This window comes from Sciurus vulgaris, assembly GCF_902686455.1.
Source record: "Sciurus vulgaris genome assembly, chromosome: 16".
Classification (NCBI taxonomy): domain Eukaryota; kingdom Metazoa; phylum Chordata; class Mammalia; order Rodentia; family Sciuridae; genus Sciurus; species Sciurus vulgaris.
Genome location: NC_136477.1, coordinates 7,390,912 through 7,535,090, shown reverse-complemented (window position 1 = coordinate 7,535,090; position 144,179 = coordinate 7,390,912). Strand labels below are relative to the sequence as shown.

Below are 144,179 nucleotides of genomic sequence, written 5' to 3'. Positions count from 1 at the left end.
AGAAGAGGAGGTATTAAGAGACTCAGGACCAACGCAGAGTCTCCAGGTGATCATCTCCCATTGGGTGAGGCTATTCCAGACTGAGCAGTAGGCCCAGACTGCAGGCAGCTTCACAGAGCAGGGCCACCCAGCAAGAGACTTCCAAGCACAACTAGGCTCCCTCAGCCCGAGAGGCAGGCCTGGACCAAAGGCAGCCTCTTGGAGCGGTGCCTCCCAGTGGGAGACTCTCTCATAGGGCCAGGCTCCACAGCCCAGGTGTAGTTCCAGACTACAGGGAATGTTGAGATGGAGGGCTGTCAAGTGAGAGACTCACTTGTAGGGCAAGAATCCCTGGACCAGGTGGTAGTTCCGGACTGAAGGGTACTTCTCGGAGGAGAACTGCCCAGTGAGACTTCCTCACTGGGTTAGACACCCCACTGGGTGTGTTTTCCCTGCTGAGTGAGGGTTTCCCACCAGGGTGGTAGAACCGGAGACCCGGGCCCAGACCAGTCATGCCCCAGCCTGCAGTCTAGTCCTCCTTTGACTGACCAATGGTCAACAAGTGGAGGCGCCTCTGCCCACTAGCACAGAATATATCCCACCAGAAGCCATCACCCATGGAAGGGCAGCTTCCTTGTGTATCACTGCATTATCAAGTTCTTCCAAGTCTTCAGGCTACTGAAGGCTAGGAGGCGAGTTATTGGAAATATACAGGGACATTATAAGTCAATAGATTTTCTCCACTAGAGTGGTAGATACCTGGGAATATGAGAAAAAAAAGGGAAGAAAATGTCCAAAACAAACTTAGATGCTATATCAATAAAACCCAAAGATAGCATGGCAGAAGACATGTAAGAAAGGGAGTTCAAAATGTACATAATTAAAATGATCAGAGAAGCAAATGATGAGATGAAAGAGAAAATGCAGGCTTTGAATGATCGCAACACTCAACAGTTAAAAGAGCAAATAGGGGAAGCAAAAGATCATTTCAATAAAGAGTTAGAAATACTGAAAAAAAAAAAAAAAAAAACAGACAGAAATCCTTGAAGTGAAGGAAACAATAAAACAAATTAGAAACCCAATAGAAAGCATAACCAATAGGATAGAACACCTGGAAAACAGAACCTCAGACATTGAAGAAAAAATATTTAATCTTGAAAACAAAGTTGACAAACAGAGAAGATGGTAAGAAATCATGAACAGAATCTACAAGAATTATGGGATATCATGAAAAGGCCAAATTTAAGAATTATTGGGAGGCTCTTTCCACGGGGCAACCCAAGATGGCGGACTAGAGGGTGACTGCATCTCCAGTCGCTCCAGAACCCAGGATTCATGAAGGGGAGGCATTGAGAGACTCGGACTAAAATACAGCCATGGGGTGAGTCTCCCCCACTGGGTGAAGCTCGGCCTGGGCGGCAGGCTCGGACAGGGGCGGCATATCAGAGCAGGGCAAGGCAGCTAGAGTCTTCACCAGGTAGCCCTGTTCACTCCTGTGGGCTCCAACCACATGGCTAGCTTCTCCAGATTCTCGGAGCCCACCCCCCAGTGAGAGCCTTTCTGCAACAGAACCAGCTCCATGTCCTGGAGCCAGCGCAGTGAGCTCCCCCAACAGGCAGCTTCAGGGACAAGGATGGGGCAGCCAAGCACTTCCCTAAGCAGCCGGCTCCCTCTGGCGGGAGGCACCTTTCAAGGCTAGCTTCTCGGAGCAGATCTCCCAGTAAGAGCCTTTCTACACAGAGCCAGCCACAAGTCCCCAAGACAGCGGAAAGCTCCGACCTGCAGGCAGCCTCTTGGACCAGGACAGGGCAGACAGAGACTTCTCCAGGTGGCCCTGCCCCCTCCAGCCACAGGCTTTTTCCACGGGGCAATCAAAGATGGCAGACTAGAGGGTGACTGCATCTCCAGTCGATCCACAACCCAGGACTCAAGAAGGGGAGGCATTGAGAGACTCGGACTAAAATAGAGCAATGGGGTGAGTCTCCCCCACCAGATGAATGTCAGCCTGGGCAGCAGGCCCAGATAGGGGTGGCTTATCAGAGCAGGGCAGGGCAGATAGAGTCTTCCCAAGGTACCCCTGCTCACTCCTACGGTGGGCTCCTCCCACACAGCCAGGTTCTCAGACCAGCCACCCCAGTGTGATCCTTTCCGCACAGAGCCAGACTCAAGCCCTGGCACTAGTAGTGGGCTAGGGCAGCTTTCTTCGGAAGCACTACATTATCATGTTCCTCCAAGACTTCAGGCTACTGAAGGCAGGAAGGTGATACACTGGAAATCTACAGGGGCAATATAAGTCAATAGAGGAAATTTGCAATATCTCAGAGTCCCACTGACATCTGAGCAATATGCTAAAACAAGGGAAGAAAATGTCCCAAACAAACCTAGATACTATATAAATAAAACCCAATGATGGCACAGCAGAAGAAATGACACAAAGGGAGTTCAGAATGTACATAATTAAAACAATCAGGGAAGCAAATGAGGAGATGAAAGAGCAAAGGCAGGCATTGAAGGAGGAGATGAAAGAGCAAATGCGGTCATTAATGATCACACCAATCAACAGTTAAAAGAGCAAATAGGGGAAGCAAGAGATCATTTCAATAATAAAGAGTTAGAGATACTGAAATAAAAACAAACAGAAATCCTTAAAATGAAGGAAACAATGAACCAAGTTAAAAACTCCATAGAAAGCATAACCAATAGGACAGAACACCTGGAAGACAGAAGCTCAGACATTGAAGAAAAAATATTTAATCTTGAAAACAAAGTTGACCAAACAAGAAGATGGTAAGAAATCATGAACAGAATCTACAAGAATTATGGAATATCATGAAAAGGCCAAATTCAAGAATTATTGGGATTGAGGAAGGCTTACAGAAACAAACAAGAGGAATGAGCAATCTATTCAATGAAATAATATCAGAAAATTTCCCAAATCTGAAGAATGAAATGGAAAACCAAGTACAAGAGGCTTATAGGATTCCAAATATACAAAATTACAACAGACCCAAACAAAGGCACATTATTATGAAAATAGCAAACATACAAAATAAAGACAGAATTTTAAAGGCCGCGAGAGAAAAGAATCAAATTATATTCAGGGGGAAACCAATAAGAATATCAGCAGATTTTTCAATCCAGACCCTAAGGCTAAAAGGGCCTGGAACAACATTTACCAAGCCCTGAGAGAAAACGGATGCCAACCAAGAATCTTTTACCCAGCAAAATTTACTTTCGGATTTGATGACAAAATAAGATCTTTCCATGATAAACAACAGCTAAAGGAATTTACAAAAAGAAAGCCGGCATTACAGAACATTCTCAGCAAAATATTGCATGAGGAAGAGATGAAAAACAACTATGCAAATCAGCAATGGGAGGAACTACCCTAAAGAAATAGCCAAATAATGGAGAAACTAAATCATGTCAAAAAACAAAAATGAGTCAAATGACTGGGAATACAAATCATATCACAATAATAACCCTGAATGTTAATGGCCTGAGCTCATCAATCAAAAGACATAGACTGGCAGATTGGATTAAAAAGAAAAATCCAACAGTATGCTGCCTACAAGAGACACATCTCATAGAAAGAGATACCCACAGACTAAAGGTGAAAGGATGGGAAAAAACATACCATGCACATGGGCTCAGCAAAAAAGTCAGAGTATCCATCCTCATATCAGATAAGGTGGACTTCAAGCCAAAATTAGAAGGGATAAAGACGGACATTTCCTACTGCCTAAGGGAAGCATAAATCAGCAAGACATAACAATCATAAATATCTATGCCCCAAACATTGGCTCATCCATGTACGTCAAATAAATCCTTCTCATTTCCAGAAATCAAATAGACCACAACACAATAATACTAGGCGATTTTAACACACCTCTCTCACCACTGGATATATCTTTGAAACAAAAATTGAATAACGAAACAATAGATCTCAATTACACAATCAACAATTTAGATTTAATGGACATATATAGAATATACCATCCAACAAAGAATGAATACACTTTCTTCTCAGCAGCATATGGGTCCTTCTCTAAAATAGACCATATTTATGTCACAAAGTTACTGCGAGCATATACAACAAGATAGAGATACTACCTTGTACTCTATCAGATCATAATGGACTGAAATTAGAAATAAATGACAGAATAAAAAACAAAAACTTCTCCAACATGGAGATTAAATAATACATTATTATATGATGAATGGATAATGGGAGACATCAGGAGGGAAATAAAAAAATTCTTAGAAGTAAACGAGAAGAAAGACACATCATATCAAAATCTCTGGGATACTATGAAAGCAGTACTTAGACGAAGATTTATTTAGGGGGCGCATTCAAGAAAAGAAGTAGAAATCAACAAATAAATGACATAACACTACAATTCAAAGCCCTAGATAAAGAAGAGCAGACCAACACCAAAAGTAGTAGAAGACAGGAAATAGTTAAAATCAGAGCTGAAATCAATGAACTTGAAACAAAAGAAACAATCGGAAAATTAAAAAAATAAACAGTTGGTTCTTTGAAAAAATAAACAAAATTGATAAACCCTTAGCCACACTAACAAAGAGAAAGAGGGAGAAAACTCAAATTACTAAAATTCGGAATGAACAAGGAAATATCACAACAGACACGAGTGAAATACAAAACATAATTAGAAGCTATTTTGAAAATCTATACTCAAAAAAACAGAAAAACTCGAAGACATCAATAAGTTTCTAGAGACATATGAATTACCTAAACTGAACAAGGAAGACATACAAATCTTAAATAAATCAATTTCAAGCAATGAAATAGAAGAGGTCATCAAAAGCCTACCAACAAAGAAAAGTCCGGGTCCAGATGCGTTCTCAGCCGAGTTCTATAAAACCTTTAAATAAGACCTCATTCCAATACTCCTCAAAGTATTCCATGAAGTAGAAGAGGAGGGAACCCTCCCAAACTCATTCTATGAAGCCAATATCACCCTGATACCTAAACCAGAGAATCATCGAGGAAAGACAATTTCAGACCAATATCTTTAATGAACATCGATGCAAAAATTCTCAACAAAATTTTAGCAAATCACAACAAAAAATATATTAAAAAGATAGTGCACCATGATCAAGTTGGTTTCATCCCAGGGATGCAAGTTTGGTTCAACATCAGGAAATCAATAAATGTAATTAACCATATCGGCAGACTTATAGTTAAGAATCACATGAATATTTCAATAAATGCAGAAAAAGCATTCGATAAAATACAGCATCCCTCCATGCTCAAAACATGCTAAAAATTGGGGTTGTGGGAACATTTTTTATCATGGTAAAGGCCATCTATGCTAAGTCCATGGCCAATATCATTCTAAATGGTGAAAAACTGAAAGCATTCCCCTAAAAACTGGAACAAGTCAGGGATGCCTTCTTTCACCACTTCTATTCAACATCATCTTTGAGACTCTAGCCAGAGCAATTAGACAAACCAAAGAAATTAAAAGGATACGAATTGGAAAAGAAGAACTCAAAGTATCCCTGGTCACTGATGACATGATTATATATTTAGAAGAACATTTAAATTTCACCAGAATACTCTTAGAACTCATAAGTGAGTTCAGTAAATAGCAGGTTACAAGATCAATGCTCATGAATCTAATGCATTTTTATACATAAGTGATGAATCTTCAGAAAGAGAATTTAGGAAAACTACCCCATTCACAATAGCATCGAAAAAATGAAAAAATTGGGAATCAATCTCACAAAAGAGGTGAAAGACCTCTACAATGAGAACTACAGAACACTAAAGAAAGAAATTAAAGAAAACCTTAGAAGATGGAAAGATCTCCCATGATCTTAGATAGGCAGAATTAATATTGTCAAAATGGCTATACTACCTAAAGTGCTATACATAGTCAATGCAATTCCAATTAAACTCCCAATGATGTACCTTACAGAAATAGAGCAAACAATCATGAAATTCATCTGGAAGAATAAGAAACCCAGAATAGCTAAAGCAATCCTTAGCAGAAAGAGAGAAGAAGCAGGGGTTTTTTCAATACCCAGAACTTAAACTATACTACAAAGCAATATTAATAAAAACAGCGTAGTATTGGTACCAATATAGACAGGTAGATCAATGGTACAGAATAGAGGACATGGACACAAACCCAAATAAATACAATTTTCTCATACTAGACAAAGGTGCCAAAAATATGCAATGGAAAAAAGATAGCCTCTTCAAAAAATGGTGCTGGGAAAACTGGAAATCCATATGCAACAGAATGAAATTAAACCCCTATCTCTCACCCTGCACAAAACTCAACTCAAAAAGGATCAAGGACCTTGGAATTCGACTAGTCCCAGCATCTTATAGAAGAAAAAGTAGGTCCAAATCTTCAACATGTCAACTTAGGATCAGACTTCCTTAACAGGACTCCCATAGCACAAGAAATAAAACAAGAATCAATAGCTGGGATAGATTCAAACTAAAAAGCTTTCTCTCAGCAAAGGAAACTATCAGCAATGCGACAAAAGAGCCTACAGAGTGGGAGAAAATCTTTGCCACTCACACTTCACATAAAGCACTAAATTCCAGAATGTATAAGTAACTCAAAAAACTCTACCCGAAGAACAAAAATAATCCAATCAACCAATAGGGTAAGAAAATTAACAGATACTTCACAGATGATCTACAAGCGATCAACAGATATATGAAAAAAGATTCAACACCTCTAGTATTAAGAGAAATGCAAATCAAAACTACCCTAATATTCCATCTCACCCCAAATCGAATGGAAATTATCGAGAATACTAGCAACAATAGGTGTTGGCGAGCATGTGGGGAAAAAGGTACACTCATATATTGCTGGTGGGGTTGCAAATTAGTGCAGCCACTCTGGAAAGCAGTGTAGAGATTCCTTAGAAAACATGGAATCGAACCACCATTTGACTCAGTTATCCCACTTTTGGCCTATACCCAAAGAACTTAAAAGCAGCATATTACACCGATGCAGCCACATCAATGTTCATAGCTGCTCAATTCACAATAACCAGATTGTGGAACCAACCTAGATGCCCTTCAATTGATGAATGGATAAAGAAACCGTGGTATATATATACACAATGGAATATTACTCAATCAAAAAGAATAATAAAATTATGGCATTTGCAGGCAAATGGATGAATTTGGGGAATATCATTCTAAGTGAGATAAGTCAAACTAAAAATACCAAAAGATGAATGATCTCACTGTTAAGTGGAAGATGACACACAATGGGGTCTGGGATGGGAGCAAGAAAGGAGGATGGAGGAACTGTATAGAGGGAAAAGAGGGGTTTGAGGGGTGGGGGGAAGGAAAAAATAACAGAATGAATCAAAAACTATTACCTTACCAAAATGTATGATTACACTAATGGTATGCCTCTACTTCATATTCAAACAGAGAAACAAGATATGTCCCATTTGATTAAAATAAAAAGAAATGAAAAAAAAACAATAAAACAAAACTATAAAAAATGGTTGACAGACTGTAGATTAGAATCTGATGAGCTAAATACACAAAATGGAGATTAAGACTCAAGAAACATTCAGTGATTCATAGAGAAAGTTTGAGTCTTTGTTTTTTTTTATATTATCTTAGCTGCATTTACAAATGTGTTGTGTATACCCACATATAAAATCTGTGCTTCCATACATAAAACTAGAAGCAGGTTTCAGAAAGGCCATTGCTTCTATTAAGTAAAAGGATTATTTTTTCTTATACTCACATTGTCTGTTTTCTTTTGAGATTGGCTTCACCTGGAAGAAAATATAAAACCTTTTCCACTTGTGGATCACATCTCTTAGTTGTTTCCTTGTTCTATGGCACAGGTTTAGGGGTATACCTTAACTCAGTTTCTGAGTCCTCTAGGAAGACTGCAGTGACTTCAATGATGTACTCTGTAGTCCCTCCCATGCTGAATACCCTTTATCTTCAGCCTGAGGAACAAAAACATGAAGGGGGCCTTGGAAAAATATTTGGTAGAATACCTTTTTAAAGGTTGTTTTCATCCTAATTAAACCAGGTTTCTAGAATGTCCAAATGACAATTTAGCACTCTATTGTAAAACTCTAAAGTTTTTGCCTGTGTGATAAACTATTTTCATATGGAGAAAGTGTTACATTTTTTTCTGTGTGCACTGTTAGATGTAAAAATTAAAAAGAGTGCAAGAGAAAAGGGAAGCAGGCAAGATTAATAGGCACCACTCTCCAGAAATGAGAACATGTTGTCTGTAAGTAAGAATTCTCTCTCCATGTATAGAGCTTAAGGAATGGAATTCTCACAGGAGAAATTGGGAGCCTGTCACTGGGGCAGGTGTTTGTGTTTAGGCCTAAGGAAAAGTGTTCACCACCACTATAGGTGGACAGCTCCACATCTGGATTCCTTGGTGTCTTCCTTAGGGGAGCTTCTCTATCTATAAAACACTTGTGGCTGTGGGTCACGGGAGGATTACATTCATATGACATGGTCATTGGGATCCCCCCAAACTACTATGTTTGAATATTTGGAGTATACGCGAATTTAAAAAAAAATTATAAAGCAAGTATATGCTTTATAAATAAGTACTGTGTGAGATTCAGATATTGCTTCAGGTCTGAAAATACAGACATTATTGTTTCAAGAGCAGATGGCGATGTATTCCTAATATGCAACACAAAAGGTCTTGGTTCCAATTTACTTGTTCAAACATTATTTGTTTGGTGTATAAAACTTTTCTGAAATATAAAAATTGGGGTAATATAATGAAAACACACATATAAATCATTGATTTAGAGCAAACAGGATTTTTGGAGAGCTCTCCATTCATATAGTTGTCTACACTCTCCAATGTTATGTTTTTCACTGAATTCTGCTTTGTCCCTTAATAAATATTCTTTTGGAGAATGGTAGAATAGAAGATAAGAAGATGGGTTCAGGGTAAGTGAAGGAAGGAGAGAAAGAGGAGGTGCTGTGGGATGAAACTGACCAAATTTGTTATGTGCCTGTAAAATATATCTCAATGAATCCCAGTATTATATATAATTATAATGCACAAATAAATCTCAATAGAAAGATAATAAAATATTGTTCAGTTTTTTCTGAATCCTAAGAAATTGCCATGTTCATAATGCAGGTTCATTAATCTCCCTGAAGGACTATTGAGTTTGAATCTTTGTGGAGATTTTTAAAGAATTGATTGTGTAAGATCACATGTGTAGAAGTCATTCACTTTTTTTGAAAATATTTTTATTAATGGATTGAAGTTAAACACAATGATGGGGTTCATTGGGACATATTCATACATGCATATAATAATTTTTCTTATTTGTTTTTTGTGTGTTTGGAGTGCTTGGGGTTGAGTCCCAAGCCTCATACATGATAGGCTAGTTCTATACCACTGAGCTACATCCCATCACTCAAATGCTTGTTTTTTAAAATCATAATTCCATGTATCCTTGCAAAATTTATTAGATATGTGTACTAAAGAAATTGCTTCATTTTGAACTAAAGACTTGAATATTTGTGTATGAATTCTATTTATGATTATTTTTGAATCATTTTACTTTGAGATTCAAACCTGCTGTTGATGAGGCAAGAGTTAATTTCTTTTAATGCTGTATAGTTTTACATTGTACATTTTGAATTCAAAATACAGTTATCCTGGGCTGGGTTTGTTCGTCAGTGGTAGAATGCTTGCATACTTGTGTGAGGCACTGGGTTCAATCCTCAGCATCACATAATAACAAATAAATAAAAATGAGTTATTACATCCATCTACAACTTACAATGTTTTAAAAGTACAGTTATCATGCCTGATGTTGATGTAATGTTCAGTGGCAAGCTTTCTGTTCTTTGTGCATTATTTTAAATGAAGTGTTGGATCACACTCAGGTCCTTGTACATGGTATGCAAACACTACCACTGAGCTATATCCCGAGTACACATTTTGAACTATTATGAGTCAACATATTTGAGTAATCTTGCACATGTCCTCTGGTGGAAAAAAGCAATGTTTTGCCCTTAGAGTGAAGTTATTGTGTATTTGAGAGCAGCTCTTCTCCTTTGGGTAGTTTTAAAGTGTTTTCCTAAGTGGTTAAACAAATTTACACACCTAATAGCATTTCTTGTGATACAAATAGTTACCAGCTCATTTTCATCACTCTTAAAAATCTAGTGCATGTAAAATATTATTTCATTAAGTTTACATTTTTTAATTGTGAGTTTGAATGTCTTCTAAGATACATGGACAATGTACTTTCCCATTTTTTTGTAATACCTGTTTTTGTTATTTCTATTGAACTGCCCTTTTCCCTTTGTAGTTCATACGGATTTTTTAAGTCCTTTTTAGTGCATTGTAGTTATAATAATATTGAAATTCATTGCCCCAAACACAATGGTTGGTAGTCTTGATATTGAGCTACTTCCCCAGCCCAGTGGTGCAAAACTGCCCTTCAGTCCAATCACAACTTGGTCCCATTCAACTCTCTTTGAAAATTTCAATATCAAAGATATCAAGGGTAGAGGAGATAAAAACCTGTATCTCAAGACTCAATCCATGTAGTCCTGGCTAAGGAAGCCTGTGCCCCTGTTTCAGGTCATTACCCCAATAGAAATTGTTTGGAAAAATAGCACAACTGCAGTGCACATAACACCTACCAATGACCTAAGCATAGGTAGATTTGATGCCTATTAGGGTGGGTGACAATGCCAAATTATGGACTCAGGCCAGTTGTCTGTCTGGAGATTAATAGAGAAGAAAATATAGTACATACATGTAATGTTTTTTAAATCATAAAGAAGAATGAAATTATGGCATTTTCTGATAAATTAAGGGAACTGGGGAAAATCATGTTAACTTAAATAAGTGCGACCCAGAAAGTCAAAGGTCAAATCTTTTCTCTCATATGTGAAAGCTAGAGCAAATTAAAAAGAGGAGTGGTGTGCAGTTACATGAAAATAGAAGAGAGATCAGTGGAGTAGAGGAAGAGAATTCAAGGGAAAGGAGGAGGGTTGGGACAAGGGAGGAAGTGCACAATGAAATCAAACAAATTATGCTCTGTGCACATGTAAATATACCACAATGATTTCCATATTTATGTATATCTTCAAAGCACTAGTTTAAAAAACAATCAATAAATAGAAAGCAGACCAGAAGAGTGGAGGGGATGGAGGAAAGAAGAAGTGGAAATAATGGGAACTAAAATGCTGCAAATTAAGATCCTTATATGTATGATTGTGTAAAATCGAACTCTCATATTATGTGTAAGCATTGTGTACTAATAAAAACATTTTAAAAGATATTGCATGATTAAACAAGTACAAAAAGAAAGAATTTTTATGTTTAAAATTTATTTACTCATTTATTCATTATTTATTTTTACAGACTGCATTTTGATTCATTGTACACAAATGGGGTACAAGTTTTCCTTTCCATGGTTGTACACAACATAGAGTCACAACATTCATGTAATCATACATTACATAGTGTAATGATGTTGTCTCATAACATGAAGGGCCAAAAGAAATATTTTTTTGAAAGCTAAGTTTCTTTGGTGAATTCCACTTCATCAAATATTGCCATCATTGTCCTGTTATTATTCCCATTATGATTACTTTTACTATTAATATTATTGCTGCTATTTAATGTGTGAACTTAATGGAATAGTGATGGTTTAGTATAGTATGTATAATATATTATGTATTTTAATATGCATATATGTATATTAGTATGTATATAGTATGTGTATATGTAGTATGTATGCATATAGTATATATATAAAAGTATGTAGCATATTTAATAAATTTATGTAATAAATTTTGCATGCTTACTTATAAGGGTGATAAAATCACATAGTTGAATCTTGTGACAATGCTAGTGTGTTGGCACAAATGACCAATGACTGTCAATTTCAAAGGATTCTGAGAAATCAAATAATATTGCAAATAATAAATATAATTTTTAGTGGAGCTGCTTATAAGAAGAGGAGAAAGGAATATGTAACTGGAGGATTCTTTATACCTATTCTACCTTTATTTTTAACCTGGTGGTCTGTATGTATGTTTTATTATGTTACAACAAATTTAAGCCTACAAGTAAGTTTTGTACACTAAGTGTATGACACTTGATACTATGTTATTTGAGGCATATTACCTACTGCAAGTGCATTCTCTAGTGTTCTTGAAATATTAATACCTAAATCTTCCCAGACTTGAGAGCCTCAGAAACTTACAAAGGGCTTATTTATGAATCACATCTTTAGACATCTCGGCAAAGATTCAAACTCAATAGTCCTTGAGTGAGATCAATGAACCTGCATTATAACATGGTCCTCAGGCAACTCACCTCTGCAGGGACTCTGTGGGCACTAGTGGAGGAAGCTCTGCTCTGAAGACCATGGGGGAAATGAGAGGGAGCTGTCCACGAGAGAAGTGCTGAAGGCTTTTCCTTGTGCCACCCTCCCCGCCTCCTGCTCCAATGACAGACTGTCATGTTCTGCTGAGGTTTTATTTCCACACATGGAGAGATGATAGTGAGAAGTTTTTCTCTTCTTTGGAAAGTAGTGATCTTAAACCTTACCTGCTTGCTTCCTCTTTCACTGGTTTCTCAAAAAAAAAAAACCTAAAATCTCATCCAAAACTGGCCTCTTTCTCCACAGAAAAATTGTTTTCCTCTCAGATACATTGTTTTGCATGAGAGTGTTAAATGTTCACTGGATGTACTTTGGAAAACTGGCTTAAATATGATGACAATCACGTGAAGAATGTTATTCTACTTAATATTTTCCTCAGGGCTCCCCTCATATCCCTGTTCCTCAGGCTGCAGATAAAGGTGTTCAGCATTTGAGGAACCACAGTGTACATCACTGAAGCCACTGCAGTCTTCCTGGCTGACTCAGTAACTGCAGAGCTAAAATACACACCAAAACCTGTGCCATAGAACAAGAAATCGACTAAGAGATGAGACCCACAGGTGGAAAAGCCTTTATATTTTCTGCCAGGTGATGGCATTGTCAAAAGAGAAGAGACAATTTGAGTATATGACAAAATGATTCCAGACAGAGAACTACCAGCCAATTTGATAGAAAAAAAAAATAAACCAAAATATTATTGATGAGGGTATCAGAACAGGCAGGCTTGATGACCTGAGCAAGTCCAAAGAAGAAGTGGGGGATCTGCAGGTTAGTGCAGAAGGACAGGCTCAGCACCATACGATTGTGGAGGAGGGCATCCACAGAGCTGATGCCCAGAGATATCAGAACCAGTGTCACACAGATGGAAGGAATCATGATGGTGGTGTACTTCAGGGTGTGACAAATGGCCACATAGCAGTCATAGGCCATAGCTGATAGGAGACAGTTCTCTAAGACAAGAAAAGCCAGGACAAAGAAGACCTGGGAGAGGCAGCCTGTGTGGGAGATGCTCTGACTCTGTGATTGGATGTTGACCAGCATCTTGGGGACTGTGCTTGTGCTCAAGCAGATATCAGTAAAGGACAGGTTTGAGAGGAAGAAGTACATGTGTGTGGGGGTGTGGAGGTGGGGGTCAGAATTCACAGACAGGATGATGAGCAGGTGTCCCAGGATGGTGACCAGGTACATGGACATTAAGAGGATAAAGATAAGCAACTGCAGTGCTGACTCATCTGTCTGTTCCAGGAGCAGGAATTCTAAACCAGCTGTGTTGTTTCTTGGTTCCATGCTAAAGATGAATCTACACCCCAAAATGGGCGACATGACAAAGAAAGTTGTGATTCCTGGGCCCAAGCAGCAGCAGCATGACTTAGGGACGTGTGAGAAATGCTGATCTGTGGACTGGCAGCAGACCTACTGATAATGAGCTCCTGGATGAGGAACAACAGTGCACAATTTAACAAACTTCCTCACATGTTAACATTTTAATTTTTTTAAAATATTATTTGTTCTAAGTAGTTGTACATGAGAACTGCTCCTCAAGGTTCTTTCTTTTCAGTTAAAGCCCCAAAGAACATTGAAATCCTTCCCTCTGCTTCTCTCTCCTTCCTTTCTTTTATCTTCCTCACCTTCTTTCCTGTATTCATTTATTCACCCTCACTTTTATTGAGAATTATCTTTATCATACATGGTGGAAAATGCTGAGAATGCAATAAATAGATATGATTTTTGTTTCAGAACTATTTTATGCTGTGTAATAGAAATATATACATGAAATTCTGAAGTGCATTGCATATTTAGGGAACTTATCTCCCTGTGGTGATAGGTGGCATATGATTGAAAAAACAAAAATAAGTGAATGAGAGAAAAAATAAAATTTGCAGGCTTGTAAAAATATACAAAAAGCAACAATTTGTGCTCAGAAGACAAAGACATAAGAGACAGATAGCACTAGAATCCTGTAGATTCTGTAGAACATGAATCTCCTTCAGGAGACAGAGGTAGCCCTCAGAGCATAGATAATTTGAGGAAATTATTAGACTCATACATGTTGAATTATTTTCATCCACTAGCCATTGTTTTGTAAGAGAGGCAAATTCCTTAAATGAGGTTGGAGGAAATGCAGTCTATGTTTCAACAAGCCCTCTGGATGGTTTTGATATATGATGTTTTTTTTTTTTTTTTGTACCAGGGACTGAACCCAGGATGCTTAACCACTGAGCCCTTTTTTATTTTGTATTTAGAGAAAGGATTTCACATAAGTTGCTTGGAGTCTTGCTAAGTTGCTGAGACTGGCTTTGAACTTGTGATCCTCCTGCCTCAACGTGTCAAGTCACAGAGATTAGAGTCATGCACCATCCTGGAAATGTATGACGAATTTTAAGAACACTAAAAAACAATAAGAAATCATGGGTACCCTAACAAATAAAAATAAATCATGAGTACTGTGTCTTCAAGTGAACGTTAGCATATTTTCCTCTACTCCCTCTCCCTCTGTCCCTTTTTAATCATTCCTCTTTTCCCTCAACTCCCTTTATTGAAATAAATTTGATTGACTCCCAACCCTCTTTTACGTGGAAAGTCCTGAGAAGGAAACAAATGACAAGGCATTTCTTTCAATCAAAATTATTCAAAGATATCTTCAAAAGGCCAGAATGAAATTTCAAATTTTGTTTTCCATAGTGCTGGTTCCCTAACTTTGGCATGCTTCAGCTCATCTGAATGTCTTGCCAAATTGTACACGTGTGAGTTGTTAGTATCAATCTCCTTAATCCATGAGGACACTGAGGCATGAGGAGTTTACAACATGAATATGAGACCCACAGAGACCAAGACTGGGTTTGTGTTCAGATATTCTGACATATCTGATATACATCTGATAGCTCTGTTTATGCCTCTGAATAGTTCAGAACTTACATTCTTAAATGATGACTCAGACTTCATAGTTTTCCCATGCAACTTTAATATTTTCCTCCTGACCAAAACCCCTAGTTTTTCTCTTGCCTTAAAAATATATAATCTCTACTCATGAAATTAATGATAGCAGCTAGAAGACATCCATCCATGTGAATCTGAGGAAAGATTTGAAAATGGTGCCTCCATAGTTGAAGCTCATAAAACTACCCACTAGTATCATAAGCCATGTCCTTTAGCAGTTAATTCAAAGAAATTCAGGGAACTCATTATGCGATTCTCTGTTCTAAAGTGAATTATTCTCTTATTTTGATAAGTTCTTCTCTTAAGTGGTATATCATTTTTTCAAAAATCTGCTAACTGTAAAAGTACATGAAATAGATAGATATTTAATAAAACTGATGAAAATATGAATGATTTATTGCTATTCAAAAAAGAAAATATTATAAGTTGAACACACAAGTTAATCAGGGTTCAAGTATAGCATTCTTGCAGAGAAATGGTCCCTGTCCTCAAGAGGAAGATGCTATGACAGTATTACCATATGGTATAACACTGGTCTCACACACTCTGAATGTGTATATATATCTCCTACCATTACGTTGTATACCTTGAATATATGATTTTTTTTTAAATTTTGCTTAAATGAAATGGGAAGAACCTGTGGGGGATGTTTCTTAATGAGAAATATATAGAACAAAGTGCCCACAACAGGGCTTTACTTATCAGACTCTCACACTGAAATTTCCTATTGGGTACTTCATGGAATGTCATGAATAGGTGGCCCTATTGCTTCTTCAGAAATTGGTAATGTGTCAGGGCAGTTGAGGAAAGAGAAAAGAAAGGAATCATCCCTTCCATGATGAATGAAAATATCAGGGAAGTCTTTAATGTACTAAAACTATCCTTGGGAATGATGGTCAGGTAAAAAAAAATGAAGGGATCATGAATTATACCAATATATTAATTGGGTATGGACATATGATGAAATACATACAAATTAAAATGTATCAGAGATGAAATGAGTTATATACATGAATAACATTTTCAAAATATTAACTAAAGGCCTTTAGCTTCAGGAAGAATGTTGTTCAACATCTCACCTGGATATTGCAGTTGGAAGATGTATCCTCTGAATACACAGACAGATTAAATGCATCAGTGAAAGACTGGCCAGGATGGGTTTCCGGGAAGAGGCTCAACTGTTGCTCCTGGCTGGGGCAAGTTTGTTGAGTGAGGTGGTCCCAGGCTGACTTCTATAGTCTGTATCTCTGGGGCTCCATATCCAACGCTCCTCATCATAACAGATATTTTAGTTAGCACTCTGATCTCGAAGGTGCATGTCCTTAAAGACCAACTCTGCAGAAGTGAGGGATTCAGGAAGACTGATTCCTGACCCAAGAGGCCGTGGTCACACCACTCAGTTCTCTCCATTATTTCTGCTCAACTCATCTCACAGACTTTGTCGACATAACATGGGGTATTCCTCAAATGAATTCAAGGTCTGCTTTTAGGTCAAATTCAAACTCGCCTCTATTCAATTAATGCTTTAAAGAAGCTTGGTTCCATTTTAGTTGTGACCATGTCTTATATATGTGGGTATAAATAATGTATTTATTAATATTTGCTAAAGTATTTTTAGACACATTTCTGTTGCTATAACAGAAATACAAGATAATTCATTGAAATAAGGAAAGTTTCATTTTTGCTCATGGCTTTGGATATTTGTTTCATGGTTGTTTTGCCTGTTGTTCTGTGCCTATAATAGCCATGCATAACATAGAAGCAGTATGTGGTGGAGGAGGTGTTGGAATTGTGCCCCCTACCAATTCTTCTGAGGTGAAATCACTGTTCCTGGTTCAGCAAGGTTCAGAGGTGGCACTTTTAGAAATGGTTGGTTAATAAGGACTTTGAATTCATCAGTGGATACTACATTTGACAGATTAATTGATTAATAACTGGATTTACTACTGGGAAGTTGGATCTAGTTGGAAGAAATAAGTCACATTTGGCCTTTGCTGGAAGGGTTGATTCCCTGTTCGTCCTCCCTGCTATACCACCAACACAAACAGTACTTTTCCTCTTTCAGGCCCTTCCAGCATGGAATTTGTGCCTTGGAGCCAGCTGGCCATGTACTGCATCCCTTGACACTTTGAAGTAAAATAAATCTTCACTTCTGAAACTTGTTTGTCCACAACAATGAAAATCTGACAGATATTTGTACTGAGAATTGGAGTCATTGCTGTGAATCTACCTGACTAGGTTGTACACAGCTTTTGGTGCTGGTTGTTGAACAGAGTTTGCAAACATTTGAAGTTACAGGATAGAGAAGCTGTAGAATGTAGTTAGTAGAGCTTAATAGGCAATTCTGCTGGGGATCAAATGACCAGAATTTCATTAGAAACCTGAACAGTAAAGATTGTGCTCAGAATGTTTCAGATTAAAAGAGGAATCTGTGGAGAGTTGTACTGAAGTCCATTCATCTTACATTCTGTCAAAAAACTTTTTACATTTTTCCTGTCCTGAGACTTGGGGACATGTAAGGCTGAATTTAAAAGTGTTGTACTAATCAATCCGAAGGAGGGAATTTGAAGACAGTATTAGATTCCAGCAGTTGCATAAGTATTGCTGGATGTTTTAGTGAGGTTTAATGTTAGAAAACAAAGTAAAAGAGAAGAGAAAAACTTGAAAATATTGTGGTTTGACCCAAATGCATGTGTGAAATTGGAGCTCAGGAGTTTGATGTTACTGAAGAAGTTACTACCACTACAGAGAAGTTAAATTCCTTGCACCTGACAAAGTACCTGAAAGTTACTTTGCATCCTCACAATAGGAAAAATGCTTTATGAGAATCTCAGAATTGACCACACCCTGCTTATTTCAGGTTTGAGGGTAGAAAAATAAAACTCACTCGAAAAATTAGCTCTAAGAGAATATTGGCAGCAACCTGGTCACACAGGCCACCTAAGAAGTCTGACCCTCACGGTATATTTCACCAGGCATGACAGCTGCACATGTACTCAAGTCCACTGCATCTGTGGTCGAAAGCAGCTACTGTGCAGGCTGGTGACAAACCACATGGTGTCTTGGAGGAAACTTTGGACTTGGGCTTTTTAATAATTATGGAACTCTGAAGACTGTTGGCACTCTAGGAGATGGACTGAATGCATTTTATATTGTGATTTGGTCATGAACATCTGGGAACAAGAGGTAGAATATAAGGTTTGGATTTAGAATGTCTTGTCTACAACCCAGTTGTGCCAAATCAGTGGGTAGATTGAAGAAAGGCCAAAGACAGAGCATGAAAGTGGCATGTGAGACATATGATTTATTAAGGAAAGCTTGAAAGAGATCAGTGACTGCACAAAGAAGGGTTCAGTGTCAGTAGGCTGAACCAATAGCACCTTTATCCCTCACAGTGTTTGCCGAGCAGTACCTCCTCTCCCTCATGGTGAATTGTGGAGAAGCAGCTGCTGGAAAAGTGACACATACCATCTCCAGGGTTCCCTGAGTTCTAGCCGGGTCCCCATTTAGAGAGGGGTTTTATGTGTTAGTCTACAGAAGCAGCAATATCACTAGCATTTACTTGCTTGTGTGACCAACACGCCCAGGAGCAATGTCCTGGCATACATGCAAGGAAGCAGCTTCTCCAGATACCAGTCACTCACTCTTGTTCCCAGTGGGCATAGGAGACATCCAGAGTCCTTCAAGACAATATGTGAGTATCCATTAAAGGACGGTATTGCTCTCCTTGTTTATCTTGTTTAGGTTTTGGGGAAGAAAAAGGGAGCATACAGGAACATGGTGTTTTATAGATCCTCATTTCTTTACATATTATGCATGCAAAAAACTCAGGCATTGAATGCATAGTCCCCAAGACTGCCATGTATAGAGGTGGGACTTTTAAGCAATGATGGATCATGAGGTCTCTGACCTCATCTGTGCATTATTCCAAAGGGTGGATGAAGTATAGCTGAGGACTCCTGGGAGGTGAGACCCAGATGGAGGAAGCAGTCCACTGGAGGCTTGGCTGGGAAGCTTGACCCTCTCCACAGACCTTCCTCACTTTTGGTCTGCTCCTTGCCTGCCACATGCTGAGCAGCTTTCCTCTGTAAATTCTTCAGCCATGACATTTCTCCTTGTAGCTTCCCAACCATGGACTGAGTCCTCTGAAACCACCAGCCAGGATAAACTTTTTTAAGTTGTTCATGTCAGGTATTGTGTTCACAGAATTGAAAGACTGAATATCAGAGGACAGCAGAGAGAGAGAGAGAGAGAGAGAGAGAGAGAGAGAGAGATGATTGTGGAATGTGTTTCTATTGTCCCTTTTGAGTCAAACCCTCAGGGACCCACTCACCTTCCACTGTGGTCACCTTCAAAAGATCCTCCACCCCTAATACCACAGGAGGACTCTCATCCCACCATAAGTGCACAGAACATTGGGGGATAAAAACCCAGAGAGAATGACTGTAAAAGCACAGACACTCAGAGTTTTTCTCCTTACTCATTAAGAGAGGTTTTCTGACTCTTAAGCCTTTTTCTCTGTATATTTCAAAGCAAATACTAAAAAGTTCTCCTCTTAAAAGTCATTGAATCTTTGCTGAATATTTGTGAATTTCATTCTCTCTCTAGTTTTTCTTTTTATTTATATATTTACTGGTGGTATGTTGCTATGTCCCTGAATTCTACACACTTGGGCAGATTTCAGGCTTCAGTTAGTAGATGGAAATGTTGGTCCATGTTGATGTTCATTGTAAAATTTTAAATCTTATATGACTTTTATATTTAAGAACTTCAATATTTTACATGTTAATCACTGTATCTTATACAATATTAACTCATATTACATGAATTCATACTTTTCAAAGTAAATCATCTAGAATTTAAAGGCAGATGGCACTGTGATGACTTTCATGTCCATCTAACCCTCACTGAAACTTTAAGAAAGGAATAGTTGATGAAATGGGAGTCAGCAATGGGATTGCAAAACAAGGTTCAAATTTCCATGAACTGCAAAGGAAATAGTAACACAGGCAAACAACATGGTGAGTGGGCTGAAATCAAAGTGAGATAAGTGGGCTCTCGGGGGGGGGAGAGACCCCAGTAAATGGAGACCCAGATCTATGAGCATGACCAGCCATGGTCATGCTCATTACTCATGATTCCTTTAGTTAGGTGAACAAAACCTCCAGCATATGGTGTACCACACCTACTAGAACAAACCATAATCAATTTAAATGACTTCCAACAAAAGAAACCTCTGTGGCTAGACTGCTTAATCAGAAAGGAGCATTTTGAATCCCCAGTATCAAACAGTTGATGTAACATTATATTTTAAAGGAGCTTGCTTAGGAACCTGCACATCTTTTCCCAGGAACATCATATATAGGATCAGAGCTCATCCTGGGCACATCACCATCTTCTCTTCTCAGAGAAAAGGGGCATCTGACCCTGCCTTTGGGGTGTACATACATTTGCTGTCATCACATGAAACTCCTTGTGTCTTGCTTTTGATGCATCTTGAAATTCTTTGCAGTGGTTAAAGTTAAGAACCTGCTCAGGGAGAACTGAGGTACCATTGCCCCCTTGTGAGGGGAACTCCCAGGACCCCTGACTGCTGATTGAAGGACTCTCTAGATTTATTTCCATCAACAAGAAAATACTTGGTCTTTGCAGGTAAGGAGGTCATGTATTAGGAGGAAATTGTCAGGGACAGATGAAGAGCTTCATTTTATTTGCAATTTTTAAAAATTTATTTATTGTTTACTGACATAATAATTGTACACACATATCAGATAGAGTGGGATGTTTGTGTTGTCAGATACGCTGGTTTTAGAGCTACTTGGGTACTTAGCATTAGCACATATATCACCTTAAACTTTCATGGCTCATGGTGAGATCATCCAAATTTCTCCTTTCTAACTATTTTTAAGGTATATAATACATCATTGCAAATTATGTTAACCCTATTATGCCATAAAACACCAGAAGTGGTTCATAACATCAAACAGTAATTTAGCACCTGTTGATCTACCTCACCCTCTCCCCCTTCCCTGTGCTTTGTTGAGATACTATTCCTGCTGTGTCTACCTTCTCCAAACTGCCTTTCTTTAAGAGTGTGCTAACAATAGGATCTCTGCAGTAGGCTCTGACTCTGGACAAGCAAAGACTGTAAAACCACTAAGAGTTTTCCATAAGGACTCGGAATTTACAGGGCAGTTAAAAGGCACCTGGTTATTACATATCTCATCAACTTAGCAGAATGCAATGACAGAATGTGCAGACATTCTGGCTAACCAGGAACCCTGTCACTCTGCTTCCCTCTAGAAACACAAGTTCAAAGTAAATATCACAGAACAGAGGGTGTCTTCCCCATGAGCATCCTCACAGAGACCTTCATGTCCCTGTTCCTCAGGCTGTAAATAAAGGGGTTCAGCATCTGAGGGACCACAGAATACATCACGGAGGCCACTGCAGACTTCCTGGAGGAGTCAGTCACTGCAGAGCTAATGTACACCCCCAAACCTGTCCCATAGAACAAGGAGACGACAGACAGGTGAGACCCACAGGTGGAAAAAGCTTTATGCTTTCCTCCTGATGAGGGCATTCTCAAGACAGAGGACACAATGTGAACATAAGAGAAAATGATTCCAGAGAGAGGAACACCAGCAAATAGAACAGCCACCAAATACACCAGCAGGTTATTGATGAGGGTATCAGAACAGGCCAGCTTCAGGACCTGAGCAAGTTCACAGAAGAAGTGGTGGATCTCCAGGTCTGTGCAGAAGGACAGCCTCAGAACCATCAGAGTGTGGAGGAGGGCATGCACAACACTAATTACCAGGGAGAGTAGAACTAGGAATACACAGAGATGAGGGTTCATGATGACTGTGTATTTAAGGGGGTGACAAATGGCCACATAGCGGTCATAGGACATCACTGTGATGAGACAATTTTCCAAGCCAACAAAAACTATGAAAAAGCAGACCTGGCAGAGGCATCCGGTGTAGGTGATGCTCTGATCCTGTCTCAGGATGTTCACCAGCATCTTGGGGACCGTGCTTGTGCTTAAGCAGATGTCATTAGCAGACAGGATGCATAGGAAGAAGTACATGGGGGTGTGAAGGTGGGAGTCAGAGTTGATGGCCAGGATGATGAGCAGGTTCCCCAGGATGGTGACCAGGTACATGGACAGGAAGAGGCTGAATATGAGGGGCTGCAGTGCTGGGTCATCTGTCAGTCCCAGGAGGATGAATTCTGAAATGGCTGTTTGGTTTCTAGCTTTCAGGTCAGTGAAGAATCTAAAGCAAACGATGGGGTGTAATTATAATTGCGTGTATGTCCAGCAGTAACACCATCATTTGGAAACAAGTTAGAATGCAAATCTTTGGACCCCTTAATTTTTGTACTTATAACCTCCAGAACTGTGAGAATTTAACGTTTGATTGCTACACAACCAAGATTCTGCTGCCTGGTTATGACAGCCCTAGCAATTAATGCACTTACAAACACCCTCTCCCCAACCTCTCTATAGAGTTCAAGCGTGCTTTGTAGCAATTATCATGTTTGAGAAAGGGTTGATTTCCATTCAGAAAGAAATAGACCCTTTCCTTGTACAGCATGAGACCAGCAGCCTGAGATCTGGGGAGGACCAGAGCAAATATATGAGTGCAGAGGATGAGACAGGGGCTAGGAGGGTGTGATGGACTGATCCTCATCCTGTTTCTCCATTCCTTGTTTCTTACCCTCCTCGCTGCTTCCCTGGATGAAACTCTGGCGACACACTCAGCCTGGTTTCCCAAGCATTACTTAAGGGACTCGAGTTCATGGTTGGATTCCAGGGAAATGATGCTCATCATTAGGCACATTGGAGATGGAAGATCTGTCTCAGGAAGTGCAGAGACACAAGGTGAGTGAACAAGGTCCTGCTCAGGAAGAGTCACCTCTGGGAGGAGGCTCGGTTGCTTCTTCCTGGCTGGGGCAGGGTGCCTGAGTGAGGAGGTCACAGGCTGACTCCTATCACCTCCATTTCCCTGGGGGCTCAAATTCCTAAGCTCCTCATTAGATCAGATACATTACTCTCCTGGTGACCCCAGGAGTGCATATCCTTGAAGACCAACTCTGTAGCAGTGAAGGCTCAGGAGGGATGGATTCCTGACCCCTGAGGTCAAATTTACACCTTGAACTGTCTCTTTTGTTCCTCTCATCTCCATTTCATGGACCTGGCAAATAAAACTTCTCTAATAAACTACAGTATTGATTTTAAGTTGTAAATGAATCCATACAATCACTCATATCAAGTAAACTTATTTTTATGTAGAGTAGCAAAATACATTCTAAATATGTGGGTATAATTTTGCAATTTATTTAATTATCTATCAACCAAGCTCATGTAAAAATACAAATATCCATTGGTGTCTTTCGCATTGCATCATTGATGTTTATTGAACCTTAATTTTTACTTTTTATATTTTCACAGAAGTTTTTCATCCTGTTGTATGGTCGATGATGATGGCAAAAAACATTCACACGTGATCGCGTGACTCCCTGGTTAGAACTTCATGCATACCTTTTTCAATGTTTTCATGGGATTTCCACAGCTTCTTTACCAAGAGCTGTGTGGTTTGAAATTATGGTCCTTCATCTTAATTAGATTTTAGTCTTTAAATTTTATTTGTTCAAATTATTTGTACATGACAGTACAATGGATTTATACGTCTTGATAGACCATACATAAATTGAGTGTAATCTCTCATTTTTTCTGATTATAAATAATGCAGGATCACATCAGTTATGCAGTCATACATGTACATGAGGTAGTAATGTCTGATAAGTAGTAAAGTAACCCTGCCTTAAATTCTTAGTACAAAAGAAGGATATTACTATGACAATTTGTCCATTGACTCAGCACATTTGAGTAGATTAGATTTTTAACCAAGATGGTATTATGGGGGGTTTATCATCTTAACCATATTTGCTTCAAAAAGGATAAATAATAGGTAATATATAGAAATATATCAATGTGATTATTTTAAAAAAGGTCAAAGTTTCCATCAACCACAGGAACACTCACATAAAAATATGAAGTAAATTTATCCTGATTACCAAAACAAAATACTGACATGACATAATGATTGGCCTGAAGTAGGTTCAGTGAATCTGTTTCTATAAGCGAGAAAGTATTTTGTTCTTTCTAGGTAATGAGGACTAAGTGCCTTTGGAGGAGTTTGGTTCTCAAGTGCACATAGAGAAGTCCTTTTTAGAAATTTGATCACTTATTTTCAGATCCCCTATATTTGTACAAATTTCTAAGTCAACACTGTGCTGTTCTGATTCTCATATCCATTTGGCACGAATCAATTCATCTTTCTTTTTTTTTTATCGTAAACAAATGGGATGGGATACATGTTGTTTCTCTGTTTGTACATGGCGTAAAGGCATACCATTTGTGTAACCATAAAGTTACATAGAGTAATGTTGTTTGATTCATTCTGTTATTTTTTCCCTTCCCCCCACCCCTCCCACCCCTCTTTACCCTCTATACAGTACTTCTTTCCTCCATACTTGTCCCCCTCCCTAACCCTAACTCTAACCCTAACACTAACCCTTCCCTCCCCCCCATTATGTGTCATCCTCCACTTATTAGCGAAATCATTTGTCCTTTGGCTTTTTGAGATTGGCTTATCTCACTTAGCATGATATTCTCCAATTTCATCCATTTGCCTGCAAATGCCATAATTTTATCATTCTTTATGGCTGAGTAATATTCCATTGTATATATATACCACAGTTTCTTTATCCACTCATCAATTGAAGGGCATCTAGGTTGTTTCCACAGTCTGGCTATTGTGAATTGAGCAGCTATGAACATTGATGTGGCTGTGTCTCTGTAGTATGCTGATTTTAAGTCCTTTGGGTATAGGCCAAGGAGTGGGATAGCTGGGTCAAATGGAGGGTCCATTCCAAGTTTTCTAAGGAATCTCCACACTGCTTTCCAGAGTGGCTGCACTAATTTGCAGCTCCACCAGCAATGTATGAGTGTACCTTTCTCCCCACATCCTCGCCAACACCTGTTGTTGCTCGTATTCTTGATAATCGCCATTCTAATTGGGGTGAGATGGAATCTTAGGGTGGTTTTGATTTGCATTTCTCTTATTACTAGAGATGTTGAACATTTTTCCATATGTTTGTTGATTGCTTGTAGATCTTCTTCTGTGAAGTGTCTATTCATTTCCTTAGCCCATTTGTCCACTGGATTATTTGAATTCTTGGAGTAGAGTTTTTTGAGTTCTTTATAAATTCTGGAGATTAGTGCTCTATCTGAAGTATGAATGGCAAAGATATTCTCCCACTCTGTAGGCTCTTTCTTCGCATTGCTGATAGTTTCCTTTGCTGAGAGAAAGCTTTTTAGTTTGAATCTATCCCAGTGGTTGATTCTAGCTTTTATTTCTTGTGTTATGGGAGTCCTGTTAAGGAAGTCTGATCCTAGACCAACAAGGTGAAGATTTGGACCTACTTTTTCTTCTATAATCTGCAGGGTCTCTGGTCTGATTCCGAGGTCCTTAATCCATTTTGAGTTTAGTTTCGTGCATGGTGAGAGATATGGGTTTAGTTTCATTCTGTTGCATATGGATTTCCAATTCTCCCAGCACCATTTGTTGAAGAGGCTATCTTTTCTCCATTGCATATTTTTGGCACCTTTGTCTAATATGAGAAAATTGTATTTATTTGGGTTTGTGTCCGTGTCCTCTATTCTATACCATTGATCTACCTTTCTATTTGGTACCAAAACCATGCTGTTTTTGTTACAATTGCTTTGTAGTAGAGTTGAAGATCTGGTATTGCAATACCCCCTGTTTCACTCTTCCTGCTAAGGATTGCTTTAGCTATTCTGGGTTTCTTATTCTTCCAGATGAATTTCATAATTGCTTGCTCTATTTCTGTAAGGTACGTCATTGGGATTTTAATTGGAATTGCATTGAATTTGTATAGCACTTTAGGTAGTATGGCCATTTTGACAATATTAAATCTTCCTATCCAAGAACATGGAAGATCTTTCCATCTTCTAAGGTGTTCTTTAATTTCTTTCTTTAGTATTGTATAGTTCTCATTGTAGAGGTCTTTCACCTCTTTTGTGAGATTGATTCCCAAGTATTTTACTTTTTTCGAGGCTATTGTGAATGGGGTAGTTTTCCTAATTTCTCTTTCTGAAGATTCATCACTTATGTATAAAAATGCGTTGGATTTATGGGCATTGATCTTGTAACCTGCTACTTTACTGAATTCACTTATGAGTTCTAAGAGTTTTCTGGTGGAATTTCCAGGTTCCTCTAAATATATAATCATGTCATCAGTGAACAGGGATAGTTTGAGTTCTTCTTTCCCAATTCGTATCCCTTTGATTTCTTTGGTTTGTCTAATTGCTCTGGCCAGAGTCTCAAGAACGATGTTGAATAGAAGTGGTGAAAGAGGGCATCCCTGCCTTGTTCCAGTTTTTAGGGGGAATGCTTTCAGTTTTTCTCCATTTAGAATGATATTAGCCATGGGCTTAGCATAAATGGCCTTTACAATGTTAAGGAATGTTCCCACTATCCCTATTTTTTCTAGTGTTTTGAGCATGAATGGGTGCTGTATTTTATCAAATGCTTTTTCTGCATCTATTGAAATAATCATGTGATTCTTGACTTTAAGTCTATTAATGTGGTGAATTACGTTTATTGATTTCCTGATGTTGAACCAACCTTGCATCCCTGGGATGAAACACACTTGATCATGGTGCACTATCTTTTTAATATGTTTTTGTATGCGATTTGCTAAAATTTTGTTGAGAATTTTTGCATCGATGTTCATTAAGGATATTGGTCTGAAATTTTCTTTCCTTGATGAGTCTCTGTCTGTTTTAGGTAACAGGGTGATATTGGCTTCATAGAATGAGTTTAGGAGGGTTCCCTCCTCTTCTATTTTATGGAATACTTTGAGAAGTATTGGAATGAGCTCTTCTTTAAAGGTTTTGTAGAACTCGGCTGAGAACCCATCTGGTCCCGGACTTTTCTTTGTTGGTAGGCTTTTGATGACTTCTTCTATTTCAGTACTTGAAATTGGTCTATTTAAATTGTTTATGTCCTCCTCGTTCAGTTTAGGCAATTCATATGTCTCTAGAAACCTATATGCCTTCAAAATTTTCTATTTTGTTGGAGTATAGATTTTCAAAATAGCTTCTAATTATGTTTTGTATTTCAATCCTGTCTGTTGTGATATTTCCTTGTTCATTCCGAATTTTAGTGATTTGGGTTTTCTCTCGTCTTCTCTTTGTTAGTGTGGTAAAGGTTTATCAATTTTGTTTATTTTTTCAAAGAACCAACTATTTATTTTATCAATTTTTTGTATTGTTTCTTTTGTTTGAATTTCATTGATTTCAGATCTGAGTTTAACTATTTCCTGTCTTCTTCTACTTTTGGTGCTGTTCTGTTCTTCTTTTCCTAGGGCTTTGAGCTGTAGTGTTAGGTCGTTTATTTGTTGAGTTTTACTTCTTTTATTAAATGCGCTCCATGAAATAAATTTCCCTCTAAGTACTGCTTTCATAGTGTCCCAGAGATTTTGATATGATGTTTCTTTGTTCTCATTTATCTCTAAGAATTTTATAATTTCCTTCCTAATATCTTCTGTTATCCATTTATCATATAATAGCATATTGTTTAATCTCCAGATGTTGGAATAGTTTCTGTGTTTTACTCTTTCATTTATTTCTAACTTCAATCCATTATGATCTGATAGAATACATGCTAGAGTCTCTATCTTCTTGTATTTGCTAACATTAGCTTTGTGGCATCATATATGGTCTATTTTAGAGAAGGATCCATGTGCTGCTGAGAAGAAAGTGTATTCGCTCTTGGTTGGATGGTATATTCTATAAATGTCCGTTAAGTCTAAATTATTGATTGTGTTCTTGAGATCTATGGTTTCTTTGTTCAATTTTTGTCTGGAGGATCTGTCCAGTGGTGAGAGAGGCGTGTTAAAATCACCTAGTATTATTGTGTTATCGTCTCTTTGGTTTCTGAAATTGAGAAGGATTTGTTTGACATACATGGATGAGCCACTGTTTGGGGCATAGATGTTTATGATTGTTATATCTTGCTGATTTATGCTTCCCTTAAGCAGTATGAAATGACCTTCTTTATCCCTTCTGACTAACTTTGGCTTGAAGTCCACATTATCGGAAATGAGGATGGATACTCCAGGTTTTTTGCTGAGTCCATGTGCATGGTATATTTTTCCCCATCCTTTCACCTTTAGTCTATGGGTATCTTTTTCTATGAGGTGAGTCTATTGCAGGCAACATATTGTTGGATTTTTCTTTTTAATCCAATCTGCCAGTCTATGTCTTTTGATTGATGAATTCAGGCCATTAACATTCAGGGTTATTATAGAGATATGATTTGGTTTCCCGGTCATTTGGTTAATTTTTAAAATTTTATTTATTTATTTGTTTGACACAACTTGTTTCCTCCTTTATTTGACAATTTCGTTAGGATAATTCCTCTCTTTGCTGATTTGCTTCTTTGTTTTTCATCTCTTCCTCATGGAATATTTTGCTGAGAATGTTGTGTAATGCTGGCTTTCTTTTTGTAAATTCTTTTAGCTTTTGTTTATCATTAAAGGATTTTATTTCATCGTCAAATTTGAAGGTAAGTTTTGCTGGGTATAAGATTCTTCGTTGGCATCCATTTTCTTTCAGGGCTTGAAAAATGTTGTTCCAGGCCCTTCTAGCTTTTAGGGTCTGGATTGAAAAAACTGCTGATATCCGTATTGGTTTCCCCCTGAATGTAATTTCGTTCTTTTCTCTCACAGCCTTTAAAATTCTGTCTTTATTTTGTATGTTCGGTATTTTCATTATAATGTGCCTTGGTGTGGGTCTGTTGTAATTTTGTGTATTTGGAGTCCTGTAAGCCTCTTGAACTTGATTTTCCATTTCATTCTTCAGATTTGGGAAAATTTTCTGACATTATTTCATTGATTAGGTTGTTCATTCCTTTGGCTTGTTTCTCTAGGCCTTACTCAATCCCAATAATTCTTAAATTTGGCCTTTTCATGATATCCCATAGTTCTTGTAGATTCTGTTCATGATTTCTTACCATCTTCTCTGTTTGTTCAACTTTGTTTTCAAGGTTAAATATTTTGTCTTCAATGTCTTAGGTTCTGTCTTCCAGGTTTTCTATCCTATTGGATATGCTTTCTATGGAGTTCTTAATTTGATTTATTGTTTCATTCATGTCAAGGATTTCCGTTTGTTTTTTTTTTTCAATATCTCTAACTCTTTATTGAAATGATCTTTTGCTTCCTGTATTTGCTCTTTTAACTGTCGATTGGTGCGATCAATCAATGCTTTCATTTGCTCTTTCATCTCATCATTCAGTGCGCGCATTTGCTCTTTCATCTCATCGTTTGCTTCTCTGATCATTTTAATTATGTACATTCTGAACTCCTTTTCTGTCATTTCTTCTGCCATGCTGTCACTGGGTTTTATTGATGTAACATCTAGATTTGTTTGCAGCATTTTCTTTCCTTGTTTTCTCATATTGTTCAGGTATCAGAGGACCACTGAGATACTGTAGATTTCCTCTATTGACTTACAATGTCCCTGAAGATTTCTATATATATCCCCCCTTAGCCTTCAGTAGGCTGAAGTCTTGGAGGAAGTTGATAATGCGGTGCTCCACAAGGAAGCTGCCTCTCTAGGAGTGGTGGCCTTCAGGTGGGGTATAATCCCTGCTAGTGGGCAGAGGTGCCTCCACTTGTTGACCAATGATCATCCAAAGGGGACCTAGGCTGTGGGCTGAGGCAAGGCCTGTTTGGGCCTGAGTCTCTGGTTTTACCGTCCTTGTGGGGAAACCTCACCCAGCAGGGAAGACTCATCCGGTGGGGAGGTGTCGCTGGTCAGTTCCCTCCTAGAGGTTCCCCTCAATTTACAGCTACCGCCTGGGTTGGGTTGCCTTCCCCTGCATAGTTCCCAGGGTCCCGGCCCTACCTCCTGGGCCTGGGAGCCTCACCCTTTGCAGATGACTGTCCTTAGGCTGCCCCTCCTCAGAGAATCTGCCCGCAGGCCTGGAACCTTCGCTCCGCCCCAAGCCCGTCTCTGTGCCACTCTTCCACCAAGAAGCCCCCTAGATCCTGGGACCCTGCTCTGCACCCAATCGCCCGGCTATGCGGCCCCTCCTCTGAGCAGCCACCTGGGGCCCCGAACAATCGCTCTGAGTCCCAGAGACCCGCCACAGGCCTCTTCCTCCAGACAGCCACCCAGTATTCCGGTGCAGTCACTAGGAGTCCAAGAAACTCACTTCGTGCCTCCACCTCCACCAACCACCCGTATCCCTGGGCAATCAATCACTCCGAGTTGAAGTGACCCTCCCTGTTCCTCCTCCTTCTCCAGATAACCCCCGGGGTGTTCAGGAGCAGTCGCTCTGAGTGGCTCTGAGTCCACGTGACCCGCAGCACGGGTCCTCTGGGCAACCGCCCAGAGCTCTGGTGCAGCCACTCAAGACCAAGCGTCCCACCATGCTTCTCCTCCAGGCAGCCCCCCTGTGTTCAGGAGCTGTCACTTTAAGTCCAAACAACTCACCACTCGCCTTCTCCTCTGAGCAGCCGCCTGGAGCGCTAATGCAGTCACTGCGAGTCCAAAGGACTCGCCACGCTCCTCCTCTTCCTCCTCCTACTCCTCCGGGCAGGCCCTGGTGTTCAGAAGTGGTCTGAGTCCAAACAGCTCGCCACGCAGCCCCTCCTCTGGCAACCGCCTGTAGCTCTGATGTAGTCACCCCGAATCCAAGTGGCCGCGCTCCTCCTCCTCCTCCTCGTCCTCAGAGCAGGCCCCGGTTTTCAGAAGCATCGTTCCGAGTCCAAACAGCTCGCCGCGCAGCTTCTCCTCTGGCAACCACCTGTAGCTCCGGTGCAGTCACTCCAAATCCAAGTGGCCACGCTCCTCTCCTCCTCCTCAGGGCAGGCCCTGGTGTTCTGAGTCCACACAGCTCTCCTTGCCACTCCTCCCCTGGGCAGCCGCCGGAGCCCCAGTGGTTGCTCCGAGTCCCAGCGCTGTGCCGAGCGGCCTCCTTTACGGCGCTCCCAGCTGTCCGAGTTCACTGCTCCAGCAGGGGGAGGGGCGTCTCGCCAGCAGTTCTACTTCACAAAGTTTCCTGCGTTCCGGGAACACCGTCCCATCCGGGATGCCCCCCCAGGGGGTGAGAGTCACCCGGCTGCTTTGAGTTGGTCCCAAGCGTCTCAATATCTCCTCTTTTGAATCCTGAGTCCTGGAGCAACACGAAATGCAGCCACCCTCTAGGCCGCCATCTTGAAACCTCCCTCAATTCATCTTTCTATGCTTGACTTATTTAAATCAGTATCACTGGAGTGTACCTGTGTTGTTGCCAATGACAGGATTTCATGCTTTTGATGGATGGTATTCCTCTTTCTATATATACCTCATTTTCTTCATCCATTTCTGTGTTGATGGGCATTTAGGATGATTCCATATATAAACTACTGTCAGATAGGGTGTGACCAGAGGAGCCGTGTCATTAGCAGCATGGCTTAGGGTTGTATATTTTCTCTGTTGTGAGGGAGGAGTGTCTCTCTGCTCCCTGGTGTGATGTCCTATGCTACTCCATCTATCACATTCTTCTGAGATGATTTTTACTTTAGCCAGGGCCCAGAGCATCAGAGTCAGCCATCTATGCACTGAGACCTCTGAAACCAAAAGCCCCCAAATAAAACTTTTCCTCCTTAAAATTGTTCTTGTTGAGTCTTGTTCACAACAGCAAAAATTCTGACTAAAACACATGTACTAAACTGAATCCTAGGATAACAACACAGTCTCTGAACACCAATGACCAGGCTTCTTGTCATGTGCAGGACTAAGAAGACATGGAAGATTGCAAGGAGGGAAAGAGACATTTACAGAGATGCATTTATATGCCAACAGTTGCTAGATTTGAGGGAATTAAAATATTTATTCAATACAAATGGCTCAGCAGAAAACTCCTATTTGGTGAGAGTGATGTCATCTTTATGCAAGATTTTCACATTCCAAGATGGAGGAAATGAACTTGAATATGACAGCTGCCTTGTCTCTCAAACTTTTATGAGGAAAGTTATACTATTTAAGTCAATGATTTCTTTTCAGTTATCCAGAAATCTTTCAATTCTATGAAGAGATATAAAAGAATATTTAGTCTGTTTAATGCACAATGGTAAAAGAATAGCTATCCAAATGACACCAATATGAGAAAGATTGCCCATTTTCATAGGGACCATAAAGATAGAGATAACAGACAATAAGTGACTGGTTGCTAAACCTCAAAGCACAGACTGTTATAAGTAGTAAGAAGAAAATAACAACAACAACTCAGAAATCACTTATGGACTTGAAATATTATTGAGGTCAAAATGAAGGTAACTGATGTAATAAAATATGCAGACATATATAAAGGAGTGATAACAATGGCTTAGAATTCTACCAAATAAATTTTAGATAAATATATATAATACAATCAAAACTACCAGCATTAATCCAATTTTTGTCTCTATCATATATAAAATGTAAAATTGCATTTAGGCCTGTGAAATAATCTGAAATATGATAATTCACTGTAACAATCGTATTTCAAAATGGATAACATTCACCCTCTGAGTTAGTCAGATTTTTCTCATCACTGTGACCAAATAATTGACCAGAACAACTTAAAGGAGAAATGATTTATTTTGCCTCATGGTTTCGGGAAAACATAGCCAAAGAAGACTCTTAGTGCCTGGACAGCTGAGCATGGTAAATTCTGAGAAAAAAAACCTCTTGGGTCCATAAGCCAGTAGAGAATCTCTATGCTCATTTTTCAAAGCAAACTCATTCAAATGAGCTTACACTTTTACATCCTAAAACCTAAGAAGGGTGGGATTTGGTCAATTCCTAAGATGACTTGAAGTCATCCTTCCAATTGTCCCAGAGCAAAGTACTTAGCTTCTCCTCAGTGGCACTGCTCCCTTCAGAAACCACACCTTCCTTGACTCCAATATTGCACATACTTTTCTGGCCAGACTGAAAATTTTGCTCAAATATTTCTGCTCTTCTTTCTCTTGATGCTCATTGTAAATTTAATTTAGAAGTACCAGCAATACAAATCTCGATGGTTAAATGCAGTGGTGCCTTGAAATTTCTTCTACCAGATTAGTTATTCCATTGACTCTAAATACAACTTTACACAAAATCTCAGGACATGAACAAAATATGACAAATTCTTTGCCAGAATGCAACGTATGTGGTCTCTGGTCCAAATTTCCCAACAAAGTCCACATTCCAATCTGAAAACACACAAGCACAATCTTGTTTTTTTTTTTTTCTTTTCATTGCTATTTACATTCTAGTCTTTCAAGTTTCCCAAGAGTTGCCCATTAAGGTCTGCTTACCACATTCTAAGGCGTTTCCAAACTCCTTCTGCACGCTAGTACCAAAGTCTTCTGAACCACATGGTCAGGTATAGTCACAGTAATAACCTCACTTCTTGGTACAATTTTTGTTGGCCACCTTGTCATCATTGTGATCAAAATACCTGACAAGAATAATTTTGAGGAGGAAAGATGTATTGTGACTCATCCTTTTAGGTGTAGACTATCTCTGTTCCTTTGGGCCTGAGGTGAGGCAGTACATGATGGTGGAATGGTATGTTGGAGGGAAGCTTCTCAGATTTGGAAGCTAGAATCAGAGAAAAAGGGATAGAGGTAGAATGTAAGAGGATGGGGATAAGATATATTTTCCAAGGGCATGCTCTCTTACTTCCTTACTTCCTTCATACCTGCCCCTTCTGCCTACAGTTTCCAGCACTTCCCAGAATTTAGTCAGCTATGAGCAGATAAATCCACTAATGAAGTCAGCTCACTCAGAACCCAGTCACTTTCTAAAAGTCCCACTTCTGAACAATGTTGTTCTAGGGACAAAACCTGAACACATGAGTATTTTAAGGGCAATGAATAGCCAAAGATAATACCCCTTATCGTGTATTCCATAAATGCGGAAGATTAGGCTATGGAATTAATATTTTGAGGGCCAGCATTCAAATCATGGCAGTGATATTATTTGTGACTCCATAGGTAGGTCTATTATCAGTGGAAAAAGGGAAGGACATTCAACTTTCTGTCTCTGATATTATGTCTAGACACCACACTCACATCTTTGCAACCAACTAGTGTGTATAAAGAAAATCAGTTCTTGGAAGAGGTCATCTCATTTAGGACAAAATAAAGATTTAATCCCATATCTATACATTCCTTCTTCCAGAATCTTTTTAAAATTTCTTTATAATTTTTATATTATAATATGATTTTTAAAATATTTTTCAGACTGAATTTTGATTTGTAGTACACAAATGGGGTACATAATTTTGTTTCTATGATTTTTTATGATGTAGATTCATACCATTCATGTAATCATATATGTACATAGGGTAATGATGTCAGAATCTTTGTAATGAATAAATCTCAAGAATAAATCTCTTGACTCTCTAATGATGTTAGAATTAGAACTCATATTTGAGAACTAACAACATCATCTCTAATAATGTTGCAATATTTTACTACGATCTCAAGCACTGAGATAATATAACTATGTGGATTTGATAAATATTGGATTTGAGCAAAGTGGATGCTACTGAGACCTCATTAGTACAAAGTTTGCCAGGAAACATGTCAGTAATTACTCAATCAGATATGAAAAATCAGTTACTTGGCCTCCCAGTAGTTCTACCTGTGAGATGAAACACAAGATGACCCAACCATGGGATCAAGCTGAAGCTACTTTCCACATGAGAACTTGACATTAAGGAAATGTTTTCCCACATAACCAACTTCCACAACTCCCCATCTTCTGAGACTCATCCATAAAATATCACTAAATGAGAACCCCCACACTTGCACTCAACTTGATGGATCCTATGAACTTTGACAAAGTATTCATTCTGTAACTTCTCTCTGGAACTGTACAAAAACCAAATCCAAGTTAGAGGTTCAAATAGAAATGCACTTATCTATCATATTCTTGTAACTGGATGACCAGGGAGAAGGGATCTTCAACATATTGCCAGAGCATTACTTAAATATTTTCTGAATCTGTGCACATCTGCAAACGTGTCTTGCTAAGATTCCATCTAACAAGATTTGCTAAAGTTTCTAATTTCTATTTTTTTTTTCCTTCAGGCTCTGCTTCTATGAATCCAGAGCAAAGAAACTGTGTAGAGACTTCGAGTCACATGTGAAATATCACAGAGCTAGACAAAAAGAAAAGGTATTGTTAAAGCCAACTCTGAAATCTATGTGATTATAACTCTATCTCCTCCCTTTAGAAGAACGTTGGGACTGAAGGAGGCACTTTGACTCACCATGAGCCTGTCACTGAACCCAAGATCAAACAAAAGGAAAAATCGAACAAGAAGTGCTATATTCTACCCAGGAACTTCCTCAAGGCCTCCTGCATGTCCCTGTTCCTCAGGCTGTAGATAAAGGGGTTCAGCATCTGTGGAACCACAGTGTACATCACTGAAGCTACAAAAGTCTTCCTGGGGGAGTCAGTCACTGAAGAGCTGATATACACCCCAAATCCTGTCCCGTAGAACAAGGAGACAACAGACAGGTGAGACCCACAGGTGGAAAAGGCTTTATGCTTTCCTCCTAATGATGGCATTCTCAAGACAGAGGAAACACCAGCAAACATTCAAGATGAAATGTACACCAGGATGTTTAGAAAGAGGGTATCAGAGCAGGTGAACTTGATGAACTGAGTAAGTTCACAGAAGAAGTGGGGGATCTCCAGGGCTCTACAGAAGGACAGCCTCAACAACACCACACTGTGCAGCAGGTCGAACACAATGTTAATGGACATTGAAACCATAAGCAGATGGGCACAGAGGCAGGGGTTCATGATGACCGTCTACCTCAGGGGGTGACACATGGCCACGTAGCGGTCATAGGCCATCACTGCAAGCAGAAAATTTTCCAAGTATCCAAACACTATGACCAAGGCAACTTTGGTGAGGCAGCCTTAGTAGGTGGTGCTCTGATCCTGAAGCTTGATGTTCACCAGCATCTTAGGGATTATGCTTGTGCTTAAATAGATGTCATTAAAGGACAGGCTGCAAAGGAAGATGTACATGAGGGTGTGGAGGTGGGAGTCATTGCTGATGGCCAGGATGATGATGAAGTTTCCGAGGATGGTGACCAGGTACATGGACAGGAAGAGGCTAAAGATGAGGGGCTGCAGGGCTGGGTCTTCTGGCAGTCCCCGAAGGAGGAATTCTGAAACAGCTGTGTGGTTTGTGCTCTCCATGTTGCTGAAAAACATGGGATAAAAATTAAATGAATGCTTTCCGGATGAGGATCAAGAGTCATATCACACTTTGATACTAATGAAAACTTTTGTGTCACCATGGATTTAGGTTTAAGAAATATATGTTTTAACAAAAATATGTGTTTGAACAAAAATCTATATTTTAACAAAAAAAATCTCTATTTTAACACAAAATAGAAATCAATTTGATATCTCTAAGCATTGAGAATCAATGCTTTAAAAAAATCCATTTGTGACGTATACCGTGTACTTAAAGGATATTAAAATGTATTTTTTGCTGACTCGTTCTACTTCTTCAAAGAGTTCACTAACTCCACTTCCTTTGCTGGGATCCAAGGCTTCTGCACACATTTCCAAGTGATGAGAGTATAACAAAGTATAAGTCATTGGGTTTCCTTCAGAAATTTACTATATCTTAAAGCAAAAAGAAAAATTGAATGCACTATTTTCTAAAGCCATGGTCTCCAATTTTGGTGTGCCTCATAATCATCATTTGGGCTTTCTGTATCACAGATGATGTAGCTCATGGCCCTGTCAGGCCCACAGACCCAGGAGGACATGTTGTGGAAATGACACAAGGTCAGTCCTGTCAAAACCTTGACTAGATAGTGTGTCTGCTGAGTTGACTCTCATGATCAGTCTCTGCTAAGGCATCAGCAGAGCACAGAGTTCACTTTCTTAAACCACCTTTCAGTTTTCATGATTTCCTGATATCACTAGAATAATTTCTTCCTAAACAAAACCCCAAGTTGTGCCCTGCTTTCAAGTTATGTCCACTACTACCCATTAAGTTAATGTAGCAGGTGAAGAGCACGCGTCCAGATTGTCATGAGAAATGGTGAGAACATAGTGACTTTGAACTTGAAGTTCATAAGACTCTCCCTGGAGACTGAAGCCATTGGCCCTAAAAGTTAAGTGTGTGGATGACATGCTCCATCATATCTTAAGGAAACTCCTTTCATTAGCATGACAGGCAACGTATCATTAAATTAAATAAATGAGCAAACAGCAGAATGGCTACACAGAGACAGAAGCAAATGACATAGTCCTATAGGAACAGAAAGAAGTCAAAACTATGTTTTATCTTTTTTTTACTGTAAAAAAATGAGATACACGTTGTTACTCTGTTTATACATGGAGTAAAGGCATACCATTTGTGCAATCATAAATTTACAGAGGGTAATGTTGTTTGATTCATTCTGTTATTTTTTCCTTCCCCCCAACCCCGCCCACCCTTTTCCCTCTATACAGTCCTTCCTTCCACCATTCTTGCCACCCTCCTTAACCCTAACCCTAAACCTAACCCTAACCCTAATGCTAACCCCTCCTATCCCCCATTATATGTCATTATCCGCTTAACAGTGAGATCATTCGTCCTTTGGTTTTTTGAGATTGGCTTATCTCACTTAGCATGATATTCTCCAATTTCATCCATTTTCCTACAAGTGCTATAATTTTATCATTCTTTATGGCAGAGTAATATTCCATTGCATATATATGCCACAGTTTCTTTATACATTCATCAACTGAAGGGCATCTAGGTTGGTTGCTCAGTCTAGCTATGGTGAATTGAGCAGCAAGGAACATTGCTGTGGCTGCATCTCTGTAGTATGCTGATTTTAAGTCCTTTGAGTATAGGCCAAGGAGTGGGATAGCTGGGTCAAATGGTGGTACCATTCCAAGATTTCTAAGGATTCTCCATACTGCTTTCCAGAGTGGCTGCACTAATTTGCAACCCCATCAGCAATGTATGAGTGTACCTTTTTCCCCACATCCTAGCCAACACCTATTCTTGCTTGTTTTCTTGATAATCACCATTCAAATTGGGCTGAGATGGAAACTTAGGGCAGTTTTGATTGCATTTCTCTTAATACTAGAGGTGTTGAACCTTTTTCATATATCTGTTGATCGCTTGTAGATCGTCTGTGAAGTGTCTGTTAATTTTCTTACCCTATTGGTTGATTGGAATATTTTTATTCTTCATGTAGAGTTTTTTGAGTTACTTATACATTCTGGAATTTAGTGCTTTATCTGAAGTATGAGTGGCAAAGATTGTCTCCCACTGTGTAGGCTCTTTCATCACATTACTGATAGTTTCCTTTGCTGAGAGAAAGCTTTTTAGTTTGAATCTATCCCAGCTATTGATTCTTGTTTTATTTCTTGTGCTATGGGAGTCCTGTTAAGGAAGTCTGATCCTAAGCTGACATGTTGAAGATTTGGACCTACTTTTTTGTCTATAAGATGCCAGGACTCTGGTTGAATTCCAAGGTCATTGATCCATTTTGAGTTGAGTTTTGTGCAGGGTGAGAGACAGGGGTTTAATTTCATTCTGTTGCATATGGATTTCCAGTTTTCCCATCACCTTTTGTTGAAGAGGCTCTCTTTTCTCCATTGCATATTTTTGGCACCTTTGTCTAGTATGAGAAAATTGTATTTATTTGGATTTGTGTCCATGTCCTCTATTCTGTACCACTGATCTACCTGTCTATTTTGGTACCAATACCATGCCGTTTTTGTTACTATTGCTTTGTAGTAGAGTTGAAGATCTGGTATTGCAATACCCCTTGCTTTGCTCTTTCTACTAAGGATTGCTTTAGCAATTCTGGGTTTCTTATTCTTCCACATGAGTTTCATAATTGCTTACTCTATTTCTGTGAGGTACATCATTGGGATTTTAATTGGAATTGCATTGAATTTGTATAGCACTTTAGGTAGTATGGCCATTTTTACAATATTAATTCTTCCTATCCAAGAACATGGAAGATCTTTCCATCTTCTAAGGTTTTCTTTAATTTCTTTCTTTATTGTTATGTTGTTCTCCTCGTAGAGTTCTTTCAACTATTTTGTGAGATTGATTCCCAAGTTTTTAATTTTTTTGATGCTATGGTGAATGGGGTAGTTTTCCTAACTTCTCTTTCTGAAGTTTCATCACTTATGTATAAAAATGCATTGAATTTATGCTACTTTACTGAATTCACTTATACGTTCTAAAAGTTTTCTTGTGGAATTTCAGGGTTCCTATAAATACATAATGTCATCAGTGAACAGGGATAGGTTGCGTTCTTCTTTTCCTATTTTATCCCTTTAAGTTATCTGGTTTGTCTAATTGCTCTGGCTAGAGTTTCAAGGATGATGTTGAATAGAAGTGGTGAAATGGCATCCCTGCCTTGTTCCAGTTTTTAGGGGAATGCTATCAGTTTTTCACCATTTAAAATGATATTGGCCATGGGCTTAGCGTAGAGGGCCTTTACAATGTTAAGAAATGTTCCAACGATCCCAATTTTCTCTAGTGTTTTGAGCATGAAGGGGTGCTGTATTTTAGCAAATGCTTTTTCTGCATCTATTAAAATAATCATGTGATTCTTAACTTTAAGTCTGTTGATATGGTGAATGACATTTATTGATTTACGGATGTTGATCCAACCTTGCATCCCTGGGATAAAACCCACTTGATCGTGGTGCACTATCTTTCTAATATATTTTTGGATGCGATTTGCTAAAATTTTGTTGAGAATTTTTGTGTCGATGTTCATTAAGGATATTTGTCTGAAATTTTCTTTACTCAATGTTTCTCTGTCTCGTTTAGGTATCAGGGTGATATTGGCTACATAGAATTAGTTTGGGAGGGTTCTCTCTTCTTCTATTTCATGAAATACTTTGAGGAGTATGGGAATGAGCTCTTTTTTAGAGGTTTTTTAGAACTCGGTTGAGAACCCATCTGGTCCTGGACGTTTTTTGTTGGTAGGCTTTTGATGATCTGTTCTATTTCATTTCTTGAAATTGATTTATTTAAGGTGTGTATGTCCTCTTTGTTCAGTTTAGGTGATTTATATGTCTCTAGAAACTTGTTAATATCTTTGAGGTTTTCTGTTTTGTTGGAATATAGATTTTCAAAATAGCTTCTCATAATGTTTTGTATTTCACTCATGTCGGTTGTGATATTTCCTTGTTCATTCTGAATTTTAATAATTTAAATTTCCCCCCTCTTTCTATTTGTTAGAGTGGCTAAAGGTTTATCAATTTTGTTTATTTTTTTAAAGAACCAACTATTTATTTTGTTAATTTTTCAGACTGTTTCCTTTGTTTCATTTTCATTGATATCAGCTCTGATTTTAAGTATTTCCTGTCTTCTACTACATTTGGTGTTGGTCTGCTCTTCTTTTTCTAGGGCTTTGTGCTGTAGTGTTAAGTTGTTTATTTGTTGATTCTTAATTCTTTTCTTGAGTGCACACCATGAAATAAATCTTCCTCTAGTACTGCATTTATAGTGTCCCAGAGATTTTGATATGATGTGTCTTTGTTCTCGTTTACTTCTAAGAATTTTTTTATTTCCCTCCTCATGTCTTCTGTTATCCATTCATCATATAATAGCATATTATTTAATCTCCAGGTATTGGAGAAGTTTCTGTTTTTTATTCTGTCATTTATTTCTAATTTCAATCCATTATTATGTGATAGAATGTAAAGTAGTATCTCTATTTTCTTGTATTTGCTCGCAGTAGCTTTGTGGTTTAAAATATGGTGTATTTTAGATAAGGATCCATGTGCTGCTGTGAAGAAAGTGTATTGGTTCTTCGTTGGATGGTATATTCTATATATGTCCGTTAAATCTAAATTGTTGATTGTGTTATTGAGATCTATGGTTTCTTTATTCAATTTTTGTTTTGAAGATCTATCCAGTGGTGAGAGAGGCATGTTAAACTCACCTAGTATTATTGTGTTGTGGTCTATTTGATTTCTGCAATTGAGAAGGATTTGTTTGACGTACATGGTTGAGCCAATGTTCGGGGCATAGATATTTGTGATTGTTATGTCTTGCTGATTTATGCTTCCCTTAAGCAGTATGTAATGTCCTTCTTTAACCCTTCTGTCTAGTTTTGGCTTGAAGTCCACATTATCTGAAATGAGTATGGATACTTCAGCTTTTTTGCTATGTCCGTGTGCATGGTATGTTTTTTCCCATCCTTTCACCTTTAGTCTATGGGTGTCTCTTTCTATGAGATGAGTCTCTTGCAGGCAGCATAATGTTGGATTTTTCCTTTCAATCCAATCTGCCAGTCTGTGTCTTTTGATTGATAAGTTCAGACCATTATCATTCAGGGTTATTATTGTGATATTATTTGTATTCCAAGTCTTTTGACTCATTTTTGTGTTTTGACATGATTTGGTTTCTCATTTATTGCTATTCCTTTAGGCTAGTTCCTCCCATTGCTGATTTGCATCCTTTTTTTTCATCTCTTTCTCATGGAATATTTTGCTGCATATTTTGTTCTGTTATGTCGGCTTTCTTTTTGTAAATTATTTTAGCTTTTTTTTATCATGAAAGGATTTTATTTCGTCATCAAATCTAAAAGTAAGTTTTGCTCGGTATAAGATTCTTCGTTTGCATCTCTTTTCTTTCAGGGCTTGGTAAATGTTGTTCCAGGCCCTTCTAGCTTTTAGGGTCTGGAATAAAATTCTGCTGATATTCTTATTGGTTTCCCCCTGAATGTAATTTGGTTCTTTTCTTAAAAAGAAAATTGTGTCTTTATTTTGTATGTTAGGTATTTTCATAATAATATGCCTTGGTGTGGGTCTGTTTTAATTTTGTATATTTGGAATTTTATAAGCCTCTTGTACCTGGTTTCCATTTCATTATTCAGACTTAGGAATTTTTCTGATATTATTTCATTGAATAGATTGTTCATTCCTTTGGTTTGTTTCTCTAAGCCTTCATCAATCCCAATAATTCTTATATTTAGCCTTTTCATGATATCCCATTATTCTTGTAGATTCTGTTCATGATTCCTTACCATCTTCTCTGTTTTGTCAACTTTGTTTTCAAGAATAAATATTTTGTCTTCAATGTCTGAGGTTCTGTCTTCCAGGTGTTCTATCCTATTGGGTAAACTTTCCATGGAGTTTTTAACTTGGTTTATTCTTTCCTTCATTTCAAGGATTTCTGTTTTTTTTTTTTTTTGTCAGTATCTCTAAGTCTTTATTGAAGTGATCTTTTGCTTCCCATATTTGCTCTTTTAAATGTTGATTGGTGCATTCATTTAATGCCTGCATTTGCTCTTTCATCTCTTCATTTGCTTCCCTGATTGTTTTAATTATGTACATTCTGAACTCCCTTTCTGACATTTCTTCTGCTGTGCTGTCTTTGGGGCTTATTGATATAGTATCTAGGTGTGTTTGGGACATTTTCTTCCCATGTTTTCTCATATTGGTCAGATATCAGTGCCACTCTGAGATATGCAGATTTCCTCTTTAGCATATAGTGTCCCTGTAGATTTCCAGTATATCACCTCCCAGCCTTTAGTAGTCTGAAGTTTTGGAGGAACTTGACAATGCAGTGCTTCTGAAGAAAGCTGCCCCTAGCCTGCTACTGGGTCCAGGGCTTGGAGCTGGCTCTGTGTGGAAAGGCTCTCACTGGGCTGTCTGCACCAAGAAGGTGGTTGTGGCATGAGCCTGCCGCTGGAGGGTGCAGGGCTGCTTGGGGAAGTCTCTGGCTGCCTTGCCCTGGTCCCAGAAGCTGCCCCTGTCCAGGCCTGCCACCTGGGCCGAGCATCACATGATGGGAGAGACTCACCCCGTGGCTCTATGTTAGTCCGAGTCTCTCAATGCCTCCCCTTCTTGAATCCTGGGTTCTGGAGTGACAGGAGATGCAGTCAGCCTCTAGTCCATCAAGGTAGCACAAGCTTAGATTACCAGGCTTCCCGTCGGGAGTGTCCCTTGACAGCAGTGGCTCCTCTCATGAGGACCTAAGTGTCAACGCTTAGCATTTGGTATATTAGACTTGCAGCCAGTCTGGTGGCACTAGCCAAGGATAGCAAGCTCAATGTCATCCTGGGCAACTCAGCAACCACCCATATCAGTAGAGAATGTAGAAAGTGCTGAGGACGTAGCTCATGACAAGACACTTGCCCAACATGTTTAATGCCTGGGTTTGATCCTCTGAACGACACACACACGCACACCCACCCACACACACAAATACAATATATAGACTGCTACTTCTGAATTTAATCCAGGCTCCTGCCTTACCTTTAGGGATTGAGTGATCTTCACTGGGTGTCAAGACTGTTTGTCCTCTTTTTTATAATGGGAGCTCTGATGGATGTGTTCATTACCTGCAGTAGGGTAATCTTTCAGAAAGGACACTTCTCAAAGCATCACAATGCTTACCTTACATATGCTTATGTTATATTTTTTTAAAATATCTCAATAAAATTAGGGGAAGAACTTCTTGTAAATTTTCAATAATGAGAACAGAATACAGAAAAATTAGCCACCACAGTGCTGACCAGGGAGATCTAACCTACTGATCTTTCATGTGCTCTGTGTGTGTGTGTGTGTGTGCACTCACATGTGTATCTGCTTCACATAAGGAAAAATACACTTCACACCCCTCAGAAGGACTGATATGTTGGAGCATTTGAGTGAGGAGAGAGGCTCCTATAGCTTAACGAATGCAACTTTCAGCAATGATTGAAAATAAGTCTGGGAAATTTGGTTCCATGGAAAATGAAGGAAGAAAATAAACAACAATCACATCAATATTTATTTGACATGGATATAGAGCATATGTAATAATGAAAAAGGAATTAATAATACATAAGTTAAGCAAATGGATCAGAACAATTATGAATACATAACTGCCAAATTATTCTACTATATCATTAGAAGACAATTGGTTTCTCATTTTCTATTCTGATTTGAAAAAATATTTCTGTTTAATATGGACTCTGAGAAAATAAAATTGTACCCTAGAAACACAAAAAGGTGAGAGAACAGACAAAGAGTGTGTATTCACAGCTGATGTAACAATGAGAAAACATCTGAGCTTCTCTGTGTCACTTACACTGAGCTCAAGGTGAGATCCATACAATGGCTGAAATTGTCCAGCTCAGGTTTCATTCACCACTTAAACTCACATGGATTATATTTCGGAGGGATTTACTATTCTTTAATACATTTGTTTTATTTTGTTTAGTTTTACTGGTTCACTGTAAGTATACACAACCCTGGGAGTCATTCAGCACATATGTACACACACAGAACCTCATTGTTTCAGTCTCATTCATTCTCATTCCCCAGTAGCAAACATCTAGTTCTACATTCCATAACTAATGCATGGCAAGGTTACTGCCTTTCACACGTGACCTCACATACCAGAGACGAGGGTGGGGCTATAACCATCAAGGTGCAGAAACTGGGGAGGGAAGGAGAGGAATGGAAGGGAAAGTGTGGGGCTGCACTCTATGTGCTTCTCCATCTACTGCTTCATTTTAAAAGACCTGAGACCAGAAGGTGTCAATATTTCATGCTCCTCCAGAGAGGAGTAGGTGGTCATGTGCTGCTGTCCTTATCTACACAATTTCTGCAGCTCCTTTTTGAACTAGTTTGCAGTTAAGGAAGAGAAACATGACAAGGCTGCTGGCACCTCACGTTCTTCCCCAGAGACCTCAGAGCCCCTGATGCTGGGACTGGACATATCTCACTGTGGAATGATGAATCACGAAGTAGCCAGGGCAATGAGAGAGGAATGGATGCCATGGGCTACCCTGGAGCCTCAGAATACATTCAGGAAAATCTTGGATTCCAAAACCACAGTACATGACTGTGTATGTAGATGGTTCCTTGAATTTGTTTAGCAGGTGTTCATGAGAGTGAGACCTAATCCAACATGAGTGGTGTCCCAGGATAAGAGTCAATTAGGGTATAGATGCCCACAGAGGAAGGACCACATAAATACCCTGGGAGATAAGGGTCATCATCCAGGTGAGGAGAGAGTCCTCAGGTGGATGAAACACACTGGATGCACCCATCAGTCCAACTCCATCCTCCAGAACCAGGGAGAAGGAATTTCTGTCATCAACCTTCCTAGTCTGAGGCACTTTCCTTAAGAAGTTCTAGAGAACTAAGACAGTCACCAAAACTCCTTCAGCACCAAAAGAGTTAGCAGTACATAATTAGCAGAATAGTTCTAAGGAGCCATCACGCTTCTCTTTAGGAGGAAATGGACCTGCAGCTGTCCAGAGTGAACAGGTGCCCAGCAGAATGGGAGCTGCTTAGATGTTGGGGAATGTATGAAGAGAATGTGTCAAGAAGGGGAAGACGAGCAGTCTCATGAATCTGCTTCTCCTTGTCCTGTACCCCAGGTGCCTCACCAGTTCCCTAGGAAGAAATCAGAACAAAACATCTGCCATCCTGTCCCAATCATGAACTAAGGAGCTTTGGGTGGTCTGGCTGGCTTCACTGAAATGATGCAGCATCTCACCTGGAAGCTGAATAGAGAAATGCATTCTCAGGACCAGAAAAGTGTTCTCAGGACACTCAGAGTCAGTGGGCTCTGGATGAAGAAGGACCATCTGTGGGACAAGGCACAGCTGCTGCTTCCTGGATTCCCGGAGCTTCTGAGTGAGGCTTTCACTAGCTGACACCTGCAGCCTCTGTGTCCCTCAGGACTCAGTATCCACAGTTCCTCATTATACCAGAACTGTTACTGTCATTCTGGTCCCAGGAGTGCATGTCCTTAAAGACAAACTCTGTAGAAGAGAGGAAATCATGGTGGTGATCTCCTGACCCATGAGTCCAGGTGTACATCATCCAGTCCTTTCCAGTGCTTCTGCTCAGCTCAATTTCATGAACCTTGCCCACAATCACATCAAATTTATGTAGTAAATACTCATCTTCCAATCCACCTATCTCCACATATTTCATCATACAGGAAGCCTGACTGAATTTCAGGTGTGAAAATAAAACTTGCATACATATAGGTATTTATGACCCAAGCATCAATTGAGCTACGATAGTATAAAATTGGAAAGATTTAAAGATCTCTCTATACAAGTATACTAATGTTTGTTGAATCATAAGCTTTATGTTTGTTTGTTTTCCATACTCTTTGATTTGGTGATTATCATTTCCATATATATATAATATATATATATATGTGTGTGTGTGTGTGTGTGTGTGTGTTGTGTGTGTGTGTGTGTGTGTGTGTTTTAGCATATATTTGTTGTAGTATCATATGCAGGTAATGTTTATATCCAGCCATATAAAGAAAGTATATTACAGTCCGAAATGTGGCATGAGTCTTCCTGATATTGTTGTTAGAACAGAGTTGTCCCTGAATACAAAAAGAAAACTAAAATCCAATAACAGAAGCAAGATGGGTTGTGTGTGCATGGTACTTGAAGCAGATGTGAGATGTGAACATAAACATGGAGGGAAGAAGACATCCACTTGGCCTCTCCAGGAGAGACAGTCAGCCAAAGCAAAGCTCTCCAGCCCTGAGCCTGGATCCTTAAGGAATTGTGCTGCTCCGAAATCACATGGGACTAAGAGTTTGACTAATGAGGAGCTTTGGATATTGAAGCTTCAAGGGCCACAGAGATGATAGTCTGCCTGCAATCACCCACCCACTCTACACCTTGCCCAGTAGGGAATGCAGCTCACCTGGCCCTGGTCTCATGAATATCATTTCTCCATAAGATGCAAATGCCAGACTGTCTTTCTGCATTTTCTAAAAATAGTACTTCCATTTAACTTTCTCTTTCACATCCAGAAAGAAATGAATGTCATTCCTCAGTGCTGGTACCAGGTAATCTGAAGTCTCCCAGCTTAAGTTTTGCCATTAGTGACAGGTCTTTGTCTGCTAGTGCATTTATTTTGGGCAGCTGTGAGGTGAGGACTTGAAGAAGATGGGAAGAACTAGGTCATCTGTCAGGTGTCTGCCTGATCATCTGTCACCTGCAAGTTCTCTTTTTCTAATCCACCATCACCTCGCAACTATCATCTGCTAATACCTTACTTTGATACTTAAGTCCCGGGATGTTTTGCATACTCAACAGCAACTTTCCTTTGCTCAGTTTTCACAATGATCTAGAATTTTCTAACATTTTCTTTAACTAATTTGGCAAAGGATCAAAGTTCTATGTATCACTGTTTCTTATTTTTTTTCTTCTTAGCTTGTAGTACTCCTTTGCAGAGCAAATCTTTGGCCAACCTGGTCTGTTGACAAATATTCTAAGAGGAAGCAGGGTACATGCATGTGAAAATATACATACATAAATCATATACATCCATAAATGTATATATTGTACAGGCAGGCCCCAAGACTATAAACTAGTCTACCCATTTCTCCACATTAACCCATGAAATATTGAAAAATTTAAAAGGCAGAACAGAACAAATCTAGAACAAATAAACATGTACATATACTTTCAGAATTAGCCTGTGATAATATATTGCCATTAATGTCATTTTCTTAAAATAACACAAAACTACATATCAATATAACATAGCCTTTATGTTCCACTTCACTCTCAAATTTGCAGACATAAAAACAATGTTTACTTAATTTTTCTCCAAATGATATTTGATACTTTAACACATTGCACATTTTTACATTTGAGTGTTTTTATGCCTGTGTGTTTGTGTATTATATCCCCTGTACATATGTATTTGCTTATGTATGTAATGTACATATACATATGTATGTATAGATTTGCAATGTATTTTTTTCTGTAATATATGCCTATATACATTTGTGATATAATAAGGCATTGGAACCAGGTAAGGAAATTAAAGTTTTTGAACAAGAGAAAAATATACCAAGAATAAGATTAAAAATTGAGAAAACACATTATTTTTAAATAACTGATGATAAAATACCATTTACAGTATAAGGTTTTAAAATATTAAATGAGTACATGGTCTATCTCCTTGTGGAAGCTAAAATTGTTGGCCTGAGGGTATAGCAGTGATTTCTAGAGGTCTGGAAGGTGTGGAGAGAGAGGGTTGAAAAGGGTGCCTGAATTTGATCAGACCTTGCTGTATAGCTGTGTGCCAATATCTCCTCAACCCCATTAATATGTACCAATAGTATAAGTGAATTTTAGGAAAAAAAAATTAGAAAAAGAATGTAAAAGAAGAACATGGCTTTCAGATAGAATCATGCAATACATTGAAGCTGCAGGGGAGTAGTCAATATGAATTTCAGTACAGTGGATCCCTTGGGGGAGAGAAAACATGTGATCTTAGTAGGACTGAAGATCCCAGCAATCAATATCTCATATTGTATGTCTGTTACAGTAAAATTGCAAGCAATTACTGTATACTTTAATGGTGAGAGGTTGATACTCAGGTCTTTATTTATAAGTGATTATTGAATATTTGAAATATTCTGTAAGAAATTGAAAGTTTTGTCTGTGGGATTTGGAAAATTATTAAATTTTATCATGCTATAGATATCTTGTTAAGAAGATTATTTTTCTTGATGCTTGTGTTATTTTGTTGCTACATCTAGATCTGGTTTATTTATTTATATTGCTAGATATTTTATTATATGCTCATGAGAAACAAATCTTGAGGTCATTAATGTTCATTGAATTGTTAATCTTCTTGTTTTTCTACATGTGGAGGATTCTCAGTGGAAATTTCAGTATTTTTCAGTATGTTGATCCTACCCTTAAATTTACTTTTTTTTTTTTTTTTTTTTTTTTTTTAGTCCTGGTGATTAAATTCAGGGGTACACAAAGACTGAGCCACATCCCTGGACACTTTTTTGAAAATTTTGAGTCAGGGTCTCACTATGTTGCTTAGGGCCTTGCTAAGTTGCTGAGTCTGCCATTGAACTCATGATCCTCCTGCCTCAGCCTCTCAAGCAGTTGGGATTATTACAGGCATGTGCCACTGTGCCCAGCTAAATTGGCAATTATAAACAGAGCTAAGTTTTTTTTTTTTTTTTTTAAGATCGTGTTTTGTTCTTTCATTGCCATACATTTTGGCCACACCATCCCTTCCCTAAAATACTGTCCTCTGTGGGGTAGACTGGATATGGGCATGGCAGAAACAAATCAAATAGAAATATAAAGTGCCTCATCCATCAAACACTATTCAAAAATATTTTGTGTTCCTGTTCCTCACCTCTGCAGGGTTCTCAGAGGCACTAAAATGTTTTTCCCATCTTAGGATTGAGGAGACTGAGGCTCCCCCTACAGTTCCAAATCCTTTCTTCCTTACAAAGCAAGCCCTGGAGGTGAAGCCTGAGGTGAAGACTTGATTGAAGCTGTTATTATTGATTTAGATTTAACATGGATTCCTCCTCTGCCTATTTAGGATTTGGAGAATTCTCATAGAAAAAGCCATGTACCATTTTCTATTTCATTCTTTTTTTTTTTTTTTTTTCTGGTGGAATGTAAAGAAAAATATCAGGTTTTTGGCAAGTAAAATATGGATAGTTGGAAAGTGCCTGAGAGGGGATAGCAGGAAGTTCGGAAGGTGGGAAGGGAGAGAGAGGCAGAAGGAGGGGGAAGATGAGCCATCCTGCTGGGACAGTACAGCTCTGAGAGCTTTCTACATAAGGGATTTGTGGTCTGTGGCATCTCCTGAATTTTTTTTTCCATCAGACTCCTCAACAGCATATAATCAGAAAACCAAATGGGCACAAGAGAATTCCTCCTCTTGGGTCTCTCACATGATCCAGAACTGCAGCCTGTCCTCTTTGTACTGTTCCTGTCCATGTACCTAGTCACAGTGCTTGGAAACCTGCTCATCATACTGGCTGTTTCCTCTGACCCTCACCTCCACACCACTATATACTTCTTCCTCTGCAATCTGTCCTTCACTGACATCAGTTTCATCTCTACCATGGTCCCCAAGATGCTGATGAACATCCAGAAACAGAGCAAGACCATCAGTTATGCAGGCTGCCTCACCCAGGTCTGCTTTGTCCTATATTTTGCTGGAATTGAACACTTTCTCCTTGCAGCAATGGCTTATGACCATTATGCTGCCATCTGCCATCTGCACAGGTACTCAGTCATCATGAACCCCCACTTGTGTGTCCTGCTCATTCTGTTGTTCTTGTCCATCAGCATTGTAGATGCCCTGCTGCACAGTCTGATGGTGCTGAGGCTGTCCTTCTGCACAGACCTGGAGATCCCCCACTTCTTCTGTGAACTTGATCAAGTCATCAAGTTGTCCTATTCTGCTTCTCTCATCAATAACATCCTATTCTATTTAGTGTCTGGCATATTGAGCAGTGTTCCTCTTCTTGGGATTATTTACACTTACATTAAAATAGTCTCTTCAGTTCCGAGAATAAGTTCCCAGCTTACCTCAGCTGGGGTAAGGCATAAAGCCTTTTCCACCTGTGGGTCTCACCTCTCAGTGGTCTCCTTGTGCTATGGGACAGGTTTTGGGGTGTGCATTAGTTCTGCAGTTACTGACTCTTCCACAAATTCTGCAGCAGCCTCAGTGATGTACACTGTGGTCCCTCCAAAGCTGAACCCCTTTATCTACAGCTTGAGGAGCAGGGATATGAAAGAAGCCTTGAGGAATCTCATCATTAAACCTCTTTTTTGGTGACTGTGTCATTTGCTTTGTGCTTGGGCTTCTAGTAAAAGTCAATGTGCAGGGACACTGGCAAGCCACAGTTCTTCTGGTATGGTGATTGAATGACATAAAGGCTAATGGTGTTCCATCTTAGGTTTGAAACCTGACTTGGGCCTTCTCCAGCACCGGAATGGTTGAAAATTCATGTGACCTTTCTGAGATTGATATCCTTGTTGGCTTCCATAGAGACAGACTCTGAGCAAATGATTGTTATGGTGACTTTAGTGGGGTGGTGGTGGATTTCTCAGGAGAATATTAGCACAGTAGGACAAGATGCTAAGCAAGGATTTTACTATAGCTGAAGGAATAGCCTCTTCCTCAGTCTAGGGATAGTGCCATATTTATGGCTTCCCAAAATATGCCCACTTAAGATCCGTTATATAGTCCCATAATATCCTGAGATTTGTCCCTGGGGCTTCTGTTGGACTGGGGTATTTATTTCTCAAGAGAGCAGAGCAGTATTCTTTGCTGTCAGTCAACCCTGGTTTTAGCAAAGGTGGACTCAGTGGTTGGTACATGTTCTGCCTGTGCAGCACCAGCAATGCCCACTTCACCTGACTTCTCATTCATGAAATTAGCATGCATTCTGTCCACAGGATTTGATACAATTATGAAATACTTGAACTTCACCAGTGAGGATGACTCTAGATCCAATAAAAAAAAATGCTGCCACTCAAGTTTCCTCAAAGAACTAAGAAGACAATCTTGCATAAATATAGTTCAGAGGATGTACCCAAAGATACATCACAGTAGGATTCATTGGCCTTCCATGAGTGAGCTCCATTCTGGTGCTGGATCCCCTCATGGTCTCTGGGTGCCTGGACTGATGGCAGATGTCAGATTCCATGATAGTACCTAGAGATAGAAAGATGAGAATATTTTCCTTGGGTGCTGTTTCAAAAGAGTAAAGACCTTTCCAATTTGTCATTCAGAAAGCATCCTTTCACATATCATAGTCCACATAAATCCATAGTTGTGCCCTTGTCAAGGTGAATGGGAAACCATGAGGAGATTAGATGGAGCATCCAGATGGCTCACAAACTTGACCGTGCATGAGAAGCTCAGAGAGCTCATGGAAATACAGATCCCTCAGTCCAGTCCTCAGAGATGATGCTTCTTCCGTGTGGGGTGTACGCTGGCAAGTGCATGTGGAATAAGACCATGAGTGATGGGAACGTGGATAGCTTGAAGATTGCCTGTTGAGAAGTGGGGACAGGGTATATAATAATGGGAAGAAGATTGGTACACTTCCTGGCAAATAGCAAATATCAATAAATTTATTATCATCATATTCCATACTTATCCGCTCCCTTTATTTTATTAGAAATAAAGAAAACATTGGAATAAGTTGAATTCTTACATGAGACACTTAAAAGTCAATTTTTCCAAGGAATGCATGAAATGTTACTTATTTTCCATCTTTCAGAATATATTTGAAGTTCATTGTTGAAGTGAAATACTTGGAATAACATAAAATTGACTACTTGAGAAAAATGGACGCCTAAGATCAAGGCTGTATGTTTTGAGAGACAGAGACAGAGACAGAGATGGAGGGTGGGGAGGGACAATATGAATGTGTGCATTTTGTGTGGGGAAGAAATGATTCTTTTACGTCCAAATAACTTTCCATCTTTAACCAATACAACTCTTGGGGCATCAGGTTTTGTACGATTTTATATATTATTGAAAAATTGGATAACTATTTGTTACAGGTGTGTGAGTGCATTAGTTAAAGCCTGAAATTGTGTTTATTTCAGTCTTGAGCTTATCTTGTCTGATCTGGGCATCCTTGTTATGGTGGACTTATACAATGAATTGGGATGTTTCTTACCAGTGTTGGTTGAATACTTCCTTTTTCTTCTTGTAAATGACTCTTAAAGAGTAGTTGGAAGAGTGTCTATACAAAACAGTTTAGTTTTGTTTGTTTAATGGGTAGTTCTATCATTAATGATTTTAAAATACTTCATGATTCCAAGAGGATTTTCTTTTATTTATTTATTTTTATGAGAAAGAAATGTGCTCAGTTGTATATAAACTAGCTTCAAACAACTCTTGTACAGAGAACCCAGTCACCCTTGTCTAGGCTTCTAGGCTTGAATGTACCTGTGAAAAATCTCTCTTTACTTTCTCTCTCTCTCTCTCTCTTTCTCTCTCTCTCTCTATTCAATGCTCCCATTCAGTTCTCTATTTTTCTTCATTTATGCCAATACTCCTCAGAAGGGATCTCCACCCACAACCCTCAGTTCTTCTCCCACAATTTCCTGAAGTCAGTCCAGTGGGGCTTGGGCCTGAAATCTCATCTGTCTGGGTCACCCTTGCCTTTGTCAATCACGAGTCAGGTCTCTGCTCCTGGATTCTGTTAACTGCACTCCACAGCTTATTGGAGGGAGAATTTATAAATACATCCACGAAGTAAGGATTCAACTCAGTTATTTCCTCTTGGGAGAATTTCCAAAAAGCTTCATGTGTCCACAGCCATGGTCTAGGCAGTGCTCAGATCTTGAGTCCATACATATTGATCAAATACAGAAGCCTCACTTCTGCTGTGGACTACTCTCCTCTTTGGGAACTGTGTCCTCATTACCTGGCAAGAAGAATTTCTTCTTTATTATGGGGATAAGTTCAGGAGGTCCCTGGGCTTATGCCCATTCCACATGTTGTCTGATTTATTTTTTGGTACCTGTAAAACTTCATCTTGTTTTTACATTTACCCATTTCTGAGTGGGATGTGGAAGATTTGGTCTTATTTTGTAGCACTTCTGATGTCTTCTTATAGCTTCTCTATTATTCATGTATTTAGAAGGTTAATGGGTAGGAGATGGGGAAGAGAGACATTATAATGTCATCATTTTTAGAAGTTCCTTTAAAATAATAACTTTGAAACTTATAGATTAGGAGTTTAAATAGAAACAAGTTAACATATGGTCAAATGAGTGAATAAACATCAATTTTTGAAGTCTTTAATTATCAAAGTTTTCAATTTATTACTACCATGGAACTCCTTCTTACTTCTCCTTCTATTAAATGAGGGTTGAGATCGAATCAAACCACCTGAAATCGACATAACTGACAATACTTAACCTTTTGTTGATACTGTGAATGATTTATCACCTCAATAAAAAGGTAGAACTATAATTCTATTTCACAATCTCCCAAAATGAAGAAAAGTGTCACTGGAAATATTGTGACAGAATTGGAAGAAAGTTTACAAAATGTAATTATGAAATTATAGCCAATTTTAATATGATGAGAAGTTGTCAATGAAAAAAGGTAGGAGTCTTTTTTTTTTTTTTTTTTTTTTTTTTTGCACTGGGGATTGAACCCAGAGTGCTTTATCACTGAGCCACAGTGAAACCATCTCCATAAGTTGCTTAGATCCTTATTAAGTTGCTATGATTGGCTTGGAACTCGTGATCTTTCTTCCTCAGCCTCCTGAGCCAGTGAGATTCTAGGCATGTGACAACAAGCTTGTGGTGATAAGAATCTTATATATAAAATTTAGAGAATAAAAATAGTAAACTATAACAAAACACAAAATAATAATACATGTTCACAATGTTTCATTAAAAGTACAAAATTCAGGTAAATCACATATTTTTAGTGCTTGGTTCCATAGCATGGGTGTCTTCTTCATGCCAGGCTCCATTGCTTCTTGGGAGAACAGAACACCCATCTGTTGACTGCTTTTCCCAGTGACCCCTGGATGGTTTTATATAGAGCACCTCTGGCAAGTCTGAGCACATTTTCCATACTATTTCTATATTTTGCAGAGATGTCTACTTCTTTTTAATTAATATTCCCCCATTTGTAATACTTGATAATCCTTTAGGTTAAATCCTTCTTGGTCTAGTTACTATGTGTTGTGCCTCCCAAATGAACTTTAAAAATTAATAGTTGTTGAAATATTATTGGATCAAAATTTTCACTAGTAGAGTGAAAGATATATTATTACCTCATGTACAGGTATGACTGCATGATCGAAGTGATCCTGCAGTAAGAATAATCAGGTAAATGAGAGATTATACTCTATTTATGTATGGTCTATCAAAATTAATAAATGCATTCTACTGTCGTGTGAAGCTAATTATACCAAATAAATATAAAAATTTTTCAATGAACTCATATATATGTACAAGGAAATGATAATAACCAAATAAAAGAGTATGGGAAGCAAACAAAAGCTTATGATTTGAAAACAATACTGTCATGGAGAGCCACTTTGAAAGTTCGCAATTTTATGATCTTATTTCTATTTATATATACTTATATGTATATATATACCTATATATATACCTATATGTATAAAAGTTTTATTTTCACACCTGAAATTCATTTAGGCTTCCTGTATGATGAAATGAATGGAGACAGGTGAATTGAAAGATGAGTATTTACTAGGGAAATTCAAGGTGATTGTGGGCACGTTTCATGAAATTGAGTGCAGCAGAAGCATTGGAGAGGACTGGGTGAGGTACACCTGGACTCATGGGACAGGAGATCACCACCCTGATTTCTTCTCTTGTACAGATTTAGTCTTTAAGGACATGCACTCCTGGGACCAGAATGACAGTAACAGATCTGGTATAATGAGGAGCTGGATACTGAGTCCTCAGGGACACAGAGGTCAGCTAGTGAAAGCCTCATTCAGAAGCTATGGGAACCCAGGAAGCAGCAGCTGTGCCTTCTCCCAGAGATGGTCCTTCTTGATCCAGAGCCCACTGGCTCTGTGTCCTGAGAACACTTTACTGGTCCTGAGATGCATTTCTCTATTCAACTTCCAGGTGAGATCCTGCATCGTTTCAGTGAAGCCAGCCAGAAGACCCAAAGTCCCTTAGTTCATGATTTGGATAGGATGGCAGGTGTTTTGTTCTTGTTTCTACCTAGGGAAGTGGTAAGGCACCTGGGGCACAGACAAGGAGAAGCAGGTTCATGAGACTGCTCCTGACTTCCCCTTCTTGACACATTCTCTTCACACATTCCCCAACATCCAAGCAGCTCCCATTCTGCTGGGTACCTGCTCTCTCTGGACAGCCGCAGGTCCATTTCCTCCTAAAGAGAAGTGTGATGGCTCCTAACTATTCTGCTAATTAAGTACTGCTAACTCTTTTGGTGGTAGAGTTGGAGTTTTGGAACTTAGTTCTGTAGAACTTCCAAGGAAAGTGGCTCAGACTATGATGATTAATAACAGAAATCTCTTCCCCCTGATTCTGGAGGCTAGATGTAGAGTGAAGGGTGTGTCCAGTGTGTCTCATTCACCTGAGGCCTCTCTCCTCACCTGTCAGATTTCCCACATCTCCCAGGGTGTTTATGTTGTCCTTCCTTTGTGTGCATCTGTGCCCTAATCTACTCTAATCCTGGGACACCAGTCATGTTGGAATAGGTCTCACTCTCATGACCATCTGCTAAACAAATTCAAGGAACCATCTCCATACACAGTCATGTACTGTGGTTTTGGAATCCAAGATTTTCCTGAATGAATGTTGAGTGTTAAGCCAGCCTGTAGCATCCGTTTCTCTCTCCTTCCCTTGGTCACTTCCTGATTCATCATTCCACAGTGAGACTTCTCCAGTCCCAGCATTTGGGTCTTTGAGGTCTCTGTGGATGTAGGTGGAAGTGCCACCAATTTCCTTGTGTTTTCCTTCCTTAGACTAGTAAACATTTTAGAGAAGCTACAGAGATTGTGTAGATAAGGACAGCAGCACATGACTACCTACTCCCCCCAGAAGCATGAAATTTGCCACTTTGTGAATTCACGTCTTTTTATTCAAGTATATCAAAATTAGTATTTTTTTTTTTACAGGAGTCATACACAGTATTATAGGAAAATAAGAACATAAGGGTTGGTAAGAAAGAGAGAAATCTTCCATAAATCCACCATCTGAAGGTATTTACTCCTAAGGTTTTAAAATATATCTGTCCAAATTATTATATATATATATATATATAATACATAATATATATAATATATACATATATATCACTTTTTAAAAAAAAGGCGACAGTGTACAATCCTTCTTTACTCAGTAAAATTTTTAAACAAATTTCTAGGTTAATTTTAAAATATGGGATCATCAATAATGACGGAATAGTCTTTGAAATATATTCATTTTATTAATTGTAAACAAATGGGATACATGTTGTTTCTCTGTTTGTACATGGCGTAAAGGTATACCATTTGTGTAATCATAAATTTACATAGGGTAATGTTGTTTGATTCATTCTGTTATTTTTTCCCTTCCCCCACCCCTCCCACCCCTCTCTTCCCTCTATACAGTCCTTCCTTCCTCAATTCTTGCCCCCCTCCCTAACCCTAACTCTAACGCTAACACTAACCCCTCCCTACCCCATTATGTGTCCTCACCACTTATTAGCGATATCAATCAACCTTTGGTTTTTTGAGATTGGCTTATCTCACTTAGCATGATATTCTCCAATTTCATCCATTTGCCTGCAAATGCCATAATTTTATCATACTTTATGGGTGAGTAATATTCCATTGTATATATATACCACAGTTTCTTTATCCATTCATCAATTGAAGGACATCTAGGTTGGTTCCACAATCTGGCTATTGTGAATTGAGCAGCTATGAACATTGATGTGGCTGTATCTCTGTAGTATGCTGATTTTAAGTCCTTTGGGTATAGGCCAAGGAATGGAATAGCTGGGTCAAATGGTGGTTCCATTCCAAGTTTTCTAAGGAATCTCCACACTGCTTTCCAGAGTGGCTGCACTAATTTGCAGCCCCACCAGCAATGTATGAGTGTACCTTTCTCCCCACATCCTCACCAACACCTGTTGTTGCTCGTATTCTTGATAATCGCCATTCTAATTGGGGTGAGATGGAATCTTAGGGTGGTTTTGATTTGCATTTCTCTTATTACTAGAGATGTTAAACATTTTTCCATATGATTGTTGATTGCTTGTAGATCTTCTTCTGTGAAGTGTCTATTCATTTCCTTGGCCCATTTGTCGACTGGATTATTTGAATTCTTGGAGTAGAGTTTTTTGAGTTCTTTATAGATTCTGGAGATTAGTGCTCTATCTGAAGTATGATTGGAAAAGATTTTCTCCCACTCTGTAGGCTCTTTCTTCGCATTGCTGATAGTTTCCCTTGTTGAGAGAAAGCTTTTTAGTTTGAATCTATCCCAGTTATTGATTCTTCCTTTCATTTCTTGTGCTATGGGAGTCCTGTTGAGGAAGTCTGATCCTAAGCCGACAGGTTCAAGATCTGGACCTACTTTTTCATCTATAATCTGCAGGGCCTCTGGTCTGATTCTGAGGTCCTTAATCCATTTTGAATTTAGTTTTGTGCATGGTGAGAGATATGGGTTTATTTTCTTTCTGTTGCATATGGATTTCCAATTCTCCCAGCATCATTTGTTGAAGAGGCTATCTTTTCTCCATTGCATATTTTTGGCCCCTTTGCCTAGTATGAGAAAACTGTATTTATTTGGGTTTGTGTCCGTGTCCTCTATTCTGTACCATTGATCTACCTTTGTATTTTGGTACCAATACCATGCTGTTTTTGTTACTATTGCTTTGTACTAGAGTAGATGATCTGGTATTGTGATACCCCCTGTTTCAATCTTTCTGCTGAGGATTGCTTTAGCTATTTGGGTTTCTTATTCTTCCAGATGAATTTCATAATTGCTTGCTCTATTTCTGTAAGGTACGTCTTTGGGGTTTTAATTGGAATTGCATTGAATCTGTATATTACTTTAGGTAGTATGGCCATTTTGACAATATTAATTCTTCCTATCCAAGAACATGGGAGATCTTTCCATCTTCTAAGGTTTTCTTTAATTTCTTTCCTTAGTGTACTGTAGTTCTCATTGTAGAGGTCTTTCACCTCTTTGTGAGATTGATTCCCAAGTATTTTATTTTTTTCACAGCTATTATGAATTTGGTAGTTTTCCTGATTACTCTTTCCAAAGATTCATCACTTATGTATAAAAATGCATTAGATTTATTTGCATTGATATTATATCCTACTACTTTACTGAATTCACCTATGAGTTCTAAAAGTTTTCTGGTGGAATTTCCAGGTTCCTCTACGTATATAATCATATCATCAGCAAGTAGGGATAGTTTGAGTTCTTCTTTTCCTATTCGTATCCCTTTAATTTCTTTTGGTCTGTCTAATTGCTCTGACTAGAGTTACAAGGACGATATTGAATAGAAGTGGCGAAAGAGGGCATCCTAGCCTTTTTCCAGGTTTTAGGGGGAATGCTTTCAGTTTTTCACCATTTAGAATGATATTAGCCATGGGCTTAGCATAAATGGCCTTTACAATGTTAAGGAATGTTCCCACTATCCCTATTTTTTCTAGTGTTTTGAGCATGAAGGGGTGCTGTATTTTATCAAATGCTTTTTCTGCATCTATTGAAATAATCGTGTGATTCTTGACTTTAAGTCATTTATATGGTGAATTACATATATTGATTTCCTGATGTTGAACCAACCTTGCATCCCTGGGATGAAACCCACTTGATCATGGTGCACTATCTTTTTAATATGTTTTTATATGCGATTTACTAATATTTTGTTGAGAATTTTTGCGTCGATGTTCATTAAAGATATTGGTCTGAAATTTTCTTTCCTTGATGAGTCTCTGTCTGGTTTAGGTATCAGTGTGATATTGGCTTCATAGAATGAGTTTGGGAGGGTTCCCTCCTCTTCTATTTTATGGAATACTTTGAGAAGTATTGGAATGAGCTCTTCTTTAAAGGTTTTGTAGAACTCGGCTGAGAACCCATCTGGTCCCGGAATTTTCTTTGTTGGTAGGCTTTTGATGACCTCTTCTATTTCATTACTTGAAATTGGTCTATTTAAATTGTGTATGTCGTCCTTGTTCAGTTTAGGCAATTCATATGTCTCTAGAAACTTGTTGATGTCTCGAGGTTTTCTGTTTTTTTGGAGTATAGATTTTCAAACTAGCTTCTAATTATGTTTTGTATTTCACTCGTGTCTGTTGTGATATTTCCTTGTTCATTCTGAATTTTAGTGATTTGGGTTTTCTCTCGTCTTCTCTTTGTTAGTGTGGTAAAGGTTTATCAATTTTGTTTATTTTTTCAAAGAACCAACTATTTATTTTGTCAATTTTTTGTATTGTTTCTTTTGTTTCAATTTCGTTGATTTCAGCTCTGAGTTTAACCATTTCCTGTCTTCTACTACTTTTGGTGCTGTTCTGCTCTTCTTTTTCTAGGGCTTTGAGCTGTAGTGTTAGGTCGTTTATTTGTTGAGTTTTACTTCTTTTATTAAATGCGCTCCATGAAATAAATTTCCCTCTAAGTACTTGCTTTCATAGTGTCCCAGAGATTTTGATATGATGTTTCTTTGTTCTCATTTACGTCTAAGAATTTTTTTAATTTCCTTCCTAATATTTTATGTTATCCATTCATCATATAATAGCATATTGTTTAATCTCCAGATGTTGGAATAGTTTCTGTTTTTTACTCTTTAATTTATTTCTAACTTCAATCCATTATGATCTGATAGAATACAAGGTAGTGTCTCTGTCTTCTTCTATTTGCTAACATTAGGTTTGTGGCATAATATATGGTCTATTTTAGAGAAGGATCCATGTGCTGCTGAGAAGATAGTGTATTCACTCTTGGTAGGATGGTATATTCTATAAATGTCCGTTAAGTCTAAATTATTGATTGTGTTATTGAGACTATGTTTTCCTTGTTCAATTTCTGTTTGGAAGATCTGTCCAGTGGTGAGAGAGGTGTGTTAAAATCACCTAGTATTATTGTGTTATGGTCTATTTGGATTCTGAAATTGAGAAGAATTTGTTTGACATACATGGATGAGCCACTGTTTGGGGCATAGATGTTTATGATTGTTATGTCTTGCTGATTTATGCTTCCCTTAAGCAGTATGAAATGACCTTCTTTATCCCTTCTGACTAACTTTGGCTTGAAGTCCACATTATCTGAAATGAGGATGGATACTCCAGCTTTTTTGCTGAGTCCATGTGCATGGTATGTTTTTCCCCATCCTTTCACCTTTAGTCTATGAGTATCTTTTTCTATGAGGTGAGTCTCTTGCAGGCAACATATGTTGCATCTTCCTTTTCAATCCAATCTGCCAGTCTGTGTCTTTTGATTGATGAGTTCAGGCCATTAATATTCAGGGTTATTATTCAGATATGATTTGGTTTCCCAGTCATTTGGTTCATTTTTAAAATTTTATTTATTTATTTATCTATTTATTTATTTATTTATTTGACACAACTTGGTTCCTCCTTTATTTGACAATTCCTTTAGGATATTTCTTCTCTTTGCTGATTTGCTTCTTTGTTTTTCATCTCTTTCTCATGGAATATTTTGCTGAGAATGTTCTGTAATGCTGGCTTTCTTTTTGTAAATTCTTTTAGCCTTTGTTTATCATGGAAGGATTTTATTTCTTTGTCAAATTTGAAGGTAAGTTTTGCTGGTTATAAGATTCTTGGTTGGCATCCATTTTCTTTCAGAGCTTGAAAAATGTTGTTCCAGGCCCTTCTAGCTTTTAGGTTCCGGATTGAAAAATCTGCTAATATCCGTATTGGTTTCCCCCTGAATGTAATTTGGTTCTTTTCTCTCACAGCCTTTAAAATTCTGTCTTTATTTTGTATGTTAGGTATTTTCATTATAATGTGCCTTGGTGTGGGTCTGTTGTAAATTTGTGTATTTGGAGTCCTATAAGCCTCTTGAACTTGATTTTCATTTCATTCTTCAGATTTGGGAAATTTTCTGATATTATTTCATTGAATAGATTGTTCATTCCTTTGGTTTGTTTCCCTAAGCCTTCCTCAATCCCAATAATAATTAAATTTGGCCTTTTCATGATATCCCATAGTTCTTATAGATTCTGTTCATGATTTCTTACCATCTTCTCTGTTTGTTCAAGTTTGTTTTCAAGGTTAAATATTTTGTCTTCAATGTCTGAGGTTCTGTCTTCCAGGTGTTCTAGCCTATTGGATATACTTTCTATGGAGTTCTTAATTTGGTTTATTGTTTCCTTCACTTCAAGGATTTCTGTTTTTTTTTTTTTCAGTATCTCTAACTCTTATTGAAATCATCTTTTGCTTCCTGTATTTGCTCTTTTAACTGTCGAATGGTGCGATCATTCAATGCCTGCATTTGCTCTTTCATCTCATCATTCAGTGCCTGCATTTGCTCTTTCATCTCATCGTTTGCTTCCCTGATCATTTTAATTATGTACATTCTGAACTCCCTTTCTGTCATTTCTTCTGCCATGCTGTCATTGGGTTTTACTGATGTAACGTCTAGATTTGTTTAGGGCATTTTCTTCCCTTTTCTCATAATGTTCAGGTATCAGTGGACCGCTGAGATATTGCAGATTTCTTCTATTGACTTATAATGTCCCTGAAGATTTCTAGTATATCCCCTCTTAGCCCTCAGTAGGCTGAAGTCTTGGAGGATGTTGATAGTGTGGTTCTCCCCAAGGAAGCTGCCTCTCTAGGGGTGGTGGCCTTCAGGTGGGGTATATTCCTTCTAGTGGGCAGAGGTACCTCCACTTGTTGACCAATGGTCATCCAAAGGGGACCTAGGCTGTGGGTTGTGGCAAGGCCTGTTTGGGCCTGAGTCTCTGGTTTTACCGTCCTTGTGGGGAAACCACTCCTGGCAGGGAAGAATCACCCGGTGGGGAGGTCTCGCTGTTCAGTTCCCTCCTAGAGGTTCCCCTCAATTTACAGCTACCGCCTGGGCTGGGCTGCCTTCCTCTGCAAAGTTCCCAGGGGCCCGGCCCTACCTCCTGGGCCTCGGAGCCTCACCCTTCGCAGATGAATCTCCTTAGGCTGCCCCTCCTCAGAGAATCTGCCCACAGGCCTGGAACCTTTGCTCTGCCTCTAAGCTTGTCTCTGTGCGGCTCTTCCACCCAGAAGCCTCCTAGGTCCTGGGACCCCGCTCTGCACCTAATCGCCTGGCTTTGCGGCCCCTCCTCTGAGGAGCCACCTGGGGCCCCGTACAGTCGCTCCGAGTCCCAGAGACCCGCCACACGCCTCTTCCTCCAGACAGCTGCCCGGTGTTCTGGTGTGGTCACTAGGAGTTCAAGCAACTCACTGTGTGCCTCCTCCTCCCTCCAACCGCCCATAGCCCTGGGCAGTCACTCCGAGTCTATGTGATCCGCCCCATTCCTCCTCCTCCTCTAGGTAGCCCCCCGGGTGTTCAGGAGCGGTCACTCTGAGTTGCTCTGAGTCACTCTGAGTCCATGTGACTCACTGCATGCCTCCTCTGGGCAGCCGCCCGGAGCTCTGGTGCGGCCACTGGAGACCACGCGACCCACCGTGCTCCTCCTCCAGGCAGCCCCCCGGTGTTCAGGAACGGTCGCTTTGAGTCCAAACAGCTTGCCACGCAGCTCCTCTTCTGGCAACCACCCATAGCTCTGGTATAGTCACTCCGAATCCAAGCGGCCAAGCTCCTCCTCCTCCTCCTCGGGGCAGGCCCCAGGGTTCAGGAGTGGTCACTCTGAGTCCAAACAGCTCTCTTTGCAGCTCGTACTCTGGGCCACCGCCCAGAGCCCCAGTGGTTGCTCCGAGTCCAAGCGCTGTGCTGAGCGGCCTCCTCTACAATGCTCCCAGTTGTCCGAGTTCCCTGCTCCAGCGGGGGGAGGGGTGTCTCGCCGGCAGCTCTACTTCACAAGGTTCCCTGCATTCCAGGACTACCGCCCCACCCAGGTCGCCTCCCCAATGGGAGAGACTCACCTGGCTGCTTTGAGTTGGTCCCAAGTCTCTCAATATCTCCTCTTTTGAATCCTGAGTCCTGGAGCAACATGAAATGTAGCCACTCTCTAGTCCGCCATCTTGAAACCTGAAATATATTCATTTTTAAAAACAAAATTTTGTCATAGTTCCAGAGGAAATGCATGAACTCATGTTTCAGGCTCAATCTTTTTAAATGAAGCAGTAGATGGAGAGGCACATAGAGTGCATTCCCGTGGTTTCCCCTCCATTCCTCTCCTTCCCTCCCCATTTTCTGCACCTTGAAGGTTACAGTCCCACACTGGTCTCTGGTATGTGTGGTCACATGTGCAAGGCAGTAACCTTGCTATGCATTTGTTATGGAATGAAGAACTAGATATTTTCTACTGGGGAATAAGAGTGAATGAGACTGAAGCAATGACGTTCTGTGTGTGTACATATGTGCTGAATGACTCCAAGAGTTGTGTATACTTACAGTGAACCAGTAAAACTAAACAAAAATAAAACAAACGTATTAAAGAATAGTAAAACCCTCAGAAATATAATCCATGTGAGTTTAACTAGTGAATGAAACCTGAATTGAACAATTTTTGCCAATGCGTGGATCTCACCATGAGCTCAGTGTAAGTGACACAGAGCAGCTCAGATGTTTTCTCTCTTGTTATGTCAGCTGTGATTACACACTATCTGTCTGTACTCTCACCTTTTCCTGTTTCTAGGGTGCACTTTTATTTTCTCAGAGTCCATACTAAACTACAATATTTTCAAACCAAAAAAGAAAAGGAAAAATGAAATGCTTTCTAATAATACAGTGGAATACTTTCGTTCCTAAGGTTAAGGAAGAAGGTGTAATATATCACTATTGATCAATAAAATAAAGTACCTAAAATGTCAACTGTAAATGGCTTCTGTTTACATGAAGCTGTTAAGAATGTAATAAGTGAATAATGATACATAATGAGGGTGGGTGTTGGGGGTGAGAGATGAAGGGAGGAATTTTACATACAGGGAAATGAGAGGGAGGGGGCAGGGGTATGAAAAATGGTGGACTGAGACAGAAAACATTACCCTATGTTCATGTATGGTCACACGAATGGTATGAATCTACATCATGTACAACCATAGAAAAGTTGTACCCCATTTGTGTACAATGTATCAAAATGCAGTCTGTAAAAACAAAACAAAACAAAAATAATGCAATACAGTGAACTGGGTGTTTGAAAGAACAATACCAGAGGTAACAGGGAGTGTATGACAGAGTGTGGTGGTTCCCGGGAGAGAGGAGATGTAAGTGTGTGTGCGTAGATCAGGAGAGGGGCTTCAGTCACACCTGCGCCATTTACTGCATTCCCGTACACAAGGCTGGGATGTGATCTGCACACATTGTTTCATATTGACTGACAGGTATCCACCCTTCATGATTCAGTGTACTGTTTATTTTTTGTTGTTGAAAACGTTTTTACACTGTACATAACGGGGGGACCTATTATGACAAATTCATGAACTTGAGTCCCTTAGGTAATGCTTGGGAATCCAGGCTGAGTGCGTCACCAGAGATTCATCCTGGGAAGCAGCAAGAAGGGTATGAAACAAAGAAGGGAGAAACATGATAAGGGTGAAGTCCATCACACCCTCCTGGTCTGTGTCTCATTGTCTGGGCACATATATTTGCTCTGATGCTCCCCAACTCTTGACTGCTGGTGTCATTCTGTATGAGACAGGGTCCATTTCCTTCTGAGTGGAAATCAGCCCTTTCTCAATCATGATGATTGCTACAAAGCATGCTTGAATTCTGCGGACAGGTAGATGAGGGGTTTGTAAGTGCATCAATTGCTAGGGCTGTCATAACCAAGCAGCAGGGTCATGGTCACTTAACAATTAAATTTTAAATACTCACAGTTCTGGAGTTAGAAATATGAAGATCAAGGGGTCCACAGGTTTGTTTTCTAACTTGTGTTACTGCAGGTCACACAAGCTATTATAGTTACACCCCATCTTTTGCTTCAGATACTTTACCAACGTGAAACTGGAAAGCAAAGAACTATTTCAGAATTCCTCCATCTGGGACTGACAGATGACCCAGCACTGCAGCCCCTCATCTTCAGCCTGTTCCTGTCCATGTACCTGGTCACCATCCTGGGGAACCTGCTCATCATCCTGGCCATCAGCTCTGACTCCTGGCCATCAGCTCTGACTCCCACCTCCACACCCCCATGTACTTCCTCCTCTGCAGCCTGTCTGTTAACAACATCGACTTCAGCACAAGCACAGTCCCCAAGATGCTGGTGAACATCCTGAGATAGGATAAGAGCATCACCTACACTGGATACCCCTCCCAGGTCTGCTTTTTCATAATTTTTGTAGGCTTGGAAAATTGTCTCATTGCAGTGATGGCCTATGACCACTATGTGGCCATTTGCCACCCCTTGAAATACACAGTCATCATGAACCCTCATCTCTGTGCACTCCTACTTCTATTCTACCTGCTCCTCAGCATCCGCATGCACTCCTCCACAGTCTGATGGTGCTGACGCTGTCCTTCTGCACAGACCTGGAGATCCCCCACTTCTTCTGTGAAATTATCAGGTCATCAAACTCTCCTGTTCTGATACCGTCATCAATAACCTGCTGGTTTATTTGGTGGCTGCTCTATTTGCTGGTGTTCCTCTCTCTGGAATCAGTTTCCCTTACCTTCACATTGTGTCCTCTGTCTTGAGAATGCCCTCATCAGGTGGAAAGCATAAAGCCTTTTCCACCTGTGGGTCTCACCTGTCTGTCATCTCCTTGTTCTATGGGACAGGTTTGGGGGTGTACATTAGCTCTGTAGTGACTGACTCCTCCTGGGATTCTGCAGTGGCTTCAGTGATGTATTCTGTGGTCCCTCAGATGCTGAACCCTTTTAACTACAGCCTGAGGAACAGTCACTGTGAGAATGCTCATGGGTAGGAGAGCCTCTGTTCTGTGATATTTACTTTGGACTTGTATTTCTACAGTGAGGCAGAGTGACAGGGTTCCTGGTTATCAAGAATGCCTGCACTTTATATCACTGCATTCTGCTAAATTGATGAGATGTGTAATGACCAGGTGCCTTTTAACTCCCCTGTAAATTCCCAGTCCTTATGGAAAACTCTGAGTCATTTGACAGTCTTTGCTTTTCCAGAGTCAGAGCCTAATGCAGAGAGCCTATTGTTAGCAAACTCTTAAAGTAAGGCAGTTTGGAGAAAGTAGACATGGTAGGGATAGTATCTCAACAACGCAGAGGGAAGGGGGAGAGAGGGAGGTTGATCAACAGGTGCTACATTACTCTTTGATATGAAGAACCAGGTATGGTGTTTGATGGCACAATAGGGTGAACATAATTTGCAGTAATGTATTAAACACCTTAAAAATAGTTAGAAAGGAGAAATTTGGATGATCTCACCATGAAAGTTTAAGGTGATGTATGTGCTAATGCTAAGTACCCAACACCCAGTGTATCTGACAACCCAAACATCCCACTCTATCTGATATGCATGTACAAATATTATGCCAATAAACAATAAATTAATTTTTAAGGATTGAAAATAAAATGAAGCTCTACATCTGTCCCTCCCAATTTCCTCCTAAGACATGTCCTCCTTACCTGCAAAGAATATGTACTTTCTTGTTAATGGAAGTAAATCTGGAGAGTTCTTCAATCAGCAGTCAGGGATCCAGGGAGTTCCCCTCACAAGGGGGCAATGGTACCTCAGTTTTCCCTGGGCAGGTTCTTGACTTTAACCACTGGAAAGAATTCCAAGTTGCATCAAGAGCAAGACACAAGGAGATTCATGTGATGACAGCAAACGTATGTACACCCCAAAGGCAGGGTGCAGATGCCCCTTTTCTCTGAGAAGAGAAGATGGTGATGTGCCCAGGATGAGCTCTGATCCTATATATGATGTTCCTGGGAATAGATGTGCAGGTTCCTAAGCAAGCTCCTTTAAAATGAAATCTCACATCAGCTGTTTGATATTGGGAGTTCAGAATGCTCCTTTCTTGTTAAGCATTCTGGCCAAAAGGTATTTTAGTTGGGTGTCATTTAAATTGATTATGGTTTTCTTCTAGTTGGTGTGGTACAGCATATGCTGGAAGTTTTGTTCACCTAACTAAAGGGGATGAGCTAGTCATGCTCATAGATCTGGGTCTCCATCTACTGGGTCTCTTTCTCCCCTGAAAGCCCACCCATCTCACATTGGTTTCAGCCCACTCACCATGTTGTTTGCCTGTGTTACTATTTCCTTTGAAGTTCATGGAAATTTGGACCTCATTTTGCAACCCCATTGCTGACTCCCATTTTATCAACTATTCCTTTATTTTATTTTATTTTTTTTTGGTGGAAAACGTTTTTTTTTTTTTTTTATTGTAAACAAATGGGATACATGTTGTTTCTCTGTTTGTACATGGCGTAAAGGCATACCATTTGTGTAATCATAAATTTACATAGAGCAATGTTGTTTGATTCATTCTGTTATTTTTTCCCTTCCCCCCCACCCCTCCCACCCCTCTTTACCCTCTATACAGTAGTTCCTTCCTCCATACTTGCCCCCCTCCCTAACCCTAACTCTAACCCTTCCCTCCCCCCCATTATGTGTCATCCTCCACTTATCAGCGATATCATTCGTCCTTTGGCTTTTTGAGATCGGCCTAACTCACTTAGCATGATATTCTCCAATTTCATCCATTTGCCTGCAAATGTCATAATTTTATCATTCTTTATAACTATTCCTTTATTAAAGTGTCAATGAAGTTGAGATGGCCATGGAAGTCATCACAGTGCATGTTGTTTTAAATTCTAGATAATCTATGATTAAAATTGTAAATTCATGTAATATGAATTAATATGATGCATTGTGTATTGATAAAGAAGTGAAATAATGAAGTTATAAGTCATAAAAGTTAGATAAGTGTGAAAATGTATACAATGAGCATCAAAATGGACCAATGTTTCCACCTACTAAATGAAGCTTGCAACCTGCTTAAGTGTGCAGAATACAGGCACATGTCCACATACCACTGCTTTTGGTGACTTTCCAATTGAAATAGCACCTTAATTGACAACAAAGAGCCATAATTTTATCTCATAATTCGCTAATATGAGAACAATGAACTGGACATTGAATGCATTGTGATGGAGTTGGAAAAGGTATTTATAAAAGTCTAAACAGGGGAAAACAGTCCTGTGCATATGTTTGCACTCTGTCATTGAAGAAAACAGATTGGAATCTACAGTATAGTATATAAAAGGAAGCTAGACACAGTGGTCCCAGCTACTTGGGGATGAGATGGGAGCTTGCAAGTTCAAGGTCAGCCTTGGCAATGCAGTGAAACCTCACTTCAATATTAAATGAAAATTAAATGAAACGGGCTTGGGGATATGACTCAGTGCTAGAGTACTTGCCTAGCATGTGCATGACACTGAGTTCAAGCTCTACCACCAATTAATAAATTAAATAAAATTTAGGGAGAGAGTATGAAATTCACAGATATTCAGCAAATAGTTAATGGCTTTTAAGAAGAGATTTTGTTAGGTTTTGCATTTTTATAATATCTTTGTTAACATTTGTATTTATATTATTTATACCTGCATACAGCATAAATATTTTACATTTGGAATTGAATCAGGTTTTCTAAATTTATGAAAGTATATAGAGATGCTTTTGTGCATACATAAAATCCATGATTATTATTTACTGGAAAAGTGCCAAGAGAAATGTGTGCCAGTCCATGTAACAGCAAAGAACAGAGATCAAGGAGAGAATGGGGTCTTGTATGTTGGGCCTCAGGGGTCAGGAAGTCAGTCTTCCTCAGCTCCCCATCTGTGTGGAGGTATGGATTTGTCTTTAAGGATGTCATTTCCTGGGATCAGAATGAGCACAAGACTGCTGGTCTAATGAGTGCTTTGAGTTTAAGCCCCAGGGATACATAACTACAGGAGTTCGCCTGTGATCTCCTCCCTCAAAAGCCCTGCTCCAGCCAGGAAGCAGCACTGAACCTCCTCCGGGAGATGGTCCTTCCTGACCAGGAGCTCACTGACCCAATCAACGTGTCTGCTCAGTTTGATAACATATCTTCTGTCTTCACCATCCAGGAGAGATGCTGAGCATCTTGGTCAGTGAACTCAGCCAGGTAAGTGCTTTGAAATGATCCAGACAGGTATTTTATTACAGTGTCATGCTGGGAAGCAGGAATGGGAGGGCATGCATAAGATGAGGAGAAGATTGTCACCCAGTGTGACCCATCTCTGACTGTCATCCTTTGGCACATTCTCATGTATATTTCCACCAGTATACACCCAGCTCTGATTCTGATGGTCTGTACTTTCCTCAAGGACAGGGATCCATTTCCTTCTGAGCAGAAATGAGCCCTCCTCAAACAGGACTGTTTCATAATATTATGGTATGTAGTTGGAGTTTTGTGGCGGTGTTTAGAAGGGTTTTTGATCATTGTGTAAATTTGCTACAAAGTACCACAAATGGTGTTGCTCTACATTGGAAGGATATTCTCTCATAGTCTGGAGGTAGAAGTTCAAAGATTAAGGAGCCAGCAGGAGTGGTTTCTTCTGAAGCATTTCTCCATGGCATATACATGTCTGTTTCCTGTGCTTTGATGTGCTCTGGTCTCTTTTGGTGTCTGTCCTAAGGTCTTCTTCTTATAAGGACTCCAGTCAAGTTGGATTCAGGCTCATTCTAATGACCACATTCTAAATTAATCATATCTTCAAAGAACCATCTCCAAATACAGAAGTGTTCTGCAATATCTGGGGTTAAGATTAGCACATAAAAATATTGGGGTGGACAGAATTCAGCCTGTAACAATCAGTCCTGGCTGTTCTCTCTGCTGGTTCTAGATCCATCATTGTCCACAGAGCTTTGTGCTAATTGCTTCTTGGTCTTTGGCTATCACCAATAGTAGAGCTTGGTAGTGTCTCTGCAGGGGGGCTGTGAGGACTCTGGGTGGAGAGCTGGAGATGCAGAAAGTCTCCACTGAGTACTTCCTAGTTCCCATGTTTCTCTTTCTAAAAACTACCAAATACTTTAAACAGGACCAGCAGAAATGGTGTAATTAACAGCACAGTGGCAACACATGACCACACTCCATCTCTTTCCACAATTAAACAATGTTGATATTTTGCTACATCTGTTTCAAGTCTTCTTTTTTACATGCTGGACTCTAACCCAGGGTTTGTGCATGCTGGGTAAGTGTTCTACCATTGAGTGATATCTGCTGCCCTGTTTAAGGTCTTTTGAAATGAAGTAGTAAAATAACAAGCATACAGAATCCACCACTTAGGTACCCCCCTCCATCCCTCCCTTCCCTTCCCAAGGCATGCCATCTAGAATGAGTGTCTCCCAGGTGTGGCTGTACATGGGATATATAGCTAAAAATAAAAGACAATAGCCACAACAGCTATTAGGGAGTACTGAAATAAATTATGTTGTGACCATATAGCAGAACATTATTGTAGTAAAGATAAAGAGAAGGGACTAAATACATAAACATCAACAAAAACCTATACTTTCTAAGAATGCCAAATATGAATGTCATATACACAGGGCTTCAGCTCATATAAAAAGTTTAATAGGCAACAATGTGTAAATTTATCATATAAAATAATGTTATTGAATGTAATAATAATGGAAGAATTATTGGAAGATTAATAGATTAATATATGATACTAAAGTAGTAATTTCCCCAGGGAAGGAAAAAAATTAAATTTCTGCAAGTACATGAAGTAAGGCTTCAAATATGCCTCTATTATTTTTGGCAATACATAAGACTAAAGAAAGGATGGAGAAGTGTGTTTATACTGCTGACTGTTGCTAGCCAACCCTTCTTGATTCTCTGTGCTTTCTATTATGCATGCATATTCCATAATGAAAACATACATACCTATGTGAGGGCAGAAATACTTAAAATTCTGTCATGGTGTAGACTTTTCTCATATTAATTTCTCACTGTTTAGGTATTCATAATTTTGTGATATATGCAATTAATTCATTTTTATTTAATTCAATTTTATTGATATATATGTGATGATATGTCCAGGCCAAAGGACTGTTGGTATCACTGATGTTTCCTTCCTACCTTTCTAAGTATGCAAGTTAGAGGACCTGTAGACACGAGGAACAGAGGAGGGACAACATAAGCAAAGATTTAAATATTCTTGGGGTTCACAATATAAATGAGAAAAAAGTTTTGGAGTACTGGTTCTCAAGCTTTTAGTTCCTTCTTTTACTTGTAATTTTTTTAATTGGTGCTTTATAGACACATAAACATGAAATTCACTATGGTATAGTCACACATGTATGTAGCATAATTTGGTCAATGTCATTCCATGGTTCCTCCCTTTTCCTATCCTTCCTGCTTCTCCCTCTATCTCAGTTCTCTAACTTTCTAGTCTCCCTTTATTTTTTTCACGGAACCTGCCAGTCTTTTGCTATTGAGAGAAAACCTTCAACCACCAGAGATGCACTCACACAGAGAAGCAGCCCCTAAAAGAAGCAGCAAGATGGCGCCCACTAGTGTTCCCAGCAGGAAGACCCCACCTTCAGCCAAACCTGTAGGCATCCTCACACTGGACCTCCAGGCCCTGGCCTATGTCCCAAGATGGCGTGGGCTTTGTGCAATCAAACCTGCAGTCACCCTGGATGCATCTCCAGTTAGAATGGCAGACATCATGAACATGATAAGAAATGCTGGAGAGGATGTGGGAAAAAAGGTACACTCACACATTTTTTTAGTGGGACTGCAAATTAGCACAATCAGTTTGGAAAGCACTGTGAAGAGTCTCAAAAGACTAGGAATGGAACCGTCATATGATCCAGCTATCCCACTCCTTGGTATTTACCTTAAAGAACTAAAATCAGCATACTATAGTGACACAGGTATAGCAATATTTCAAGCAACACAGTTCACATTAACCAAGATAAGGAAGCAGCCCAGGTACTTGTGAATAGATGAATGGATAAAGAAAATGTGACATTTATACATGATGAAGTTTTACTCAGCTATGAAGAAGAGTGAAATAATGTCATTTGCTAGTAAATGGATGAAACTGGAGAACGTCATGTTCAGTGAGGTAAGCCAGACTCAGAGGTTAAGGGTTGAATGTTTTAAAATGAATTCTAACATAGAGTACCATCTCCAAGATATGAAATGAAAATCAAAATTTAATAAAAATTTTTCTTTTTCTCCCCAGTGCTGAGAGCTTTAAGGATAAATACTTCTGGGATCAGAAGGATGTAACATTTCTGAAGCTGTGGGTATTGAGCCCCAAGGGACACAGAGACTGGAGTTGTCAGCCCGTGAGAACCTCATCAGAAGCCCAGGAAACCAGGAAGCAGCAGCTATGCCTTCAACCAGAGATGGTCCTTCCTGAGCTGGAGCCCCCAGGCTCAGAGTGTGTCTTCCACCCTGAGAACATGTTTCTGTCTCCACATCCAGGTGAGGTGCTGGATCATTCCCAGGGAAGCCAGCCAGGGAACTCAAAGTCCCTTGGTTAAGACTTTGGACACAGGGCAGGGGCTCTGCTCCAGTCTCCTCCCATGGAACCAGTGAGGGATGTGCAGGCAGAGGATGAGGAGAAGCAGGTCCCCATGATTCTGCTGCCTGACTCCACCTTCTTGAAATATTCTCTTTACAGTTTCTCCCACATCCAACCAGCTCTCCTTTTGCCCAAGGTCACCCTGCTCTCTGCAGAAACCGGGATTGCTTTCCTCCTTAAGAGACATCTGCCCCTTCTTTACATGATGGCTCTTTTAAAACAGCCTAAATATTTACTTGATTTCTTTTTTTGACATGAGGGAGAGTCTGGACAATGTATTAGTTTGCCAAGGCTACCATAGCAGTGACAGTGCCGGCTGAGTTCACAATGGAAATTATTTTCTGACTGACAGGGGGCTAGAGGTTGAGTGACAGGGCATCTCAGTGATAGGGTTGAGTGATATCAGAGTGGGTTCCTCTGGAAGCCTTTCTTCTGGGCATGCAGATGGAGCTGGTGGACTTCTCCCAGAGTCTTCTCGTGGTCTGCCCTCTGTGGTTGTCTGTGTCCTAATTTCTTCTTCCTTCTCCAGCTCGGTCTCCTTCTTGTCCTCTGTCTCCATCTCTTCCTCCTTCCTCCATTTCTCCTTCTTCTTTTCTTTGTTTGAGACAGGGCCTCCTGTGTTGTGGGCTCCAGTCCTCATTCCCCATCAGCTTGGTGGTTCAGGCATAAGCCACCAACCCTTCTTTAGTTTCATCTCTCATAATGATGCCTATCAGTTTGGATCCAGGCTCACCCTAAAGACTGCGTTCTAACTTAATTACCTTTTCAAGGAATGCTGTCTGCCTGCAGCTACGTTCTGTGGTATTGGGAGTTGACAATTTAACACAACTTGTGTATTCTCGCTGGTTCTTCATCCTTCATTCTGCAGTGAGGTTCCATCATGTTCCTGCAGGGGGCTGAGGACTCCAGGGAGGCAGGGGGAAATGCAGAAAGCCTCACCCAGCAGCTTCCAGTCCCCATGTTTCACCATAAAACTACCAAATATTTTAAACTGGAGCCACAGAGACGGTGTAATTAACAACAGCAATGGCAACACACAAGCACCCAAGGCCCTTTCCAAGAATTGAGGTTTTTTTTGTAAGAGGGATTGAAACGGGTGCGTGGCCACTGAACCACATCCTCAACCCCTTTTATGTTTTGTTTTCAGACGGGGTCTTCTAAGTTGCTTAGGGTCTCTGAGGCTGGCTTTGGATTTGTGATCCTTATGACTTAACCTTTCTAGCCACTGGGATTATATGCCTGGCTTTTTTCTATCTGCTGCAATCATTGTAAATGAAGTAATAAAATGAGAAGCATACATATTGACCTTCCATTCCTTCTCTTTCCTTCCCAAGGCAAGCATCTGGAATGAGATTGTGTCCAACATGGATAGCTCTGAATCACATGTGCAGTTATTAATAAAAGCAGTAATTATAACACCCAGCAGTTATGGAATGTAGAATCCCATTGTCCTCTAACAGTACAGTGGAATAGTCTGGTATGTGAGATTAAGGAATAAATATATCAACATTAATCAATAAAACAAATGCTCAAGTGTACCAATTGTAAATGGTGCACATAGTAGTGTTCTCTTCACATAAAGCTCTTAAAGTGCAACATAATGCTGTTACTATTGGGAAGAACAATATCAGGCATAATGAGATGTTCAGGAAAGTCATGTCTACAATGTTAGTGTGGAGTTTCCTAGGAGAGGAAAAGAAATAATCGTAGTAATACATGCAATAAATAAATACTAACATAGTAATCACTGTAATAAAAATACCTAAAACAGGGGTGACAAAGTGTGTGCATGTTACACTATTAACTCATGGTTGTGGCCCTTCTTGTTTCTCTGGGCTCAATCATGATGAGTAATCCCAATGAAAATGTATGCCTCTGTGTAGGTTCAAAAATATTCAAAATTTTTGCATGGAGTAGAATTTATTCATATAATTTTCCTAGTTTAATTATTCATGATTTTGGTCAAAGTAATTTATGGCTTTGTATATTATCCTATGTCAAGGTCAGTTGAATATTGTTATCAATAATGTTCCTTTCCTTCCTTAATTTCTGCAAAACTTGTATTCCCAGAAGTAGCATCAGCACAGAAACTCCTTCCTGAAATCTGTATTCACAAGGTAGAGATGTTGTCCCCTCTTCAATACATCCCTCCAAGGGTTGAAAAGCATTATACACTGTTGCTCATGAAGACACACATGTGCACCCACACACACAAACACCCCACACCCCCAGCCACGCCATGCATCCACACCAGGGGACAGGACAGGTCAGCAGGAGAGTCTGGGCTGCCCAGGATTGTGCTGGCTGTTTCACTCACAGTACTCATTTCTCATCATTGAAACATCCCCAGGAAGTTTTTCCTTAATTGGGATACAATTGCACAAATACAAAGTTCTGTGTATTTAAGGTGTGCAATGTGATGGTCAGAGATGTACACACTGTGTAATGACCACTACACGGAGACTGCTGAGAACATCCAGCAGGCAGCTCACCATATACAGAAGAGGACACCCAGCTTCTCAGCCAGTTTAACATTGTCCCCATTCATAAAGCTGATGCAGGAGGCTGGATTAAATTCAGACTTGCAAGTCTGGTATAATACCAAATGGTAACAGCTGACATAGCCGCTTCTCTCTTTCCCATGAGAGGAAGACTGCTGCTCCCCAAGGATGCTCCTGCCAGGAGGCCTGATTATCCACGTCCACAGTTTATTATACTTATCATCTGAAGAATAAAAAATGTTTTTTATTTCTGTCTGTTTCCATAGGGGTATGCATGCTACTTTTTTTTTTTTTTTGCCATTAATTATTTCTCGGTTTGCTTGCTTATTTAATGATTTGCTATCTCTTTCATTAAGTGAAGAAGTCCTCAAGGGAATATATAAAGAAAGTAGTCTGTAAAAATTTAAAAAAAAATCAAAAAAATGTCATCCATATACTCCCTCAAATCTCTTGGAATTAATTGCTGAAGCAGATTGCTCAAGTTTCCAGGAAGAGCCAATGAGTTTCAGAGTGATGGAAATAGTGCATAGTGTTTGCATGTATCCATTTGGGTGGATGCTCTCTTGCTACATCAGTCAATGGGTAGAAGAAGGCATAACGTGAACACAAGAGAAAACATGGGACTTTGTTCAGGAAGCTACTATTACAGCTCTAAAGGGAGATTAAGAAATCTGACAGCTTGAAGAGCAATGTGGATCTACACTACCTGTAAGCTTTCCCAGAGATTGGTCACAAGAACCAACTCTGCAGTCAGACACACTGACTGACCCCGTCTGTCTTTGGCAAACACGACCTGTGCACGTGTGTCCTGGGTCCTCCTGGGTCCAGGTGCTGGCAGTTCCGTGAACCACTGTGTGTGTAATTTCATGAGCTCGTCTGATGATCTGAGTCACGCCCCCGTTGGAGACCATGGCTCCATAGGATACCTTTGATAATTTCATTCTCACTTTTCTTTTTGTTTCAAAGCAGTGAAAATTTCTGAAGGCAAACCAATGCTTTATTCTTAGTTACAGGATCATCACTCGGTAACGTGTCAAAGTGTTGGTGGCTGATGGAGTGGAAGTAAGTAGAGGCAGGAGAGCAGGGAATGGAGGGGCCGAGGAGCATATAATGGCCTTTTCATATCCTCTCAGGTTCACTGTGCACATTGAGGGAGGGTAAGTTTTTTTCTTAAAGCAAATATTAATCCTTAGAGATATAACATTCATCTTCTTTATATGTTTTCTTGATTTTTTTTAAAATATATTTTTTTAGTTGTCAATGGATCTTTCATTTATGTATATGTGGTGCTGAGGATCGAATGCAGGGCCTCACACATGCCAGGCAAGTGCACTACCACTAAGCCCCAGCTCCAGCCCTAGTTTGTTTATTAAAAGACAGATTGCTGGTCCCCACTCCCTGAGCTGATCATCAGCAAGTCCACAGTGGTGTGAAGAATTTTCATTTCTACCTAGTTCCTGTGAGATAGTGTTGCTGTTTCATCCAGAAACCATTCATTTTCTTTTCTTTTCATCCCATATTTTCTGTAAGATTCACCAGCAACATAGAACCCATGAACCAAACAATTGTTTTGGAATTCCTTCTCCTGGGACTGACAGATGACCCCGCACTGCAGCCCCTCATATTCAGCCTCTTCCTGTCCATGTACCTGGTCACCATCCTGGGGAACCTGCTCATCATCCTGGCCATCAGCTTTGACTCCGACCTCCACACCCCCATGTACTTCTTCCTCTCGAATCTGTCCCTCAATGACATCTGCTTAAGCACAAGCATAATCCCTAATATGCCGGTGAACTTCCTGAGAGAGAACCAGACGATCACCTACACAGGCTGCCTCACCCAGACTGGCTTTGTCCTAGTGTTTGTATACATGGAAAATTTTCTTCTTGCAGTCATGGCTTATGACTGCTTTGTGGCCATTTGTCACCCACTGATGTACACAATCATCATGAAGCCCTCACTCTGCTTTTGGCTGGTTTTGGTCTCCCAGCTCATCAGCACTGCAGATACCCTCCTCCACACTCTGATGCTGCTGCGGCTGTCCTTCTGCACAGACCTGCAGATCCTGCTCAGGTCATGAAGCTGGCCTGTTCTGATGCCCTCACTGATGACATTGTTATACTTGTTGCAGCCTGTCTATTTGCTGGTGCCTCCATCTCTGGGATCATTTTCTCTTATGTTCACATCGTGTCCTCTGTCTTGAGAATGCCCTCATCAGAAGGGAAGCATAAAGCCTTTTCCACCTGTGGGTCTCACCTGTCTGTCATCTCCTTGTTCTATGGGACATCTTTTGGGGTGTACATTAGCTCTGCAGTGACTGACTCCCCCAGGAAGACTGCAGTGGCCTCAGTGATGTACTCTGTTGTCCCTCAGATGCTGAACCCCTTTATCTACAGCCTGAGGAACAGGGACATGAAGAAGGCCTTGAGGAAGTTCATTGGAAAGACAGTTTCTCTTCTATAAGTACCACTGATTTGGATTTGGGCTTCAAGAGTGAGTCACGGTGGTAGGACTCCTGGTGTACAAATACCTGACTCTGATCTCTACATTTTTCTCAAAGGATTGGACAAAATCAACCATGTGCATTTTATTTATTTATTTATTTTTTTGGTACTGGGGTTCAAACCCAGGGCCTCATGCTTACAAGGCAAGCACTCTACCAACTGAGCTATCTCCCCAGCCCCCATGTGCATTTTAAATTGACTTGAAACCTGAATGTTTTTTATCTAGCTTGAGATATTTGACACATAATTTCAATTCTCGAAATAATTTTCTTTGCTTGGGTTTCAGAGAAGCAGAACCCCAACCTGCACAGTTTCATTATGTATAAAATTTACATAATTTGATTACCTTAGAGGCTTCAGATACTTTTGTAATATTGGAATATTCTCTGTGAAGATGCCACCATTTCTCTAAGAAAAGGAAAACCTAACTTTAGTGTACTGAGACAACAGAAATAATTGTTGTTCAGTCCAGTGATTTCAGAAATAAATGTGTAGTTTCAGGCATTTGGGCTTCACTGAGTCCAGCATGAGGTGGCCTCTTCCCAGGACATCTGCTCCTCGGAGTCCTCGGTGGATGTAGCAGATGCGATTATTTTGTCTGGACTTGCATCCAGAGACATAAATCAGAGTGTCCTTCCCTTGGTCCATGGATAACAGCCCTCTCCACAGAATCATGCAGAAGACACCTGTGTCTTAAGTTGCTTGGTGGCCTCACAGTGAGGCTTCCATATGCTAAACCCCCTCACTTGTGAACATGAACCTACATGATAAGAGGGTGAATGTTAATCATGTTGAAAATACTTTTTAGGGAGAATGATCTCTTTTCCAGATTATGTAGTCAGGCCTTAAATATAATTTCATTCTTCCAAGATTAACAGAAGTAGACACAGAAATCAGATCAGTGCAGCCATTTTTGTTCCAGTAGGAGTTTGGAACACTGGGCCTTGTGCATGGGTATCTGTGGTTGGTGAGAGTGGAGGATAATCGGGTGTCATGGAGGATAGGAATGAGCCAAGCAGGTGGCATGCATATGTGATAATGGCACAATGAGACTCATGACTCTGTATGATTCATATGCATTTAAAATAAGGATATTTCCACTGAGCATTTGTCTTTTTGTTAAAACATGGTGTTCTGTTAAGCTGGAAAGCCAATCCTATTTTAGTTCTCTGGATTACAATATTCGTTTTCCTTTGAGTGTGGTTCCTTTTGTATCAGTTTTGCAGTGTGTAGTGGAGGAAGAAAGCTCAGTTTTAGCATGTTTTGTTATGTCTACTTTTTTCCTAAAGGTTTTAGGCTCGGTGATTCTTAACATTAAAGAATTTGGATTTTTGCCTGTTCATTTAAGGCATGAAATCTCCTGAAATCTACTTTTGCATTCTAGGTATGACAGAAATTCTTATCATTGTTGACCTCCAATTCAGTAATAAGTAAGCTGTTCAATAAATTGCTGTAGTTTTTCTGGACTCTCCTCTTGAAACAATAAGATTATTGAATCTCTCTCTGCACTATGTCTTATATGTTAATTATTTTAGCAACCCTCCCCCTACAATTAATTTGGTTGTGGTAACTATCCTCAGCACCTTTTTAAAAATTACAAACTCAAGGTACCTCATACGAATAAGTTAACAGATTTTCTGCTAATTTGCAATTTCCTGCAGCAGCATTGATAACAAAACACATAATTTAAATTTGTGGTAGTGATGAGGAAATATATATATTGAAGCCAAGAATACAAAATTGGGAAAGGGTGGGAGTGAAATTCTACAAAGATAGTGAAGCATATTTACATTAAATACTTTAAAATCTATTTAAGAAATAGTTGCATATCATAATAAAAAATGGATCACCTTTCACTGAGCCATTGAATGAATTATCCCGTAGTGTTCCTGGGTTTTTGGGGGGTTACAGTGTGTGCAATAGCCCTTGTTTATACAGGAGATAGATATCATTAAAATACAATTTATTTTTTGTTATGCATAGTTTGATTCTTCCTTAAATAATTATTTAGGGACAGGGTTACCTTAAATTTGGTTGAGAGCTATCAAATGGTTGTCATTATTCTCCAGGAAGAATTAATTGTGGGTCACTCTTGTACTCTGAGTAAAAAGCAGAACTAGATCCTCCATATCTTTAGCAAGATTCTGGGAAAGCTCATCTGAAATGGTCTGTTGTGTAGCTGTGTTAATGGTGATGACATTTCAGAGCAAGCTGGCATGGGTTTGATACATTGATATTGTTTTCAAAAAATATGTTTTCAAGGGGGAAAAAAAGTACCTAGAAAAAAATGTGTCTCATCCAGTAGCAAGGGCAGGTGCACCCAGGTGTGACTGGCACTTGTGTCAGGTGTGAGCAGAGAAAGGGGAAGGGCAAGGTGTCAAACTCATGGTATTTCCAGGAGAGAGATCAGCCAACACCAAGTTGAGAAAGGTAAAGGATTTGTCAAGACACTCCCTCAGCTAGTAGTCCTCATAACCTTACACAGTGAAGGCCACACTCACTGAGCGAGGGCTCCCTGCTAGGCTGTGTGTGCTGATTAAATGTCTAACTTTCCAGCCCCCCAGAAGCTGTGCTTTGTCAGTGTTCTTTTCTTCTTTCCAATGTTCTCTCTTCTCCCCCTCCAGCAACTGCACAAACAGTATGAACACCTGTCTTAGGACACCTTACCTTTATCATCCTCCAATACAGCTGAAGACACACTAAAAATTGCTGCTGATTTCTTTAGGTCTTTAAATCTTTGCATATTTCATCTTCTTCTAACTTCTTTGTTTTGGAAAAAAAATGTTCAACATATCACCTTGAGGAGAGGAGCTTAACCTTTTAAAAAATTTTAAAAATTTGTTCTAATTAGTTATATGACAGTAGAATGCATTTATGCATCTTGACAAAGCATACATAAATGGAGTATGATTTCTCATTTGTCTGATTGTACGTATTGTAGGATCACATAAGTCATGTGGTCATATACATAAATGAAGTAATAATGTCTTTAACTTACAAATTATAAGAATGGCTCATTAAAATTAGTCACTTGTATTTCTTCTTGTGAGTAGTATGTGTTTCTTTCACTTGCTATTTTATGAAAAAATGATCAACATTCCTACAAATCAGGGAAAATGCAGATCAATACAACACAGAGATTTCAACTCACTCCACCTATAATGGCAATCATCTAGAATACAAATAATAAGAAGAACTGGTGGAATGTGAGGAAAAATGACAAACTTCTACATTATTGGTGGGATTGTAAAATAGTACAACTATTATGAAAATAAGCATAGATATTCCTCAAAAGAGTGAGAATAGAAGTTTCCTCAAAAGAGTGAGAATAGAACCACCACATGACTCACTATTCCACACCCCAGTATTCATCCAAAAGTATTAAGACAGGCAACCTGTAGTGATTCACACATGCCCATGCTTACAGCAGTAAAACCCAGAGGAGGTTTCCATCGAAAGATGAACAGATACAGAAAATGTGGCATTTTAACACAATTGAGTTTTATTCAGTGATGAAGAACAAAATTGTGTTATTTGCAAGAAAATGGATAGAGTTTGAGAGACTTATGCAAGATGAAATAAGCCAGACTCAGAAAAGCAAGGATTAGATGCTTTATGGCAGTGTCTCACGAAAATAGGAAGGAGACCAGTGGAGCCGAGGGAGGGGACTGTGGTGGGAGGAAGAAAGGAAGAAGGGATGTATTGGGTAATGAAATGGACTGAATTAAGTGTGCGCATGTATGAGTATAGACCAAGAAGTCCACCAGTATATATAATTGTAATAAACCAATAAATAATCAAAAGGAATAAATTCACAAGATAAGCACAACACCCAAGCCTTCTGGAAGCATCTTCTCCGGTCCTGACACTGGGTCCTGTCTGAATGCTGCTGCTTGCTGTGTACCATCTCTGGGGACAGGGACGTGAAGGTCTTGGTGACCAGGATGGCTTTGGGGCAGCTTTCAGGTGGAAGCTCCAGAGCACCTGATGGAACCTTGCTGACATGCCAGCATGCTCATCTGCACTGACACTCAGATGTCCCCTTTCCTTGTGTTGTCAGGTCAACTCCAAAGTCTGACACCCTGACTCCAAATGTGTGTGAATTTCCCTTTTGAAAGCCCCCTCTGGAACTCTCCTTCTGCTCTGGCTACTGTCCTGTGTCCTCCTCCTGAAGGTGGAACTCCTGAGGACGTCCCCATTCTCACCAGCTCCAGTTCCCCTCCCCTCCCTCCAGCGATGCCCTGGCCTGGATGTCCATCTTTCTGGCTCACAGTTGGCCTCACCCCTCACTGGTCTCTCCTCTGGAACTCAGTTTACTGACTTCTGGGACTCGATGACACTCCCTGTCACAAATCCATCCATCAAGTCAACGGTGAGGTTGGCTGGCATCTCCCTTGAAGACTTTCCTGACATTTTTAGCAGTTCCACAGTCGTGCGTCTAGGCAGTGCTTGAGGCTTCAGTTCACCTGCACTGCTCAGGGTAGAAAGCACCAAAAGGACCGTGCAGGTGTTGCTATTGAACACAGAGCCGGGTACAGATTTTTGACTGGATTCAGCTGAATTGACTACACAGCATGAAAAACTAAGGTCCAGGCAACATTCAGTGACTCAGGAAGAAACTCCTCTGGGTGTTGGCATTTTAATAGTATATCAACTATATTTACAAATACATTTTGTAGACACACACACACACACACACATCAAAACTATGTTTCTACATCCAATAATAGAACCAGACCAGAGATGCTTTTGCTTGTACCTAAAAAGGAAGACTGGAATTCAGTTGGAGCAGGGAGGTCCCACAAGTGGGGTACATAGAATGTGAGTGGGCAGAAAAAAGGGGCAAACAGTGGATAGGTAGGTGGCTCTGGGGTGGGGGGTGGACTTCGCTGTTCTGAGTCCCTCCTTTCTAGATTATTGGTCTTTAGGGGTTCACATTGCCCTTGAACACAACAAACAATACCTGTCCGTCTAATGGGGAGCTTTGGATATTGAGCCTCCAGGGACACAGCAACAGCAGAGACTCTGACTGCCTCACTCCAGAGTCCTTCCCAGTCAGCAAGCCACACTTGAGGGTCCTTCAGAGATAATGTCTTTGGCATGGAGCTCAGTGCCTCACCTGGTCCCTCTGCCTTCATGAGGCCAGATCTTCTGTGTGATCCAACATATAGGGGAGATGAGGAGACTCTCTCTACATTGATGCCAGTCAGGTAAGCCAAGGTTTCTCAGTCAATGCTTTGGAAACACGCAGGTGTCCACCACAGTTTCTTCCTGGTGAAACCGAGGGAAATGTGTGCAGAAGATGAATACCAACTCTCCCTACATACTGTTGGCAATCACATTCCTCTTTTCCATACCTGCCCCTACATCAAGCAGGATGAGTATGGTGAAGTTTTCTGGCATTTACTTGTGTTCTCATGGTGGTGGAGGGGACAGGGGTTGGTCAGCTTCACCTTATATTTCTTTCACCTTTCTGCCTGTGAAGATGCTGGGGAAGGAAGTACAGACCCAGGAAGATCCAGTAGGTCTACCTCTTGCCTTACTCTTCAATGAACTACAGAATATTTTAAATTGTAACTATGGCAGACATACTATGAAAATAAATTTCATAATGCTGTCATTTGCCCTTTCCCTGAGGTAACAGATTTTGGTGTTTTACTGTATGTGTTTTATTTATTTTGTCATGAAACGAAATTCCAATGGGAAACTTCACTGTGAGGGTCCAGATAATGAGCCCTGTGCTGACTGGTTTCTGTCCCTTCATTCCTCATCACTGCAATGACCCCATGATGGAGTGCAGAGGAGGATGCTGAGGACCCCCTTGCAAAATAGTCCTGCTCAGCAAGGAAGCAAGTGCTCGAACCTGGATTCTAACTGTTGCCCCAGATGTCCTATGCCCTCAAGGGCAGAAGGAGATCTGTGTTGCACAGGGAGGTTCCTGCAAGGACACCAATGTCAGCGTTATCTTTGAAGTCTCATTTTTCCAAGCTCCCAAAATCAGTTGCCATCATCATACCTTTGAACAGCACATGCTTTTCAGTTTACCCCTCTTTCAATATTTTACAAATTGCTACCATCTAAGATCTTGAGGAAGCACCTCCTTAAGCATGAGACAGATTTCATGGCTTTATTCTTGCCTTTCTATTTTAAGGTATAGCGTAACTCTGAGACAATAAGGCCAAGTTGTTTCTATTCGTTCTCAGCACTTCCTAAACCATGAGAGAGAGTTGGTGCTCAGTACACACTGGCCAGAGCAGGTGTGCACCTGGAGGAAGGAAAGGGAGGGAAAAGATGGAAGCAGAGGTAAGCACAGGGAAGGATTTTGAATCTCACTTGCATGTGCAGAACAGAAGAGAGAGTTTTTCCAGAGAAGCAATAATCAAACTTTAGAATATGAGGGAGAGTTTGCTAATCTGTGGACTCTTCATAATTTAAATCATGGTTTGTCAATCCTTGTCACTGGAGCTCATCATCTGTAGGACTGAAGTGAGTTCCCACCCTCAGCTTTTCTAACCAGTTCCCAGCTGATGCTGCTAATGTTGGTCCCAGAACCACGGATTTTATTGTGATGTCTCCCATCTTCACATCAGATCCATCGGTAGCATGGAAGCTGGAAACCACACAGCTGTTTCAGAATTCCTCCTTCTGGGGCTGACAGAGGACCCAGGACTGCAGCCTCTCATCTTTAGCCTATTCCTGTCCATGTACCTGGTGACCATCCTGGGGAACCTGCTCATCATCCTGGCTGTCAGCTCTGACCCCCACCTCCACACCCCCATGTACTTCTTCCTCTCCATCCTGTCCTTCACTGACATCTGCATAAGCACAACCACCATCCCCAAGATGCTGGCCAACATCCAAGCACAGGATCAGAGCATCACCTACACAGGCTGCCTCTCCCAGGTCTGCTCTGTCTTGATTTTTGGTAGTTTAGAAAATGCTCTCCTTGCAGTGATGGCCTATGACCGCTATGTGGCCATTTGTCATCCCCTGATGTACACAGTCATCATGAACCCCTGCCTGTGTGTATTGCTGGTTCTCTTTTCCTTGTCTATTAGCACTGTGCATGGCCTGCTGCATGGTCTGATGGTGCTGCGTCTGTCCTTCTGCACAGCTGTGGAGATCCCCCATTTTTTCTGTGAACTTGCTCAGGTCCTCAAGCTGGCCTGTTCCGACACCCTAATCAATAATATTTTGGTTCATTTTCTGTTTACCATCTTGGGTGCTAGCTCTGTCTCTGCAATCATTTTCTCATATACTCAAATTGTCTGCTGTCTTTTAAGAATACCATCTACTGGCAAAAAGTACAAAGCCTTTTCCACCTGTGGGTCTCATCTCTTAGTTGTCTCCCTGTTCTATGGGACAGGATTTGGGGTGTACATTAGGTCTATACTAACGTACTCTCCCGGGAGTTCTGCTGTGGCTTCAGTTATGTACACTGTGGTCCCTCAGATGCTGAACCCCTTTATCTACAGCCTGAGGAACAGAGACATGAAGGAGGCCCTGAGGAAAATAATTAATAGGAGAAAAATACTTTGATATTGTCATCACATTTAAAGCAGGAATCTAGAATGTGTCCATGTGCCTGTGTGTGTATGATGAGAGCATATACAACACCACATTAAGAGAAGCAAAGGATATGCCTGAGGGGAATCCCACTCACAGCTTCTGCTCTCATATATTCGTGCAATCAGACATGTACATAGGGAATAAGAATCAACTGCATTTTTATAATCCCTGTATGCATACCTACAAAGCTTATTAGGTATATTTATTTAATAATCACCTCCTGCTGAGCTGTTAAATTGTTTCATGAATGAGTTCTGTCTATGGGTTTTCTTTTGCATCAGCGTGCTCTTGAGATTCTGGCCTCTTGCTGGGTGCAGCACTTTTCAATCACTTTAGTGCCATCTGGTTTTATGCTGTGCAATGATATCACCAAATGCAGTGTGCTGGTGACATGGTGTTCAACAGCAAGCTTTCTGATGCTTTAAATAAAGGTTTTTGAAAGGTCTCGTGTCCATCTCCTGGTGGAAATGAACAGAGCTTTCCACTTGCAGTGGAGTTACTGGGCATGAGACAGCTCCACTTCTCTTTTGGGTTGGTCCCAAGCCTCTTCCTAAGTGGTTAAACCAGCTGACGCTCTGTTAGGATGTTGCTGGGGTCCAAATCATGGAAATTGTTTCATTTAGTAGGACAATCAAGTGGGTATTATATAGTTAAATTCACATTTCTCTTATGATGAGAGTGAATATTTTCTCAGAGGTAACAAATCTTTTATTTCCTCCTTTGTGGGATATCTGTTATGGTACTTGTGTATGACTGCCTTTTCTTCTCACTAGTTTGTAAGAGTTCACAAAGCCAAGGATCCACTGTTCTCTCTCAGTGGTGGAAGCTAGAGAGAAGTAAGACATTTCAAAAAGATTGTGGGGACCCAGCCGTTATGGACACATATAATGCACCATTGAAGAAAAAAAGGGTGTGGGGGAATGTCTGGGAACGTATTTCCTGTTGCTGTGCACAGACTTATAATGTATATGGGCCAATCCACTGAATGCACCACCACAAGCCATATAGGAAAAGACAGCATTTATTAAGACATATAAAGTATATACAAAAGGAAAACCATCCCAGGTAGCATACCATCTCAGCACCTGAGAGACATCATGGGCATTTCGCAGCATACATAACCAAAGAAAGCAGTCTTTTTACCTTTGAGTTCTTCTCATCTCTCTTAAATACACTGGAGTAAACATATAAAGTTATTGTCTGGAGCCATTGGGCTCAGTGCCTTCAGTACGTTTGGTCTCCAGACCTGAATCTGGCCAGGAGTCAGGCCTTGAGAGCAGAAACCAGATGTCTTTAAGTTATTTTTTTTTTGTTCTCGGGCAGAGAGCTTATCTGTCCTTGAACAGGGGCACTGCCAGGCCACTAAGTTTCTCATCAAGTTGTTTACTCCTTGCCCCGTTTTTAGTTTTTGAAAGCACTCTTAAACAAGACTCCAATTTCCTCTAAAGGGAAGCTTATGAAGATAAAGGTAGAAGAGTGGAGTAGGAGTAGGAGATGGAGGAGAAGGGAAGGAAGAGAGTGGAATGAAAGTCATCAGACTCCACTGTGTGCATGGAAGCGTACGTCACTATGAATTCCACTTCCACGTGCAACTAAAACACAGCAATTAAAAAGATGAATCAATAGAAGGAAGACAAATAGAGTAGGAGAAGAATAAGGAGAGATAGGGGGAATAATGGGATACTATTAGGGACTGAAATGAGCAAATTTTGTTTGTGAATTTATGAAAGTGTTGGAGTGAACCTTGCGATCATGTGTGACTATAACGAACTAATAAAAATAGGTCTTCTCTTAATGGGGACATTTGTCATTTATAAGCATTGAAGATTTCATTATGATTGTGTCTTGTTTTTATACTTCATTTGTTATGTGGTTTAGGTGAACACAGTGCTTACATTAGGCAGAGTCAAATTCATAAATATTTTCTTGAGTGCTTTGATTGCAGTTGATCTAGACATTGTTAAGGGACCTATATTTACCTTGATGCAACAGCTTATAGTTCTGTCTTGTTATTTGAGGCAGGAGTTCACTTGGAGTTTATTTTTATCTTTGGTGTGTGATTGGTGGCTGAATACATTTTATGCCCCTCTTCTTTCTGTGAAGTAATACATTCATTAGTGGTACTCCCACTTCTTCAAAAATAAACTGTTCATTGATCTGTTTCCCTGTGGTTTCTCATTTCTGACCAGGAGGGCTAGTTTATCGTTGTCTGTAAAACTGTAGCCTCTTTTAATTATTGCAACCAAAAAAATCAGCTAAAAATGGGACTTGTAACAAGCAAGTCCCATTTTTTTCCCAATTTATCCTCAAAGGTATCACAGATTAACTGCTTCTGTTATGATTTACAATCTACTCTGGCAATACTGATAATCAACCCAAGGTCTCAAATGTGCAAAAGAAAGAATATTAATACTTCTGTGAAAGTAGGAAAGGTTAATATTGAAATTCCAAACACAGAGGAAGCTGAGTTTTCCTTTATGGTGAAAATACAATTGTTCCCTGCAGCTTGATCTTTATCCTGAAGTCTTGCTTAGCACACAACTTCCAGAAACTCCTCCCTTTCCCTTCAGATTTCTTACATGCACAAAGACTTTGTGAATGAGGACTATAATACTTTTAAATTTCAACCTGAATACTTCTGTTTCTTTTCCATGACTTATTTTACTAACCAGAAAATCCAGTAGAATAATGAGCAGAAGTGAGGAGACCTAACATCCTTACTTTGTGTTTTAGTTTAAAGGGAATCATCAGTCTTTCACTTTAAGCATGATGGTAGCTGAAGGATATTCATAGTGATCTTTTATAATTGAGGAAGTTTCCCCCTTTGTTGTAATCAGGATTAGATACTGGGTTGAAAGTTTTCAATAGTCATAACTATGAAAGAGTGAAAATTTTTAAAAAGATATGAAAGACTTGAACAAAGGAACTATAAGTCATTGCTGGGGGAAATTCTTTAAGAAAGTCTGAAAGTCTGGACATGTTTTGTGTGTGCACGAATGGGAAGAGTCAGAAATGTCAATTTTCTCAAATTAATAAACAAATTCATTGCCATGCCTACCAAAATGTCAGCAGGCGTTTTGGTAGGAAGTAACAAGTTGAAAAGGAAATGCCGAATGCTTAAAGAGCCAGAACACTTTTAAAAATGAAGAGCAAAATCAGAAACTTTGTGCTACATGGATTCCCAAAGTACAGTTATTAAAGCAGTGTGTTATTGGTTTAGATCCAAATAGATCAATAGTGTCACACATGAAAGGAGGACTGATTTTTACAAGATGCAGAAAGGTAATTCATAAGAGAAAGTGAAGTCTATCGAACAAATTATATTCAACCTATTGAATATCAACTCCCCCACATACAGAAAAAAACAAATCTGAATTCAATTGATCAAATTATGTCACTTGCACAGATGAATATATCACAACAAATCCCCTATTGTGTATTATTGTAATGCACCCAAGTTTTAAAAAAAGTTTTATTTTAAACATATTGCCATGTACAAAAATGACCTTAAATGGAATTAAACGTAAAAACTAAAATTATAAGTCTAGAAGAAATCATAGGAGAAATTATTTCCAATCCTAGATCAGGTGAGGATTTCATAGTTACGACAGAAAAACTAAGATTCAAAACAAGGGAGAGGATAGGGAAAAATAGAGTTACTTTACGATTGATAGAGAGGAGTGAAGGGAGGGGAGGGTGTGGGGGAAGGAATGACAGTAGAAGGAAACAGACATCATCACCTCATGCACGTGTATGACTGCCTGACTGATGTGATGCAATACGTATAATTAGAAAAATGAGAGATTACACGCCATTTATGTATGATTGATCAAAATGCATGAATGCATTCTAGTGTCATGTACAATAAATTAGAGCAAATAAAAAATAATTAAAAAGAAAATAACTCATGAGATAAAAAGCGATGCCTTGTAGAGGAACAAATAGAAAAAATACTGTTTTTTTTTTTTTTTAAATTTCTAATAACATTTAAAACAGTATAAAAAGAAAAGTCACTGACTTGGAGAAAACATTTGTAAGTCATTTTTGGTAAAAATATATATAGAATTTACAATCTCAAGCATAAACAATAAAAACAAGGAAGTAGATTGAAATATGTGATCCAACATTGTTAACTCTATTCACACTCCTGAGCAATAGATGTGGATTTATCCTTCATCCAACTACAGTCTTGTACCCGCTGGCCAACCTCTCCCCATCCCCCCAAGTCATACATAGAAGAGAGGGTTTGGAATTTTCTCACCATAAAGAACTGAAAATGGTTAAGATGCTGTGGACGCCAATTACCCTGATTTATTCAATAAACTATTTAAAGCAAAGTTCTTCACTGCTCAGGTTTTCTCCTTAAGGCCTGGGCCTGTCCTGTTATCACAGGAGACTACAGGGTTAGACTAATAAGGAGCTTTGGATATTGAAGCTCCAAGGGCCACAGAGATGATAAACATTCTGCCTGTGACCATGCACTCAAGGTCTGGCCCAGTGGAGTGTGCCGCTCACCTGGCCCTGGGCTCAGGTCCAGGATTTCTGCACGGGAGGCAGGTGCTGCACTGTCTCTCTGCGTTCCCTGAGAACAGAGCTTCTATTCTTCTCCTTCATGTCCAGGCAAGAACTGAAGATCATTCCTCAGTGTTGGCACCCAGGTCATCTGAAATCTGCTAGGTGATGTTTTGTAAGAACTAACAGGTATTTTGTCTCCCAGCCCATGTTGGGCAGCTGTGAGGAGGTGAGGAGCAGGGCTGGAATCAGGTCACCTGGGAGGAGTCTGCCCAGGTGCCCATCAGGCTCCCTGCTTCCTCCTCTTATGCACTGACACCCCAGCAGCCCTCATTCCACTGAGACCTCGCTGATGCCAGAGTCCAGGGCTATACTCCACACTTAACAGCAATCTGTGTTTTATCAGTTTTGAAGGATTTTCAATTCAATTGGCAAAAAGCAAAATTAATATGGCCACATTCTTACTTTTTCCTTCCCGATTCATAATAACCTGTGTAGACCTGATCCTTAACTGACTGGTGTCCCATTTATGAATATTTTGAAAGAAAGCAAGTGGAAAATAAGGCAGATTCCAAGATGACATTTTTAAATGTTTTTATTACTGCACGGTTGTCATCTGTGATATTGGGTTCAGGTGGACATCATCACACATGCATGGAATAGAATTTGGTCTCTTCATTCCCCACTACTTTTCCTGTCCTTCCTCTCCTCCCTCCCCCTATTCCTCCACTCTACTCATATTTTGCTATCCCAGTGCAATAGCCTCGATAGATAAATTACTTTTTCTCTTTTCATTTATTATAATTTCTGTTTCCCTATCAGGGTCTGATTAATCTGTTTCAATTGTTAGACATATCATTACACAACTATGAGACATATACAAGAATTTCACTGTATATCTTGAGTGGTTAACTCTTCCTGCTTCTCTCTACATGCAAGATTCTCAGTGAGATCCTCAGCTCATTGGTTCTTCCCTGACATTTGTAGTTATGAACCAAGAATGTCACATCTTTCTTTCATTTTTCATCATTTTCCCACCCATCACAACCCATCCCAAGGTATAGAAGTGTTAGGAACGTTCTCATGTGTCAAGCACTATTCTTTAAGTTTGTGTTCTATTCACTCATTTTGCACCATTCCTATGATGTCCTGTGGTGGTTTCCATCACGGGGAGTGAGGCTTCTCACACAGTTGAAACCACTTCCTTACTGACAAAGCGAGCACTGGAGGTAGCATTAAGTGGATTTTTGTTCTTATTATTGATTTATAGCTAATATTGTTTGGTTTGGGTTCTCCTGCTTGTTTAAAGATTTGAATAATCCCCAAGGCAAAATCTACATATCATTTTCTCTTTTATCCCCATTAATTGGTACATTTAATTGGAATGGAGGGACTATTAAGAAAATAAAATTTGTACAGTCAGATAGTGTAGGAGTGTGGAGAATGGAAAGAAAAGGGGTTGAAAAGTGAAAGAGCAGGAGAAAGTAGAGGAAAAGATTAGTACTATTTCCTTCACCTTGGAAAAAAGATGGTACACTTTTCTAAATTCAGGGATCCTTGTGCATTGATTATCTGTTCTGTCACCTGTATTTTCCTCATCAGCTTGTTCAATGCAATGGAATCAAAAAACCAAACTGATACAGTAGAGTTCCTCCTCCTGGGGTCTCAGAGGATCCAGAACTGCAGAACACCATCTTTAGATTATTTCTGTCCATGTACCTGGTTACAGTGCTTGGAAACCTGCTCATCATCCTGGCCATCATGTCTGACTCCCACCTGCACACACCCATGTACTTCTTCCTCTGCAACCTGTCCTTCACTGACATCCGTTTCATCTCCACCACAATCCCCAGGATGCTGGTGAACATCAAGAGACAGAGCAAGACCATCAGTTACAAAGGCTGCCTCAGCCAAGTCTGCTTTGCCCTGGTTTTTGTTGGTTTGGAAAACTTTCTATTTGCCACAATGGCTTATGACCATTATGTGGCCATCTGCCATCCACTCAGGTACACAGTCATCATGAACCCACGCCTGTGTGTCCTGCTGATTCTCTTCTCCTTGTCCATTAGTAATATGGATGCCCTGCTGCACAGTCTGATGGTGCTGAGGCTGTCCTTCCGCACAGACCTGGAGATCCCCCACTTCTTCTGTGAACTTGCTCAGGTCATCAACCTTGCATGTTCTGATACTCTCATCAATAACATCTGGGTATATTTAGTGACTAGCATAGTTGGAGGTATTACTATCCTTGGGATTATTTACTCTTACATTAAAATTGTCTCTCTCTGTTCTGAGAATGTCATCTTCTGGGGGAAAGTACAAAGTCTTTTCCGCCTGTGGGTCTCACCTGTCTGTTGTCTCTTTGTTCTATGGAACAGGATTTGGGGTGTACATTAGCTCTGCAGTGACTGACTCCCCCAGGAAGACTGCAGTGGCTTCAGTGATGTGTACAGTGGTTCCTCCAATGATGAATCCCTTTATCTACAGCCTGAGGAACAGGGACATGAAAGCAGCCCTGAGGAAACTCATCACACCTCTTTTGTGATTGTGTAGTCTGCTTTATACTTTTGAATTCTGGAATGAAATACCCAGGAACCGTGGGTGAGCACAAAGTTGGTCTCTTCTACCACCAAGTTTTTATGCTGCCATGATTAGATATCATACTGGCTAGGGGTGTTTCAACTTAGATTTGGAAAATAAATTTGGTCTTTTCTGGCACTGAATTACTACGTTTTGTTTCTGAACTTGATTTTTTGATGAGCTTTCACAGAGGCAGAACATAAGGAAAGGATTCTTGTTAGAGAGGCTTGGGGTTTCTTTTCTCAGGAAAATTTGAGTGACAGTAGATTGAGAGGAGAAATAAAGAAATTCAATAAATATTTCACTGTAGCACAAAGACCAGCGTACTCCTCAAGCCACTTATAGTGCCCTATGTATGCCCTCCTCAAATCATTCCTATCTTAAGTCCTGTTTTATAGAATCATGATATTCTGAGAATTGTCACCAAAATTGTAATCATTGATTCTCCTGGCAGGCTTCTGTTGAACTGAGATAATTTTCTAGAGAATGGATCAACTATGCATTGCCAGTCAACCCTGCCAGCACCTGGGGTTTGCTCAGTGTTTGATAAACATGCTGTTTGGATAACTGCAATGGTATCCACTACACTTCCCTTCTTCTTCCATGAATTGGGCTTCTATTCTTTATTGCAGAAGTTGACATATTGCCATCTGAGCATTATGAATGAATGAGGAGCATCTTAGCTCAAAACTGGTACAAATGCTAATACTCAAGTGAGCTAAAAAATTAAGATAATTATCTTGATTCAGTAGGTGTTCAGCAGATGTGCATTCAGGCAGAAGGAAAGGGGCATTATTCCACTGTCCATGCACCAACTCCATCCCAGGTCTGCTTCCCATCTTGGCGACTGGATCCTTGGGTCAGTGAGTCGCAGGACATATTTAAATATTTTCCTAAAGACAAATAACTGACTTAGTTTTCCCTATGGGAAATGATCCCTTCAAGATGTCATTTAGGAAGCATCATTTCACAAAACACAGTCCAAAACGAACCTTGACACATGTGTAAACTCATTCCTGTGAAGTGAATTATCATGTGTAGATTAGACTGCAAAGCTATCTGGTTTGTGATCTTTCTGTGTATTATAATCACTCAAAGAGCTTGTTGTCACCTTGTTCCCTTATCCAAATCCTCAGAGACTGTACTTCAGCAGTGTGGGGTGGCCCATGAATCCGTTTTCCTTCCCAGACCATGGACCATGCCAAGGTGGATAATCTGAGATTAAGTTTGGTGTGCACTCAGGTAGTGTGTGATTACTGTTGGGAACTTCTTAGCTCAGTTCTTGGAAAATAGTGCTTAGTTCCTCTTCTTTAACCTGTAATCCATTTTCTTCCACTCCTATATGTACCCATTTTCTTCATATGTTTGCTTTGTTGTCTGTAATTTTAATATTTTCAGTGTTTTGGGTAGATGGAATAATACAATCACATCAATAATTTTTTGGAAGTTCATACAATGAACTGATTTGAATAAAACTAAAGGAATTTCTGCAATCTTAGAGCGACGTTGCTTTGTCAAGGAGGTTTTGGGAAGAAGCAAATGGAATTTGATTACTTTTACATGAAGGAGCTAATATGTGGTGCTAATGGGTGGCTCCTAGGAGGAAATCCAAGGGGAAGTTCAAGGACCCTTCCATTCCAGTCATCCTGTGGCACCGTTATTTTCAGCACTGTGACTTGGGACAGCTCCCAGATAGTCAGTCAAGGCTTTGGTAGACTGGTGCTTCTCTCAAACATGTCTGTGGAATTTGCAGTATCTAAGCTCCTGGTGAACGTTTCAGATGCAGCTACATCACTGTCTTCCCTGCTGTCAGGTATGGAGTTAGCAGCTGAGGTTTTTACCACTGCCATTTGTGTAGCATGCAGCTCTCAAGACTGGGAGCCAGTGCTGATGACGGGTCCCGTCTCCTGCTCCTCCTCCTCTCCCCAGCCATCTTGAGGGCCTGTTCCACTGCCTGGTCTATGGGCAGGTACTTCAGCCTCCTCATTCACACAGGCTGCTAGACCTTCCAGTGCCAGAGGCTCTTGCCCACTGCAGAGCTCACTGCCATGGTGCCTGAGAACACAGCCATTGTGCCCCTTGTCCACTTCTGTTGGCCTGGAGTGCAGAGCCTGTCTTCTGCTGGAAGAGTCCCGGGAAATGACTGACAGCAAAGGGCAGTCTGCCTCCAGCACTCCTAGCAGTTGGGGTGGTGATTCCTCCTCCATACAGGGGGCCCTGTGTCACATCGTGACGTCCACCACACACATCTTTCCTATTCACTTACTGTTTCTTTCCTCATGGATGGATGTTCCCACAGTACAAAGATATCCTTCAGTCTGTGTCCTGCTGCATCCTCAGCATCCAGAGTTGGGTCTGGCGGCACTGTGATTTCATTAAATTTCTGTGGATTGAAGGAATCACTGATGAAATAATAAACAGTGTAATAATCCTTCCAATTGCTACTGGAGATCCAAAATTGCTTTTGTCTCTACTTATGGATGAACATAATTCCCAGTCAACAGCAGCTGCTACTGTAAAACACCACAGACTGGGGAGGTTCAACAATGGATGTTTGTTTCTCAAAGCACTAGGTGATTCCGTGGTGTGCTTCACATTCATGACCACATAGAAAACTAAGTACCTCCACAACCCTACCTCCTAACACCATTACATTTGGGGGAAATTGTAAAACACCAGAAAGGCAATTCACCTGTTGTAAAAGGTACCATTGTGATTGTAAATTAAAAAGCTTGTTGAGATTGTTTATTACCACATTGAAGTTAGCTTTACTCCACTGGTGTTTTATAGAAGTAAGACATGATATTAAAACAGGAATAGAGGCAAAAACCCTGTTGTTCAGAAAAGGGTCTAGAAATCATCAATGTATTAATGGTCTCTCTATTGCTGAATTCATATAGTAGTGAGTGGATGGACTATTTAATAAAAGGTGCTAAGAAATAAAAATAAATATGATTCATGTCTCACATCAAAGGCAAAAATGAATATCAGGTGGTTTCAACCTCAATCACAAAAGTCAAGGCTGAAATTTTTTACTCAGGAAGGTAGATTTAATATCAGGACCTCTGTAAATATATCAGGATCTACATTTACAAAGTAGACAATGTGAAAGTTATGCCTATGCTTGTGTGGGAATCTAGAAAATATTGTGAAGTGAATGTGAATGGAGATACACTCCTAAAGAATGAATTTACAATGAATACAATGAATATGTATCTGCCTACATATATATGTACATGTTTACAACAAAATTGCTATTATCATTACATAAAGACTATTATAAGATGTTTTCTAAAAAGATATGCACTTCAATAGATACAGCACACATTTCTGAGGAGAGGAAAATAAATTGCCAATGATATGTGAAATGCAAACAAAATAGCCATTTCTGATCAGTCAGTCATACATCTACCACTTGATCCTAATGTGTCATTCTTCAATATTTACTCAAAAGAAATGAAAGCCCATGTGTATAAAAAATCTGTACAAAAATATTCAGCAATGTCATATGTGAAGGCCCAAAATAAAAATAACTATTGTCTTCAATAGGTAGATTAATAAGTAAATCTTGGAATATCAAAATATGGAATACTATGGGCAATAAAATGTAACAAACTATTGATATGAATGAGTGGGTGAACCTCAAAGCAAGTATGCTGAGTGAATGCAGGCAGACAGGAAAAACTGCAATGGGACATAAGGAAATTTTGAAGGTGATGGATTTGCTATTATTAATTTTGTTGATTTCTCTTATGTGTATATATAAAATGCACATATATACATGCATACACATATAATTAATACCTCAATTAAAAGTTCTACCACAAAAGGTCAACAGGTATATTTAAAAATGTTCAATTCACAATAGCTAGATTGTAGAATCAACCAAGATGCCCTTCAGCAGAAGAATGGATAAAGAAACTGTGGTATATATATGCAATGCAATATTATTCAGCCATAAAGAAGAATAAAATTATGACACTTGCAGGCAAATGGGTGGAATTGGAGAATATCATGCTACGTGAGATAAGTCAATCCCAAAAAACCAAAGGCTGAATGTTTTCCCTGATAAGTGGATGATGATACATAATGGAAGTGGGGGGATGGGAGGTAAGAGAAAAACAGAGGAACTGTAGATTAATTTGAGAGAAATGAGAGGGGATAGGAGATGGGGGTATGAAAGATTGGTGGAATGAGAAAGACATTATTATCCTATGTACATGTATGATTGCATGAATGGTGTGACTCAACATCATGTACAACCATAGAAACAAATATTTGTACCCAATAGTGTACAATGAATCAAAATATATTTTGTAAAAATTAAAATTAAAATAAAAATGAGAATAGAATGTGGCTTAAACACTGGGCTACAATGCAAAGGAGTCACTGACACAGTCAGCCTCTGTGCCTGCCTGCACAGGGCTGCATGCACTTAATAAGGAGGGACCAGGCCCTTGCATTTGCCACACAAAAATGTTAAGTGAGATATTGTGGTAAACTCCAGGGTTGGCAGGGGCTTCTCAGAGTTCACAAAGAAATGTACAAATACATTTTTTAAAGTTCAAAAAAACCCCAAAAACTAAAATGCTGAACATCAAATAAATACAAATCAAACCAAAAAATAGCCCCACCTAATTCCCTCCCATATCTTTCTGAGGTTTGTCCAATCCTGCTTCAGTCTGGTTACTCATCCTGCAGAGTCACAGCTGCCCTCACCCATCAGCCAGGCCTCCACTCCTGAATCCGGTTTATTGGTTCTTGCTGCTCCATGTGTCCCATCTTTTCCTTCAGATGCCTCTACCACATGCAAGCTAGAAACCAAACATCTGCTGCAGAATTCCTTCTTCTTGGATTGACAGATGATCCTGAGTGTAAGCCCCTCCTCTGCAGCGTCTTCCTGTGCATGTACCTGGCCCATCTTGAGAGACTTGCTCATCATTCCAGTTGTCAACACTGACTCCCTTCTTCACAGTTCCATGTGCTTCTTTTTCTCCCATCTGTGCTCTACTGACATGAGTTTAAGCACCATTCCAAAAACAGTGAAACCTCCAAACACAGCATGAGAGCTTCACACACACAGACAGGATGCCTCTCCCAAGCTTGCTTTTTCTTTATTTTTTGTGGTTGAAAATTCCAAATATTTAGTACATACACAGTGGATTTTAAGATGAGGAGCCATGAATGTTTGCATTTTTTTATCATGCTTGCTAGTATTTATGTTCCCATTACTTATATGAACCTGTAGAATGGATGTTCACACCTGAATTTGAATTGTCTTTTGTGATATCATGACATGTAGAGAGATGCTTTTTTAGAAAGATGAAATGGAAGGTGGGAATATCTTGGAAAAGTACCACATGAAATGTGTGCCTGTCCATCCAACAGCAATGAGAAGAAGCAATGCAGGCAATGGTGTGCTGTGTGCTGGGCCTCAGGGGTCAGGAAGTCAGCCACTCTCAACTCTCCACTTGTATGGAGGTATGGGTTTGTGTTGAAGGATGTTCCCTCCTGAGATCAGGATGAGAGTAAGTCTGCTGGTCTAATGAGCAGCTATGGATTTGAGCCCCAGGGACACAGAGACTGCAGGAGTCAGTCTGGGGCCACCTGTCCCAGCAGCTCACATCAGTCGGGTCACAAAAGTGGAGCCTCTTCCCAAAGATGATTTCTCCTGAATAGGAGCCTGCTGCCTCACTGAGCCTCTCTATATTTCCTGAGGACAGTCCTTCCATCTTCAATATCCAGGTGAGGTGCTGAAATCATTCCTCTTGAAGTCAACCAGGCAACAGAGTCCCTCAGAAAATGCTTTGAACTTGAGGGCAAGGATGTCACTAGACATTCATCCTGGGAAACAATGAGGGGAAATAAGAAACAGGTGAGAGAGAATCGAGTCCCCTGTGCCTCTTGTGTCAACTATGTGTCATCTGCTTGACACATTCTCATAGACATGTACATGGAGTTCCCATTCTGCTGGCCTTAAACTCAGTACAATGGTGATGACCGTAATCAAATATTCTGAAATTTCCTGAATATTGTGGGGATGTTGGGGAGGGGGTTTATGGGTGTCCTAGTTGCTAGGGCTGCCATAACCCAGTACCATGCATAGATTTGGCAGTTTAATAACACAAAGTTATTTTCTCAAGTTCTGAAGTCTAGAAGTCCTAAGTTCAAGGGGTGGGCATTTGTGGTTTGCTGAAGCATTTCCAAGTTCTGCTGCTTCTGTCTCTCCATTTTATTACCTGTATACCCATATTCACCTTCAGATTCTTCAAAAACATGGCAACCATAAACCCAACAGCTGTTTCAGAATTCCTTCTCCTGGGCCTCTCAGATGACTCAGATCTGCAGTCCCTCATCTTCAGCCTGTTCCTGTCCATGTACCTGGTCACCATTCTGGGAAACCTGCTCATCATCCTGGCTGTCAGCTCTGACTCCCACCTCCACACCCCCATGTACTTCTTCCTCTCCAACCTGTCCCACAATGACATCTGCTTAAGCACAAGTATAATCCCTAAGGTGCTGGTGAACATCATGAGACAGGATCAGAGCATCACCTACACTGGATACCTCCCCCAGGTTTGCTTTGTCTTAGATTTTGGTGGTTTAGAAAATTGTCTGCTTGCAGTAATGGCCTATGCCAGCTATGTGGCCATTTGTCACCCCTGACATACACTGTCATCATGAATCCCCACCTTCATGTCCTCCTGGTTCTACTCTTCTGGGTCGTTAGTATTGTGCACGCCCTTCTCAACACGCTGATGGTGCTGAGGCTATCTTTCTGCACAGACCTGGAGATCCCCAACTTCTTCTGTGAACTTGCTCAGATCATCAAACTGGCCTGTTCTGATACCCTTATCAATAATGTCCTGGTATACTTGGTGGCTGGTCCATTTGCTGGTGTTCCTCTCTTTGGGATCATTTTCTCTTACATTCACATTGTGTCCTCTGTCTTGAGAATGCCCTCATCAGAAGGGAAGCATAAAGCCTTTTCCAGCTGTGGGTCTCACCTGTCTGTCGTCTCCTTGTTCTATGGGACAGGATTTGGGTGTTCATTAGCTCTGCAGTGACTGACTCCCCCAGGAAGACTGCAGTGGCTTCAGTGATGTACTCTGTGGTCACTCAGATGCTCAACCCCTTTATCTACAGTCTGAGGAACAGGGACATGAAGGAGGCCTTGAGGAAGCTCATCAGCCGGAAGGCTTCTCCACCATGATGTGCTGTCATTTTCTTTGGACTTGTGTTTCTAGAGTACATTTAAGAAAAAAAAAAAAAAAAAAAAACAGGATTCTTGGAGAACCAAAATGCCTGATCACTTTGTCCTACGTTTTTCTAAGTAACTATGGAATGTAATGACCAGGTGCTTTGAACTTGGGTAGAATCTTGCCATTGCTTCATGCTAACTATGTTAAGAGACATGATTTCAAGTCTTTTAACACAGTGCATTTCCTCACAGAAGCAGGGTCTGAAGCTGGGTTCTGATTTTAGAATGTATTTTGTGGTGCATCTCAAAATAAAGTAAATTGGAAGGCAGATAGAGCAGGGATGGTATTTAAACCAAGCTTTGATCATGGATAGGAACCTCTTCCTGTGCCTGGGGCCACGTGAAATGCTGCCTTATCATCAATTCTACTGTCAGGCAAAAGACAGAATATTCATAGCTTGTGAATCAGTTTCTGGGACCTGGTAATGATGGGCCATATCATTCAAGGTAATAATAGCATCCATCATATTCAAGGTCATTATCTACAAATTTTCATAATTTGACAGTATTTTTGTGTTGAGATGTTGTGTGATTTATGAACCTGATTCTGTTCATTTGATTCCTTTATCAAGAGTCCTTCAATCCTCGTGATAAGAAGAGTATCTAACATTAATATACTTAAAGAATAATAAAGCTACTTTTAATTACAAAGAGACCAGAGGGAAGGGAGATGCTGGAACAGAAAGCAGCACTTCATTCTGTTCTTTGTGAGGTGGATCATTCAGGGCTGGTTCTCCTCCAGGTCTTCAGGTGACTGCAGAAAATGCAGGTGTCAGGTGTCACACCCAGACATCATGCCAGAGGCAGAAACCGAGTGCCTTTATCCAGCTCATGCGGATACTTGACATCTCCCTGGGTCATCCAGGCTACATTTTGCAGTGAGCTGGATGGTGGCCTTCAACATGTGAGCAAGCAGTCCTGAACCACTGAAAGGTGGTCATCATATAAGACAAGGGGTCAAAGTTATTTGTTTGGAGAGGGGATTTGCAGAGGAGCAGTGTTTCCTGGATTGTCTCTGTGAGCCGTAATTGTGACATGTTTCATTTTAAGGTAGATGAAATAGTAGAAGACACTAAGACAAAAAGGAGGCATGTTAATCATGGACACTGTCTTTGGATTGATGTGGCCGGTATTTGATTGATGGCCAGCACTTGATTATGTTTTAGCCTACAAAACTGACATTTTCATAGGAGAGGAAAGCAGTTTTTTTCACCCCTGGAGATATCTCTATACAATTTATTACATCAAAGCACTTCTTTGTGACCTTGATAAATTCAGACTTGAATGAACTGAACTGTCTTCCTGTTACCCTCATCATTGACCTTCAGAACCAATCATGTTGTTCCCAGCAGTTAGTGATTTATTAGCAATGCACTGTTCACAGTGCCTGGAGACATTAAGAGTAAGCAGCCTGTCTGAGATGGATGAACTTTGGTATCTATTTTTCTGCTTTTGTGAATAAAGGTACTTGAATATTCTCCATGGCTTAAGGAAATCAAAGGTAGCTTTTCATTTGGGGTGGAATCATCAGCTCTAACAGAGTATAACTGCTTTAGATCATGCTTTAGTATTTCCAAAGAGTTTTATCATGCTTTAGTATTTCCAAAGAGTTTTCCTAAGGGCTTCAACCAGTTACCTTCCCATTAGATACTCCTGATATTCTACATCATCCTCAAAACATTTTCATTTACTCTGATAATCTAGTGTATGTAAAATACTACTTAATTAATTTATATATATCTTATTGTGCTTTCAGAATAAGTTCACATATTATATACCATTTGTTTCCTCTGGTGTGGTACAGGACTCATGCTATTTCTATCTGCTTGCTTTTCTATTTTAAGTGTTTTTATTGGTGCATTATAGTTATACATAATCAATAGGGTTCATTTTGGCATAATCATGCATGCATTGAATATAATTGGCTCCATTTCAGTCCTTAGTACTTCCTCTTACCCTTGCCTCTTTCCTCCCGCTGTCCTGTTCTTCTTCTCTACTGATTTTCAATCCTATTTTAAAAATTAATTTATGGGGAATGCTTTCAGTTTTTCACCATTTAGAATGATATTAGCCATGGGCTTAGCATAAGTGGCCTTTACAATGTTAAGGAATGTTCCCACTATCCCTATTTTTTCTAGTGTTTTGAGCATGAAGGGGTGCTGTATTTTATCAAATGCTTTTTCTGCATCTATTGAAATAATCATGTGATTCTTGACTTTAAGTCTATTAATATGGTGAATTACGTTAATTGATTTCCTGATGTTGAACCAACCTTGCATACCTGGGATGAAGCCCACTTGATCATGGTGCACTATCTTTTTAATATGTTTTTGTATGCGATTTGCTAAAATTTTGTTGAGAATTTTTGCGTCGATGTTCATTAAGGATATTGGTCTGAAATTTTCTTTCCTTGATGAGTCTCTGTCTGGTTTAGGTATCAGTGTGATATTGGCTTCATAGAATGAGTTTGGGAGGGTTCCCTCCTCTTCTATTTTATGGAATACTTTGAGAAGTATTGGAATGAGCTCTTCTTTAAAGGTTTTGTAGAACTCGGCTGAGAACCCATCTGGTCCCGGACTTTTCCCATTCACTATAGCCTCGAAAAAAATAAAATACTTGGAAATCAATCTCACAAAAGAGGTGAAAGACCTCTACAATGAGAACTATACAACACTAAAGAAAGAAATTAAAGAACACCTTAGAAGATGGAAAGATCTTCCATGTTCTTGGATAGGAAGAATTAATATTGTCAAAATGGCCATACTACCTAAAGTGCTATACAAATTCAATGCAATTCCAATTAAAATCCCAATGACGTACCTTACAGAAATAGAGGAAGCAATCATGAAATTCATCTGGAAGAATAAGAAACTCAGAATAGCTAAAGCAATCCTTAGCAGGAAGAGTGAAACAGGGGGTATTGCAATACCAGATCTTCAACTCTACTACAAAGCAATAGTAACAAAAACGGCATGGTATTGGTACCAAAATAGACAGGTAGATCAATGGTACAGAATAGAGGACACGGACACAAACCCAAATAAATACAATTTTCTCATACTAGACAAAGGTGCCAAAAATATGCAATGGAGAAAAGATAGCCTCTTCAACAAATGGTGCTGGGAGAATTGGAAATCCATATGCAACAGAATGAAACTAAACCCATATCTCTCACCATGCACGAAACTAAACTCAAAATGGATTAAGGACCTCGGAATCAGACCAGAGACCCTGCAGATTATAGAAGAAAACGTAGGTCCAAACCTTCACCTTGTTGGTCTAGGATCAGACTTCCTTAACAGGACTCCCATAGCACAAGAAATAAAAGCTAGAATCAACCACTGGGATAGATTCAAACTAAAAAGCTTTCTCTCAGCAAAGGAAACTATCAGCAATGCGAAGAAAGAGCCTACAGAGTGGGAGAATATCTTTGCCAATCATACTTCAGATAGAGCGCTAATCTCCAGAATCTATAAAGAACTCAAAAAACTCTACACGAAGAATACAAATAACCCAATCAACAAATGGGCTAAGGAAATGAATAGACACTTCACAGAAGAAGATCTACAGGCAATCAACAAACATATGGAAAAATGTTCAACATCTCTAGTAATAAGAGAAATGCAAATCAAAACTACCCTAAGATTCCATCTCACCCCAATTAGAATGGCGATTATCAAGAATACGAGCAACAACAGGTGTTGGCGAGGATATGGGGAGAAAGGTACACTCTTACATTGCTGGTGGGGCTGCAAATTAGTGCAGCCACTCTGGAAAGCAGTGTGGAGATTCCTTAGAAAACTCGGAATGGACCCTCCATTTGACCCAGCTATCCCACTCCTTGGCCTATACCCAAAGGACTTAAAATCAGCATACTACAGAGACACAGCCACATCAATGTTCATAGCTGCTCAATTCACAATAGCCAGACTGTGGAACCAACCTAGATGCCCTTCAATTGATGAGTGGATAAAGAAACTGTGGTATATATATACAATGGAATATTACTCAGCCATAAAGAATGATAAAATTATGGCATTTGCAGGCAAATGGATGAAATTGGAGAATATCATGCTAAGTGAGATAAGCCAATCTCAAAAAGCCAATGGACGAATGATATCGCTAATAAGTGGAGGATGACACATAATGGGGGGGAGGGAAGGGTTATTGTTAGGGTTAGAGTTAGGGTTAGGGAGGGGGGCAAGTATGGAGGAAGGAAGTACTGTATAGAGGGTAAAGAGGGGTGGGAGGGGTGGGGGAAAGGGAAAAAATAACAGAATGAATCAAACAACATTACCCTATGTAAATTTATGATTACACAAATGGTATGCCTTTACTCCATGTACAAACAGAGAAACAACATGTATCCCATTTGTTTACAATTAAAAAAAAAACTAATTTATATTTTTAATGCATTTGGGATGGTGGCTTTTGGATTTGATATATATATATTTTTCTATTTAACGTTTAGTATTGAGACTCTTCTTCATGTGATGTATAATACTTGGTAGATGCCCACAAGTGGTGAATTTCAACAGGTTTAATTTTTCAATATTTTCCCTCCTGGTCTGTGCTTCTTTAGTTGTGATAGATAAGCCCCTGGTTGACTCAATAAAGGATGTACAGTCTTGCATCTTTTATTAAACAGTTCATCTGTTCATTGTAATGCCAGTTAAGCAATAAAGTAACTGTGTATTGATGAGCTGACTTCTGTCCAGACTCTTTCTTCTGAATAATAGAATGGTCATACCTTCCCCTGTGCTAATTTCCCATGCCTTAATGACAGCAACACCTGAGAAAGCTAAAACCACTTTTGGTACAATAATAAATTTTTAAACATTTTGAATTACAATCACAAAGGTACATTGTACCACAGATTAGTGGCTTTCCTGATGATATGAAATTTTCTGCAATATTTATACAAAGGACTCAGAATTTATGATGTGTTTGTGTATATACATATGTTTAAATACATACATATATAGTATAAGAAATATACCTAGCATGAATAATATATATACATATATATACATATATATATATATATATATATATATATAATGTTACTGTGTTGAATGAAAACTTTGTAGTGGAATTCTAAACATGTTGGTTTAAGATTTACTACATTTTGAGTAAAGAGTATATACTGAAATCTGCTTTTTATAACATGCAATAACAAGCTCAAATTTCATGGAACCATTCTTAGAATTCACCCTAAATGGTTACATTTTAAATTCTTTTTTTATTTGTTCTATTGTACATGACTGTAGGATGCATTTATACATTTTGACAAATCATACATAAATGGAGTGTAATTTCACATTTTCCTGATTGTAAATACTCTATGATCGCATCACTCATACAGTCACATATGGACATGAAGTAATAATGTCTGTCTAACTGGTTACATTTTTAATGGTACATTGACTGTAATTTTTTAATTTAGCAGATGTATACATATCCATCTATTCACATCCACCTGATATTTAGAGAGAAAGGTGACCATAGGTGTGTAAAGATGTTTGCTCCTAGAAGAGAGGACGGAGTCCAGTGGAGCAGGAAGGAGTGTCCCTGCATGAAAGTACTTGTGATGGAGATGAGCAGAAGGAGGTGGAGGGAAGAGGACAATGCAGCCTGGGTGGTTTGGATGAGGGATCCACCAACACAAGTTGGGAAAATTCAGGAGTTCCCCAGCTTAGGACCTTCTTTTCTCCACCAGTTGTGTCACCCAACTTACTTGAGATCATGGGTAAAAGGGGCACACAGACATCCCTAACTCATAAGTTTTTTATTTTATTTTTAAGTTCTAAATAACTTTTATTACAGTATTTTAATTCTTCTATGTTATTGTTGTTACCATCTTAGTTTGTCTAATTTATAAATTAAAATTTATCATAGGTATATGTCTAGGAAACAATATATATGTATATATATTATAGATATGATGTATATATTATATTTTATATATTATAATGTATATTGTATATTATATAATATATGCAATATATTATAATGTATATATTATATTCTATATAATTATATATAGTATATATAAGATATGTATAATATATACATGCGATATTATTTTCAGAGGTATCTGCAGTGTCATTGTTCATTGGGGGTCTCGGAATGCATGTACTGTGGATGACAGGGGACTAGTATGTCTGTCATGTGAGTGAAAAAGATGAACCCTAGTGAAAACTTTTTGTGATAATTTGTTGGCATAAAATTAAGAATGTGTAGAAGTCAACATAGTTACAAAACACTTTTGGATACTTGTATCCTTTTTCCCAGCCCTCCTGACACCACCCTGTTTTGAAACAGGCCACTCCATGGTCTCCAGGTGTCATTTGCTCTTATTTGGTGGTGGTCTAGGACAGAGGCCTGTGACAGCAGATTGACTCCCAAGCTTTGCCTTTCCCCTCCCCTGACACAGACCTTCACAGGGGAGGCAGGATGTCCACTGCTGGCCCAAGGGTAGGCAGCACCCGCCCCTCTGGAGCACCATCTCCTCCCAGTGGTGCTGACCCAGTAGGAGGTACCATCCCCCTTCCTGTGTTTGGAATTCCCCAGGAAAATGGCATCTTTTGTGAGGACTGCTGGAACCCTTGGCAGTATGCTTGCAACAGCATGCTCTGAAGGGCTGTCAGGGTAGGTTAAATGTCTTCTGTGAAAGGATGCAGCACAGTGGGAGGAATCAGCCCCACATATGCATGACCTTTGTCATCCCCAGCACACTTGCCTGTTGTTGATGGAACCGAGATGGTGTTAAGAGATCCTAGTTGAGTCCATGTTAGATGATAACAGTTGGGTGGTTTGCTTGGGTTTACTAGAAAACTTTGAGATATCATTGCTACCTATAAAATTGACTAAGACAAAATATTTACATACTCTGTTAAGTATCACCAAGTGTTTCCCAGGAAAACCGTTTTCATACAAGGTCACATGAATATCCCCCCAGCTTAGTTCATTATTTGCAGAGTTCACAAAATTAGATCATCCTCAATGCTTCATCTTAACAGGGTCAACCTAGTGAAGAAAGTCATTATCAGGTCGTCTTGTCATAAATTCAAAACAACATATTTTGTAAATTGTTAGCTCATGTGGAAAGAGTTGACATATTATAAATCAAGTGTATAAATATATGGAAGTATTAACACCCTTAAATATAAAAAAAGTTTTTAATTGAACACTAACATGGAATGCCAGCTCAACCTATTAACCAATGGTTGAAATCTAACCCAATCACTCACTGATCATATGGATGCATCTGCATAGTAGAGCATTTGGTGTTTTCTAAATGAATTCCCCCTCAATTAAATACAAAGGACCATGATTTCTTCTCACATTTCCTAAAGTGAAGTATAGTGTATATTGAAGCTTTGTGGTGCATTTGGAAATGGTGTTTACGAAACTCTGAGCAGGAATTAACACTCCTGTCTATTGGCAGTCATCAGTGATCATAAATACATTGGAATCTTGAAAGGGGAATGACTTAAAGAAAAAAAACCTAAAACTAAAGCTGAATTGCAGAAATATCTGCAGAGTAGAAAGAAGGGCACAGGGGGAGGGAAGAGGGGAGGGAAGGGGAAATACTGGAGACTGAATTAGAGCACATTGTGTCACAGAGATCCACCTCATGCTTTGAATAGAGCCCTTGCTGCTCTGCCCCTAAAGCTTATTTTAAAAATGGATGTGTTTTCTTTTCTTTTCCTCTTCTCCTGTTTTCCCTTCCTAGTCTGAGGTATCAGTTCTTGAGCATACACACCCACCACTGGAACTAAGTAATTTAGGTTTCAGTGATGGCACCGGAAGATATAAGGAATGGCTCTCTCCAAAATTAACATGCGAATCCCTGCCCCAGCACCTGGAGTCAATGTCTTCTTTAAAAGCTCTTTCTTCTCCCTAATGGGCAGAATCACAGCCTGTGGGACAGGAGTACCCTGCACTGCTCCTTAGCTGGCAAAGCAATAAACCTCTCCCTTTGTTCTCAAACGTGTGTCCTCATTTTTAAATTGGCATTGGGGGCAAGAACCTAGTGGTAACAATACACTCTATGCTTTCATAGTTACATAAAAATGAATCCCAATGTTATGTATAGCTGTAAAGAAGCAATTGAAAATATATAGGGAAGAAGACTTAGAGTAAGCAAACATCCATTAAGGAGCAAGGAGAAAGCCTCTGAGTGTCTGTGCTTTCACAGGGCCTCTGTCTGAGTATTCACCCTACCAAGACCCAGGCGCTCAAGGCTTGATGGCTGGCTTGCAGTGGTATTGGAGGTGGAGGACCTTTCAGAGGTGGAAGGTGGGTGGGTCAAGGGGGGCATGTCTTTGAAGAAGACAGTGGAAACCCATTGTCTCTCTCTCTTTATTTTCCATTGTCCTGTGTTATTTAGCCTTTTGTTGCTGTGGACAAAATACCTGACATGAACAACTTAGAGGAAAGATTTATCTTGGCTGATGGTTTCAGAGGACTCAGTCCATGCTGGGAGGCTCCAAGGCACAAGCATCATGTCTGAAGAGTGTACAGAGGAAAGCTATCAGCATGGGGAAACTGGGGAACTGACAGAAAGTGAGTAAGGGCTGTGGATGGGGTCAAGCTTCCCAGCGAATATCCACAGTAGACTGCTACCTCCTACTGGGTCTCACCTCCCAGGATTCCATATTGTATCGATGAATTAATTCATCAACTGGTTCATGCACTGATGAGGTCAGAGCCCTCAGGAGCCAGTTATGGCCTGAAAGTGCCAATGTGAAACTTGCTACATTGGGAACCACAATTTCAGTGACCTTGGGGAGACATTCCAGAGAGAAGCCATAATGCAATGCCTCTTTTCCACACACTCATTCAATGATGTACAGAGCTGTAACTGGCACAAAGCAACAAGCTACCTAACAATGAAACAAAACCTCCAAGAGTGAGTCAAAATAAATGATTCCTCATTTCACATGGTTTATCTCATGAATCTGTTATAGAAAAAGTAGAAAGATGATGAACACAGTATCATAAATATTTATCAATGTGATATTTATACCCACTTATGTAGGATGTACGTCCACAACTTAAATGGAACTATTATTCCTGGAAAGCATTAATTAAATAGTGATACCTTTGACTTTGTTGTAAACATACCCCTGGAATTCATGAGGGAAATACCACGTTATATCAACAAAATCTGTGAGAAGAAACTGAGTAGAAATAATGGAGAGAACTAAATGGTACAAACATGGCCTCAGGGGTAAGTAATCACTCATGAGAATCCCTCACTCCTACAGAGTTGGTGTATAAGGATGTGCACTCTTGGGATCAGACTGTTAGTAAAATATCTGATCTAATGAGGAGCTTTGGACATTGAGCCTCCAAGGGTACAGAGAGCATAGGAGTGAGCTTGTGACCACTCAATCAACAACTCTATCCCCGCAAAGGAGCAACCCTGAGCCTGCTCCCAGAGAAGATCCTGCCTGGCCAGGATTCCACTGACTCATTCACTCTGCCTGCACTTCCTGAGGACACATCTTTCATCCTCAGTATCCAGGTGGGAAGCATATCCATTCTTCTGGAAGCCACCAAAGTCCCTTCATGAATATTTTGTAAATATGATTCGTGTATCTAATTTTTTTTTTCATTTTCTGATATTCTACACTCTCTCCGTGCCCAGTGAATATTGGCCTCATTCAGGGTCCCTTCATTTTTTTTCTCCCTGACCATCATTCCCAGAGGGAGTCAGCACATTAAAGACTTCCCTGATATTTGCATTCATCATGCTAGGGATGGTCCCTCCCGTTGCTCTTTCTTCAACTGCCCTGACCCACTGATGATTTCTGAGGGTTGACTAGCATCACTGGTGATAATTCATGACATTCCGTAAAGAACCCAACAGGAGATGTCAGTGTGAGAGTTGAATAAGTGGAGCACTCTCCTGGGTACTTTGTTCTATTGTGATTTTTCTCATTATGAAATACCTTCACAGTTTTTTCCAGGTTCATTAAAACATAACTGAATAAGCTTTGCATGTATCAAGGCATACAAAATGATGGATATATATATGTGTGTGTGTGTGTGTGTGTGTGTGTGTGTGTGTTTATTTCTATGCATACCTTGCAAAATAGCGACCACAATAAAGATAACACATCACCACATATTTCCTCTTGTATAAATAACATTCAAGCTTCTCATGGAGTTAATGATTTTCCCCTTCATAAGCATGAGTGAGTCTGGATCATGCTCGGAGTGTGTGAGACCAATGATACACCAGATGGTAAATGCCATCCTAGCATACTCTGTCTCTCCTGAGGACAGCACCACTTCTTTGAAGGGACCCTCATAGTTGGACCCTGATTAATATAGAAGTGGTTTTTTCTTCCACATTAACTTTTCTGAATATCAGGAAATTATTTATATTTTCATCTTTTTCTTATATAAGTATTTAATCTTTTCTCTCATTTAGTAATTTTTTGAAAAAAATGATATATTGCCTATTAAATTAAGAGAAGAGCTCCCTTCGGATGAGACAGAGACTCTTTTTTATTTCTTTAAGAATAATCAACCAACTGTTCAAGTAGAATATTAAACTATCTGGGATCCAGCTGGAGTAGTACCTTCTTGAATAGTCAGTTTACAAGTTAAAAGATATATTAAGCATATGTGATATCAAATTTATAATACTTCCTTGTTAAAGTCCTGTATTTCATTAATAGGTTTTTCATGAAAAGCTCCCCAGCATTCCTTAGCATTAACTGCTAAAGGTGATAACTTATGATCATGTGGAGTTTTATGAGTATCAATGGTGGAGGTGCCATTTTCTAATCTTTAGTCAGGTACACATGGATGGATGCCATTGAACTATTATCACTAATTTCATGGATAGTAAGGAACATACATTTAAGACAAAGCAAAAACTGGAGGGTTTGTCAGGAAGAAAATATTAAAGTTGCATGGGAAAATTGAGTCATCAGTGGTCATTTGAGAATACATATTCTGAACTATTCAGAGGCATTAAAAGAATTTGGTTGAGAATCAGTGCAGCAGTCAGAATATCTGAGCTCAATCCCAGTCTGGGCCCAGCAATCACTGTGGATCTCACATCTATGATACAACCTCACCTTACCTAGGTGTCCTCTTGTATAATTGACGTTCATAGTAAGAACTAACACATCCACAATTTGACAAGATTGATTCTGAAGCAAGCCAAAGTTAGGGAAGGTTTCCTTTAGAATATAGATGTCAAAGTTTCATTCTTGTCTTTGTAAATGTCTTTAAATAATTCTGATTGAAATGTATGCCTTAGAGTTTGTTTCATTCTCAGCACTTCCAACAATACATGAAAGAGAGTTGTAGACCAAAAAAAAAATTCAATAAAGGTAGCAGAAGGAAAAGGAGGGATGAGTGAAAATAGATGCGGGGAGAATGGAGGAGAGGAAAACACCTGGATATTGACTAGTACTCACAGATCCAGAATAACGTGTTTTGTTTCTGGTGAATTGTCAAAATTCAGCATAAATTAAAGCCCCTTAAAGGGCTTGTTGAAACATGGACTGCCTTGTTCTCATCCCCAGTTTAAGACTTTGCCTCTCTAGATTTCATTCAAAATGTGTGAGTCAAAGAATTTCCCCAGATAATTTGTGCCCTGATGATTCCCCTGTAATCTAGAAGGAGATATCTTATAGGGAGACTTCTATAAGGATTCCTGATGCTAGTGTTATGCTGTGTGTTTCTTTATTCTGAGCACCAACAAATTGCTACTGTTTTCATGTGTATTTTTAAGACCTTATGCTTTCATTTTCTCCCATTTATTTATTTTAATTTCTTTCAATCTTATTCCACTTACCACCTTAGAAAGGCAGATTCCCTAAAGATGTGACAGGCTTCACAAACTTACTTATATATTTATTTCTGCTTGAATGTGTGAAATATTTCTGAAATAAAATAACCATCACTATTTATGTTATTCTTAGAAATTGGCAGGTGTGAACAACTTTAAACCTCAATAAAAACAGGGTTAATAAGTACAGAGGGATGAAAATGAGGGAAAGGATGAAAGGAGAGATAAGCAGAGGGAAAAATTTCAATAATCATTTGGGCTCACAAATAGAAGAGAATGTATCTTGAACAGTAGTTTTCAACCATTTGCAAAAATGAGTGAATGTGTTGGTTCATGAATTGTTGATCCTCCTTGCTAAGAGCATCCCTGTGGTAGGTCTGCTGTGGGGTGGATATATCAGTATTTCTAACTAGTAGCCAGGTCATTCTGCTATGGTTGTGGACCCAGGAATCACAGCTTTTCTTGTCATGTCTCCCATCTTTGGCTTTAGAGTCATCTTTTCCATGGAACCAAGAAACCAAACAGCTGTTTCAGAATTCCTTCTCCTGGAACTGACAGATGATCCAGCACTGCAGCCCATCCTCCTCAGCCTCTTCCTGTCCATGTACCTGGTCACAGTGCTTGGAAATCTGCTTATCATTCTGACTGTGAATTCTGACTCCCACCTCCACACCCCAAGTACTTCTTCCTCTCCAACCTGTCTTTTACTGGTATCTGCTTGAGCACAAGCACCATCCCAAGGATGCTGGTGAACATCCAGTCACAGAGTTGGAGCATCTCCTACACAGGCTGCCTCTCCCAGGTCTTCTTTGTCCTGGCTTTTCTTGTCTCAGAAAACTGTCTCCTCACAGCAATGGCCTATGACCGCTATGTGGCCATTTGTCAACCACTGATGTACACCATCATCATGAATCCTTCCTTTTGTGTGATGCTGGCTCTGATCTCTCTGTTCATAAGCATTGTGGATGCCCTTCTCCACACTCTGATGGTGCTACAACTGTCCTTCTGCACAGACCTGCAGATTCCCCACTTCTTCTGTGAACTTGCTCAGGTCATCAAACCTTCATGTTCTGATGCCATCATCAATAACATTTTGGTGTATTTTTTCACTATCTTATTGGGTGGTAGTGCTGTCTTTGGGATCATTGCTTCATATGCTCAAATTTTCTCTTCCCTTTTGAGAATGCCATCACCTGGCAGAAAATATAAAGCCTTTTCCACCTATGGGTCTCATCTCTTAGTTGTTTCTTCATTTTATGGGACAGGTTTTGGACTCAGTTTTCCTGAGTCATCCAGGAAAACTGCTGTGGCTTCAATGATGTACTCTTTGGTCCCTCAAATTCTGAACCCCTTTATCTACAGCCTGAGGAACAGGGATATGAGGGAAGCCTTGAGGAGAATATTTGGTAAAATAAAATTCTTCAGGTGATTGACTTAAAACAATTTCCGAGAGTGCATCAAGTCAGCAAGTATATCGCTCATTTAATAATTTTAAATGTGTGCTGATGAGGAAAACCATTTTCTGTGGAGAAAGGCTCCGTGTGTTGGAGGAGAGATTAGATGTGAAACAGAAAACATCAAAAAAGAAAACAGAAGCCTCCTGGATTTACAATAAACAGAAAACAGTTACCAGTGTTATCTTTCCAGGTGTGGTGGAGAAATCAGTGAAATTCTCATGGAAGAATTTGAGATGTTTTCTTTGGTGCAGGAGGTGGTGGTTGATCACCAGGAAAAGCATTCAGCACCAGGCTCAGTGGACAGCTCCCTGTCTGGTCCCCATGGTGTCTTCTAGCCCACGGCTTCCTCCACTGGTACCCACAGAGCACCTGCAGGGGTGGGTCACCTGAGGACTTTGTTCACACTGCAGGCTTGTTAATCTCAAAACTACTGAGTTTGAATCTTTGGGGCAATGTCTGAAGGAGTAATTCATAAGCATTTTGTGTGATTTTTGAGACTGTCTCAAATCTGGGAAGTTAAGAGGGAGAGGGATATGAAAAATGGTGGAATGAGACAATATCATTACCCTATGTACAAGTATGATTATAAAATTGGTATGAATCTACATTGTGTACAACCATAGAAATGAAATAATGTACCCCATTTGTGTACAATGCATCAAAATGCAGTCTGTAAACAGTTAAAAGCTAAATAATTTAAAAAAGAATAGAGGAGAATGCATTTGTGATATGCAATACGCCTCAAGTTTACATGTTCAAATAGTGTATATTTAATGTATAAACTTATCTGTCTCCTTTAAATCGAGGTACCATACTGAACACATACATACAGATCAGTGGTTTAAGAATAAACTGAATATGCTTGTGGAGTCCTACAGTCACATTCTCTCTCCTCTCTGTGTCACCATTGCTGTCAAATTTTATATTTATCATTCATTTATATTCTTCAATTTGTCTGAATCCTTTGACACTGTGTGTTGCTGACCATGTTTGCCCAACAACATTATAATTTGCATAGGATTCAACCACATGTTTTTATCACCCTGTGGGTAATACACTAATTCATTTCTTTTAATGTCATGTAATATTACATAGTATAAAATACATAATGTACAGTAAAAATTGAACTAGGCATCCCTTCTGATGTCGATGCAGTGTTCAGCAGCTAGTCTTCTGCCATTGTGTGTATGTTTTCTTTTGTTTTTGTTTGTGGTGCTGGGAATCATACCCAGAGTCTTTTTCAGGTTGGGAAAGTTCCCCAACACTGAGCTTCATCAGAATTGCAGGCTAAGCTTTCTACCATTGTGAGCAAAGGTGTTTGAAAGATCCTCTGCCTTTTTCCTGGTGGAAATGAGTGAATGTTTTCCACCTGGATGGAGTTAATGGGTACATTGGTGTGTCCATTCTCCTTTGGGTAGTTTCAAAGTATTTTCTAAAATGGTTGAATAAATTTATAGTCCTGTGAGGAATATCTTTTATTACTGGCTTTCCATAAAGAGTATGCATAACATTAGTTAAATTTTCATTTCTCTTATGAGTTTGAGCAACTTCTCATGTAATGGAAGATTTAATTTTCCTGTTTTTTAAAATACCTGCTTTTCTTATTTGTACTCAATTGCCTGTAATTCTTAGTAGTTCATTATAGTTCTTTATTTGAATAATATTTCAGTTATGTGCATTGAAAATTTCTCTATTAGCTGTGTGATTTGCTTTATGTATCATTTGTATGATTTTTAATGAACCCAGTGCTTAAATTGACAGATATATTTTTCAATGTTTCCTCGAATTCTTTTATATCAATTTTTAAAATGTCAATTGCTCCTAAGTTGGCACCTGAATTTGGTACAATTCCAAATAATATCTTGGCAGACCTTTTGGTAAGAAGTTATCAGTTGAAAAGGAAATGTAAAGGACTTAGGAGTGCCAAAATGACTGTGAAAAAGATGAGCCACATTGGCTGGGCATGGTAGTGCCCTGCAATCCTAGTTACTTGGTAGACTGAGGCAGTTTGAGGCCAGACTCAGCAACTTAGCAAGATCCTGACTGGAAATAAAAAAGGTTAGGAAGGTAAATCAATGGCAGAAGACTTCCCAATCATACAAGAATTCCCAGGCTCAAATCCCATGCTGGAATAAAAGAAGAAGAATCACAAAGTCCAAGAATGTATGGTACTTGTCTTCAAGTCTTATTGTAAAACTGCAGTAGTAAAAGTAGTGGGCTGTTGGTGTAGATACAGATACGTAAATCAATGATATCAGGAACATATGGAGAAATGATTTTTGCAACAGATAACAAAGTAATTCAAAACAGAAAGATTGGTCTTTTCAACAAATCATACTATATAACTATTAAATATTCATACTTAAAAAATTTCTAAAAATTCCCACATCTCTTGTCATGTACAAAAATGAATTTAGAGGAAATTAAGAATAAAACCTGAAAGTATAAATCTAGAAGAAAACACAGGAGAAAACTTTTACAATGTTACAATAGATGAAGATTTCCAAGTCACAGCAGAAAATCTGTGATTCATAAAGGAACAAATTGAAAATTTTGTCTTTACCAAAATATATACCCTCCATTTCCAGAAGACATTTTAAGAGAAGAGAAAGAGAAGCCCAAGTCTTGAACAAAATATTTCTAAATGATTTATTTGGTTAAGTCTTTTTGAAAAATATTTTTATTTATTCTAATATGTTGTGCATGACAATAAAATGCATGTAGACATTTTGATAAAGTCTAACATCCAGAATATACACAAGATTTAAAAACACAAATAAAAACAATAAAATTTTCCTAATACTTTGAAATATGTGATGTATTATTTCTCAGTGTATTTTCCCTAGTGTGCAATAGAAAGCACAATGCATTCTTCTGATCTATAACATTGTACCCACAGACCAATCTCTCTAACCCTTCTCCCCCCTAGTTAGAAAAGAGTATTGAAATTTTCTCCCAACAAATACTTGACAAGGGTTCAAGATGAGGGAGGTGCTAATTATATTGACTATTTCTTAAACAGTTTATATATGAAAAAATTCCCCATGCCCCAAACATATGTTCATTATAAACAAATAAAAAATTTGAAAATAGCAGATATGTGCACATATCACAAAAGAAGATATATGGGTAAAAAATAAGTACATGAAAATGTGTTCAATCTCATTAGTCATTCGGCAAAAGCAAATCAAAACTACAGTGAGTATGAATATGCATTATTAGGAAGGCTAAAACTAAAAGGACTAACAATACTAAAAATCAGTAAGAATTTGGAGGAACTAGAAATCTCTTAAGGATATTTAATGATGCAAATATGGTGGAAAACACCTTGTCCAGTATTTCCTTTTTTATGGTCACTTTTTTAAATTAATTCTTTATTTGTACTAATCATTTGTACATGACAGTAAGGTCACATTTATCCATTGTGACAGATCATACATAAGTGGAGGATAATTTCTCATTTTTCTAATTACAAATATTGTGGGATCACATCAGTCATGCATTCCTATGTCTACATGAGGTAATAAGGTCTGTTTCACTCTTCTGTTCTTCCTACCATCAGATCCCTTCCCTCCATTCCCTCCCCACCACCTAATACAAAGTAACTCTATTCTTCCCTAGCACCCCCATTGAATTATTTTTGAAAAGGAATTTTTAGGGAATTATAATCATTCAAATTAGTGAGATTCTTTGTTATATATTCATTTATGCACCTAACATAAATTGCTCCATTTCATTCCCGAGTATTTCCCCTTTCCCTCCCCTTCTCCCTCATCCTCAACCACTTACTCTGTTATTTGGCTATTTTTGAATCAGTCAGTCGTACACTCACCTAATGAACCACCTTTTCAATATGTCATGTTGACCAGGAGTAATGAAAGCACATGACTGTGAAGAGATTTGTGTGCACACAGCATCTTTATTTGTAATAGCCCCAAACTGAAAGCAATCCAATTGCCTATCAACAGGTGAATGGAGAAGCAAACCATGAAACATCCAAACAATGAAATACTCTTTAGCAATAAAAAAGCAATGAACTATCAATAGGACAGCATGAATGGATCTCAACAAGAATGCTGATGGGGTAGGGGGTGGAACTCAGTGGTGGAGTGCTTGCCTAACATGCCTGAAGTCCTGGTTTTGATCCTCAGAAACAAGTATACTGACTTAAAGAAGGTAGACCACAAGTTTCACAAAGGGACAGAAGAAAATTTTAATGGATGATGGTTATGTTATTACAGATTTTGGGTATGATTTCTCAGGTTAAATATACCCAGTCCATAGTGCATCGATAGAACATTAACAATGCTGTTAACCACCACAGCAAAAATGCCATTTTGCATTTGGTTACAAAGCATGTATTAGTAACTGATGAATATATTATGCATTACTCGAATCAATGTTTCATGAGTCATCCTTATTATTAGTCCTCACCATTTGCATTTTTGCATAAATTCATTTTATCACATGAATTTATAGATGTCATGAATGTGTCTACCCATATATGAAAACTGGATATACAAGCTTAAGTGCTGTGTCAAATTTTCTCATGGCGTTCTTAGGATGGGGCTGTCCTTAACTATACTAAAAAGGAAGAAGAGAATCAAATCAAATAAAGATATAAGGAGGGGTTCAAGACACTTAAAAAAGATTTGAACCAAGGAAAAAATGGTGGAGGAAAGAAGACATCCACTTGGTCTCTCTGGGTGAGAGAGTCAGCCAGAGCAAAGTTCTCCATTGCTCAGGCTTGCTCCTTACCGAGATGCTGCCTATAATCACAGGAGACTAAAAGACTCAGACTAATGAGGACATTTGCATATTGAAGTCCTAAGGGCCACAGAGGCAGCAAACCTTCTGCCCATAGCCATCTGCTCCACACCTTGCCCCTGGGAGTGCCAGCTCACCTGACCTTGGTCTCTGGACCATCATCTATGCACAGGAGACAGGTGGGGCATTTCCTGAGAACAGAACCTCAAAGGTTGCCTGGCACTTACAGGGAAGAACTGAATGTTGTTCCTCCGCATTTCCACAAGGTAATCTGAAGTCAGCTAGCTTAATTTCCCAGTAGTTGCAGGCCTTTGTCAGTTCATCTGGGGCATCTCTGAGGTGGGGTTGTGAGAAATATGTGAGGTTCTGCCTGATCATTTATCATCTTCTGCCTCTTCTTAGACACCAACATGCAGGCAGTTTTCATTCTGCTAATACGTTACTCCGATCCTAAAGTTCATGGACCTTCTCTGTTCCCAACAGCCACATAATCTTGCTTACTTTTGAAGACTCTTCCAACCTTCTCTAACCATTTTAAAAATTTATTTGCAAGGGGAAATGGTATGTAGCCAAAATCTTACATTTTCCTTCTTACCTCATGATATGGCTTGTAGGCTGACATCGTCTCCTGTTTGAGGATATGCCCAGCAAGAGCAGGTGGAGAGCAATGCAGATCCCAAGACAGCACACTCGTCTACCTTTGTCCCATATGACTCTGTGCAGTACTGAAATTTTTAAAAGGGAAAAGAGAACCAATGAATATATGTATGTGCTTCCAGAATTAGCCTATGTTGATATTTTGACACCAGAATTCTTTACTTCAAATAACAAAATAGCATGAATCAGCATAACATAGTCTTTATTCCACTCTATAATTTTTGCAGCAAAAAATTTTCAATTGTTATTTAAATTTTTATACACATTGCATATTTTTATGTTGAGTATTTTGTGTGTCTCTTTGTGTATGTGTGTATATATGTAGGCATGTTTATGTAAGGCATATGTACTGTATATGTATATATATGTGTGGGGTTGTATGTGATGTAATAAGTTATTAGAATAAGGTAAAGTCTTTAAAGGCAATGGACTAAAGAAAACCTGTACCAAGACTAAAGAGTGATTAAACATTATTTTTAAACAATCAGATTTAAAATGCCACGTGCATTAAATAAGATTTTAAAATGTGAACCAAGGTCATAGTTTTGTCTGATGTGTGGAAACTAAAACTGCCAATCTGAAAGTGGAATACTGATTATTAGTTGTTGGGAACCATGTGCAGAGGGAGAGCGGAAAAGGGGTGCTTGCTTTGGGGAGTTAACACTGAACCCCTGTGCGGAAATATCACCCAGAACCTTTTTAACATGTATTATCAATAGGCGTTGTTTTCTCCCATGATGGAGAGAAGACACAAACCTTATATGATTGATGATATGCAACCACAAACATACAAAGAAACGTGCAATTACTTTAACAGTTATCTAATGCAGACATGGTAGTATAATTTAACAGCAAGTGGTGTATATCCTTTTCTTCATTTGTAACCAAATGCAAAAAGGCATTTTTGGCTGTGGTGGTTAACAGCATTACTAATGTTATTGCTTATGATATGCATAAAGAAATTAAAATTTTATATATATATATGTTTTATCTACTCAGGCAAATTACATTTTTCTTTTACCTACTTATATTTTTGTTCCTACATGTAGTCTGGTTTTTGTACTTATTGACTTATTTTCTCCAGTACCAAGGATTGAACTGAAGGGTACTCTACCACTGAGCTACATCCCCAGCACTTTTATTTTTATTTTTTATTTTGAAGCAAGTTTTCACTAAATGTCCCAGGCTGGCCTCAATCCTGCCATTCTCCTGCCTCAGTCTCCTAAGTAGCTGGGATTACAGGTGTGCACATCTCTGCCTGGCTTAGTTCATTTATTTATATTACTAGCTATTTTATTATCTTTCCATGAGAAACAAACTTTGGGTGACTAATATTCACTGAGATGTTCACTCTTCTTACTTCTCCATGTACTCACCATTCACAGCTAGAGTTTCTGGGCATCAATTTTTTTTTTCTTCAAATTTGCAGGTAACAAACTAAAATTTGTTTTTAAGTGGTATTCTATCATTCTCTCATCTTCCTACATTCCCCCTCCACCTGTCACTTATCATGATCTGTACCAGGTAGTACGGTCAAGTCTTCAGTAGGAGCAAACCACAATAGAAATATTAACAGTGGTTCATGTCAAGCACTAGTCTAAAATAGTTTGTATTCTTATTACTCATCCATGCAACATTCTCATAAGGTTTTACAACATTTTCCATATTATATGAATGTGGAGATTGAGGCTTCTCACAAAAATATTTTGTTGTTCATAAAGAAAGCACTGGAGCAAGTCAGTACGAGTTGAAATCTTGATGGAAGCTGTTGTGTTCAATTAGATTTAATATAGTTTTTTTGGTTTTCTTGCACATTTCAACATCTAGAGAGTCCTCAGATAAAAAGTTATATAATGTTTCCTATCTTATTCTTATTAGTTGGTGCAAAGTGGGAAAACAATAGGTTGTCAACAAATAAAATGTGGATCATCTGATAGTGTGTGACAGTGGAAGACAGAAAGAAAAGAAGGTGGGAGGGAGGGAGTGGCAGAGGAAAGATGAGTAACATCGAGGTGACTTTGCAATACAGTCCTGAGAGTTTTCTAAAACAAGGCATCCGTAATCTGTTGCTTTATCTCTATTTTCCCCATCAGCCTCCTCAACATCATGGAATCAGAAAACCAAACAGGTGTCTTGGAATTCCTCCTCCTGGGCCTCTCAGATGACCCTGACCTGCAGCCCATCCTCTTTGGACTGTTCCTGTCCCTGTACCTGATCACAGTGCTTGGGAACCTGCTCATCATCCTGGCCATCTGCTCTGACTCTTACCTCCACACCCCCATGTACTTCTTCCTCTCCAACCTCTTTACTGACATCTGCTTCAGCACCAGCACAGTCCCCATGATGCTGATGAACATCCAGAGACACAGAAAGGAGATCAGTTATGCAGGCTGCCTCACCCAGTTCTGTATTGTCCTGGTTTTTGTTGAAGTGGAAAACAGTCTCCTTGCAGCAATGGCTTATGACCCTTATGTAGCCATCTGCCATCTGCTCAGGTACTCAGTCATTATCAATCCCCTCTATGTTTTCTACTGATTGTATTGTCCTTAACCATTAGCATTATGTATGACCTGCTGCACAGTCTGATGGGGCTGAGGCTGTCCTGCACAGACATGGAGATCCACCACTTCTTCTGTGAACTTGATCAGGTCATCAAACTGTCCTGTTCTGCTACCCTCATCAATAACATCCGATTCTATTTAGTGTCTGGCATATTGGGTGGTGTTCCTTTTCTTGGGATTATATAATCTTGCATTAAAATAGCCTCTTCTATTTTGAGGATGTCCTCAGCTGGGGGAAGGCATAAAGCCTTTTCCACCTGTGGGTCTCACCTCTCAGTGGTCTCCTTGTTCTATGGGATGGGTTTTGGGGTGTACATTAGCTCTGTAGTGACTCACTCATTCACCAATACTGTAGCAGCCTCAGTGATGTACACTGTAGTCCCTCCAATGCTGAACCCCTTTATCTACAGCCTGAGGAACAGGGACACGAAGGAGGCCTTGAGGAAGCTCATCATTAAGCCTCCTTTTTGGTGACAGTATCATCTGCTTTGTCCTTGAGCTTCTAGTAAAAGTCAGTGTACAGGGACACTGGGCAAGCCACGGTCCTTGTGCTACGGTGATGAGATGGCATAAAGGCTAAGCATGTTCCAACTTAGGTTTGAAACCTGAACATTAGCAAATTAATCCCTGGTGCAGTGAATGAACTTTCCATGAATTAATTAGATGGACCCTCTCATAGTTCACGAAACGTACAACACATTAGACCCACCCAGAGAACTTTTTTGAACCCTTGATCAAAGCCTCAGAGACACTTCAGCAGTTTGAGGAGGGCCTACGAATGTGCATTTCTAACAAAGTCACAGGAGATGCTACAGGAGGCTTTGAGTAGTGCTGACATAGCTCACAATTCTGCCAGGAAGTCACTTAGCCCAATTCTGGGAACGGGGTAAATAGTAAGATTTAGAACCATCATATTATATATGTAACCCCTCTTACTTCACTGTGAATAAAGCAAACCCTGGCATGGGAAGAAGCCTAAGATGGGAGAAAACCAGGTTATCCCAAGATCGTATGAGAAATTCCTTAAGTATTTTCCATCTCTTAGAAGATGTGCGAAACTCACTGCTGAAAGAAAATTCCTTAACTATCCATCAGACTTGCTACTTGATAGAAACAAACACCTAGTGTCCAAGACACGATGTTTTGAGTGTGTGTATGTGTGTGTGTGCAATTCCGTGTTTATGTTGTGAGGGTAAGAATTTCTTTTATTTCCAAGTAACTGCTAGCACTAACAAACAAATATTTTATATGTTTTATGTATTGTAGACATATTGGATAATGAATTGGTACAGAGGTATATGTTTGTATGTATTAGACAATGCTTAAAATGGTGTTTGAAAATCTTCCATATAAACTTAAACTTCATGTCTCTTGTTTTATTTACTATCAAAAAGGTCTGAAGTGAATCAATCCACCAGGATTGGGATGACTATCTTTTTCTTGGTATTCTGTACATTTTGTAACACATTTACCTTTAATATATGTATACCACTGGGAATTGTTACAAGACAGAAAAGGGCGTGCTAACCACTGCTCACACTGGTCATGACAAACACTCATCCACACCCATCAACCACTCCCCAGTGTTCCCCGTCAGCCCCCAGAACACAAGACTATGTGGATTCAGGCCTTTTCAATAACTGTGTTGAGATGTACTTTACCTGCTGCCACATTGACTCATTTTAAATATAAAGTATAAGACTTCTGGCACACTTGCAGAGTTGCATGCACCCTAGTATTTGATATCATAGGTGATTCTTTGTGCCTGACTTCTTCTGCTGCAGAATATACTTGTGAGGTTCACTTATGTGGTTTTTGTTTAGAAAGAGTTTACTCTCATTGCCACAGTCTTTTCCACTGTATCATCACACACAATGTATTCTCTCAGATGTTTTGGACATTGGGTTATTTATAGCTGAGGAGTTTTATGAGTCCTGGTGCCATGGACATTATCATTCATGTTGTTTGTACACATGTTTGTTGGATAGCTATCTAGGAGTGGAAGTTTTGGGTCATAAGGAATAGATGCAGACACATTTACTCAACACAAATGAATAAAGGGTCAGCAGTCAGTAATGATGGGCTGGTATAAATGCCAAGACCACAGCAGGAGGCTGAGGGTGGAAATATTAATGGGGACCATGAAGATCTATTTCAAGGGAGAAGCTCATGGGATCACTCCTGGGATCACCCCAGCCAACTCCTACATCCCAGAGAGGCAGGAAAATGGAAGATGAAAGTGAACCCGTATGTGAGTTTTGGGAAGGATTACAACTCAGCTAAAGGCCACAGCTAATGCTTTTGACACGCTTGTTTTAACATAGGTTCTGATCAATGCTCATACCCCAAGCCATACAACCCCTAAGCTAGCACACCAAGGTGGGTTCTTGGACTATCTGACTTCCTCCCACATCTGGGGAGTTCTATCTTTTCTCACATAAATAAATCGTATTCCATTTATTCTTCCCTGCTGTTTTTGTCTGTGGATTTTATTCTTCAAATTTTTTGAGACAAGAAACCAAACAGAAATTGGTGAAGTGGGGAATCTAGTCTCATCTCAAAACTCCAGTTTCACTACCATATAATTTTCCAAAGGAGTTTCACCAATTTACACTCCTACTGTCTTTTCAATATATCCATTGTCTGCCTTTTACATTTTGGACTAGTTGATGAGGATGTAATAGTACTATACTTTGGCTTATTAAATTTAAATAAAATATTACTTATTTTTTGCAGACTGCATGTTGATTCATTGTACACAAATGGGGTACATCATTTCATTTCTATGGTTGTACATGATGTAGATTTATACCATTCATGTAATCATACATGTACATGGGCTAATCATGTCTGTCACATTCCATGATATTTCATAGCCCTCCTCCCTTTCATTTCCTTCTACATAATCAAAAGTTCCTCCATTCTTCTCTCACTCCTCACCCTCCACCCACATCATCATCCACTTATCAGGGAAAACATTCAGCCTTGGGTTTTTTGGTATTGGCTTATATTACGTAGCATGATATTCTCTAATTCCATCCATTTTTTTGCAAATACCATAATATTCTTCTTCTTTATGGTTAAATAATATTCCATTGTGTATATATACCACAATTTCTTTATCCATTCATCTGTTGAAGGGCAAATAGGTTGGTTTCACAATCAAGCTATTGTGAATTGAGCTGCTATAAATACTGATGTGTCTGCATTACTGTAGTCTACTAATTTTAAGTGTTCTCGGTATAAACCGAGGAGTGGGATTACTGGGTCAAAAGGTGGGTCCATTCCAAGTTTTTTGAGGATTCTCCACACTCCTTTCCAGAGTGGCTGCACCAATTTGCAATTCCACCAGCAATGTAAAAGTGTGCCATTTTCCCCACATCCACGCCAACATCTATTATTGTTTGTGTTCTTGATAATAGGCATTCTAATTGGAGTAAGATGAAATCTTAAGAGTTGTTTTAATTTGCATTTCTCTACTTACTAGAGATGTTGAACACTTTTTCATATATTTATTAATTGCCTGAATATTTTCTTCTCTAAAGTGTCCAGTTCCTTGGTTCATTTATCAATTAGGTTCTTTCTATTTTTGGTGTAAAGTTTTGTAAGTTCTTTATAAATTTTGGAGATAAGTGCTCTATCTGAAGTGCATGTGGAGAAGATTTTCTCCCACTCTGTAGACTCTCTTTTCACATTATTGATTGTATCCTTTGCTGAGGAAAAGCTTTTTAGTTTGAGTTCATCCCATTTATTGATTCTTGCTTTAATTTCTGGTGTTTTGGGAGTCTTGTTAAGGAAGTCTGACCCTAAGATAACATGATGAAGATTCTGGCCTACTTAGTCTTATATTTGGTGCAGGATCTCTGGTCTAAAGCCTAAGTCCTTGATCCATTTTGAGTTGAGTTTTGTGCAGCGTGAGAGATAGAGATTTAATTTTATTTTGTTGCATGTGGATTTCCAGTTTTGCCAGCACCATTTGTTGAACAGGTTGTCTTTTCTCCATTGTATGTTTCTGGCTCCTTTTTCTAGTACGAGTTGACTGTATTTATGTGGGTTCATCTCTGTGTCTTCAATTCTGTACCATTGGTCTGCCTGCCTATTTTGGTGCCAATATCATGCCATTTTTGTTACTATTGCTCTGTAGTATAGTTTAATGTCTCGTATTGTGACATCTCCTGCTACACTTTTCCTGTTCAGGATTGTTTTGGCTATCTGAGGTCTCTTGTTCGTCCAGATGAAGTTCATGATGACCAATGTCATTGGGATTTTAATTGGAATTGCATTGAATCTGTTAGGGCCTTTGGTACAATGGCCATTTTGACAATATTAATTCTGAATATCCAAGAACATAGGAGATCTTTCCATTTACTAAGCTTTTCTTCAATTTCTTTCTTTAGTGTTCTGTAGTTTTCATTGTAAAGGACTTCCACCTCTTCTGTTAGATTGATTCCCAAGTATTTTATTTATTTTTGAGGCTATTGTGAATGGATTGATTTTCCTAATGTTTCTTTCAGAGGATTCATCACTTATGAATAGAAATGTGTTACACTTATGTATATTGATTTTATATCCTGCTATTTTGCTGAATTCATTTATTAGGTCTAGACGTTATTAGTGGAGTTTTTTGGATCCTCTCAATGTAGAATCATGCCATCAGCAAATAGTGACAGCTTTAGTTATTCTTTTCCTATTTGTATCCCCTTAATTTATTTGGTCTAATTGCTCTGGCTAGTGTTTCTAGGACAAATTTGAATAGAAGTTATGAAAGAGGGCATCCTTGCCTTGTTTCAGTTTTTAGAGGGAATACATTCAATTTTTCTCCATTAAGAATGATGTTGGCCCTGGGCTTAGCTTAGATAGCCTTTACAATGTTGAGGTATTTTCCTACTCTTCCTATTTTTTCTAGAGTTTTAAACATGAAGGGGTGCTGTATTTTATGAAATACTTTCTCAGCATCAATTGAAATAATCATATGATTCTTAACTTTAAGTCTATTAATGTGATGAATTACATTTATTGATTTCCAGATGTTGAACCAATCTTGCATCCCTGGGATAAACCCCTCTTGATCATGGTGCATTATCTTTTAAATATATTTTTGTATGCGATTTCCAGTATTTTGTTAAGGATTTTTGCATCCATATTCATCAGGGATATTGGACTAATGTTTTCCTTCCTTGATGAGTCTTTGTCTGGTTTTGGTATCAGAGATACTAACCTCCAAATGAGTTTGGAAGGGTTCCCTCCTTTTCTATTTCCTGGAATACTTTGAGGAGTATTGGTATTAGTTCTTCTTTAAAGGTCTTGTAGAATTTGTCTGAGAATCCATCTGGTTCTGGGCTTTTCTCGGTTGGTAGACTGTTGATGGCTTCTTCTGTATCAGTGCTTGAAATTGATCTTTTTAGATTGTGTATGTCTTCATGATTCAGTTTGGGAGGATCACATGTCTCTAAAAATTTGTCAATATAGTTGATATTTTCCATTTTGTTGGAGTACAGATTTTCAAAATGGCTTCTAATTATATTATGTATTTCAATGGTGTCTGTCATGATCTGTCCTTTTTCATCACAAATTCTCATAATTTGAGTTTTCTCTCTCATTCTCTTCATTACTGTGGGTTTATCAATTTTATTTACTTTTGCAAAGAACCAACTTTTTGTTTTGTCAATATTTTGAATTGTTTCTCTTGTTTCAATTTCATTGATTTCAGCCCTGATTTTAATTATTTCCATCTTCTACTCTCGTTGGTGTTGATATATTCTTCTTTTTCTAGGACTTTGAGATGTAATGTTAGGTCATTAATTGTTGACTTCTAATTTTTTTAATGTGTGAGCTCAATGCAATGAACTTTCCTCTCAGTACTGCTTCTGGAGTGTCCCAGAGATTTTGATATGTTTTAGTGTTGTTCTCATTTACCTCTAAGTTTTTTTTTTAATTTCTTCCCTGATGTCTTCTGGTATCATTGCATCAATCAATAGCATATTATTTAGTCTCCAGATGTAGGAGTAGATTTTGTTTGTTATTTTATCATTGATTTCTAATTTCATTCAATTATAGTCTGATAGGATACAAGCTAGTATCTCTATTTTTTTGTATTTACTAATGGTTTCTTTGTGGTGTAGCATAAGGTCTATTTTGTAGAAGGATCCATGAGCTGCTGGGATGAAAGTATATTTGCTTAATGATGGATGAAATACTATGTAAATGTCCATTAAGTCTGTATCAATGATTGTATTACTTAGTTCAATAGTTTCTTTGTTCAGTTTTCTTTGGAAACTCTATCCAGTGGTGAGAGTGGTGTGTTAAGATGCCCCACTGTTATTGAGTTTTGGTCTATTTGATTCTTAAAATTGGGAAGCATTTTTTTTTTTTTGATGTACAAAATGCTCCACTGTTTGGGGCATAAATATTTTAAATCATTATGTCTTGGTGTTTTAACTTCTCTTAAGCAGTATGAAATGTCCTTCTTTATTCCTTCTGACTAACTTAGGGTTGAAGTCCACTTTATCTGATATGAAGATGGATCCCTCCTTTTTTTTCCTGAGTCCATGTGCATGGTATATTTTCCCCCATCCTTTCACCCTTAGTCTGTGGATGTCTTTTTCTATGAGATGAGTTTCTTGAAGGCAGCATATTGTAGGGTCTTTCTTTTTAATCCAATCTGCCAGTCTATGTCTACTGATTATTGAGTTTAGACCATTAACGTTCAGTGTTATTATTATGATATGATTTGTATTCCTGGTCATTTTGGCTTATTTTTGGTGTTTAACTTGATTTGATTTCTCCTTTGATTAGTGTTCCCTTTCAAATAGTTCCTACCTTTGCTAATTTTATTGCTTTTCACTTCCTCCTCATTAAATATTTTGCTAAGAATGTTCTGTAGTGCAGGATTTCTGTTTGGAAATTCTTTTAACATTTGTTTATCATGGAAAAATTTTATTTTCATTTTAATGCGACTTGGTGTGGATCTGTTGTAATTTTGTGCACCTGGTGTTCTATAAGCCTCTTGTATTTGATTTTCCATTTCATTTTTCAGGTTTGGGTAATTTCCTGATACTATTTCATTGAACATGTTGTTCATTCCTTTGGTTTGTATCTCTGTGTCTTCCTCAATCCCAATAATTCTTAAATTTGATCTTTTCGTGATATCCCATAATTCTTTGAGGTTCTGTTCATGACTTCTTAACATCTTCTCAGTTCGATCAACTTTATTTTCAAGATTAAATATTTTGTCTTCATTGTCTGAGATTCTGTCTTCCTTGAGACCTGTTCTGTTGGTGATGCTTTCTATTGAGTTTTTAATTTGGTTTATTGTTTCTTTCATTTCAAATATTTCTGTTTTTTTTTTTTTTCAGAATCTCTGTCTCTTTATTAAAGTGTTCTTTTGCTTCCTGCATTTGCCATTTTAACTGCTTATTGCAGTGATCATGCATTGTCTGAATTTGTGCCCTTATCTCATCTTTTGCTTCATGGGATCATTTTAATTATGCAGATTCTAAACTCTTTTTCTATCATTTCTACTGCTATACTTTCATTGGATTCTATCAAAACAGCATCTTGGTTTGTTAGGGACACTCTCTTCCCCTGTTTTATCATACTGTTTCTGTATATTCCCTTCTAGTAGTGAAGAACTGAGGTACTGAAGTTTCGCCCTGCAGGCTTATTGTGACCCTGCACTTTTCCAGTACCTCTCCTTTCAAGGGAAATCAATGTTCCAGCACCCACTACAAAGAAAATGCAGCCCTGAAATAGATAGCCCCTACAATGGCTTAACATTATTGCAATAAACAGGATGAGTTTGATTTTTATTTACAGTATTTCTAGTAGTGAATGAAGAGGATGGGGAAGGGTGTAGGATGTGAGTAAATAGAGGTACCTGTCAAAGGGCCACCAGTCTCCTGCAGGTGTCTGAGGAAAGGAGCCGCCCTTTCAATGATGGTGGCCATGCCCTCAAAATTCCTCCACCGCCCTCCAAGAAGCTGGGAGACCCAACGAGGGTGCGCCCAGTCAGCACATGGGGAGGGCGTGGGCAGGTGAGGTGTCTGCAGTGGGGGTTGGGCAGGCTCCATGCACTACCTTTTAAAGCGAGGAGAAGCCCTGGCTTATTAATTTTTAAAGCTTTAATTTGGACTAATTTTAGACTTACTTAACTCCGAAATTAGTTCAGGGACCTTCTGTCACCTCCCAGAGGTTCCAAATGTTCAATGCAGTCAGTTTGTCATTGTTCCTTGTGTTAGTGTTTCTTCGTGATCTCCTTAAGATCATTGGTTCTGCACTTTTTCAAGCAAGCCCTGAAAGACTGCCCAAGTCACCGTCAACCGCTGATTCCTCCTTCATCCCTTTCCTATCATGTCCTCAGCCTCATCTACCAATGGATTCTCATTGAGAAGAGAAACATGTCTTCTTTTTATTGATTCATTTTTAGCTATACATTTAGGATTCATTTTGACAAAATTATTAAGGTATGGAATATCATTTGCTCTAATTCAGCCTTAGTACTCTCCTTATCCTCCCCTCCTATCTCCCCGGTTCCCTTCCCTCTACTCCACTGATCCTTCTGAGACGTACTTTTAGTTAGTTTGTTTAATTAGTGCCTACACATGATGGCGAGCCTCACTGGGGCCTATTTGTATGTGTACACAGGGAAGCTTCCCTTCCCCCATCCTTCTCCCGCCCCGAGTGTCTTCATCTAGTCCATTCATCTTTCTCCTATTTGGATGGAATGCCCCACCTTCTTCCCCTTTCTCTCTTCCCTCTTATTTTGTGCTAGTTTCTATATATCAGAAAAAACATTCGCCCTTTAGAGTGACTTTGAGGACATGGTCCTATGGTGCTTCTGCCTCCCTGGGGCTTCATCCCTCCAGGTCCTTCCAGGTCTCTTCTCATCTAGTCCTTCAGTGATCACGTCTCAGAGTAAGCCAAGGTTCTGTCTAAGGTGGGTTCCTCCCGCTCCCTTGAGTTCAGACCCCAAGATCCAAGAACGAGACTTCCCTCGAGGTAAGAAGACACGAGAGAATGAAATGCACCTGCCCTCTCAGGTTACGGGACTAGGCATCCCGATTAGTTCTCCTCTTCTGTGTCTCTGTGCTTCCAGGGTGTGAACTTCCCTGGGAACAGGTGACAATGCACCTGTGGATAATGAGGAGCTTTGAGAGTTGTGCCCTCAGGGTCACAAGACTGTGAACAGTCCCTGTATCACTCAATCAGCAGCCCACTGAGGCCAGGAAGCAGCATGGCTGAGTCTCCATCCAGAGAGAATTCCTCCTTCTCAGGAGCCCTTTGCTTCACTTATCTATCACCTTTTCCTGGGGGTAAATTTTCCACCATTGTCTTTCCATATCCAGGAAAACAGTGGCACATTCCTCACTGGTATCCTCAAGGTAAAATGAACTTCTCCAGAAATGTTGAGAGAAATTGAATCATATCTTCCTTACTCTCTTTGTCTCTTTCTTACATTTTCCTTCCTAATGGCTCTCCTTACTTCCTTCCATCTTCCACCCCTCTGTTTCCCTCTTTTCTTGTTTTTCTTTCTTGATAATATCCATGAAAAAAGAGAACCATTTCAGGGATTATGTAAAAGTGAGTTTCTATCTATTTTTATGTGTGCATATCAATTACACAGAGTGCTGAGTTTCATTGTGGCATGTTTGCAGAATCCTGACCACACAATCTCAGTATTTCCACTTCCCATGCCCCTTCCTTTGTCCATCCCTCTACTGGTCAGCATTCTGCCCTCCTGGTGTCTCCTTTTCCCCTCCAGCTTTCCCATAGGAGGGAAAACAGGACTTTTCTCTTGGAGTCTGGCTGATTTCAAAAGTGTATTTCTTAACTAATCAGTCACCCTCTTCTGGATATATTTACTGCACCCCCGTCTTATGCAATCAGTTCTCACATTCTCCTCTTACTCTGCTTTCCAAATTCCAGAGACACTTTCCCCTCCTGGGCATGAATGGACCCCTTCAGAAAGAATTCTGCAGTTCCCTGAGGTTCTTCATTCTGTTGACCACTGAGGAGGCTGGGGTGGGGTGAGTGTGACTTGAATGTAACCACTTCTATTTTCAGATTTCATCCTTACAGAACTCAAGTCATGGTCCCATTTCTTTAAAGTGTATTGATGCATAATGATTGTGCATATCTTTGGGGCAGGATGTGATGATTCAATAACTATATTCATTATTTTGTAAACAAATCAAGAGATTTAGCTGATCCATCGCCTCATGCATTCATCATTTCCTTGTGGTGAGAGCACTATGGATCTCCTCCTCCACTTTCTTGGAATATAAAAATCAAGTCTCTAGTGCTGTGGGAAAAGAGCTTGGATTACATGAACTGACTGCACCATCCAAGGCACACCTGCTGTGATTCTGTGGTTTATTCAGGCTCCTGAGACATTATTATGGAAATGTTTTACTCACAGGTCCCTAAGAACAGTTGGTGGATGCTTTCACATTGTCACCATATGACATTTCTTTCTTTCTTCTTTTAAGACCAAAAAAAAGAATAAAAACCTTTATTTTTGTCTTCAAAGAACAAAAACTTCTTTTTCCAAGACAATCATGATGAACTTACAAAATTGGCATCTTGTACATCTTCAAAACTTTTCCTTTTAAGAGGCATATTAGTTCAATAGGATCCAAGTTAAAAAAGTGAATTAAAATATCTTTCTCTGCCACCAGTATAAAACAAGATGAAATCTAGCATAGTCAGGGAAATCTATGCAAACTTCAGGCCCTTCTCCAGAACCAGCATCATTACATTATTTTCACTCAGTAAAATCTGCTCTGATTTTTTAATCCTCCTCCTTTATGGTGTGAATTCAAACTCAGTGGCACCTTCTAGTACCATATGAACAAACTCATCAAATCCTAGACATATACCAACAATTTTACTGTCACTCTTTGTCACAATGTAAATTCTTGATCTTAAGCATTTGTCCACAAACTCTAGTAGAGGAGTTGTGAAGAGTTGGTAGTAGCATTAACCATCAAGGCAACTCAGGAAGTGTAGTAGATCATTCTTTATTGCCTCTTTGTGAGCTCAGGGTCCAGATTTAGGAATCCGTCTACATCATATGGGACAGCGAGGCTCAGGACTGGAACCGAGCTGGTCCATCCAGGACTTCTCCAGGAAATAGTGTTGAGGCTCTGTGCTCACCTTGACCAGGGATTGACGTAACCAAACCAGAAATAGGAGGGAGGGTCTGATCAAAGGCTTATTCTTAACATTCTTTTGGTAACTTTTATGTGAAACAAATAAAATGCATGTTTCAAGAAAAATAATAATAGGGAGGGGAACTTATGCTACTGAATAAAAGGGTTAATATTTATTTTTGCAAATAGCAATTGGGAAGGGAAAATGGTAGGTGAGAATACCAGTGGGAAGCCTCTGGAAAGCAAAGGGTAAACGATGTATCTGGACCATGGTCTACCCATGGAGATGGACTGTAGTGAAAGCTGTTGACATTGGAACAGTTTTGCAGTGAATTATCCACTATCCACCTTTTTAAACCTCCATTCACGTGATCAAATATTAGTATTTTGTTATTCTCAATGAAGTAAGCATCCAGGCAGTAATAACTACAAGACAAGCAGACAATATTTCATGCATATTTCTCATGAAAGTACTCTAGGATACTTGACAAAACCTTAAACCTAAGTTCTAATCAACAGATCACAGGTGGGCAAATGGTTTGAGTGAGACAGTAAGTATTGGGATTTGTGGGCCACATTGTCTCTGTGGCAAGGCCTCAACTCTGCCATTGTACCACAAATGCAGTTGTAGGAAATACTCAAAGCAGTAGCTATGACCCAAGCAAACTTCACCAAGAAAAACAAGCAGCAGGCTGGACATGGCCCAAGACCATTTCGTGCAGTGTGCTCTAGAGTATAGCCTTGAAAGTGTGATTAGAATCATTTGCTAAAGTCATTCTAATGGAGAGAACAATGATTATTTTCTATCTTACTCCCCATAAGTATCCATACTTGAAATAGTATAGTTGGTAAATAAAAACTTGGTGACTGTAGCCAACATAATGAATTCTGTATTTCAAAAGAGCTAGAAGAGAGAATTTTGGAATGGTGGACATGTAGTATGGTGGATACACTAATTTCCCAATTTGATGATTTGGTCAATAAAATTTGTTTACATTCTTTGCCTGCCACACATAGGTGCATTTATTATGTGCCAATTAAAAACTCAAAAGACAAAGAAAAACATAAAAACACTTGGAATAGAGGAAGAAGTGTTGTGGTAATTAAAAAGTTAGTGTAAGAGAGGGAAGGGAAAAAAAAACTGATTTGTTCTCAAAGTATCAATAGGATTAAGGGAGTGTCTCTAGAGTTTTGTTTTCTCATAATCCCTGTCTTTTATTTCAGACAAATCGATGACATGATACTAGCAAATTTCTCAGATTCAGTAGAATTCCATCTCATGGGACTCTCAGAGGACATAAAACTGCAGCCTGTCCTCTTTGGACTATTCCTGTCCATGTACCTGGTCACTGTGCTTGGGAAGCTGCTCATCATCCTGGCCATCCCCTATGACCCCACCTCCACACCACCATGTACATCTTCCTCTCCAACCTGTCCTTGGCTGATCTCTGTAGCACCTCCACTATAGTCCCTAAGGTGCTGGTGAACATCCAGACACAGTACATCCATCAATTACTCAGACTGCCTCACTCAAATCTGCTTTGTCCTGATTTCTGCAAGATTGTTAAATGGAATTCTGATAACAATGGCCTATGATTGATTTGTGGTCATCTTTCACTCATTATCATCATGACCCCCAAACTACTTGATCTTCTGGTTATGCTATCCTACCTCATAAGCCCTGCTCCACACTTTGATGGTGCCACAGCTGTCTTTCTGTGCAGACCTGGACATTCCCCACTTCTTCCATGAACTGGCTCATATTCTCAAACTTGCATGTTCTGACACCCTCATAAATAACATACTAGTGTATTTGGTGACCTGCCTGCTGGGTGTTGTCCCCCTCTGTGAAATAATTTTCTCTTACACTCAAATTCTGTCCTCTGTTCTGAAAATTCCATCTACTGGTGGGAAGTATAAAGCTTTCTCCATTTGTGGTTCACAATTAATAGTTGTTTCCTTGTTCTATGGGATGGGTTTTGGGGTGTACCTCAGTTCTACATGAACTCACTCCTCCAGGAAGAGTACCATCGCCCCAGTGGTTACACCCATGAAGAACCCCTTCATCTACAGCCAGAGGAACAAGTACATGATGGAGGCCATGAAGAAACTCATTTCTGGAGTAACATCTCTCCATTGATGTTGTGAGTACACAAGATACTAGATTGCATGGGAAGAGATGAGAATTACATCCACGTGAGGTTAAATTCCACCTGCACAGTCTTGTACCAATGTGCCCTCAAATAATTTTTGAACCCTCCCAGCTCAGTTTGCTGGTCTCTAACATTGGCTTGATCAGATCAACTCCTACACAGACATGGACTGGCATGATGACTTCTAAACCAATGTTGGGCTGCAGCTAGGATGGTGTTCCCATAGGGTTATAACGCAGCTGAAGACTTCCCGTCTGATGTCACAGCTGTTGTGACAGTGCAGTGCACTGCATTCCCACATGCTCATAGTGATGCTGCTGTCAACAAATGCATGCTGTTGTCAGTTGTATAAAAGTGCCCCACAGACACATATGTACTCTGCATGATGCTTGATCATAGTACTGTGTGGCTGTTACTGTTTATGTGATTAATATAATCTACTTTGTAATCAGTGCATATGGATAATGCAGAACAGGGGTTTTGTTGAAGCACAGTCGTATGTGAATAAGACTCTTTTGAGTGTTTCCCCCATGCGCTCCTCCCCCGATTCCTCTCCTCTTCTGTCATTGTGTCCCTTCTACCTTCAGGCCATTTTTTTTTTTTTTTTAGTTCCACATATGAGAGGAAACCAAGATACTTGTCTTTCTGAGTCAGACTTACTTCTTACCATTATTTTGGAGTGTACTTTTTCTACTTACAAAACTCATTTACTCTAAGGCCACATACCATATTTGCTGGCAGGACCTCATGCATCTTATGCTTACTGCCTCTCCCAGTTGCACCCTTTTCCCTTGGGCTTGATTTTATCTCTCTTTGTTTTGTCCATCAGGGTCATGGGAGCAGCAGGTTATGCCAGGGAGCCTTGGTGTGTAGAGCCTGTGTGAGGGAGTTTTGTACAAGTTCACCCCTTGATGGTTCACACCATGAAATTGCCCAATGATGCATTTCTCAGAATGTGTTCCCACATTAAGGGGCACATGACTGCATTTGGGCAGATTTGAAATACTCCTCGCTATCATTGAGGGTGTCCCCAGGTGCAATCACACAAGAGTCTCAGCTGAGGAACAGTTCAGAGGTAGGGCATGTCCAGGTAGAGACCCAGAGGGTGACATCTCACTCCCCTGTGGGCTTCTTCCTCACACTGTCCCTGAGGCCTGAAGGTCGTTGATGGCTACATCAGTGCAGGATCATGTTGCACACAATGAGAAACAGGAATCACTGCCTCTCTTTGCTCTCTTCACCAAGACAGATGTTCTAACTAACTGACATAAAATACAACTTCTCCCAAGACTGTGTTATTTTGTGTAAGTGTGTGTAATTGCAATCTATTTTATCATTTGCACTAACAAGTAGGCTTGGGCTGGGCACTTACCCAACAGTGATTTTAACAGCCTTCAGAGAATCTTTGTGGATATTTTATTTTTACATTTGGATAAACAACAATTTCAGCACTGAAATTGTCACATGTCACAAGTCATAAATAGACTGTCTGATGCCTCTACCCTAAATAAAATCTTCATATAATTACCATGTAAAGAGAAATATCAGTGTTCTCTCTTTCGTCGTAGCACACCATCATAGGTATTTTTTTTTCTTCAACCTATCTTGATATTTCATTAAGTCAGAAGAGAAGACCCAGCATAGCCAAAGCAATCCTGACCAGAAGGGTGATGCTAGAGGTATCTGAATACCCACCTTCATATTGTGAGATAAAGCAGTAGCAACAACCCAGCATAGTCCTTGTACAAAAATGTACATGATACCAGTGAAAAAGACAGGAAGATCAGGGAAATAGGCATGAAGACCAGGGAAATAGACAGGAAGACCAGGGAAATAGAACAGAAGACAAAGGAATGAGCCCACATGGCTACAGCCATCTGTTCTTTGATGAAGGTGCCAAAAAAACATGCACTGGAGAGAAGACAGTCTCTTAAACAAATGGTACTCAGAAAAATGGATATCCATATGCAGAAAAACGAAACTAGATCTCTTCTCTATGTCTCTACAGAAATCAATTTAAGGTAAGTCAAAGGCCTAAGTATAAGAACCAAAACTTTGCAACTACCAGAAGAAAACATGGAGGAAAAACTTCTAGATATTGGCAGGCAATGACTTCCTGAATAGGACTCCTAGGGCCTGGGCTATAACAGCAAGAATGGAGAATGGGATTGCACCAAATTAAAAAGTTCTGCTTTTTGATAAAACTGTGTTATAAGCATGTGAAAGCAGGGATTGTGAAACCATAGTGAAGAATAGTTAATATGCACCTGTAAAAAGAAAACATGGTTTATATACACAACAGAGTTGAACATTATGCTTAAAGAAGAATGAAATCATGCCATTAGAAGGGAAATAGATGGAACTGCAGTTCAGTATGTAAAGCAAAATAATCCAAAAATCACAAAGACAGGGATTGCACATTTTCTCTCTCATATGGCAACAGAAAAAAAGAAGACCTGAAAATCAAAGGGAGATTATTAGAGAAGAGGAAGGGGAGAAGGAAGGGTGGGGAGGATTAGAATGTTATATTTATATATGAACATGACACAGTGAACTCCAACATTCTGTAAATTCCATATAATTCACACTCTTCAATGTCCATCAGTTGCTGGGCTTAGCAGGCGTTCCTTCCTTTTCAGTCTTATTCTTACATGATGTGTGGTAATTAAAAAACAGGGAGTCTTTCTGGTATTGATGAAATTTGGGTAGTTATTTTTTGCTGTTGTGAGTAAAGTTGATTGAATATTCTCTTTCATGTCTCCTGGTGGAAATGTAAGACAATGTCTGTCCACTCATCATGTCGTGTTGTTTGTTTTTGGGTAACTGAAAAGCTTCACCTTATTTTTAAATAAAATTATTCTCTTTGTACAGTATTTAGAAACATTGAACTTCTTCACAATCCCATTTATTTCTTTATGTATTTTATCTTTTATTTCTATATTTTAAAATGAATGGGGCTAAAAATGTGAAGAAAGTGATTGTAATATTATGTTGTCATAAGGTTTCAACTATATATCCTATAAATTACAAACTCATACAAAAAGGTGATATGTTGTAAATTAAGTGGATATACCAATGAAAGTACCAAACCCTTAAGTGCAAAGGTTTTAACATGACCAATAATTTGGGGTGTCCTCCAGCTATGAAATGATAGATAAAATCACACAAAATGCATTGAGTGTTTGGACACAGCTGTTCATTACTGCCATTTGAAAATTTTGTCATTTAACTAACATCTTCACAGAAAACAAAGAATCATAATTTCACCCCACAATTTCCTAATATGAAGAAAATGTGTTGAAAACAACAACGATCAAAGTATGTTTTTTTTGTGTGTGTGAATGTGTCACATTGAAGCCCAACATTCTGTATAATTCATAAGTACCAATAACAAGAAATTATCATGATAAATTGAAAACAGTGTTTATAATACTGTAAGCAAGAAGTAACATCTGTATATATGTTGGGCAGTTGGCAGTGATCAAAGAGAATAGATTAGAATCTTCTTTCTTTTTTATTTTTATTGTAAACAAATGGGATAAATGTTGTTTCTGTTTGTACATGGAGTAACAACATACCATTTGTGTAATCATACATTTGTATAGGTAATGGAGTATGATTCATTCTGTTATTTTTTCATTTACCCCCACCCCTCCCACCCATCTTTTCCTTTGATACAATCCCTCCTTCCTCCATTCTTGCCCCCTTCAATCCCCTATTAATTGTCATCATTGCTTATCAGGGAGATCATTCATCTTTTGGTTTTTTGAGATTGGCTTATCTCACTTAGCATGATATTCTCTAATTTCATCCATTTGCCTGCAAATTCCATAATTTTATTATTCTTTATAGCTGAGTAATATTCCATTGAATATATATACCACAGTTTCTTTATTCATTCATCAGTTGAAGGACATCTAGGTTGGTTCCACAATCTGGCTATAGAGAATTGAGTAGCTATGAACATTGATGTGGCTGTATCTCTGAAGTATGCTGATTTTAAGTCCTTTGGGTATAGGCCAAGGAGTGGGATAGCTGGGTCAAATGGTGAGTCCGTTCCAAGTTCTTTAAGGAATCTCCACACTGCTTTCCAGAATGGCTGCACTAATTTGCAGCCCCACCAGCAATGTATGAGTGTACCTCTTTCTCCATATCCTCTCCAACACCTGTTGTTGCTTGTATTCTTGATAATCGCCATTCTAATTGAGGTGAGATGGAATCTTAGAGTAGTTTTCATTTGTATTTTTCTTATTACTAAAGATGGTGAACATATTTTCATGTTTGGTGATTGCTTGTAGACCTTCTGTGAAGTGTCTGTTAGTATCCTTAGCCCATTTGTTGATTGGGTTATTTGTATTCTTTGTGTAGACTTTTTTGAGTTCTTTATAGATTCTTGAAATTAGTGCTCTATCTGAAGTATGAGTGGCAAATATTTTCTCCCACTCTGTAGGCTGTCTCTTCACATTGCTGATAGTTTCCTTTGCTGAGAGAAAGCCCTTTAGTTTGAATCTGACAAAGCTATTGATCCTTGCTTTTATATCTTGTGCTATGAGAGTCTGGTTAAGGAAGTCTGATACCAAGCCAATGAGATGAAGATATGGATCTAGTTTTTCTTCTATAAGATGCAGGGTCTCTGGTCTGATTCTGAGGTCCATGGTCCATTTTGACTTGATTTTTTGCAGGGTGAGAGATAGGGGTTTATTTTCATTCTGTTGCATATGAATTTCCAGTTTTCCCAGCACAATTTGTTGAAGAGGCTTTCTTTTCTCCATTGCATATTTTTGGCACCTTTGTCTAGTGTGAGAAAATTGTATTTACTTGGGTTTCTGCCTGTGTCCTCTATTCTGTACCATTGATCTACCTGTCTATTTTGGTGCCAATACCATGCCGTTTTTGTTACTATTGCTTTGTAATATAGTTGAAATTCTGGTATTGTGATACCCCCTGTTTCATTCTTCCTGCTAAGGATTACTTTAGCTATTCTGGGTTTCTTATTCTTCCAGATGAATTTCATGATTGCTTGCTCTATTTCTGTGAGGTACATCATTGGGATTTTAATTAGAATTGCATTGAATCTGTATAGCACTATTGGTAGTATGGCCATTTTGACAATATTAATTCTGCCTATCCAAGAACATGGGAAATCTTTCCATCTTCTAAGGTCCTCCTCAATTTCTTTCTTCAATGCTTTGTAGTTTTCATTGTAGAGATCTTTTACCTCTTTGATTAGATTGATTGCCAAGTATTTTTTTTTTTTTTAGGCTATTGCAAATGGAGTTGTTTCCCTCATTTCCCATTCAGATGTTTCATCACTTGCATATAAAAATGCTTTAGATTTATGCGTGTTGATTTTAGAACCTGCTGTTTTGCTGAATTCATTGATGAGGTCTAGAAGTTTTCTGGAGGAGGTTTTTGGATCCTCTAAATATAGAATCATGTCATCAGTGAATAGTGACAGCTTCAGTTCCTCTTTTCCTATTCATATCCCTTTAAATTCTTTAGTCTGTCTAATTGCTCTGGCTAGAGTTTCGAGGACAATGTTGAACAGAAGTGGTGAAAGAGGACATCCCTGTCTTGTTCCTGTTTTGAAAGGGAATGGTTTCAGTTTTTATCCATTAAGAATGATGTTGGCCATAGGCTTAGCATAAATAGCCTTTACAATGTTCAGGCATGTTCCTACTATCCCTATTTTTTCTAGTGTTTTGAGCATGAAGTGGTGGTGTATTTTGTCAAATGCTTTTTTTGCATCAATTGAAATAACCATAAGATTTTTATCCTTAAGTCTACTGACGTGATGGATTTCATTTATTGATTTACAGATATTTAACCATCCTTGCATTCCAGGGATGAACCCCAGTTGATCGTGGTGCACAATTTTCTTAATATATTTTTGGATACGGTTTGCCAATATTTTGTTTAGAATCTTTGCATCTATATTCATCAAGGATATTGGTCTAAAATTTCCTTTCCTTGTTGTGTCTTTTCCTGGTTTGGGTATGAGGGTGATATGAGCTTCATAGAATGAGTTTGGTAGGGTACCATCCTTTTCTATTTACTGGATTACTTTGAGAAGTATTGGAATGAGTTCTTCTTTGAAGGACTTGCAGAACTTGAGAATCCATCTGGTTCTGGGCTTTTCTTGGATGGTAGATTTTAATGGCTTCTTCTATTTCCTTGGTTGATATTGATCTCTTTAAATTGTGTATGTCCTCCTGGTTCAATTTGGGGGAAGCATATGTCTCTAGAAATTTGTCAATGTCTTTAGCAGTTTCTATTTTGTTAGAATACAGATTTTCCAAGTAGCTTCTCATTATGTTATGTATCTCAGTGGTATCTGTCATCATATTTCCTTTTTCATCACAAATTTTAGTAATTTGAGTTTTCTCTCTCCTTCTCTTTGTTAGTGTGGTGAAAGGTTTGTCTATTTTGTTGACTTTTTCAAAGAACCAACTTATTGTTTTCTCAAGTGTTTGAATTGTTTCTTTTGTTTCAATTTCATTGATTTCAGCTCTGATTTTAATTATTTCCTGTCTTCTACTACATTTGCTGCTATTCTGTTCTTCTTTTTCTAGGGCTTTGAGCTGTAATGTTAGCACATTTATTTGCTGACTTTTAATTCTTCCCTGGAATGCACTCAATGCAATGAATTTTCCTATTAGTATTGCTTTCACAGTGTCCCAGAGATTTTGATATGTTGTACTGTCATTCTCATTGACTTCTAAGAATATTTTTATCTCCTCCCTGATGTTTTCTGCTATCCATGTTTTATTCAATAGCATATTATTTAGTCTCCAGGTGTTGAAGTATTTTGTGGTTTTTATTTTGTCATTGATTTCTACTCTCAGTCCATTATAATCTGATGGAACACAAGGCATTATCACTATATTTTTTGCATTTCCTAAGGGCTGCTTTGTGGCATAATATATGGTCTCTTTTTTTTGAGAAGGTTCCATGTGCTGCTGAGAAGAAAGTGAATCAGCTCATTGATGGATGCAATATTCTGAATGTGTCTATAAAGTCTAAGTTATTGATTGTGTTATTGAGTTCTATGGTTTCTTTGATTGATTTGTGTTTGGAAGATCTATCTAGTGGTGACAGCGGTGTGTTAAAGTCACCCAGAATTTTTGTGTTGTGGTCTATGTGATTCCTGAAATTGAGAAGGATTTGTTTGATATACAGGAAAGCACCATTGTTTGGGACATAAATATTTACTATCATTATGTCTTCCTGATTTATGCTTCCCTTAAGCAGTATAAAATGTCCTCCTTTATCCTTTCTGACTAACTTTGGCTTGAAGTCCACTTTATCTGATGTAAGGATGGAGACGCCTGCTTTTTTACTAAGTCCATGTGTGTGGTACGTTTTTTTCCCATCCTTTCACCTTTAGTCTGTGAATGTCTTTTTCTATGAGATGAGTCTCTTGCAGGCAGCATATTGTTGGGTCTTTCTTTTTAATCCATTCTGCCAATCTATGTCTTTTGATTGATGGGTTTAGGCCATTAACGTTCAGGGTTATTATTGAGATATGATTTGTATTCCAAGTCATTTGGGCTTATTTTTGGTTCTTAAGTTGGCTTGGTTTCTCCTTTGAGTGGTTTTTCTCTAAGGTAGTTCCTCCCTTTGCTGACCTATATTGTTGTTTTTCATTTCTACCTCATGGAGTATTTCGTGGAGAAATTCTGTTACACAGGGTTTCTCTTTGTAAATTCTTTTAACTTATTTTTTTTTTTTTTAATCATGAAAGGGTTTTTTTTTCATCTTCAAATCTGAAGGATAGTTTTGCTGGGTATAAGATTCTTGGTTGGCAACCATGTTCTTTCTGAGCTTGAGCTTGAAATATGTTGGTCCAGGCCCTTCTAGCTTTTAGAGTCTGGGTTGAGAAGTCAGGTGCTATCCGTATTGGTCTCCCCCTATATGTAATCTGATGTTTTTCTCTTTCGGGTTTCAAAATCCTATCTTATTTTGAATGTTAGGCATTTTCATAATACTGTGCCTTGGTGTGGCTGTGTTGTGATTTTGTGCATTTGGTGTTCTGTAAGCATCTTGTATTTGATTTTCCATTTCCTTCTTCAGGATTGGGAAATTTTCTGATATTATTTCATTGAATAAGTTGTTCATTCCTTTGGTTTGTATCTCTGTACCTTCCTCAATCCCAATAATTCTTAAATTTTATCTTTTCATGATATCCCATAGGTCTTAGAGATTGTGTTCATGATTTCTTACCATCTTATCTGTTTGAGAAACTTTATTTTCAAGGTTAAGTATTCATTGTCTGAGGTTCTGTCTTCCAAGTGGTCTAGTCTTTTGGTGATGATTTCCTTTGAGTTTTTATTTGGTTTATTGTTTCCTTCAGTCCAAGGATTTCCATCTGGTTTCTTTTTAGACTCTCTATCTCTTTGTTGAAATGATCTTTTGCTTCCTGCAGTTTCTCTTTCAACTGCTTATTGGTATTATCATTCATTGCCTGCATTGCTCTCTTATCTTATTCTTTGCTTCACAAATCTTCTTAATCATGTATAATCTGAAGTCCTTTTCTGATATTTCTTCTAACATACGGTCATTGGATTGTATTAATGTAGAATCTAGATTTTTTTGGATTTTCTTCCCTTGTTTTTTCATGTTGTTCATGTATCTTCCCCTCTATCCGTACAGATCTGGGGTATTGCAGATTTCCCCCTATAGGCTTATAATGGCCCAATAGTTTTCCAAAACCTTTTCTTTAAGGGGAGATCAATATTAGCAATGTCCAATTCAGACACTGTGCAATCCTAGACCAAATAGCCCCTTTGAGGAAAATAACAAAATTGTCATAGTGAACAGAATGATATCAACTATTATCTTCAGTATATCAAACAGATTTGCAGTAAGGTCTTCAGTTTCTAGTGGAGGACAAAGAGGATGCAGAGGAATGTAGGATGTAGCTGTTAATGGGATAAAAAAGAATACAGAAGTTCTAGATAATGGAAAGGATGAGAGTATAATCAAAAGAAATTGAATGTTAGCATGCAAAAAGGGAGAGAGAAACTCTGAGGGACTGGGTAAACAAAAGGAAAAGAGAGCAAAAACAGTAAAGAAATAAAAACTGAAAATTGTTCAATAAGGAGAAGAAAGAAAATCTGTACTATGACAGACATATAGTATTCAAACCTGCCAGTCTTCAGTAACCTGATGCATGAGAGGTACCTGACAATGAGCTTCAAGTCTCCAGCAGGTGTCTCAGCATGGGATTTGCCCCACCTAAAGATCAGAGCTATGGCTTCCAGGATTATCCAAGATGGCTGCTCTGGCTTCCAAATGTTTTGGCTAAAGGGGAGCTGCAGCTCGTGGTGTGTACTTGGTCGG

At 39.2% G+C, this 144,179-nt stretch overlaps 2 protein-coding genes and 3 pseudogenes across 5 annotated transcripts; 4 read left to right on the top strand and 1 right to left on the bottom strand.

Moving 5' to 3' along the window:
- Nucleotides 1–12,739: 12,739 nt before the first annotated feature.
- LOC306647087 (olfactory receptor 7G2-like) lies at nucleotides 12,740–23,140 on the bottom strand (the record flags this gene model as incomplete). Its single annotated transcript, XM_079116113.1, has 3 exons — nucleotides 12,740–12,915; nucleotides 21,838–22,613; nucleotides 23,058–23,140. The coding sequence occupies 3 exons, from the start codon at nucleotides 23,138–23,140 to the stop codon at nucleotides 12,740–12,742; spliced, it is 1,035 nt and encodes a 344-aa protein (XP_078972239.1).
- Nucleotides 23,141–50,116: 26,976 nt separating this feature from the next.
- LOC306646372 (olfactory receptor 7G3-like) lies at nucleotides 50,117–51,046 on the top strand (the record flags this gene model as incomplete). The annotated part of the gene is made up of 1 exon (XM_079115022.1): nucleotides 50,117–51,046. The coding sequence occupies one exon, from the start codon at nucleotides 50,117–50,119 to the stop codon at nucleotides 51,044–51,046; it is 930 nt and encodes a 309-aa protein (XP_078971148.1).
- A 26,351-nt stretch (nucleotides 51,047–77,397) lies between these two features.
- On the top strand, nucleotides 77,398–78,308 carry LOC306647086 (olfactory receptor 7G2-like; annotated as a pseudogene). Its single transcript has one exon. The product of its transcript is annotated as an olfactory receptor 7G2-like (transcript).
- A 6,644-nt stretch (nucleotides 78,309–84,952) lies between these two features.
- On the top strand, nucleotides 84,953–100,223 carry LOC306647085 (olfactory receptor 7G2-like; annotated as a pseudogene). Its single transcript has 2 exons — nucleotides 84,953–85,252; nucleotides 99,587–100,223. The product of its transcript is annotated as an olfactory receptor 7G2-like (transcript).
- On the top strand, nucleotides 92,046–92,975 carry LOC306646371 (olfactory receptor 7G2-like; annotated as a pseudogene). Its single transcript has one exon. The product of its transcript is annotated as an olfactory receptor 7G2-like (transcript).
- Nucleotides 100,224–144,179: the final 43,956 nt, after the last annotated feature.